At 40.9% G+C, this 125,874-nt stretch overlaps 1 protein-coding gene and 1 long non-coding RNA gene across 9 annotated transcripts; one reads left to right on the top strand and one right to left on the bottom strand.

The window, feature by feature from the left end:
• The first annotated feature begins 7,953 nt into the window (after window positions 1-7,953).
• Window positions 7,954-86,657, top strand: pdxdc1 (pyridoxal-dependent decarboxylase domain containing 1). 8 transcript variants are annotated; one of them, XM_079366825.1, is made up of 24 exons: window positions 7,954-8,066; window positions 8,163-8,220; window positions 11,195-11,302; window positions 11,537-11,605; window positions 13,042-13,125; window positions 13,670-13,819; window positions 20,053-20,242; window positions 20,446-20,514; window positions 20,608-20,686; window positions 20,838-20,922; window positions 21,030-21,078; window positions 25,302-25,403; window positions 27,920-28,045; window positions 29,122-29,172; window positions 39,971-40,031; window positions 41,257-41,327; window positions 49,592-49,697; window positions 49,814-49,988; window positions 55,413-55,531; window positions 55,616-55,737; window positions 57,133-57,225; window positions 58,267-58,363; window positions 82,499-82,597; window positions 85,900-86,657. In XM_079366825.1, exons 3-24 carry the CDS (start codon window positions 11,229-11,231, stop codon window positions 86,190-86,192), a joined length of 2,364 nt encoding a protein of 787 aa, XP_079222951.1. In that variant the 5' UTR covers window positions 7,954-8,066; window positions 8,163-8,220; window positions 11,195-11,228; the 3' UTR covers window positions 86,193-86,657. The 8 variants fall into 8 exon arrangements, with proteins under 8 accessions (XP_079222951.1, XP_079222949.1, XP_079222952.1 ...); XM_079366823.1 differs by having other exon boundaries at window positions 11,192-11,302; XM_079366826.1 differs by having other exon boundaries at window positions 7,954-8,071.
• Window positions 86,658-94,287: 7,630 nt separating this feature from the next.
• Window positions 94,288-98,521, bottom strand: LOC306838827. Its single transcript, XR_013781124.1, has 3 exons — window positions 98,503-98,521; window positions 97,995-98,085; window positions 94,288-94,523 (listed from the first exon to the last, which is right to left on the bottom strand). It is a non-coding gene; the product is annotated as an uncharacterized lncRNA (long non-coding RNA).
• Between the last annotated feature and the right edge of the window lie 27,353 nt (window positions 98,522-125,874).

Here is a 125,874-nt window from a genome sequence, read left to right as displayed (position 1 = left end):
CTGTCAGAAACCGTCTCAGGGAAGCTCAACTGCATGCTCGTCGTCCTCATCGGGGTCTTAACCTGACTCCAGATCGTCGCCGTAACAGACTTGAGTGGGCAAATGCTCACATTCGATGGCGTCTGGCACGTTGGAGAGGTGTTCTCTTCACGGATGAATCTCGGTTTACATTGTTCAGGGCAGATGGCAGACAGCGTGTGTGGCGTCGTGTGGGTGAGCGCTTTGCTGATGTCAATGTTGTGGATCGAGTGGCCCATGGTGGTGGTGGGGTTATGGTATGGGCAGGCATCTGTTATGGACGAAGAACACAGGTGCATTTTATTGATGGCATTTTGAATGCACAGAGATACCGTGATGAGATCCTGAGGCCCATTGTTGTGCCATACATCCATGAACATCACCTCATGTTTCAGCAAGATAATGCACGGCCCCATGTTGCAAGGATCTGTACACAATTCTTGGAAGCTGAAAATGTCCCAGTTCTTGCATGGCCAGCATACTCACCGGACATGTCACCCATTGAGCATGTTTGGGATGTGCTTGACCGGCGTATACGACAGCGCGTACCAGTTCCCACTAATATCCAGCAACTTCGCACAGCCATTGAAGAGGAGTGGACCAACATTCCACAGGCCACAATTGACAATCTGATAAACTCTATGCGAAGAAGATGTGTTGCACTGCATGAGGCAAATGGTGGTCACACCAGATACTGACTGGTTCTGAGTCCCCAGACCCTCAATAAAGCAAAAACTGCACATTTCAGGGTGGCCTTTTATTGTGGACAGTCTAAGGTACACCTATGCACTAATCATGGTGTCTGATGAGCATCTTGATGTGGCACACCTGTGAGGTGGGATGGATTATCTCAGCAAAGCAAAAGTGCTCACTATCACACATCTAGACAGATTTGTGAACAATGTTTGAGAGAAATGGTAATATTGTGTATCTGGAATGAATTTTAGATCTTTGAGTCCATCTCATGACAAATGGGAGCAAAAACAAAAGTGTTGCGTTTATATTTTTGTTGAGTGTAGAACAGGGGTTGGATTACAATATTTTTAAAAATGCATCGGGTAGAAAGAAGAGCAGCATTTGTGAAATAGTGGATATATTACAGTATAGTGTCAACGAAAAGACTCCAAAGCTGCATAGGCTTAAATTATTATAAATTAAAGTGTGATATTAAACAACTGTATTATCATTATTATTACATCCTACAACATTCTAAATAGCAAAAATATTTTAATTACAGGGTTTATTTTAGCTTTCTTGATCTTGATTAGATCAGTCTGGATCAATATGTTTTCAGTGTTTAGACACTGCTAGAAAATGAAAAATCTGCTCAAGATAATTTTGTTTCACTAAAGAAATGGTTGTTGTTACTATTTCAAAGAAAAACAAATGTGTCAACGCATGCAAGTTTGAAAACACTGACTAAACACCCTAGAGCTGACAAACTCTAAAGAATCTGAATAGATTTAAATTACTCAACAACCAACCTAGCCCATTTTAACATTGCTGCATTTTAGCATCATTCAAATTGATTTTGTCAACATGGTATGTCAAAGTGAATAAGTAGTGATAAACACTTTTAAAAAGCTTAATTCTACAAATATGATATATTTTCTTTTTATAGCAGTAATTTTTTTAACCTTATAAAAAGTAACTATAACTATTGATTAGAAATTAGGAAAACAGGATATGACTGTCATCCATCCATAACAAGCTAGCATTACTGCAACAGATAAAATATTAATTATTGTTCAGCACATTGCCTTTGAGTTTTTCCTACTTTTCTTTTTTGTCCCTGGGCTCCCGAAGGCTTTATTTTTTTGTCATGTGTATAAACCTGATAAATCAGTACGTAAATTAGATGACTGTAGGTACATTTTATTTCAATGTTCACAACTTTGACCTACTTTAGCAACAGATCAAGAACAGCTAGTGTGAAAATCTCCACCCACTGACCAATCACATCCTTTGATCGTGGCGCTCCCTGAGCTGACCGAGAGGCGGAGGACATGTGTCCCCCACATGATTTTACATTAGGCTATAGTCCTTTAAGTTAAAGATTATTTTTCACTGATATCTTTCATCCTTCAGAGACTGAAAAAGCGCTGGAGCCTTTAAGTTGTTTTTAAGATGGTAAATAATGAAAATCTAATGTCTATCTAACTTGTATTTTCATTATGTTAAATGTCTCCATGCCGCTCTGCTGAAACAAAACTTCTCAAAGTGTTATAGGCCTACTCGCCACTTTAAAGAGTCAGAGCAACGCATTCAGTTCAGAGAACAAAGAGTTGTCAGTTCTAAATAAACCAACAGTGGAACAAATATTATACATTAATACTCGCCGATGTTCCTTTTTTGCCCTTTTGTCCTTCCTGCATTTATTGCTGCAGCTATGTAGCCTTAGTCTTTGGGAGCCTGTTTGTCTTAAATTTACATTGTTAATACAGTTTGAAGTTTTTGTGAATATAATGTTTGTAGATTATGATCTGCTGATGGCAGACGCAGTGCGATAGGTTAAATTAAACTGACTGTGTTGACCTATCAGGTTGATAACCAACTTTGTAGAACTGTTAAGCACGATCTCTCCCCACGCAGTGCCCCACAGCGGGGTGCTGTGGAGGAAGTAGAGAGAAGTGTCAACAGATACAGGTTAAAAACACTGAAGGAGGACCCAATTGCAGGTAGAAACAAAATGATTTATTTAAGCTAAAAAGACCAAGGCAAAAAAACAGAGTCTTCGTCTCTCAATCGGAAGGTTGAAGGTTCGATCCCCAGCTCCTGCGAGCTGTCTGACGTTTCCTTGGGCAAGACACTTAACCCCGAATTGCTCCCCCAGCTGTGTCAGGCTGCGTATGAATGTGTGTGAATGGGTAGGTGTGACCTGCAGTGTAAAAGTGCTTTGAGTAGTCAGAAGACTAGAAAAGCGCTTTACAAGCTCAAGTCCATTTACCATTTACACGCTGAACCAACAAACTACAGGTTACCAAAGATAACACAATGAACTGACACAGAGGGGAAGAAACACAGACTAAATAGACACAGGGGTAATCAAACACAGGTGAGACTGGTTACACAGGTGAGGAAAATCATGGCAATCACAGGAGGGAAACACACAAGGAGCAAAGAACACAAGACCAGAAACACAAGGTGTGTTCGGATTGTCCCTCCTATCTACTTTCACTAGCCTTTTTTCCATAACCCTGGAAGCAGTTAAGTGGCGGCCATGATAAGAGCAGTTTGAATTCTCTAAAAGTTAAGGAAAGGTGGGTCAATGCTTCCTTTATAACCTCCATTAGCAAAGGAAACACTGGACCATCTTTTACGAAAGGAGACAAAGGAAAGCCCCACAATTCATTGCGGCACAAATTTTAAAGCGACTCGCTCATCCAACCATTCAAGGAAAACTTTCAGGCTAGAGGCTGAATACTAACAAAACACAGGTGTTGGTTTTTGATTACAAACCTGACAGATTTGCTAGGGAACATTTTAAAATAAACTCAGGGATGGAATCAATGTTATACTTCGGGGTAAATATCCCAAAAGACATCGGAAATATAATTTCAGCTAATTATGACTCAATGAGGGCTAAGATCAAAACGGACTTAGACAGTTGGAATCTTATACCATACTTAGGACTTAAACATAGGATAGATGCAATAAAAATGATTGTATTACCTAAACTATTGTATTTATTCCTGGCGATACCAGAGGAACCTGCCAATACTATGTTTCAGGAAATTGATAAACTAATTTCAAGATTCATATGGCAAGGGAAAATACCAAGAATCAAATATAAGACCTTTCAACTGGCTAAAGGCAAGGGGGGCCTTTTGCTTCCCCATATGAAGAGCTACTTCAGGGCATCTCAAATTGACCAATTGATAGACGTCTGTAATCCATCATATGTCGCAAAATGGATAGAAATTAAGTGTCAAAACGACGACATCCCCTTACAGGCAGTAATTGACAATGTAGACCTCATGAAAAAATTTACTAATCTCAATCCATGGTCTGAAACAGCTCTCAAAACGTGGACAAAAGTAATGAGAAAAAGACTGGGAATTGTTCATGGAGAGGAAAACTACTTAAAAAGGGAAGCTAAGAAATTCAGTTAAACTGTACATGTATATATAATGTTTTATGTATGTGATGGCGCGATGTGTATCTCCATTACAAAACCAAATAAAAAATTGAATGAAAAAAAAAGAAAAAAGTACCTATTTCCTATAAAGAATGTAGATGCTGCATGCCTAATAGAGGAATAGTTTACATGTTAAATTCCTCGATAATTTCTTTAAGAGAGGACATAAACAGATTATTCTACTAAAAATCTCAGAAATGACTAATGAAAGGGTAATCCTATAACCTCAGACAAGTAGAAACATATCCTTGTATTATATCCTTGCCTATAGAATATCACACATATAAGCTCCATGCGCAGATGTAAAGGAGCTGTGCATGCAACTCAAACAGCCACGCAAACATATTCATTTTGCGAGCGCTTCCATAGCATTAGCACACGTGCAAGCAATATTGTATCCTCGAAGGAGAAAACTATGCTTTGAGCACAAGCAGAATCTCTACCTGAGTGCACAACTACAGGGTTTTCTCCTGCTTGCAAAACAAAGCTCACAAGTGGATTATAATATATCCCTGTTTGTAAAGGACTCAACTGTTCGGTTGTGTTGTGACTTCTCTGGTTGTCAAGTTGGTCAACGTGCCTGCCCCAGACCATGGGCCACACTTTCAGGGTGTATGATAGTGGTCCAATCTGTGACAGTATGGTGGACCATTTGGTGGAAACGAGGCTATAATCTCACCATACTGCCATTTCTGGGTTGGACTGCAAAAATATTTGGTAAGCATTTTTTGTCCAATGTAAAAGGTCCTTAGCTTTCTTTGTAACTGACTGGGAGACCACTGTTTCTCTTGAACATGTTTGCAGATGTCATGTTTTAGTCGATCCAACCAAGACCTCAAATTTTGTCCCATTAACAGCGTTGAATGAATGAATGAAACCTTCATTGCCTCCAAATTGGGGGATTTGTCTTGTACCAAGAGCATAAAACACTGTACAACCCGACATTTACAAGACAGCACAAAAAACACTAATAAAGTGGCAACTACATGCACCTGTCTGCCAGAAGGAAGTTAGCTATTGTCTCCTTCCTTGCTTTCATGGACTGATAAATGTCTGTACAAAACATTCTGCTATTCTATTAGTTGCAGGGTGGGGAGGGGCTGATGGTATGTGCTTCATGCATGAGAAACTGTTATAGCACCTCTGCCATGAACTGACCACTGTTGCCACTCACCAATTGCAGGAGTAAATCTTTGCAGTCGAAGAGCCTTCACAGGAGGTTCACCGTCTTGGTAGTTGATTTTTTGACTGTAAAGATAAAAATAAATATGATCTAAATATGGTATGCATAATAGATAGATCTATTTTTAATCAACATGGATGCATTGTTTAATGTTTCTTAGTCTTGTTTTAAGTTTTTCCTTTTTTATTTTGTAATATCTTGTTTTAGTTTTAGTGTTTTCAGTGTCAGGTTTTACTTTGTACTTGTCCTCAGTTTTCTGGTCTTGTGTTCTTTGTTCCTTGTGTTTCCCTCCTGTCTGATTACCCTGATTGTCCTCACCTGCCTCATTTGTCTCACCTTTGGCCAATTAACCCTGCCTATTTAGTCTCTGTGTTTCCTCAGTCTCTTGTCGTTTCTTCTTTGGTCATGCCTCGTCTGAGCCTGGCATTTGTTTCCCTGCTTCTTTGGATTTACTTTGTTTTTGCTCCACTTGGTTCTTGGAACGTTATGGATATATTTTGAGTAAGTTTTGTTTTGCCTTTTTGTTTAAATAAACCTTTTCGTTTGCTGCACTTGGGTCCTCCTCCCCTGTCTTCTGCCCGCTCTCGTGACACCACCATCATCATTTACATGGAGCTCAGTTTCTTTTTATTCAATGGTGTATAGATGGATAGATAAAACAAAACAGACATTATCCAGTGTAAAGAGCTGCCTCTGGCCGTCTTCCAGAATATATAAAACCGTAGTAACATATGTAACTCTAAATTTCTTACTGGACAGCATGATCCAAAAAGTCCAGCTATTGATTGATCAATCTGCATACAAATTTTAACAGACACTGACATTTCTATTACATGTTTTCCATTCATTTATATTTTCATGTAAGGTTTAGTTGAAGCCTTAAAGTTCCTAGGTCCGAGTTGATGTTTTTACAAGATAGAATTTGTACAAAAAAAAATTCAACGAAAAGAGTTGAAACTGATGCAAAGCAGTCCAAAGATATATCGGAAGAAAAACTGACAATCGCTTTGTGGAAAATGTTAATGTTTTTTTCTGAGAATAAAAAATGTTAAGCTCAAAACATGCAGAAAATAACTCAACTTAAGGGTAACAAAACAGAATAACCGCTGCTACAGTATGTCAGAGAATATCGAAATCAAGCTGTGCTGTCTCAGAGAAAGGTTATTGAAAAACTGTCAAGTAAAATTTAACTGCACTCATATTCCATATTCTTTCCTGCTCTTATACATGGGAAGAACATTTTTAGGTTTTGACTTGATGAAAGAGAGATCAAATTGGTTACATGATCAAGTCATCACATTTTCTACTTGTTGCACGAATGCACTTTTTTTAAATAAGTTGTCCACAGGCAACCTGAAATTTGAACATATCCAATGATAAAACAGCATTAATAGCATTCAAAGTCATAAGCTATATTGTTCTAGTAAGATTACAAAGAATGCGTAATCCTAATTTTTGTGCTAAATCTTAAATTGCTATCCAAAGTAATAAGGCTTTGTTTTTGAGTTTCATCTGCCTTTTGTCTTCTCAAGTCACCACTTGGTCTGGTATGTTGCCACACTAAACTGGTTTTGATGAAGTGTGGCTTGGACCTTTGCTTCCTTTAAGCTTTGGTTTGTATGGGCGTGGTTTGCACGGTCTGCAAGGCTGCAACTGATCACAGCAGTTGGTGAACACAGGGATTTTTATAGCCTACCTTTTTATAGTATTAAATAACTTTTCATAAAGTTAACTTTGACATAAATCAACATAAAAGCTACCATGAAAATTCAATTTTTAAAAAGGGTTTAGAGATAAATCTGGAGAAAAGTCTTTTCAGTGTCAGCAATTTGTGCCCATACCTCAAGTTTTAACTAATAATCACTTTCTAAAGGCTCTTTTTGTGACCTTAACACTAGAGAGCGCATGTGTGGAGTTTTTTTTGTTTTGTTTTTAAATAAAGCTTTATTCAGAAAGGAGGTTGTACATCATACACATACTGCAGTAAGTAACAAAGGACACACTTGTAAACACAAATGTAAACAGAAATTAAAATACAGAACACATTTTTTTTAAATAAAATGCCATCATTGCATGAACATTGTGTTGAGTAAAATAACGCCAATACAGATGTACACATAGATAATTATTTAGCTAGAAGTCACGGGAAAAAGAATGTTATAGTTTGTTTTTGGTTTTGTTTTTAAATAAAGCTTTATTCAGAGAGGATGTTGTACATCATACACATACTGCAAGTAACAAAGGACTTGTAAGTTTACAAGTGTATGTATTGTTCTGTATTTTATTTCTGTTAAAATGTGTGTTTTATCTTGAAAAATGTTTCTTATATGTTGTCACATTTCTTGTCTTTTATGTTTATACCATTCAAAAGTAAAATAGAAAAACCCTCTGGTCTAATTCCTTCACATAAGGATAAGTGACTTTTCATTAAACTAAGTAAACCTGAGGGGATTACTTTCATTACTGAGTTGTATTCTTTGAAAGGTATAGGAAGATTATGACGAGATATACAACTCTCATAGGAGAGGACAAGACCATGTTCATCCAAAACATACCTGATATTGTTTATACTTCTCTCAAACCATTTGGAATGGGTGTGCGGCAGGTTTAATGAAATCTAGCGTCTCGTCGTGACGTCTACGCTGCCAGCGTGGAACGCACGTCGCGCGTCAATCCAGGAAGTAAAGTCCGGTTCAAATCATACGTTCAAACAGCCGAAGACAGAGGGTAAGGTAAAAGCATATAACCATGTAGAATTTAATTTCGAACTATCTTTTCTGAAGATTTTCTCTGAAGGACCTTCGGCACGTTTTCTTGTCACAGATTGTCTGCGTCTTCCTTTTCAACAAATTATTTTAAGCAGTCATTTTATTCAGGGAAGGTAAGTAGAGTTCGATCAGCTGCATAAAGCTGAATGTGTATTATTTTTGGGTAGGCTTTGTGACAGGCAGATAAGTAACTCACTTACGCCTTTATCATTTAGTGCCGTTTTACATGGCTGTCAGAAAGCTCCATAATATCCCGAAGCTGCTTTGGGTTTAAAATCTTAAAGCTGACAGCTGGGGATTTTTTTCTGATAAAGAGGTTGTGGTCAGGTGGACTGTGTGTCATTTGACCTTCTCTTACGTGAACGTTACAGCAGCAGTACACCTTTTACTGTACCTGTGGGATGACAATAGGCTTTTAATATAATGTTTCATCTTAGTTTGTACCATTCATGAGCAGTTTTAGAAAGTGGATTATGGAAAGGATAATATACAGAGAGCAGATTGGAACCTCTGCAACTCTTACATTATCTTATCACATTACTATTTAGTTTACTTCCAGATCAATTCTATTTATTTTTCATGTACATTAAAAAGTACTGTACATTCAGCATACTATTTATTTAGCCTTCATCCCAACCCGTCACAACCACTTAGTAAAAGAATAGGGATGAAGTGGGTGAGTAGAGTATTGGATGTCTAATGCCTTCCTCCTAAAGTGGATGGTTATGTCCTGAACAGTGGTGAATCTACTTGGTGAACTTTTTTCTCCATCGGGCACAAAGTAGCAGGTACAGCTCACAATTTTCACCACATCTGGCTTAATAAGTGTCATACATTCATTTATTTATCTGTCCACCAGTGCACAGACGATTGTTGTTTGCTTTTCCCCAGAACGATTACAGTTAACAGTAATGAAGTTAGTCTACAAGATACCTAATAAATGTCCTTGAGCTCTCTTTCCAGATATTCAAGGTTCAAGGTTCAAGGTTCAAGGTTCTTATTTGTCAATTCCAAAATATGTCAGACATACAGTGAAATCGAAATTACGTTTCCCCCCTCCCCACGGTGCAATGTAGATAAGAAAAAGGTAAATAAAATAAAACAAGGTAAAAAGAGGTAAAAAAGATGTAAAAAGATAATATTTACATTAATAAACCTAAATGTGGAAAAGTATTACGTTAAATAAAATGGAGTATAGAACCAGATTTATAAGAAAAGTGAACTTGTGCATGCGTGCAATGTGCAATAAGTGACCAGGGTTCTGTTTCAAAGTTCAAACAGGAGGAGGTTCCAATGTTCAGTGTTCATGGGGGCAGAGGGGAGGGGAGAGAGTTCAGCTTCCTGACAGCTTGGTGGAAGAAGCTGTTTCTCAGTCTGGTAGAGCCGGCCCGCAGGCTGCGGTACCGTCTCCCCGATGGCAGGAGGCTGAAGAGGCTGTGTGAGGGGTGGGTGGGGTCACTCACAATGCGGGTTGCTTTGCGGGTGAGGCGGGTGCCGTAGAGGTCCAGAAGAGAGGGGAGCGGGACACCGATGATCCGTTCAGCCGCCTTCACTGTGCGCTGCAGGGTCTTGTGGTTGGCAGCAGTGCAGCTCCCCAGCCACACAGTGATGCAGCTGGTCAGGATGCTCTCGATGGTGCGTCTGTAGAAGGAGCACATGATGGGTCGGGATGCTCGTGCTCTCTTCAGCTTACGGAGGAAGTAGAGGCGCTGCTGGGACTTCTTGGCCAGTGATGTGGTGTTTGCTGTCCAGGAGAGATCCTCACTGATGTGGACCCCCAGGAACTTGGTGCTGCTCACTCTCTCCACAGCAGCACCGTCGATGGTCAGGGGGGGTTTGGGAGTGGGGGCCCTCCGGAAGTCGACAACAACCTCCTTGGTCTTGTCGATATTCAGGAAGAGGTTGTTGTCTTTGCACCACGTGGCCAGTTGGCCCACCTCCATCCTGTAGTGCGTCTCATCGTTGTTGGAGATGAGACCGACCACTGTTGTTGCGTCCGCAAACTTCACAATGTGGTTTCTGCTGAAGGATGGAGTGCAGTCGTGGGTCAGCAGCGTGAAGAGCAGGGGGCTGAGCACACAGCCTTGGGGGGCCCCAGTGCTCAGGATGGTGGTTTTTGATGCGTTGCCGCCAACCCGCACAGTCTGAGGCCTCTCGCTGAGGAAGTCCAGCAGTCAGTTGCACAGGGAAGTTCAGGCAATAGAATAGCAAGTCCACACATTACACAAGCCTACATACCTTCTTTGGCCGAATACTTTGGCAACAGCAGTTAGTCACCAACACAAATTGAATCTAAATCAGGACTACACAGGTGGAAGGTGGTGAGAGAAAGAAGAAAGCGACAAAAATACTTTCTTTCTTGTATGTTTTTATTTATATAAAATATATAACTTTAAAGGTGTTAAGTGTGCTTTACTGACATCATCCTATAACAGCAGCCAATTACAGCGCAGAAGCTGAAAGGGTAAAAAAAACCGTAAAGGGTACTCTGCTTTAAATTAAGTATTCATTTTTATTTGATTCATATAGCCTAGCTGTTTTAGATCATGTTAGTGCTGCAGCTTAACATTTCCAAAGCTGTCAGACACCCCGTACTGCCTACATTTGAATTAAAAGGAGGGACTTAACAGATATTATTATTGACTGATCTATTATTTATACATATATAGGGCACTTTTACATTTATAGGCCTAAAGGAAACAACAGTAGAGGTTGTGTGTCAGAGCAGAGACAAAATAGGAGTGTTTAACATAAATATTGTATTAATATTCAGCCTGTTCAGCCCCAGTTATGCTCCTAAAGGTGGTCTACTGCCAATCTTGAGTCTTAATGTGGCTTAATGTTCTCTCTTGCTTTCTGTTTCATGTGGCACACAATCAAGACTTTATTGTTGCATTATATACATGCAGTTTAAAGGGCTTGCACAGATATCCATTGTGTGAATACCACCTCACCGCCGTGTATGCTTTTTGTAAATATACTCCCTCACTCGCACACAGATACAACAGCATTTAAAAAAACACAAATTTGAAAATGTTTTCCCTAATATTCCTATTTCTGTTCTCTGTTTCAACGCTTTTCCAGCAGACACGACTCACACTCCAAAGAAACCCCCCAAAAGATGGATGACTCCTTGCTGGCTAAAGTGGGCAAGAATCTGAGTGAAGCCATGACTATTCTTGGAGATGGGCAGAGGTAAAAGCTTAAAGACCTTTATATCATATAGTGATAGTAGTGTGATATAGAAAAATGAAATACAATCTCACAGCAAGTGTATGAACAAGAGACAACAATGATTTTCTCATAAGCTTCTACCTTCTAGTTGAATTTCCCTCCTTTATCCTTTCTGTAAACATTACACTATTTCACATGCAAATTACAGAACCATAAAATCTCAGATAAAGTATTTGGCCTGTGATTTTTTTTTAGAGACCTGCAAGCAAGAACAGTGAGGCAGCACTTTGGAAGAACAAGCATCCCTGGCCCCCTGCAAGGAGAGTACGAAACAGACACACACGAGACAACCCTAATGCCAAGATTGTTGCATTATAGTTTTATTAACTGCCAGAGGGGCAGTTAATAAAACTAGTGTAACAGTGTGATTTGTGACAGACATAAGCTCACATTGAGTCACAGTTTTCTGCATAGCTTGCTCTACCATAAAGAGCTGAGATTTGTGCTGGAAAGGATTTGGAGTTCCATTACAACAGTTCTACCTGCTTAAACCTGTGTTAAACAGAACACTCACTAGTCTACAGTTAGTCACTACATGCTGTTAATTGTGGCTCTGCTCAAGGTTACTTGATTTGATGATCCACACATTTTAAAACTGAAAAATTCTTCATACTTAAAGTAGACGGTTATTATGTTCTTAAAATGCTATTACTGTGAAACAGACAAATCGGCGAACGTGTTGCTTTCAGTCGCAGCTTTACACAACTATTCAGGAGAAAAACAAAACGTACGGATTCAGTTTTAAGCTACAACCCCCAAAAAACTAAAGGCATATAACACACTTCGTCATCAGGTTTGTTTTATTTTAAAGTTGTTTGCAGTATGTATATATATATATATATATATATATATATATATATATATATATACTGCAAACTTCATCTGTGAAGAGCACAGGGCGCCAGTGGCAAATTTGCCAATCTTGGTGTTTTCTGGCTTATGCGAAACGTTGTTACACAGTGTTGGGCTGTAAGCACAAGCCCCACCTGTGGATGTCGGGCCCTCATACCATCCTTATGGAGTCTGTTTCTGACTGTTTGAGCAGACACATGTACATTTGTGGCCTGCTGGAGATCATTTTGCAGGGCTCTGGCAGTGCTCCTCCTGTTCCTCCTTGCAAAGGCGGAGGTAGCGGTTGTGCTGCTGGGTTGTTGCCCTCCTACGGCCTCCTCCACGTCTCCTGATGTACTGGCCTGTCTCCTGGTAGCGCCTTCATGCTCTGGACACTACGCTGACAGACACAGCAAACCTTCCTGCCACAGCTCGCATTGATATGCCACCCTGGATGAGCTGCACTACCTGAGCCACCAGTGTCGGTTGTAGACTCTGTCTCATGCTACCACGAGAGTGAAAGCACCGCTAGCATTCAAAAGTGACCAAAACATCAGCCAGAAAGCATCGGAACTGAGAAGTGGTCTGGGTTCACCACCTGCAGAACCACTCCTTTATTGGGGGTGTCTGGCTAATTGCCTATAATCTCCACCTGTTGTCTATGCCATTTGCATAACAGCATGTGAAATTCATTGTCGATCAGTGTTGCTTCTGAAGTGGACAGTTTGATTTCACAGAAGTGTGATTGACTTGGAATTGCATTGTATTGTTTAAGAGTTCTCTTAATTTTTTTTGTATGTATTTTTATCAGTTCAACTAATAATTTGTGTCTTTGATTTTTTTTTTTTTTTTTCGCTTCTTCTTTACAGTGGTCAGGACATGGCCACAATACTGCACTTAGTCAACAACCTTATTCATGAAGAGGGGGAGAAAGAGGACAAGCTCAGCCAGCAGTAAGTGGAAATATTCTCTGTTGGGTAGTTTGCTATACTGACACACTTTACATGCAATAAAAACGAAAAGACTAGTATCAGCTCATCCTATCAAATAGACTAAGAATAAGTGAGAGGAAAAGGATTTAGGCTCAAGCTTAGGAATCAGAGAGCAAGCAAATGTTCTTAACAAAAACAAAGAACATTTAAGCACAAGCAGAAACTTTTTGAGAACAAATACAGGTTTTTGAGAGAGAGTATTAAAAATCTGACTGTAAAATCAACAAATAATGCTCTTAAAACTTTTTAATCCCATAGAATCTTACCAAAATCATTGCGAGTCCAAATCTCAAAAGGTTTTGGAAAACAATCATTTGAAAGTATCTGTTTAGTGAAATGCTCTGTCAATGACAAGACTGTCAAAAGAAGCTACTTAAAATAAATAACACCAAAAAAGAAGGAAAAAAAAGACATTGAAGAAGAACTGCTACTACTACTTATCGAAAGTGATTTCATAGAAAATATAAGACGTTCAAAGTTTGAAAATGATGCTTTTGGTTTCTAGTAGGATGCTGAATCTGGGTGAACAAGGATACATGGCCTTGCTTGGTCACAGCCTTGCAGCATTTGTGTCAGTGTTGGATAAAGCAAGACTGCGAAAGCTGTCAACCAGGATCCTTTCTGACACCACACTGTGGCTCTGCAGAATTTTCAGGTAGGCCCGTCGTTGCTAGTATACAATGCCACTTTAGATATCAGTAAATTCTATTTTTTGCTGTGAAGTTGACATGCTTTGAAACCCAGCATAATTAGAAGGCACAGTATCTCTACGCTGTGGGGCACAGCATAGTCGGTTGCACCACAGTTATAAATAACACAGTGAGGCTTAATCTACTTTTGAAAAGGATAACTTTGATGATAATCTAATGCTTTTATTAAAACAATATTTATAGTACAACAAATAACATTTTAACATTTCTGTTAAAGCGGATCATTGATAATTGTCCATAGAAGGTTTCACAGACAGGTGGTAGTCACCTCTTTGTGTATTTCAGTTGTCTCATATGCACAGCTCAAAAAACACATCTAAAACGCTTCAACTCTCCAGTATGGTGGTTATGTGGTGCTCCTAAGTAGTGTTAAAACAAAAGGCCTTGCTGACTGCAAAGTCAACTGCTTAAACATTAGAAAAATAGAATTATTTATTTGCTAAATTAGATGGAACAAATAACACTATCTGCATCAGTGTTTTGTAATGTCTGAACTAATATAACTCGTACAACCCCATTTCAAAAAAGTATCCCTTTAAGTGTTAATATCATTGAAATTGGTATACACCTGCTGATAAGTGTGGATATAAGCTGTTGTATAGTGACCTAAGCCCTTTTTGCTATTTCTACTGTTAAGTTAGGTAATGTCATTGCATCAATACTGGGGATTGACTCACCTTCAGAGTAGGGGTGTTTGACAATGCACGTTGCTTATACACAGACACATCAGGGGCCAAATCACACAATTTGCACTATTTTCAGCCAAATCACACTATTTTCTAAAACAATGTTTAATGTCTTCATTACAGTCACATAGTTCAACCAATATATTGAACTTTAGGTAGTGTCTTCAATTTTATATACCCCTCCCCTTTTGCTTCATAATGAAGTGAATTCATGAATTCATTCATGAATGAAAATGAAGACAAGGGGTCGCCGGTGGCGCAGCGGCAGTGCGCGCGACCCCATGTATTGAGGCTCAGTCCTCACGTGCGGGCGGCCCGGGTTCGCGTCCGGCCTGTGGCCCATCTCCCGCATGTCTCTCCCCACTCTCTCTCCCTGATTTCCGACTCTATCCACTGTCCTCCCTCTATCATTAAAGGCAAAAAGGCCAAAAACAAATCTTTAAAAAAAAAAGAAAATGAAGACAAAACTTAAGAGTTAATTTCTCAAAAGAACTCCAGTCATCATTAATTTTTTTTTTACATGTAGAAATTGACTTTAAAAAAAAAATATATACAGGATGTATATATGTACTATAAGTGTTTCATATGTTTATCAAAAACACATTTGGACCTATTTACATGGATATACAAACTGTTCAATCTGCATTTAGATACTATTTGTCAACTTCACTGCATTTGTGTGTGGGATTTTTGAGACTGCCCTCTCGTGATTCCACTCACAAATACATTTTCTTTAACAGGGAGTTGTCTGTAGCCTATTAGATGTCTCCTTGCTATTCAGCCAATCAGTAACGTAGATTTAAGGGTTTGATTTATTGTGATCACTTGAAAAACGCTGCTGAAAGTTATGGTACCCAGAACCTTATTGGTGAGAAATGTGAAATTCTAACCTCTGCTTATTAGCTTGAAACTAGTTTTTTTTTTTTTTTTTTCAGGATTCTAAAATCGCATGCATGCATTGTTTGACACAAGATGGGGGGAAAACGGCCATTTCCACTTTCAAATGTAAAATGTAAAAGTAGCTTTATTTTTTTATTTAAATACCTTTTACAGGCTATGTCATTGGTTCCCAAAGTGGGGGTTGGAACCCCCACTTTGGTTGTGAGACATTGAGAGGGAGGTTGCGAGATGCCATTAATAACAAAATAAAAAAACATTCTAATTGCATCTTTTACCCAGTAGGGCGTTCAGAAGTAACACAAACTAATAACTAAACCATATATACCGGGGAGGAAAGAGATGAAGCGCCGTTAGAGATTATAAACCCAAAGTATTTTATTAACAAACAACAATATAAACTCGAACACAAAACAATCCACTCAAAAGGAGGCCAATGTACAATCAACACCTCGCAATAACAACTACACTCAACAAAAATATAAACGCAACACTTTTGTTTTTGCTCCCATTTGTCATGAGATGGACTCAAAGATCTAAAATTCATTCCAGATACACAATATTACCATTTCTCTCAAACATTGTTCACAAATCTGTCTAAATGTGTGATAGTGAGCACTTTTGCTTTGCTGAGATAATCCATCCCACCTCACAGGTGTGCCACATCAAGATGCTCATCAGACACCATGATTAGTGCACAGGTGTACCTTATACTGCCCACAATAAAAGGCCACTCTGAAATGTGCAGTTTTGTCTCACAGCAAAATGCCACAGATGGCGCAAGCATTGAGGGAGCGTGCAATTGGCATGCTGACAGCAGGAATGTCAACCAGATCTGTTGCTCGGGCATTGAATGTTCATTTCTCCACCATAAGCCGTCTCCAAAGGCGTTTCAGAGAATATGGCAGTACATCCAACCGGCCTCACAACCGCAGACCACGTGTAACCACACCAGCCCAGGACCTCCACATCCAGCAGGTTCACCTCCAAGATCGTCTGAGACCAGCTACTCAGACAGCTGCTGAAACAATTGGTTTGCATAACCAAAGAATTTCTGCACAAACTGTCAGAAACCGTCTCAGGGAAGCTCAACTGCATGCTCGTCGTCCTCATCGGGGTCTTAACCTGACTCCAGATCGTCGCCGTAACAGACTTGAGTGGGCAAATGCTCACATTCGATGGCGTCTGGCACGTTGGAGAGGTGTTCTCTTCACGGATGAATCTCGGTTTACATTGTTCAGGGCAGATGGCAGACAGCGTGTGTGGCGTCGTGTGGGTGAGCGCTTTGCTGATGTCAATGTTGTGGATCGAGTGGCCCATGGTGGTGGTGGGGTTATGGTATGGGCAGGCATCTGTTATGGACGAAGAACACAGGTGCATTTTATTGATGGCATTTTGAATGCACAGAGATACCGTGATGAGATCCTGAGGCCCATTGTTGTGCCATACATCCATGAACATCACCTCATGTTTCAGCAAGATAATGCACGGCCCCATGTTGCAAGGATCTGTACACAATTCTTGGAAGCTGAAAATGTCCCAGTTCTTGCATGGCCAGCATACTCACCGGACATGTCACCCATTGAGCATGTTTGGGATGTGCTTGACCGGCGTATACGACAGCGCGTACCAGTTCCCACTAATATCCAGCAACTTCGCACAGCCATTGAAGAGGAGTGGACCAACATTCCACAGGCCACAATTGACAATCTGATAAACTCTATGCGAAGAAGATGTGTTGCACTGCATGAGGCAAATGGTGGTCACACCAGATACTGACTGGTTCTGAGTCCCCAGACCCTCAATAAAGCAAAAACTGCACATTTCAGGGTGGCCTTTTATTGTGGACAGTCTAAGGTACACCTATGCACTAATCATGGTGTCTGATGAGCATCTTGATGTGGCACACCTGTGAGGTGGGATGGATTGTCTCAGCAAAGCAAAAGTGCTCACTATCACACATTTAGACAGATTTATGAACAATGTTTGAGAGAAATGGTAATATTGTGTATCTGGAATGAATTTTAGATCTTTGAGTCCATCTCATGACAAATGGGAGCAAAAACAAAAGTGTTGCGTTTATATTTTTGTTGAGTGTAGTTCTCGAGAAAAAACACACAGAAGATCGTCCCCACAGACACGAACCTGCAACAAACGCATACACACACACTACGGCACGTAACACCATTATTGTGAACAAATATACAAAAATTAGTTGATTTAAAATATAGTATTCAAGTAAGATTCATGCTGAAATGAAAGAAAATCCTTTGAATGTAAGTAAGTTTATAAGTTTGCACATCAGTGCAACCATGTAGCTCTGTGTTGCTCCTATGAATAAAAATTCACACAGACTTTGTGTCTGTTTGTGTCTTTGTGTCTGTTTTTATGGTAAGAAATGGCAGAAGCAGAACACAAGTAATCTCCATGTATAGACTGAAGGACAGAGTGGACATACAAAATGTTTGGTATTTGGTATTTGGACAGAGTGGACATACAAAATTTGTGTATGTCCACTCTGTCCTTCAGTCTATACATGGAGATTACTTGTGTTCTGCTTCTGCCCTGCCATAAAAATATCTTGGGATGGTGAGGGCCCTAGTCTCTAGCACAATTATTTTTGAAGTTCTGAGTTGAGATGTTTGGTAACCCCTGCTCTACATCATCAGTGACACGGTTTTTGCATACACTACCTTTACAACATCTGCATACTGAGATAAAATCCACACCATTATTTTTGCAGCTGGTCTGCAATCTCTTTTTCAATTACAGCTTGTGAACCAATGTAGCTCATCAGGGGTCCCATGGGGTCCTTTATTGGAAATGGTTTATAACAAATAACTCCTACCACCCATCCATAATCAATGAGGTCCAAAGACATGCTGTACTGAAACAGCCAGTGCAGCTGCATCCTCTGTTGGAGCTCCAGTTTCTGGTTAAATCAATTCAGCTATCAAATTGCACCTAAGTAATACTTGGGGCATGATATTTGTGCTGGAAAATTGTGATACCAGGTCTTTGCTATAGCAGCTCACAGCATAAATAGCAGCTCACAAAAAGATCCCTGTCACAACCCAGGAACCAAGAACTCCTGCTCTGATCTACTGATTTGACCAGATACTGTATGATTCATTTGGCACCAAGGGCAAAGTACCTGGTGCATTCAAGCGGCAACCACAGCTGTTGAAAAGTCAAGCCAATGCAGAATGTTCATTTGAAGCTGGCTGTAGAATCACAGGAAGTCACATACACATCCATTAAAAAAGACTATTTTTACTGCAGAAATTAACATCCCAGTTCGAAAAACACAGCAGATCTGATTAGCTCATGTCTTGATTGGCACACACTTAACCAGAATTTTTTTTGATAATGTATTGGTACTTCTTGTGTGATTTTCATTATTAGTTTAATCCTTGGTTGTCTTGCCTTTAACTATAACACTACATACACTGTGTTGCCAAAAGTATTCGCCCACCTGCCTTGAGTCACTAAATTTGAGTGACTTCCCATCCTTAATCCAAAGGGTTTAATATTACGTTGGTCCACCCTTTGCAGCTATCACAGCTTCAACTCTTCTGGGAAGGCTGTCCACAAGGTTTAGAAGTGTGTTCATGGGAATTGTTCACCATTCTTCCTGAAGAACATCTGTGAGTCAAACACTGATGTTGGACGAGAAGGCCTGGCTTTCAGTCTCCACTCCAATTCATCCCAAAGATAACTATCAGGTTGATGTCAGGACTCTGTGCAGGCCAGTCAAGTTCATCCACACCAAACTCTTTGCTCTGTGCTTTACAGCACTGTATCCGACGCTTTGCAATGCACTTTGTAATGTGTGGCTTGGATGCTGCTGCTCTGCCATAGAAACCCATTCCATGAAGCTCTCTACACACTGTTCTTTCTTTTTTTTTAAAAAGATTTTTATTTTTGGACGTTTTATAGCCTTTATTATAGTGGAGGACAGTGGATAGGGTAGGAAAGTGGGAAGAGAGAGTGGGGAGAGACTGAGCCTCATACATGGGGACCAGTGCCCAACATATATACAAATTTATCCTCAGTTTGTTTGCCCCATAAAATATCCCAATGTATTTAAAATCCTAATATCAACTCACTATCCTACTCACAGGTCTTAGAAACACATTTGAGGAATGATTTGCCGAAATGTCTCACATTTCATTTCTAATTTTAAGTTGTATCAACTAGCTTGTAATTGGTATGTGACATGATTGAAAATAATCATATCATATCATAATTTGTAACATCATACTATGGAGAAGAATAGTTTTGTATTTTCAAAATAAAATGTTTTCTATGTTTCATAAAAGACTATACAGAAGCAGACTATGTAATTACCTCTCCAATTCATTATAATTTACAAAGTAATAATGTGAAGTAATTCTTTCAAAAGTCATCCTGTCATATTAATATGGCCAGTGACTAATCTTGTTTTTTTTCATTCAAGGACAATTTTTTTTGCAATATTTTTTAAGATACAGGTCCAAAGTAGCATTAAAACAATTACTTCATAAGAGTGACAATCAATTTTCTCAGACTCCACCTTGCTACTTTGCCTTAAATTTGGCTAATCTGCCCATCAGGTATGAAAATGGCTCAGCATACTTTCATGAGGATGACAGGGATGGCCTAGTTAAAGTCTGTCGACTGGTCATAAATGCACGTTATGAGGAATATGCCTCTGAAGGCTATGCAGTCCTCAGCTACAAACAGCCAGTCATCTACCAGAGTGCTTCTGGTAGGCCTGGACTGGGACAACATCTATGCAGCCAGGTAGGACTTGAAGTATTTAAAATGTTTGCTTTTTGTTAGAATATTATTTACAGTAAGTGTTGACATACCAACTATTTAAAGTATTGGGCCATGTAAAATATCTGTACAGTAAATGGCTACTTGTCATACAAGAAAGTGTACTTCATTCTATATGATTGCATAAATGACAGAGAAATTTAAATTTGAAGTCTCTGTGTCATTAGCTTGGCCTCCCACTCTCTAGTCTGTGCACAGTCCCATGCAATACCGTCTTTGGATCACAGCACCAAATGGTAGGTGAATACAAATGCAGAACAAAAACAAAACATTATGTGTGATATATAAAAAGTAATAATTTTGACATATATCCTGCTTGTCACTATCAGGACATTGCTCTGTTGGACAAACTTATCAGAGAGGACATAGAAGCTGGCAAGCTTCCATTACTTTTGATCGCCAATGCAGGTCAAGAAAAATCACAACTTAAGCAATGTTCTTAATTCTCTTTAGGCATGGTATATCACAAGACTTATGAATTATCTAATTTATAAAGAAATAAACAAAAAAGTTGCTCATGGTATTTTTTTGTTTTGCCTTTTTTCTTTTTTTTTTCCAGGAACCCCATGGGCAGGACATACAGACAAGTTGGGTCGTCTGAGGACCCTCTGTGACCAGTACAACATTTGGCTCCATGTTGAGGGGTGAGTCAGTTCTGTTACTATGTCTATGTTCTTCTTGCTACAGTAAAAGTAACCTTATCCTCCATGCTGGGAAGTCATCATTAATTATAGTTTTGCATTTTTAACAGGGTCAACCTGGCAACCCTGGCACTGGATCAGGTACCCTCTGCTACCATGGTAATCTAGTTTTGCAAATGCTTTAATCCAGTTGAGGGTGTCATTTTTCATGATAACTGTAGCAAGAGTTATACACTTCTGATAAGAATCTTTTCTTCATCATGGTTAATATTTAATACATACTGTAGATTCACGTTATTCAGTGACGACACAGGTCACCAAACAGTCTTATTAAAGTTATTTCAATTTAAGTGGTTAGGGACAAGTTGGTGTTTCGTTTTGTTTAAAATATATTCAAATAACAAGATTGTTTCTCAATCATTAAGAGTCAATGCTTAGAAATAGGATTTCCAAAAATTTCCAACATTGAAAAACGAAATTAAAACTGTGCGTGTGTAGCAGACCCGGCTGGAACAATGGATGACTCTCTGGTTGACTGATGGTTTATAAATCACTTTTATTTCATAGATCAATGCAATCATCACAAACACACTGTAAGAGCTGTGTAAAGAAAACAAAAATAGGAAACAACCATTAAACATAAACCATGTGCCAAATATACAAATAGAACACATAGCATACCCATTTACAATAAAATAAAAAGTTAATTTCAAAGTTAAAATTTTGTCACATCTGTTAAAAACAACAGTGAAATTCAATACTCATTACTTCCCAAAGTTACAACCTAAATCAAAGGCATGCGTCGGAGGCCATTAAGCACCTGATGGTGGAAAAACAGCTGATTGACCAACCCAAACTGCTCCAACCTGACGACTAAGCTCCACAGGAGCACGGACATACAGAAACGTCACAAACAAATCAAACATGCTGGATAAAGAATTAGACAGAGCAGGATCGTACCTTGTGCACCTTTCCAGCTGGTCGCTATTTAAAATTGAATGGACGACTGAGATTTTCCCTCTGCGTAATGTTTGTGCCCACCTGTTGGCATTCCTCTATTATATCCTGTTTGCCGGTAGGTAGCAAACTCTGCCTTCAAAATAAAAGCCCCGAAGCATAAACAAAAACAAAACAAACAAAAAAAACCCAATATATTTATAACTCACAACAATAATTGAAATACAAAGGTGAACATCCTACATCTCCCTTTGTTTTTTTATCTTTTCACATGGTCATTTACAGCGTGCACAAGCCTTAACTGGAGGTCATTCAGGGCCTTTCCCATTGGATGTCCAGCAAAAACTTTGAATCAAAACAAGAAGCACAAACTTAAAAAGGTAGAAGAGATGCAAAATTTAAAGTTGGAAATTAGCGTACTGGAAGTTGGGGAAAAGTTTCCGTCTTGACGAGCGGTGAAGAAAAGTAACGAGAGGTACAAAAGATATGAGAGTACAAGAGGCAAGATACAAGACAGCGAGCGCATCTTCAGGCCCAGCTTTTAAGTTGAGTAGACCGCGTTTGCACCCGAGTTTTACTTGTTGAACAAAGAACTACTATTTATTTGAAACGTATCGCACTACACCATACTCAAACAAACTCTTATACTGATTTATAGATGGCATTGTAGTGATATCATATAAACCCAACACGAACAATTAACTAAATTTTGGTCCTTGAGTGGGAGAGCCAGGAAAAAAGGGGCCCTTAGTGTTGATGTTGAGAGTTCAGTCAGAATATTCCATAACAAGCATGCATTCTCTAACTCCTTGAAATCAGTGAATAACACTCGGGGAGGGTAGCTGTTGTTGCTCTGTTGGGCTGTACGGGACTGCACCAGGGCTTTGTCTCTATTCTTAAGCTGCAGACAGTATTCTGTTCTTTGGTTCCCTCTCATGAGATCCCTCTGAAAAAGTGAGTCTGGATAATTTGGTTGCGTTTTTTCAAAGTGATACATCTGAACATTATATTCTTTAATTACTGCAACACACTCATTGCAAACGAGGCATTTTGTTTTTGTTTGGAGTTGGCAAAAAAAACAACTGCATCACCTCCTTTTAATCAGGAGCAATTTGACACACCGCACAGCTCCTCTGCTCACTTGTCTAGTAGTCTTTGGAATAAAAAAATCCTCTCTGTAAGGTTTATTTAGTCAACAATATATCTCATAATTGTGAGCTCATGTGTTTTAATTTTCTTTTCTTTTTTGTGAATACAATGTGCTTGTCTACTACAACAGAGTATAAAGGGCCACGTTAAGAGAAAATATATATAAAATGTTTTGAATCTTTGATATTAGAGTTGGGAAACTTGATGCGATTCAGGGGTGAAGTTGCAACAGTGATGCATTTTTAATTTTGTTTGTTAAGTTTGCTTTCACATTGCACTGCACAGCAAAGCCTGTCTAATGTTGTGTACCACAACCTGAATATCATCTAACCTGATATGACTTAATGTATCAGGCTATGGTAAATGGTAAATGGTAAATGGACTTGAGCTTGTATAGCGCTTTTCTAGTCTTCCGACTACTCAAAGCGCTTTTACACCTACCCATCACACCTACCCATTCACACCCATTCACACTGATGGGCTGGATATTTGGCCCATCCAGTATCTAGCCATTCACGCACATTCATACACCCCAGACGCAGCAGGGGGAGCAATTTGGGGTTAAGTGTCTTGTCCAAGGACACATCGGACATGTTGCTCGTAGGAGCTGGGGATCGAACCCTCAACCTTCCAATTGAGGGGCGACGACTCTACCAACTGAGCCACAGCCGTACATGCAATAGTATCACAAAACTAAACATTATCATAGACCTCGTAGCGTCTAATATACAGGTATTTCAAATGAGTTTTCCAAAGGCACAGCCTTTTTATTATTCACCCAAACAAAAAAAACGAAAAACAATTTTATTTATGAATCACATGAATCCGAAAGTGTCTCCAGATACATAAAAGCAGTAGTACTCATGGCATACTGTAGATAAGAGTATGTCCTGGCTGTTAAATTATCTATTTGTTAACGGTTGGTAGATTAATAAAATACACATTGTTTAAATAAAGTAAACATTGTTTGCTTTTAAAGAAAATGTATCAACCCTGGTTGTGTTATAACCCTGTGTTATTATTGTATGAGTGACTTATATGCTTACATTTGATAAAATATAAATTGTCTACGGAAAATACTCTCACCTGCGTCTCTTCTCAAGCCAAAACTTTGCTTACAAATTCTGTTTTGTTTTTGTTTTAGCGCTGTGCAGTCAGGTTAAACTGGCATATCGACCTGAGTGATGTGTAACCACACTCAACACAGACATGAGCATGTTAACCTGTAATGAGGGCTGGTGTTGCTTATGTTTGCAATGCTCTGCAAATCTATTGACATCGGTGAATCGAACTCTGGTGCACTTAAAAGTGAACCGAACCCCTCGTTTATAAGCAGACGAGAGTTCAGTTCTTTAGTCCACACAGAAGTTTGTTTGAGCATCCACACTAGACCACCACAAGCGCACCAAAGTGCGTTTCAAATGGACCAGGCATCTCAGGGTAAATACACTCCAAGTCATAAATATAGCCTACAAGATCAAAGTTGTAAATCTACAAGATCTAAGTCGTAAACCTACAAGGATTAAGTCATAAATTTACGAGAATAAAGTTATTAATATACCATATTAAAATCGAAAATCGATTTTAAATTGGAGTATGGTTAAAATCGTTTTTCTGAAAGGTATCAGAAAAGCAGCCATCTGCCTGCGTAAAAATGATAAAAGGGGAACCCTTAAAGCCATTTCCTCTGCCACAAAGAGCAGTATCTTTTCAGGGTCCTGATACTTGAAACCACTTGTGAAACCACACATTCTTTTGGCACATCAGCATAAAAATTGTCATATCTGTTTAACTATAGTCCCAACACTGATATTTGTGATATTTTAAGAACTTGTCAAACAGTTGTTTGAATATTAACTCTCTGTGGAATGACCTGATTTAGTCAACTTGTGTTACAGACCACACAATAAGGGGGAATTCAATTACCGTTTTTGGGGAAATAAAATTTAGCCTACTCACTCTGATCCATCCATTTCAATGCAACACTCCTGTTTTTAATCTTGTCATGTAAAACTGTCAATTATCTCCTTTTTAGTGTTTTTTTATGTTAATGTTTTATTGTTTTTTAAACCCTGCTGGTAAGGTGTTCTTGGGTTTTTTTGAAAGGCGCCCTTAAATAAAATGTTTTTTCAGAGCTGCAAAATGATGAGTTGCAGCTTTTCATATTTTGTGAAAAGCAATGATTAGTAGCCATTGACCCAGAAAATACCATCTCCTGTTACATTGATCTTGTGACTTGTACATTATAAATGTGCTTATTGTTCTCTCTCTTCCAGGCAACTAACAAAAGTGACAGTGTGACACTTACACCATGTCAATGGCTGGGACTGCCTTCTAAAACAGCTGTCACCCTTTACAGACAGGAAGACCCAGCACTGGTACTTCATGTTATTTCATTCACAAGTGGCCTCTAGAGCAAGCTAAACGCAGACAGAGACTGACAGACAGACAGACAGACAGACAGTCAGTCAGTCAGTCAGTCAGTCAGTCAGTCAGTCAGTAAGTCAGTAAGTTAGTAAGTAAGTAGACCGAACAAACTGCTACAGCAGTAGAGGCTGGTCCTACCTTCCTGCCTTTAAGGCTCCATCCCAGCTCCGGCAATCCACAGCCCTCAGCAGCAGATATGCAAGGCTTCTATTAGTGATGGATTCCAGAGCACATTACCACAAAGACCAGCCATTGGGAGGAATGCAACAAATAAAACAGTTTTGAAGGTTAGGAACAATGACCTAATTTGTTTGTTGTGATTATAAAGGATTATACAGTGTTATATCACGTACAGGAGGCCTATATCATATCACTGTAATTATCGCAAGAACTCCTTGGTTTCAGGACTCCAGCCGTCCAGTGAGGCTACTGCTTGCTACGCTCTGAGAACTTCTGCTTAATGTGTTAATGTAACGCCATTGCAACTTGCTGTAACTAGTAACAAATCTGTTACTTTCCAGATTCGGTAACGTTGTTACAATTACTGACATTTTAAAACACTTCATACTGCTGACTTTATGCATTATCAACTGTCAAGCGGGCAAGGTTATGATTACGTCACGACTTTATCATCCTGGGAGAAAGCACATTGTGCTGTGAGCTTTCTGTCTCAGAAATACCAACATTATTTACCCCAGCTTAAGTAAAACGATAAGAATATAGCATTGAGTTGTAGTCTATATGTAAAGTAGGAAATTTTCCGTTACAAGAAAGACGCACCAACAACAATACACTTCTATTAAACCAGCTATCAAAGAGGCAGGCCCGGCAGACACTGGACGCCCACGTGCTCTGCAGAACAAGGAGGAGATGTTATTCAGGCTTTTCCACACTGGAAAGGACTGGTTCTGCTGCAATTTCTCCTCCATCTTTGCCCTGTAGCTGGCTTTCCCCTCCTTGATTTTTTTCTTCAGCTCCTTTTGCACCCTCCTCAGCTCCACTCTGTCTCCAGACCTAAAAACCCTCTTCTTCTCATGCAGCAGGGTTTTCACCCAGGGTTTGTTTGAGAAACACCATACTTTTTTGGTGGGTAGGCTACAGTGTTCTCAACACAGAAGTTTATGTAGTCTGTGATGCAGTGGATTAGTTGTTTTTTCACCATAGGTATGTAAATGAGCTGCAGTCTCACCAGGTTGTGGTCAGAGCACCCCAGTAGGGGGTAGGGTGATGATTTGTATGCATCCTTGATGTTTGCATACAGTAAGTCCAAAGTTTTGTTTTCCCTGGTGTGGCACTCAACATACTGAATGAAGGTAGGGAGACTGGCAGACAGGAAAGCATGATTAAAGTCTCCTGAGATTAGAATTACGTCATGCTGTGACAGTAAAATGAGAACTACATCGTTTTCACTCAGGCAAGACTGCTGTGTAGAAGGTCTGTGCTTCCAATCCGGAGTGGAGTCGTTTTGATGCGTTTCTGTCACAGCGTCTCCGTGTAAACGGGGCCTAAGAGACCGGGGGTGCAATGTCTGTTGCTGAGACACCACGCTGTGGATGAGTTCACAGGCTGCAGCAGCGTCAGCCGGGGGGGGGGGGGGGGGGAACATTCACTGCAATAACGTGAGAAAACTCCCTCGGCAGGTAGTATGGCCACATGCTTGAAGCCAGCAGCTCCACATCCTTAGTGCAGCGCTGTTCTTTAACGGTGATGTGCCCAGGGTTACACAATCTCTCATTCACAAACACATCGCCATTCCCCCGCCTTTCTTCTTACCACTGTCCCTCAGGCTCCTTTCCGCTCTGGCTAGGTGAAAGCCATCCAAAGTTACAAGCGTGTCCGGAGTGAGTTCATTCAGCCATGTCTCCGTGAACATCATGATGTTGCACTCGCGGTATTCCCTCTGATGCCGGGTGACTGCCGTCAGCTCTTCCATCTTATTAGGGAGAGATCGTACATTCCCCATAATTAAAGACGGCAAGCATGATTTGTACCGTCTTTTCTTTTCCCGGCACTTAACCCCGGCCCTGCATCCCCGTCTCTTCCTTCGAAGCTCTGCTGGGATGTCTGGTCTATCCACGGAGTTGAAATACAGCACCGTCCTCATTCAAAAACAGCCAGCTCCGACCTCCACCTCAGTGGCAAGGAAGTGTGGACAACAGGAACGAAAGGAATACAAATGAGAAATAGTTCCAGCTTATTATCCTAAATGCTCTTTTGTAAAGTGCCTTGAGATTACACTTGTCATGAATTGGTGCTATATAAATAATGATTGTTTGATTGACCAGGATTTCCTTACTGCACAGAACAGACTAGCTCTAAATTATTCCACCTGCAAATAATTTGGCATGCAATGATGTGACCAGTGCAAGATTACTTTGCCCACACCTGATTTATTTTGGTTTACATTTGTTCAGCAAGAGTAAGAAGAGATGCCCCATCTACCTTGGTATATGGTTTTGTGTCTCAGTCTCTGGCAGCAGGTTTGACCTCCAGCCAGCCAGTGGTAAAGCTTCGAGCACTGCCCATCTGGCTCTCCCTGCAGCATCTTGGCCACAACGGAATTGTCCAAAAGATCAGATATGCGACTGAACTGGTGAGCTGTCCATTAACCACTTACTGTAATTCCTATTACAGTTGTTACTGTTATTGTACAGATAAGGTTTGACATTCTGTGACAAGCTTAGAAGTCTTGTCCCTACAATGAGATTTATCCAGAGTTAAATGCTAAATAGGGCTCATCAACTATATCTAGGAAATACTTTATTGCCAGGACTGAAAGTGAAAATGAAAACGGCAAAAGTCATTCCGTACAAAATGGGGGATAAACACAACTACACAAATTATAGACCTATCTCTCTACTGCCACAATTCTCAAAAATTCTAGATTTTAAAACTGTCATTATGCGTACCACCATCAAAAGTCTTTGTATTTCAATCCTGGAGGTAAGACTGTGGAACACCATAAGTGTGGAGCTGAAGCAATGTACGAGCCTGACTCAGTTCAAACACAGGTACAAACAAGTGATTTTTAGAAAGTACAGAGAGGAAGAAGGAAGCTCAAAATAACAGATAAAAAAGATCTACTGTAAAAAAAATAAAAAAAAATCTCAGAACTGCCTACACTTTATTATGTTATCATGGAAATAACAACTATACTGTATGTGATAAGATTGTGAATGGAGAAAGGGGTAGTAATAAATAAGTTTATACTTCTTACTACTCGTTATCGGACATGTTACTTTTTTTCTTATATTTTGTTGATTTTATTATTTTGTTGTCTTCACATGTTCGAAATAAAACAATAAATAAATAATAATAACAGCTGAAACACACTGCAAAAGAAACAAACACTGCACACATATTCAGAAAACCACTGCAAATACAGAAATCCTGTAAGTATAGCCTTCACAGCAGAAGTTCTCCACTCGGTTGAACTGTTTATTTACTGGACAAAGTAAGAGAAACCTCCACTGAAAGTTTTGTTTCGATAGGAAAGTTGCCTCGGAACTTAAAACACTTTATAGATGGATCTTGATTGACTCTTTCAGAAGGAGAAAAATATGCAGATTTCCTACCTATCAAAAAAGTACCTTAAATGTGAAAACTGACAATTATTGTCTTTGCAAGGTATTATGAGGGATTTTACAACTTTATTTCTCTGCCTTATAGAGCCAGCATCTTCTACAAAAGCTTAAAACTCTGGCTTCAATCAAAACATTGGTAAGTGTATTTCTTTATTTTTTATTTCAATTTTGAGCAGAAATGTTTGGATTAGCAAAGCATTTTTGATTTTTGACATTCAAAGTTCCCCCTCAGGCTTTTTAAAAAATCATTTGGAAATCATAGGGGTATTTTTAGGGACCGAAGCACTGACCAGTGCAAAGGACCCTACTGTTTTTCGAATGATTATTAGGGACCGAAGCACTGACCAGTGCGAAGGACCCTATTGTTTTTCGAATGATTCTTTTTCTCCTTTTTGTTGTGGAAATATTACGTGCTAAATTGATTAACACACCTCGTAAGAAAAAGGGGCACCACCTGGCTTACCAGGAACAATTGTATTAATTATGGGAATTAATAAAAAATATTAATTATGAAAATCAACATATTTATGGATTTATTATTTTGAATCAATCTCAAATCTAAGTTATGAGTTACCCAAAACGTTCGACCACTAAGAATCAATACGAACACACTGAATTTTATGCGTGATATTTTAATGAATAAAAATGAACAAAAAACAGAATAACGGAACGATAAAAAAAACCATGCATCAGATATATGAAGAAAAACCAGGAATGACAGATACTATCCTAACTAATTGAGTATGGTACGGTGTTTAACGTCTGTCTAACAAAATTATTGATTAGATTCGGACAAAAACACCGAACGGCAAAAAGATAAAAAGAAGGGAGTTGAAGACTGAGTTAAGCTGAGATGAGCTAGGTGGAGTTTTAACAGTAAACAGCCATGACACGCAGTTCTGAGTTGACAACCAAGCTGTTAAGTGTCTTACTATTGTCGCTGAACCAACGAATCCGCCAAGATGGTACTGAAGTCAGGAGAATGGGTCTTGAAAGTCCGTCTCCAATTTCTACAGCCCATCACCTTAGTGAAACAGGTCGGAGTCGGGGTAGCGGCTCACTCAGGAATGTGTCAGCTCGTTCACTTCTTCTTGCGGAACTCAGATGAATTGTCCAAAAAGTTGATGATAAACAATCGTCCACTTTTGCTAACTGAATTGGCCGGTTCAGTTGTTTCAGGTAACGAATCGTTGCAAAGTCACTTGTTGAAAAGAAAAATCCAAAAATTGTCCAAAATTGATAAAAACGATTTAATTAAAACTGCGCGTTCACGAGCTTTAATCAATGTCTCTTAGGCTTGTAAATATTGAGTTCAAACAATAAGCAATCACGTCCTTGAACAAAAAAAATATGAATCGGATAAAAATCAAAGTTAGAAAAGTATAAAACTCGCTGGAGTCAAAGTCTCTTGAAGACAAAGTCCAAAACGGAGTAAAACAAGAAAAAGTATCCGAGTTACAAAAATTACAAGAGAAAAAAAATGGGGACCAGCCTACGAGCAGAGGGCACGCACTGGGCTTTAAGAGAGTACTGAGGATGATACACGCCCCCCTTTTGATGACGCGTGTCTTCAGGCGGGGCCGGAAACATGAACTCTCTAAAGTTCTAAAAAAAAAAATCTAAATTAAACGTAAAACACTGCACCATAGCCAAGTTTTTACTCCTATTTTATATAAGAGTAAAATGCACATTTATAACCTTTGAAAATGAAACTAAACACAAATTATTATTGATTTTAACATATGTTGAGTTTGTCAACTTTTCATTGATAGTTTAAGTCAACAATGAAATAACATATACTGACATTTAATTGAAAAGGAACATAACATCAAACCATGAATGGATTTATTAAACATAAAAGTGATGTCCGGTCTAACGGATTAAACATTGATTTAAAAGAACCACTAGATGGCAGTAGCGCTCCATGTAAATCTTTGAGCCAAGACAGTGAGATGGTAAATGACAGAGTGATTTCTCATAACTTCGCGATAAATGGTCCGATTTGAGTCTTGTTTGGATGAAAACGTTAGTTTCAACGTTCTTAGAAAGATTATTCACCTGAAAATTAAAAATACACGTTAGTTAATATATATCTGAACATGGAGGCATCTGGTCTCCATTTTATGGTTGAGTCACGCAGAGGTCAGGACATTCCTGGCTGATTACAGTTGTCTTGTAAATCAGGGGTCCGTGGCAAAGGTGTTTATGTTAATGTCAGGAAGATTTATCCTAAGGTGAAGAAAACGTATCGAGGTCTTTGAAGATGTTTTTTTTTTTTAATATTCCACAAGGTGCGATGGCCTTTAAGAATTTAAAGTGGGGAGGGTTCAGACGGAGTGTCCTGTCGAAATGCAGAGAGGGAGGAGGTCGTAAAGTTGAGTTGTGCAGGAACATATGGTGAGGAGTGAGGAGAGGGGTATTCGGACTCCAGCAGAACCCCTCCCGGATCTAATCAGATAAGAAACATTCCTCAACATTTTTTAAGGACCGAAGCACTGACCAGTGCGAAGGACCCTATTGTTTTTCAAATGATTATTTTTATTTTTATTAGGGACCGAAGCACTGACCAGTGTCGTACGTGCACGACATTTTTTATGCACATTAAGCATGCAAGATCTCACATAAAATCCTCTTACACCCATACTCAAAACCAAACAGGAAGTCCGCCATATTTTTTTTCAATGGCGAAAACTCGCGTTTCACAGGTTAGCTATTTGAATGAACTCCTCCAAAAGCAATTATCCGATTGACACAATGAGAATGTCAGTGTGTTCTCGACATGTTGAAGATCTCTCGTTGTGCTCTGCACGTTATTTCCTCAAAAGGCGTGGTCATACGGACGCGTTGTTCGTCACAAACAGGAAGTAGTTTGTTACGGGACTTATTGTAGTTATACATTCATCAAACATCACACACTTGTTCCCAGTGGAAAAATCAAACTAGACATGTTGGCATAAAAAGTGGGCGTGGCTAAATGACCCAGTGGCGCCACCTTGAAACTTTCAAAAAGGCCTCCCCATAGGGGCTTTTTGTCCTACGTCCATGAATTTTTTTATGCTTCTTAAGCATGTCAGCAGCTACATAAAATCCTCTTACACCCATCGTCATAACCAAACAGGAAGTCCGCCATATTTTTTTGAATGCAACAAAATGGCCGAAATTCCTTTTTCACAGGTTAGCTATTTGAACGAACTCCTCCAACAGCGTTTATCCGATCATCGTAAACTCAGTGTCAGTGTATTCTAGACATTTTGAAGATCTGTCGTTGTGCTCCGCACGTTATTTTGTTTGAGGGCGTGGCCATGGCATACCATCAAACATTGATGTATTCGCACACCCCTATTTTTCCTTTCTGAAAGGCCTGCCCATAGAGGTTTTTTTCTCTGACATGCATGACAATTTTTTTGTATGTTAATAGTGTCAGGAACTACAATAAATCCTCTTGTACACATAGTCAAAACTAAACAGGAAGTCCGCCATATTTTTTTTTAATGGTGAAAATTCGCGTTTTAAAGGTTACCTATTTGAATGAACTCCTATAAAAGCATTTATCCGATTGATAAAAAGTCAGTGTCTGTGTGATTTTGACATGTTGAAGATCTCTCGTTGTGCTCTGCACGTTATTTCGTTAAAGGGCGTGGTCGTACGTACGCGTTGTTCGTCACAAAGAGGAAGTAGTTTGTTATAGTACTTAATATAGTCATACATTCATCAAAGATCACACGCATGATCCCAGCAGAAAAATTAAACTTGTCATGTTGTTTTAATAAGTGGGCGTGGCTAAATGACTCAGTGGCGCCCCCATGAAATCTTAAAAATGGCCTCCCCACAGAGGTTTCTTTGTCCGACATGCATGGGATTTTTTACGCTCATTGGGCATCTCAGGAGCTACATAAAATCCTCTTACACCCATGGTCAAAACCCAACAGGAAGTCCGCCATATTTTTTTTGAATGGCTGAAATTCGCGGTTTACAGGTTAGCTATCTGAACGAACTCCTCCAAAAGCGTTTATCCGATCATCGCAAACTCAATCTTAGTGTGTTCTAGACATGTTGAAGATCTCTCGTTGTGCTCCGCATGTTATTTCGTCAAGGGGCGTGGCCACGGCGTACCATCAAACTTTGATGTCTCGGCGCACTCCAAGTTTTTTAACCTTCGATGACTGTAAGGCCTGCTACTTGGCCTCGTGTCGCGGCTGCACTCCCGCGGTCGCACTCTCGCAGTCGCGACACGCGCCGACATGCGCGGGGTGCTTCGGTCCCTTCATCACCGCTTGCGGTTGTAATTAGGGACCGAAGCACTGACCAGTGCGAAGGACCCTATTGTTTTTCAAATGATTATTTAGGGGCAAAGCACTGACCAGTGCGAAGGACCCTCTTGTTTTTCATATGATTATTAGGGACCGAAGCACTGACCAGTGCAAAAGACCCTATTGTTCTTCGAATGATTATTAGGGACCGAAGCACTGACCAGTGCGAAGGACCCTATTGTAACCCTAATGATTATTAGGGACCGAAGCACTGACCAGTGCGAAGGACCCTATTGTTTTCCTTACGATTATTTTTAGGGACCGAAGTACTGACCAGTGCGAAGGACCCTATTATAACCCTAATGATTATTTAGGGACCGAAGCACTGACCAGTGCGAAGGACCCTCTTGTATTTCATTTTTTTTTCTCCGGTCCGTCTCTTTGGAGCCACTTTTGACGGCTTGAACGTGAATGAAAACTCATCAAAATCTCCAACATCATCGGGTCTGGCGAAAAATTTGATATTCTCGTCATTTCGTAAAAAAAATTCGCAAAATGACTCGGTGGCGCCCCCTTCAAATTTTCAAAAGGGCCTCCCCATTGAGGTTTTTTCATCGTACGTGCACGACAATTTTTATGCACATTAAGCATGCGAGATCTCACATAAAATCCTCTTACGCCCATAGTCAAAACAAAACAGGAAGTCCGCCATAGTTTTTTTTCAATGGCGAAAATTCGCGTTTCACAGGTTAGCTATTTGAACGAACTCCTCCAAAAGCAATTATCCGATTGACACAATGAGAATGTCAGTGTGTTCTCGACATGTTGAAGATCTCTCGTTGTGCTCTGCACGTTATTTCCTCAAAGGGCGTGGTCATACGGACACGTTGTTCGTCACAAAAAGGAAGTAGTTTGTTACGGGCCTTAATATAGTCATACATTCACCAAACATCATACACATGATCCCAGTGGAAAAATAAAACTACACATGTTGGTATAATAAGTGGGCGTGGCTACATGACTCAGTGGCGCCCCCTTGAAATTTTCAAAAAGGCCTCCCCATTGAGGTTTTTTTGGCCTACATGCATGAACTTTTTTATACTCATTTGGCATGTCAGGACCTACATAAAATCCTCTTACACCTATAGTCATAACCAAACAGGAAGTCCGCCATATTTTTTTGAATGCAACAAAAATGGCCGAAATTCACGTTTCACAGGTTAGCTATTTGAACGAACTCCTACAACAGCGTTTATCCGATCATCGTAAACTCAGTGTCAGTGTATTCTAGACATGTTGAAGATCTCTCGTTGTGCTCCGCACGTTATTTCGTTTAAGGGCGTGGCCATGGCGTACCATCAAACATTGGTGTCTCGGCGCACCCCTATTTTACCTTTCTGAAAGGCCTCCCCATAGAGGTTTTTTTCTTTTACATGCATGACAATTTTTTTCTACATTCATAATGTCAGGACCTACAATAAATCCTCTTACACCCATAGTCAAAACTAAACAGGAAATCCGCCATATTTTTTTTTAATGGCGAAAATTCTCGTTTTAAAGGTTACCTATTTGAACGAACTCCTATAAAAGCGTTTATCTGATTGACAAAAAGTCAGTGACTGTGTGATCTTGACATGTTGAAGATCTCTCGTTGTGTTCCGCACGTTATTTCCTCAAAGGGCGTGGTCATACGGACTTGATGTTCGTCACAAACAGGAAGTACTTTGTTACAGTGTTTAATATAGGCGTAGAGTCATCAAACATAACACACATGATCCCAGTGGAAAAATTTAACTGGTCATGTTGTTATAATATGTGGGCGTGGCTAAATGACTCAGTGGCGCCCCCATGAAATTTTAAAAATGGCCTCCCCATAGGGGTTTCTTTGTCCTACATGTATGAAATTTTTTATACTCATTGGGCATGTCAGGAGCTACATAAAATCCTCTTACAGCCATGGTCATAACCAAACAAGAAGTCCGCCATATTTTTTTTTGAATGGTTCAAATTCACGTTTCACAGGTTAGCTATTTGAACGAACTCCTCCAAAAGCGTTTATCCGATCATCGTAAACTCAATCTTAGTGTGTTCTAGACATGTTGTAGATCTCTCGTTGTGCTCTGCACTTTATTTCGTCAAAGGGCGTGGCCACGGCGTACCATCAAACTTTGATGTCTCGGCACACTCCAATTTTTGAACCTTCGATGACTGTAAGGCCTGCTGCTTGGCCACGTGTCGCGGCTGCACTCCCGCGGTCGCACTCTCGCGGTCGCGGAACGTGCCGACATGCGCGGGGTGCTTCGGTCCCTTCATCACCGCTTGCGGTTTTAATTAGGGACCGAAGCACTGACCAGTGCAAAGGACCCTATTGTTCTTCAAATGATTTTTTTTTTTTTTTTTCTCCGGTCTGTCTCTTTGACGCCCTTTTTCACTGCCTGAACGTGAATGAAAACTCATCAAAATCTCCAACGTCATCGGGTCTGGTGAAAAATTTTATATTTTTGCCATTTCGTAAAAAAAATTCGCAAAATGACTCAGTGGCGGCCCCTTCAAATTTTCAAAAGGGCCTCCCCATTGAGGTTTTTTCATCGTACGTGCATGAAAATTTTTAGGCACATTAGGCATGCGAGATCTCACATAAAATCCTCTTACACCCATAGTCAAAACCAAACCGGAAGTCCGCCATATTTTTTTTCAATGGCGAAAATTCGCGTTTCACAGGTTAGCTATTTGAACGAACTCCTCCAAAAGCAATTATCCGATTGACACAATGAGAATGTCAGTGTGTTCTCGACATGTTGAAGATCTCTCGTTGTGCTCTGCACGTTATTTCCTCAAAGGGCGTGGTCATACGGACGCGTTGTTCGTCACAAACAGGAAGTAGTTTGTTACAGGCCTTAATATAGTCATACATTCATCAAACATCACACACATGATCCCAGTGGAAAAATGAAACTAGACATGTTGGCACAAAAAGTGGGCGTGGCTAAATGACTCAGTGGCGCCCCCTTGAGATTTTCAAAAAGGCCTCCCCATTGAGGTTTTTTTGTCCTACATACACAATTTTTTTTATGCTCATTGGGCATGTCAGTAGCTACATAAAATCCTTTTACACCCATAGTCATAACCAAACAGGAAGTCCGCCATAATTTTTTGAATGCAACAAAAATGGCCGAAATTCCTTTTTCACAGGTTAGCTATTTGAACGAACTCCTCCAACAGCGTTTATCCGATCATCGTAAACTCAGTGTCAGTGTATTCTTGACATGTTGAAGATCTCTCGTTGTGCTCCGCACGTTATTTCGTTTAAGGGCGTGGCGATGGCGTACCATCAAACATTGATGTCTCGACGCACCCATATTTTTCCTTTCTGAAAGGCCTCTCCATAGAGGTCTTTTTCTCTGACATGCATGACAATTTTTTTTTATGTTAATAGTGTCAGGAACTACAATAAATCCTCTTGCACACATAGTCAAAACTAAACAGGAAGTCCGCCATATTTTTTTTTAATGGTGAAAATTCTCGTTTTAAAGGTTACCCATTTGAACGAACTCCTATAAAAGCGTTTATCCGATTGACAAAAAGTCAGTGTTTGTGTGATCTTGACATGTTGAAGATCTCTCGTTGTGCTCCGCACGTTATTTCGTTAAAGGGCGTGGTCATACGGACGCGTTGTTCGTCACAAACAGGAAGTAGTTTGTTATAGTACTTAATATAGGCGTAGAGTCATCAAACATAACATACATGATCCCATCAGAAAAATTAAACTTCTCATGTTGTTTTAATAAGTGGGCGTGGCTAAATGACTCAGTGGCGCCCCCATGAAATCTTAAAAATGGCCTCCCCATAGAAGTTTCTTTGTCCTACATGCATGGGATTTTTTATGCTCATTGGGCATGTCAGGTGCTACATAAAATCCTCTTACACCCATGGTCAAAACCCAACGGGAAGTCCGCCTTTTTTTTTTTGAATGGCTGAAATTCGCGGTTCACAGGATAGATATTTGAACGAACTCCTACAACAGCGTTTATCCGATCATCGTGAACTCAGTGTCAGTGTGTTCTGGACATGTTGAAGATCTCTCGTTGTGCTCCGCACGTTATTTCGTCAAAGGGCGTGGCCACGGCGTACCATCAAACTTTGATGTCTCTGCAAACTCCAATTTTTTAACCTTCGATGACTGTAAGGCCTGCTGCTTGGCCACGTGTCGCGGCTGCACTCCCGCGGTCGCACTCTCGCGGTCGCGACACGCGCCGACATGCGTGGGGTGCTTCGGTCCCTTCATCACCGCTTGCGGTTTTAATTTTCTTTTCTTTTTCGGTCCGTCAGTTTGACGCCACTTTTGACGGCTTGAACGTTAATGAAAACTCATCAAAATCTCCAATGTCATCGGGTCTGGCGAAAAATTTGATATTCTCGTCATTTCGTTAAAAAAATTCGCTAAATGACTCAGTGGCGCCACCTTCAAATTTTCAAAAGGGCCTCCCCATTGAGGTTTTTTCATCGTACGTGCACAACAATTTTTATGCACATTAAGCATGCGAGATCTCACATAAAATCCTCTTACGCCCATAGTCAAAACCAAACAGGAAGTCCGCCATATTTCTTTCAAGGGCGAAAATTCGCGTTTTACAGGTTAGCTATTTGAACGAACTCCTCCAAAAGTGTTTTTTCGATGGACGCAAATTAAGTATCTGCTTGTTCTTGACATGTTGAAGATCTCTCGTTGTGCTCCGCACGTTATCTCCTCAAAGGGCGTGGTCATACGGACGCGTTGTTCGTCACAAACAGGAAGTAGTTTGTTAGGGGTCTTTATATAGTCATACATTCATCAAACATCACACACATGATCCCAGTGGAAAAATGAAACTAGACATGTTGGCACAAAAAGTGGGCGTGGCTAAATGACTCAGTGGCGCCCCCTTGAGATTTTCAAAAAGGCCTCCCCATTGAGGTTTTTTTGTCCTACATACACAATTTTTTTTATGCTCATTGGGCATGTCAGTAGCTACATAAAATCCTTTTACACCCATAGTCATAACCAAACAGGAAGTCCGCCATAATTTTTTGAATGCAATAAAAACTGCTTAAATTCCTCTTTCACAAATTAGCTATTTAAACGAACTCCTACAACAGCGTTTATCCGATCATCGTAAACTCAGTGTCAGTGTATTCTAGACATGTTGAAGATCTCTCGTTGTGCTCCGCACGTTATTTCGTTTAAGGGCGCGGCGATGGCGTACCATCAAACATTGATGTCTCGGCGCACCCCTATTTTACCTTTCTGAAAGGCCTCCCCATAGAGGTTTTTTTCTTTTACATGCATGACAATTTTTTTGTACATTCATAATGTCAGGGCCTACAAAAAATCCTCTTACACCCATAGTGAAAACCAAACAGGAAGTCCGCCATATTTTTTTTCAATGGCGAAAATTCGCGTTTCACAGGTTAGCTATTTGAACGAACTCCTCCAAAAGCAATTATCCGATTGACACAATGAGAATGTCAGTGTGTTCTGGACATGTTGAAGATCTCTCGTTGTGCTCTGCACGTTATTTCCTCAAAGGGCGTGGTCATACGGACACGTTGTTCGTCACAAAAAGGAAGTAGTTTGTTACGGGCCTTAATATAGTCATACATGCACCAAACATCATACACATGATCCCAGTGGAAAAATAAAACTACACATGTTGGTATAATAAGTGGGCGTGGCTACATGACTCAGTGGCGCCCTTTTGAAATTTTCAAAAAGGCCTCCCCATTGAGGTTTTTTTGGCCTACATGCATGAACTTTTTTATACTCATTTGGCATGTCAGGAGCTACATAAAATCCTCTTACACCCATAGTCATAACCAAACAGGAAGTCCGCCATATTTTTTTGAATGCAAGAAAAATGGCTGAAATTCCTTTTTCACAGGTTAGCTATTTGAACGAACTCCTCCAAAAGCGTTTATCCAATCATCGTAAACTCAGTGTCAGTGTGTTCTGGACATGTTGAAGATCTCTCGTTGTGCTCTGCACGTTTTTTTGTCAAAGGGCGTGGCCACGGCGTACCATCAAACTTTGATGTCTCGGCACACTCCAATTTTTTAACCTTCGATGACTGTAAGGTCTGCTGCTTGGCCTCGTGTCGCGGCTGCAGTCCCGCGGTCACACTCTCGCGGTCGCGACACGCGCCGACATGCGTGGGGTGCTTCGGTCCCTTCATCACCGCTTGCGGTTTTAATTTAAAAATGTTCTCCATGAACGTGGTTGATTTAAAGTTGGGCATTGTTCTCCCTTGCCGCGCAACTAGACTTTTATACTTTAGACTTTTAGACTCTAGACTTTTTATTTTATTGTCCCCGAGGGGAAATTCTTTTTCACCAGTATCCACTTTTAAGGGCACCGCGCCAACAGAGGGTGAACACAGGGAGATACATGTGGGACAACAGGACATACAGTGACAGGACATATAGTGCATATGGTTACATGTAACGTTTCCACTTTCCTTCTTGTTAAGGCTCCCTTTTATGTCAGCCTTATTTAATTACTCTGTATCCCTGAGTCTGTTATGCAACTTACAGTAAATGGGCTAGTTTAAATTGTTTTTGAGCATTTGTTTTGCCTTGTTTTCTACTTCATCTTATTGTACAGGGATGATTATAGTTGTGCATGTATTTGATTTTTTTTGTGTCCAATAGATGGAGGATGAACTAAGCTCTTCTGTGGTTCTATTCAAGTTTTTCCAGGAAGTCAACTCAAGTAAGGATCGCAATTTCGAGAACCTGTCATTGATAGATGTTTTTTTTTCCATGGAAAAATTGTGGGATTTTTGGGCAAAACTTCACCAACTACCAGCAAAAGGCTTGAAGAGGTCAAAAAGCTCCGCCAACACTTGTAGTATAAAGATCAGCTTTATTAACCACGATGCATTTCAGCTTGTGGCTGATGACTCTGATGAAGGCCACAAACCAAAATGCAGTCAAATTTGATAATAAAGTTGATATTCATATGACAAGTTTTGCTGGAGCTTTTTGAACTTTTTATTTAAAAAAACACAGTAATAGTGAAACGTTAGTGCACTTCTGGATATTCATGATCCCTATAAGGAACTTATTTTGATGTCAGCCCTGAAATAATTGTTTTCAAACTAAATGAAGAGTTTGTGTATTTCTACATTATATTAACACACAGGTTTACTAACTAGTGTTTGGAGCTTTTAACTGAATCTTAAGGGCATCATGTGTGGCTGTGACATGCTTAGTTGTTATCAAATGACCAAAATATAGCTATGATCTCATGATAGTAGGACAATGCATATAAACGGATCTGTTCAAAAAGACTGCCTCTGTTGACACATTGAAAAATTCTCCTTTTAATACTCCCCAGCTGTCCAATTATTCCAGATACAATAAACCGTGTACCTCTTCCATTCCCGGTGGTTTCTGTGAGGTGTTATGGTGTTGTGTTGTGTTCACATACAGCAAATGCACAGTTGTCCCCTGCATCTATAAGAAATGTAATGCAATGAAAATGTCTAACACCTTTAGTTTTCCATCAGGGTAGTAACTGTGACCTTAGGTGATATGTGGAAAGTGCTATCTCATTCTAACTTAAGACTCGATCTCATATTTACGAGTTATCTCACTGCTCTTTAATGCTGTAATTGTGATAAGAATTAAAGTGTGGTTTGTGTGGTTGTGTGTTCCTGCTAGATGAAGCCCTTCCTTGAATACCAATAGATGTATCTGAAAGCCTTCAGAGGCAAATAAGCTATCCTTTTGCCCATATTGTATTCAAAAATGTAGACTGGGGGGACTGGCTCCTACTTGCCCAAAACAGCTCTGTAGGGAAAAATGATCAGGAATTGTTGAGATACTACCAGTATTATCATGAAACTATTCACCAATTAATTGTGGTATAGCCACTGTATGGTTTTATTCTGACTTCAGATTCCAGTGACTTTTTTTCTCTTTGTTGTTGTAAGCACCCAATGGGAATCCAGGGGAAGGTTACAGCACTGTGGAGAAAGAGTTGCTTGATTATATCAACAGATGGGTAAGTGTACTGCAATGCTAGTCAAATGCTAGTTTAAAGTCATCAAAAACATTTTAACATTAATATTGTGGTTATTTGTATAAAAAACAAATTAAGAAAAAATTATAAATGAACCAGACTTAACAGCTACTGATCCACCGTTACAGTGAGATTGTACGCAAGCAATAAATTCAATGTTCAGTCAGTAATCACTTCTATATTTAATTTGGATCGTGTGAACAAAGATCTCCTGCCGCATTCATTTATTGACATGTTACTATTACCTGATTGAAAAAAATCTGTGTGCAACCCGAACAGTGACACACCAGGAACATTTAAATGGTTCTTATCAGCCTATGTGTTTTGCAAAGTGCCCACTGCCCCCTGTTGTTTACCACCCAAACAAGACAAAACTCAAACAAAAGTAACCAATAACTAGATGAAATGGCTCTTACAAATAATATCGTAAGCTATCATGGTGGCACACTCGCACCCGCTCACTGTGTCAGAGCACGACGTGAGGACACCATGAAGGCTGCCGGGCCAGATGGTATTTCTGGAAGAGTACTGAAGTCCTGTGCCGACCTGTTAGCTAAAGTGTTTACCACCATCTTCAACCTCTCTCTGAGTCATGCCTGAAAAAGCCATTATTGTCCCAGTACTGAAGAATGGCTCTCCAGCATGCCTTTCATGATTAATGGCCAGTAGCACTCATCTCAGAAGTGATGAAGTGCTTTGAGAGACTCATCAAGATGCAAATCTGCTCCTCGCTCCCTAAGTCTCTGGATCCAGTTTTCATTCTTCAGTTTGCATACAGATGGAACGGATCCACAGATGATGCTGTCTCCCAGGTATTGCACACCACCCTCACCCATCTGGACAAAAGGAAGGGGAACTATGTGAGACTGCTGTTCATTGATTTTAGTTCAGCTTTCAACACCATAGTCCCCGCCAACCTCCATTCCAAGCTGATCGACCTTGGACTTAACACTTCCCTGTGTGCTTGGATCCTGGACTTCCTGACGAACAGATCCCAGGTGTTCACAGTGGGCCGACACACCTCCAGGCCCTGCACCCCAACACTGGAACACCACGGGGCTACGTCGTCAGCCCGCTGCTCTTCACCCTGTACACATGACTGTGGCCACACAGAGCTCCAACATCATCGTGCAATTTGCAAATGACACAGTGGTTGTTGGTCACATAAGCAACAATGATGAGCAGGCATATACAGGAGAGTTTGGTGCGAGGATAACATCCTGCTCCTGAACGTCAGCAAAAGCAATGAGCTGATTGTGGACTTCAGGAGAGGACAGCAGATGGATTACACCCCTGAGAATTGATGGGATGCTGGTGGACAGGATGTTCAGCTTCAAGTACCTGAGTGTGTACATTTCGGAGGATTTAACATGGGCAACCCATATAGACAGTCAGACAACAGAAATTTACCAAAGAGCCCTGCAGTGGGTGCCATGGGTACGACACTCCCCACCTTCCAGGACATCTACACAAGGAGGAGCACAGCCAGGGCAAAGAGGATCATGAGTGATCCTCACCATCCGGGTAACAGACTGTTTACATTTTTACCTTCTGGCAGGCACATCAAGACACATCAAGGCGAACACAGAAAGACTCAATCAATCAATCATACTTTATTTGTATAGCTTCAATTCATAAGGTGTTATCTCGACACTTTGCAAAAAGCAGGTAAAGGATTTTACTCGTTGTCTGTTAACATTAACAAAAGAGCAGGTAACAAGACCATGCTCATCGTTAAGTTTACAAAAAGCAGGTAAGGGACCTTACCTAAAAACTCCCCTTTAACAGGCAGAAATCTTCAGCAGCTCATGACAGAACAGCTATCTGCTAAACTGTGCTGGGCTTGAAAATGGGATGGGGGAGATGGACTAAGATGCAGAAAGAAGGATAGGATGGGGGGGGGCATTGTTTGTGCAGGCCATCCTCATCAACAGTCCCGAGGAACCTAAGAGAGCTCAGGAGCTCCCAGAAAAAGGAGAGGTTAGTAACTTGAATCCAAAGATAGTAATAAGATATGAAACTGAAAGAGAATGAAAGATTAGAGTTCAAGGGGCCAATTCCCCCAGTAGTCTAGGCCTATAGCAGCATAACTATGAGCTGGTCTATACCTAAGTCTATAAGATTTATCAAAAAGAAACATTTTAAGTCTATTCTTAAAAGTACATTGTGTGTCTGCCTCCCGGACCCCGACTGGTAGACGATTCCAAAGTAGCGGTGCCTGATAACTGAAGGCTCTACCTCCCATAGTACATTTAGAGACTGTAGGTACCACGAGCAGGCCTGCATTCTGGGAGTGTAATGTTCTTGATGGGTAGTATGGCACAATTAACTCTTTAAGTGAGAAGAAGGATTTAAAATTGTATTCTATATTTTATCGGGAGCCAGTGGAGCGAAGCCAATACAGGAGTAATGTGGTCCCTTTTCCTAGTTCTAGTCAGAACACGAGCTGCAGCGTTTTGGACTAGCTGAAGGGTAGATTAACCATAGCACCCTGATAAAAGAGAATTACAGTAATCCAACCTGGACGTAACAAATGCATAAACCAGTTTTTTAGCATCGTTTTGCAACAAGACCTGCCTGATCTTAGAGATATTACGAAGGTGAAAATAAGCTGTCCTTGAAATGTTTTTAATGTGGGAGTCGAAGGACATATCCTGCTCAAAAAGAACTCCTATATTCCTAACAGTGGTGCCAGAAGCCACACTGATACCACTAAGGGCTGTTATATCGTCATAAAAAGTCTCTGAGGTTCTTGGGTCCAATCACAATAACTTCAGTCTTGTCTGAGTTGAGCAGCAAGAAGTTTCTGGTCATCCAGGTCCTGATGTCCTTGACGCAGGCTTCCAGTTTACATAGCTGGTTGGTGTCTTCTGGCTTCATTGATACATATAGCTGAGTCTCATTTGCATAGCAATGGAAGTTAATGGAGGGTTTTCTCATAATACTACCTAGAGGAAACGTATATAATGTGAAGAGAATTGGTCCAAGCACTGATCCTTGAGGCACTCCATGGCTAACTTTGGTGTACACAGAGGACTCATCATGAACATGCGCAAACTGAGATCTGTCTGATAAATAGGATTTAAACCAACTTAAAGCAGTCCCTGTAACTCCAAGCAATTGTTCTAGTCTCTGTAACAGGATCTGATGGTCAATTGTGTCAAAAGCAGCACTAAGATCTAACAGGACAAGCACAGATAGAAGTCCACTGTCTTAGGCTAACAGATCATTCATTACTCTAACTAGTGCAGTCTCAGTGCTATGGTAAACTCTAAATCCCGACTGAAACTCCTCAAACAAGCTGTTGTTGTGGAGAAAATCACAGAACTGATTAGCTACCACTTTCTCTAAGATCTTAGAGATAAAAGGAAGGTTAGATATAGGTTTATAGTTAGCTAGAGTTCCTGAATCAAGAATGGGCTTTTTATGGAGCGGTTTAATTACAGCTTCTTTAAATGATTGGATAAGCTTTCACTAAAGATATAGTGATCATATTTAGCATAGAGCTGCGAACTAAGGGAAAGAATTCCTTAAACAGTTTGGTTGGGATTGGATCTAAGAGACAGGTTGACGGTTTAGAGATAATCGACTTTAGTTTTGAAAGGTTAATTGGAGAGAAACAGTCGAGGCTAGTATCAGAATTTCAAACTGTTTCTGGGATATCTGAAATATAAGAGGAATCTGCACTGAGTAAAGGTAGTAGGTTGCTAATTTTGTCTCTAATGTTTAAATCTTATCATTAAAAAAGCTCATGAAATCATTACGGCTAAGAGAATAGATGGTTCAAATGACCTATAACTCTCTGTCAGCCTGGCTACAGTGCTGAAGAGGTATCTAGGATTGTTTTTATTATCTTCAATAAAAGACAAGTATTAGGCGTGCGGGCCTGTCGTAGAGCTTTCATGTATTTATAATGACTATCTTGCAAAATTGAACGAGATTCTTTCATTTGGGTGGAGCGCCACAATCTTTAAAATTTACGCAACATTAGTTTTAGAGTACGGGTTTCTGAGTTGTACCATGGAGCTAGTCCCTGTCGTCTGATAGCCTTCTGTTTTATGGCGGCGATTGAATCCAGAATAACTATCAGTGAATCCACCGCACTATCTACAAACTGATCCAGCTGAGAGGGACTAAAGTGATTATAAGAGTTTTCAACTGGGTTAAAGGATGGTACTGAATCAAAAGCAGCTGAAATAGCTTCCTTAAATCTAGCTACAGCACTATCAGATAAACTTTTAGAGAGTACTTTTTTATTAAAAGAAGTTAATGCTGGTAAGAAGAAGTCAAAGGTTACTAGGAAATGGTCTGATATCACAGAATCTTCTAGAAAACAAGATCCAGGGTCAAAAATAAATCAATCAGTAGGTTTGTTTACACCCTGGGTGAAGCCAGTAGTCCAATAGTGACATGGAAGCTGTGCTAAGACAAAACAACATTCACATGGATATTGAAAACACCTACAACAATTATTCTATCACTGCTAAGAACTATGTTTGATAGAAATTCTGCAAATTCAGATAGAAATTCAGAATATGGGCCAGGAGGGCGGTAAACTACAACAACTAGAACTGGCTGAAAGGTTCTAGAGACTGGATGTGAAAGACTAAGTGCAATACTAAATAATAAAAAAGAAGTATAATTCAGCTTTGGTTGAGGGTTACTTGCAAGACTAGAATTAAAAAATAGCTGCTTCTCCACCACCTCGGCCAGTGTCTTGAGGTGTAGGAGTATTAAAGTGACTGGGAGGGGCGGATTCATTTTCATCCTGAGACGGCCAGGTTTCTGTTAAATGGTGAATTGTAGATCAATTCGCTTCTCTGATATCAGATCATTTACTAAAAGATTTTAGTAGATGCCAGGGATCTACTAAAATCTTTTTTGGTAGATGCCAGGGATGTTTAACAGTGTTACAGTTCAGCGAAGACCCAATTGCAGAATAGAAGAGCAGAGGCAGGAGTAAGGCAAAAAAACAGAAAATGTAATTAATTTCAGGCAGAGCACTCTAAGTCCATTCCAAAAATAAGAACAACTAAAATTAGGAAAACCAGTCCCGAGTCATTCGGGGAGAAATCCAAAAGGCAATATTCAACTAGTTGGAGACTAGGCAGGCAGCAACACATACAACGATGACAACTAACGGGGGAGATTGACCAAGTTTATATATTGAGGGTAATGAGCAGATGAGCAACAGGTGTGTGGCAGGATCTAGGAGGTTGACAGATGATTTGCTGAGATGGTACAGGAAATGGGTGGAGACTATGAATAGGAGGGAAGGCTGGCAGGTGCTGAATGGAAGGTGAGCAGAGGAGTGAGTGCAGGAAGGCGGGGTATTAGGAGCAGGAAGCTCCAGCAGAATCCATGACAAATAGGCCACATTTAATTGCCAGATTTGTTTGCAAAATCATATTCATAGTTTTAATTATGATTACATTTTTATGATTTGCCCCTTTTTTATGTCTTTTAGTTTATTTTATTTGTTTAGCACACATTCCAAAGAAAATAAAGTGGTGCAAGGGGGGAACGTAGCCCAACGGACTTGTGCAGGAGTTCCACCCCTTTCAATAATTACAATCAATTTATATTTACAAGGCTAACAAACATTTGAAAAGTAAGGACATAAAGTATTAACATAATTAATGATGAATGGAGAACAAAAATAAATAATGAAAAAAATGCAAAGGAGACAAAGTACAAGATAATCATTATTAAGTTGAAGACAGTAGGAATATGATTGCCATTGTAAATCAAGAAATAAGGGGACAAGATAAATACTGAAAAGAAAATAGTGAGGGATTGTCATCAACCGCTTTTAACTGCTGTTTTAATCTCTTTTACCCATAGTAAATCAATCATTCAATCTTTACTTTATAATTATTATAATATATAATATATTATTATAATAATTATTATTTATACTTTAATTTATAACAAATGTTATTTCATGACACTTAAATGTAAAGCACTTTGGTCCGCCTTGGCTTTTATAGATGTGCTATATAAATAAAGTTGACTTCACTTGACTTGACTTTACAAAAAGAAGATGAAATGTCTTAGTTTTTTCAAATATTATATTATAAATAAGGAGGATTTGGTTCTTGAAGGATTATAGAGCACTATATACTATATATACTGTACTATTATAAGTAAGAAGAAGGATTATAAACCATATTTTAGATTGTATAGGTAGCTAGTGCAGAGAGGCAAATACAGAAGTAATGTGGTCCCAGTTCTAGCCAGTGCACATGCTGCAGCACTTTGGACTCGCATGAACTAGTTTTCTGCATCAGTTTGCAACAGGATCTGTCAAATAGAACTCCTAAATTCCTAACATCGGTCCTAGATTCCAGACTTATGTCTTAGTTAAGAAGCAAATTCTGGTCACCAAAGCCCTTATGACTCCACTTTTCATTGCTATAGCGTCTATAGTGATGAAAATTAATGGAATAATGCATTATTTCCTCATAATAGTACCTAGAGGAAGCATACAAGGTGAAAAGAATCAGTCCAGAAATTGAACCTTGTTGAACACCTACTAACTTTGGTGTGCAACTGTGGGGTAATTGTTTGTCTTTGTAACGGGATGTGATGGTAAATTGTGTCATATACAGCAACAAGATCTACAGGACAAACATGAAGAGGCCCTGTCAGAGGCTAGAAATAGATCATTTGTAAAGTTAATAAATTAAAGCAGTCTCATGGTGGACTCTATATTCTGAGTGAAATCCTCAATAACTGTTTTCATAGAGAAAGTCAGATAACTGTTTAGCCATCACTTTCTCCAGGATCTTTGAGATAAAAGGAAGGTTAAATATAGTTAGCTAAGGTATCTGGATCAAGATTAGGCTTTTTAAGAAGAGGTTGTATTAGGTTTTATTATATTCTAGAAATAAAGGTCTAAATCAGACATTTGTATGCTAATTGGCTTATTAGTTTTAGGTAAAAAACCTTACATTTTCTATATTGCATAGAACATAACCATTTTATTAGAAGAAAAGTTTTTTTTTTTTTTATTTATACTTTCCTGTATAGCTCCAGATGCTAAACAGTAGATAATTAACATGACATTTTGTAATAGTAATAGTAATAATAAAAAAAAAAAACCAAGGACACCTTACAATCACAGTTAAAAAGATGGTAGACCAGCAATTGCCGCAAAACAATATCATGAGGCTAGTTAGGAGCATGACACATTGCTGTGATTGCGGCAAATGGTGGAAACACCCGCGACTGATTTTGTCAATTTTGGTTATTTGGGGCTATCTTTGTTATTTTCAAAATTGTTGGGGTAATACACTGAAGAAATTAATTAAAAAATTAATTAATCCACAGTAACAGCATCCGAATTCAACAACAGCCAAGCGCCAAATGCGGGTAGATTTTCAGTTTGGTGAGTTAATTTCAGAGATCTATCTAACCCAGAGTGGGTAACTATTTTACCATAAAGTCATAAAAACTATGCTATATATGTTTTAATGTAGCTGCAGCTATCCGCTCCTCTCTCTGCTGCACGCTGAGTCTGACACAACAACAGACACTTCAGTGCTAACACACACACATACACACACACATTTTAAATTTCTGAATTTCCTGATCTGATAAAATTACTGAATCTTAAATCTGTAATAGATTAAACGGAACATAATGCTTTCTCTATGAAATGTGCAGTAACAGATGTGGAGGTGAAACAAAAATAGTATTTGTTTTTTCCGCCATTACAACATGTTTGGCCTGTATTTTTCATATACCTGCCACCTTGACCAGTGAATCCAAAAGTTAATTTGGGACCCTGTCAGTAATATGGTGCGCATCAGCAGCTGTAGAGCAGAGGTGGTTGGTTGTAACAAGCAGGTGTTACCATGGTAGCTGCAAAGACTACAAGCAGGTTTGTGGCCCCACTCACCCAAACGAGTTTAAGAGCCAAAGAGATTATGAGGTGCATAGGCGTTTTCATTAAAAATTAAAGGCATCTTAGTCGTGACTCGTAAATTGTATCCTTTGTGAGATGAGTGAATTGTTACATCCCTAATGGCATAAGGGAACTGTTCTTATGTTATTATAATTCAGACCAAATAGGAAAAGCACTTGTGTAAATAACAAAAACCTGTAATTTATTGTGAGTAGTGTAGTTAAAAAAAAGAAAAAGAAAAAAAGGTTAGCCCCAAACAAATATTGATTTTGTTGTAAAGGTTCAAAGCATTTCTCAACCACAGTTTTGATGTACGTGTATTCCTTTTGAAATGTAGCTCGGTGAACAGCTGCTCCAGAAGGTTCCCATCAGTGGTGTAGATGTCGTGGAGCTTGGGGACGAGGGTATATGTTTGAGCTTCAGTCCTCTCCAGACTGCTGCAGGTAAGATAAACAAAAATTCAGATGATTTTTTAGAGATTATAAGTATATGTTATATACTGCCAGTAAGGATTAAAACACCACCAGCCCTAATTTATGACTTTCTCCCTCAACTGAAGGCCTGGGGACTCAGCAGGAGGACATTGATAACCTGGTGGGGAAGCTGTCAGAACTGGTGCCATTGGTGAGCTCCACAATGTCCCTCAGACTGAACTTCAGAGAGGAAATCCAACGACACTCACCAATGCTCAAGTACATAGAGGAGCTCAGTTGGCCTGGCCTGGGTGCTGTCAGGTAAGAATAGAGAGACTTTGAAGGACTACTTATTTATAGACTAAAGGGACACTTACCTTTGTCTGCATTTTAACTATTGCATATTATTGTTAAAGCAGTTACTAAACGCAGCTTCTCTTTTGTCTCGAGACTATCTCCCCACCCCGTTACATTCTATGTACAGGGTATGATCCTTTGCTCGTCAGAGTCTGTGGATATTTCTTTAAGACACCGGCTTAACCGGGCATGCCCCACACCTCATGGTGCCCACAGTGCCTTGCATGCAATCATTGTTTGATCTCCACTCAAGTCAGAGTGTTCACAATCTGTGTGATTTCGAAAAAAGCATTATAAAACAGTGACAGTACCGCCCCTGGCTACTATGGCTTCCCGGGAGGGACATTCTTGTGTGGGCTGTGGAGTCAGCATGCCTCTGGAAGATGGGCATGATAGATGTATGCTAGTTTGGGGCATCAGCATGCATTATCCTCCAGAGAAAATCCTCAGGTGTGCATGGATTGTTTTATAATGCCTGCACGTACCAGGGAGGCTCGTTGCCACTTCTTTGCCGCAAAACGGGCTGGCTCCTCTCTTTCCGCCTCTTTGCAGGGAAAGCGGAGAGGGGTAACTGCTTCCACTATGGGAAAAGGGGAGTGTTCAGGTGCCCCTGCCCTCCCCTGTTGTGAGGCCTTCTGTGCTTCAGTCCACTTTTGGTCCCAACTCTTCTCCCACTCCGGGGTTCGGAGTGGAGGAGGAAGAGGGTGAAGAAGAGATAGATATGAGACAGATAGATATATCTTTTCTTCTGAGGACGATGGCTTATCGAGTAGGCAGAAACCGCCAGCTAGCACCTCTAGGGGTGAGCTAGCTCGCCGTTATGATGAGGTCATTGGCAGGGCAGCCAGGGCTCTGGATATCGCCCTACCTCAGGACCCTGTACCCACCGCTTCCAGGTTCGAGGTTGATGTGGCGTCACTATCCATCCCGGACGCAGGTGCCCCTTCTTCCTGATTTTAAGAACTTGTTGTGCCAGAAATGTTCCTCTCCGGCAGCAACACTGGTCATCAAATGGTCGTCAGCATGTAGAAGGCTTTCAGACATGCATGACAAGGATCAGGTCGCCTGTGGAGCCCTCCCCCAGGTAGATCAGGCTATCTCCCCATTAATTTCCCCTTCCACCTCGCTTCTTGGCAAAGCTCTAGCAGGAATTACAGAGTAATGGATTGTTTGCTGGCTAAACTCTACAGGGCCATGGCTACACAGACCCGTCTGGCTAACACTGGATCCATTATGTCTCTTTATCTTCGTCAGTTGTCGGCTCAACTACATGACGGTTTGGGGGACCCTAGCATTGCCGGGGAGATTCAATTAGCCTATCAGTGCCTCTCCTCTTTAATGAGAGAGCAGGCAGAAGCAGCAGGCTGCTCTATGGCCTCCTTCTGGGTTGTGTGACGCCATCTTTGGCTGTCCCAATCTCTGCTCGAACAGGGGGATAGGTATTGCTTGATTAAAGTGCCGGTGGATCCCTCTGCCATGTTTGGACCTCAGGCAGCTACATTGCTCCAGCAGGCATGAGAGGGTCACCGCTGTGCGCAGGAGGTTTCAGGGGACCTGGCTAGGCGCTTCAGGGGCTCTAGACAGACAAGGACTCCAATGCCTCAGTCGCGGCCCACACCAGAGGTCCGAACATGGGGGCCAGAGGATCTTAGGCCTTTCTGTCGGAGTAGTAATCGCCAACGTGGGAAAACTGGAAAGCCATATACGAAGGCTGAGGGACCATCATGGCGCCCCTCCTCCTGCTCCCCTACCAGCTGACAACGGGGGAGCCTGGTTAACCTCGAGGGCAGATCAGTGGGTGGTGTCTACCATGACCCGTGGCTACCGCCTTCAGTTTTATCGCAAACCTACTGTGAGGAGATTGCCTTTCACCACTGTAACCGATCCTCAGCAGGTGTAGATACTGCGGGAAGAACTGTCCACTCTTTTGGAGAAGAAATTCATAAGTGAGGTGGAGTGAGAAGACCAACAAGCTGGGTTTTCTCCCGTTACTTTTTAGTTCAGAAGCGAGATGGGGGTCTTCGGCCAATTCTGGATCTCCAGAGGCTCAACCAGTTTCTTCGGTCCCCGAGGTGCAGGCTGCTTACGGTTCCCAGTGTGAGGCAGGCCATCACTACTGGAAATTGGTTTTCCACCTTAGACCTCAAGGATGCTTTCTTCCAGATTCCCATCTGGAAGGGCCATTGGTGCTTCCTGAGGTTCGGCTTCGATGGCAGAGTGTACGAGTTTTGTGTCCTGCCTTTCGGGATATCTCTCGCTCCCCGAACGTTTACAAGATGCATGGATGCAGTACTGGCCCCCATGAGGAAGCAAGGGCTCAGGGTCCTGAATTATCTGGACGACTGGCTCATTTGTGCATCCTCGGAGGAACAGTGCCGTCTCCATGTGGCCCTTCTCCTGAACCACATTCAGGAGTTGGGTCTCCGAATGAACAGCGAGAAAAGCACTCTGCAGCCTTCCCATGTTACCACGTTTCTGGGTATGGTTTTGGACTCCAGGAGGGCAACCGTTTCACTAACACCGGAGAGAGTACAGTGCTTCAGACGTTGCCTCAGTCACTTCCGGCTTCATTCCCAGGTCACTTGGGGGCTCTGCCTTTGCCTAATGGGTCTTATGGTTGCCATGGTGCAGGTGGTTCCTCTTGCCCTCTTAAGCATGCAACCTGTACAGAGGTGTCTGTTAGGTCAGGGCTTGCATCCACAAAGATGTCACCAAACGAGGGTGGTTGTCTCTCGGGGGCTACACAGTGCTCTCCGCTGGTGGCGAGACCCAGCTAACATCAAGTTAGGTCATGCTCTGGGGCCGGTGGTTCATCACCAGCTGGTCTTCACAGACGCCTCCCTACTAGGTTTGGGTGCCGTTCACGAGGGCTGCGGGACCAGCGTACACTGGTCCGGCCATTGGTTGAACCAGCATATAAATGTCCCAGAGCTGAGGGCTGTTATCCTCGCCCTCAGAGCACTACTGCCGAGACTGACATCATGTCATTGTCCGGACAGACAGCGCAATGACAGCTGCTTATATAAACGGGCAGGGGGGCCTGCGGTCTTATGGTTGCCATGGTGCAGGTGGTTCCTCTTGCCTTCTTAAGCATGCAACCTGTACAGAGGTGTCTGTTAGGTCAGGGCTTGCATCCACAAAGATGTCACCAAACGAGGGTGGTTGTCTCTCGGAGGCTACACAGTGCTCTCCGCTGGTGGCGAGACCCAGCTAACATCAAGTTAGGTCATGCACTGGGGCCGGTGGTTTATCACCAGCTGGTCTTCACAGACGCCTCCCTACTAGGTTTGGGTGCCGTTCACGAGGGCTGCGGGACCAGCATACACTGGTCCGGCCATTGGTTGAACCAGCATATAAATGTCCCAGAGCTGAGGGCTGTTATCCTCGCCCTCAGAGCACTACTGCCGAGACTGACATCATGTCATTGTCCGGACAGACAGCGCAATGACAGCTGCTTATATAAACGGGCAGGGGGGCCTGCGGTCTCCCTTTCTGTGCAGAGTGGCAACCATTCTGTGGCAGTGGGCTCAGCCCCTCTTTTGCTCCTCGAGAGCTGTGCATGTGCCGGGCCTGTTAAACTCAGGGGCGGACATACTGTTGAGAGGGGACCCACACCCTGGGGAGTGGAGGCTTCATCCACAGGTGGTCACGGAAATCTGGAGTCGCCTGGGCAGAGCGGAAGTGGACCTGTTCGCTTCAAGAGAATCAGCCCATTGTCCTCTTTTTCTCTCTGAAGAACGACAATCCTCCCTTGGGGTGGGATGCCTTGGCTTATCCGTGGCCACGGCTTCTGCTCTATGCCTTCCCTCCATTCACTCTCCCTCAGCCCCTTCTCCGAAGGGTGCAGTTGGAGGAAGTCAGGCTGATACTGTTGGCACCTCTTTGGCCCCACATGACATGGTTTTTGTGAATCCCGCCCCTGTTAGACCATGGGAGCCCCATCTCGGCAAGACCTGCTGTCTCAAGCCAGTGGGACCCTCTTCCATCCATTTCCAGCAGGGCTCAGGTTGGTGGCCTGGCCCCTGAAAAGGACAGGCTCCTTGCTTTAGGATTACCAGAGCCTGTAGTGAGAACAATGCAAGAAGCACATCTACTAGGGCTGCTTATGCTTACCGTTGTTCTTACCGGTCTGGTCCACAACGTGGACCCCTACCTGGCCATGCATCAGGAGGTCCTGCAATTCTTGCAGTCTCAGCTAGAGGCTTGAAAATCAGCTGTTACGCTGCGGGGCATGGTGGCAGCAATTAAGGCAGTTCGACATGGTGAATATGCGCTTACCGAAGAAGGCTGTTTACTTAATTTCACGGTTCTTCAGGGGTGTACAGAGGCTTACAATCCGCAGGAGGGGACCCCCAGTTCCACCTTGGTACCTGGATCTAGTCCTCAGTGCCTTGCGGCACCCGCCTTTTGAGCCTCTTGAGGAGGTGAACCTTAAATGGCTCTCCTTTAAGGCAGCATTTCTGCTGGCTGTAACTTCTGCCAGAAGAATAAGTGAGCTCCATGTCTGTTCATGCAGACTGCTGCAGATTCTCTCCAGGTGGCTTTGGTGAAGTCCTCCGACCCAACCTGGCATTTCTGGCATTTTCTTGCCCATGTTCTAATTCAGTCTTGCATCTTGCAGACTCCACCCCGTACATAGAACGTGACGAAAGAGAACGTAGGGTTATGTTGTAACCTTAGATCTCTGAGTGAAGAGACTATCTCTCCAGCCTCTAGGCCGCTCGGAGACACGTTCTGATCAAACTATCAATGATTGCACGCCAGCATAGGTGCTTTATAGGTGAGCTGTGGGGCGTGCCCGGTTAAGCCGGTGTGTCTTAAAGAAATATCCTCTGACGAGCAAGGGATCATACCCCGTACATAGAATGTAACGGGGTAGAGAGATAGTCTTCCAATTTGTTCAGTGACACACAACTCACACCATTTGGTAACAAATCCACTCTGCTCTGTTGATGCGCCTCTTGCTGTGTTATACACTTCACCACTAGAGGACACTGCAGCTGCAATTGATAGTCTTTCCAACACTAACTCTTTAGGAATTGGGGTTGTACTGATTCAGCACTTCCTTAGGTAAAAGTAGTGGAAAAGGTAGAGGTGCGCAAGAAGAATAATTGCAGGTGACTGGTCATGTGGAAGATTGATTCAGTGGAACGCTTTGCCAGATGATTTGAAGAAGTATCTCAATCAGCACCTTTAAAAATAAAATGAAAAATCTGCTGACGAAGATTGGTATGAGTTGAGCTATTTCCTTGGACAAATTTAAGTGGCTGAGTAAGTCTAAAATAAACATTCAGTCTAAGTGAAGATTGGCAGCATGGACAAAATTGATAATTGACAAATAGTATGCAGATTTCAAACATGAGATGTGACAAATGTGTTGACATTCAGGTATGAGCCCCAGCATAAAGGAATGGATGAAAGCAAGAAAAAGCAGGAACTGGAGAAAATTAACACTGAGCTGCTGAAAAAACTGCAAGACCTTGACACTGACATCCTCTTCTCCAAAGGTAAGTGCACTGTAAGAACTCTCCACATCTGTGAAGCCTTTGAAACATTTTCCCCCTGACTATTGTATTTTACTCTCTCACTAGGGCCAGAGTCTGGGAAAGAGAAGGACTGTGTCTTTGTTGGCATGGTCAGTGAGGACATTAATGTTGAAGAGTTGGTGGATATAATTGCAGCCCTGGGGAGGGACATAGAAGACAGCGGAAAGGTAAACGTTATTTTAACTTCAGAGGATACACCAATTTAGTGGCTCCTCATCTACTTCTGATTTTGTTTTTAGTAATACAATTACGGTCATATTATTAGTTACCTACACAAAAAATAACTTTTTCGAACCTTATGGTTCTTGTTATTACCCCACTTTTGATATAAAATGCAACAATCCCCTGACTAATTTTGCCGCACACATCAGCCAAGCATGAAGGTAACGAGAGCTTCATGGTTGCCAGGTACACAGATTCACCACGGAATTGGGCTTTTTTTTTTTTTCTTTTTTTTGAGTTTGAGTTTTTCACTTTGTTCTGAATCACAACAGGTAACCCTACAGTGGGGAGATTATGACGATTATGACGAAGCAAAACCAAGAGAGAGCACAATCACATCGGCAGCAAGCTACCTAGGACCAGTGTAGAATAACATTAACTTAAACAAATGCATTCAATGAGTCTTAACGGAGGGCCCCATAGAAATAGTGTAAGAAACTTGTTAGAATGGTATTTGAAGATAGGTAGGTGATCAGGGTTTGGGTAGGGTGGTGGGAAAGAGTAGATGGGGGAGAGATTTAAGGCAGAGACCTCTGGTAGGTTTCCTTCCAAACCCTATGATGACAATTTGCTTTTTTTTTTCTTTTTTTTTTTTTTAAAGTCAACTCTTTAATACAACACTATCCTTGTGCAGTTGAAAATATAACAGTAAGTCATCAAAAGAAACAATCTCCTTAAAAAGTTGTGTGATAGCAAATATTGTAACTTCATGAAAATAACCACAAAAGAACTTTTTATATAAAAAAGGTTTAACAAATTCTTTTTGTCAGTATAAAACATTACAGAGACCCAGGCCAATCAAACAAATTCACTGTCCCCATTTGAAATAATCATATACTGTATTCCCCAGGCAAACGTTCTACAATAACATACAAAGGGGGTTTCTGTTGTTAAGGGGTTGCCACGTCTAGTGAAGGTTGAAGGTTGCTGAAGATTTCTGCCTGTTAAAGGGAAGTTTTTTTCTTGCCACGCTATGACGGATTAAGCTGGGCTCTTGTAATATAGCCATAAGTAAGGTCCTTTACCTGCTTTTTGTAAACATCACAATGAGCATGGTCTTGTTACCTGCTCTTTTGTTAATGTTAACAGACAAAGAGGAAAGGTCCTTTACCTGCTTTTTGTAAAGTGTCTCAAGATAACACCTGTTATGAATTGATGCTATACAAATAAAGATTGAGATCCCACACCACACCACAATCATTTTGTTCTAGTTGACTCTCCAGCTTCCTCCTGTAGCACTTCTTTCCCTCTGCAATCTTCCATCTTTGTTCAGTACATGTTTACTTGTGTTTTGCCTTGTAAACTCAATTTCTTAAAATAATTTATTCCTTCCTTTGTAGCTGTTGGAGAACATGACAGAGGTTGTGAGGAAGGGCATCATTGAGGCAGAGATGCAGCTGCTAAAGGCCAATGAAGAGAAACTCATCGAAGAGGTCGGTGCTTGTATGTGTTGTTATAGTATCAAATGTTGTACTTTTGAAATAACAGTGAGGATTTCACTTGCTAATTAATTCAGAGTTAAGCCTTTGCATTTAGAATAGAGGGAGATGCACATTAAATAGCAATCACCATTTCAGTTTCAGATTCTGTTTAAAGCCAACAGGCTTTTAAAGCTTGCATCACTACTGACATGACATGACAGCAATTAACGCCAGTGAACCAACAACAATTGCTTAAGGTGAATGTAAGGCTATGCATAGTGTAGTTTCTTAAGTTCTCCTCCTTAGACGATGATGTGTAGATGATGAAGAAAAATCCGCTGACACTGACTTGCTTGTAATGTAAGACATTTATTTACAAAGTCAAGAAACAGCCTCAGTCCAGGTTAGTCATGTTACCTGGGAGAGTCACTAGCCAAATGTGATCTTCCTGAACAAAGACAAGACCCTCTTATTTATACAGTATTGGCCAACAACAGCAGTACATTTACGACTTCATTTAGGCTTTGATCATTCAGGTGTGCCTCTCCTACAGTCCTGCACCCCCTGTGGTTCCTCAGGACATATGGCTTCAAAGGTTACACAGGTCACCATGAGGTGACGTCTTATCTCACCCAATATATGTCTGTTCTCATTTCAATACCAAACTGTTTATCTTTCTCAGTCTTAAGGAATGCCCCATAAATAAACCCCTACATTGTCTTTGATGTTAAACTAATCTCTAACTTTAAGAACACCATTTGTCCCACCAACAGCTCACATGTTTCAGCAGCACATTTACACTTATTTATATTACATTATGTCGCATGTGAAATACACTACAATAGATAATGCGTTGTCGATCCAACATTTAACGATAAATCAGGCTCTATGTATTCCTTTGCTCTCATTGCTTATTCCGCCCCCCCCCACCCCAACAGTTGTCAACCACCAACACCCATCTCCCCCTTGCTTCATTGTGCTATGGAGTGCGTCTAAATGTAAGTACTACTAATCCAATCGGTTTTTTACCTAATTTTTCTCCTTTTAATATAGGGCATGATGAGACAGCTTCCTCTGGTTGGTTCGATGTTAAACTGGTTTGCTCCTGTTCAGAGCACCTTAAAGGGCAGGACCTTCAATCTGGCTGCAGGTACGTTACTGTGTGGTGAAATATATCGAAGATTTACGTTAATTAAAAAAGTCTCGACCAAGTGCCAACCTCCATCTAATCTGGAAGTGCAAAAACCTGATTGAGTTTCATCAACTGTCATCTGAAGCTCTTTTCAGTAGCTCAGGCTTCATCCATGTTTATTTACAGTTTATGGAAGAAAATCGAAAATTAAAGTCAAATTTGAGATTTAAAGTCACCAACAGCAGCATACAGGTACAGGATTGGGTTGGTTTAAAGGAAACGCTGGAATATTATAAAATCAGAAATACTTTATTAATCTTGTGGGAAATGTGTTCTCATAAAAGTGGCTTTCAAACTCACTATAGGAAGAGGAGTAGGAACTATAGAGTAGGAAAGTATTACTATATATAGAATAACATTTAAATATATGCAGAACTAAGCACCAAAGTGTAGGGTATCCAAATAAATAGTAAGCTACATACAAGCTCAAGAAATTGAATATATATATATAAAAAAAAATACAATATTTACAAATGTACATTAATTTGACACAGTTTTGAACTGTTTTGATATTGCATGGAGTAATGCAGGTGGTTCCTCTTGCCTTCTTAAGCATGCAACCTGTACAGAGGTGTCTGTTAGGTCAGGGCTTGCATCCACAAAGATGTCACCAAACGAGGGTGGTTGTCTCTCGGAGGCTACACAGTGCTCTCCGCTGGTGGCGAGACCCAGCTAACATCAAGTTAGGTCATGCTCTGGGGCCGGTGGTTTATCACCAGCTGGTCTTCACAGACGCCTCCCTACTAGGTTTGGGTGCCGTTCACGAGGGCTGCGGGACCAGCGTACACTGGTCCGGCCATTGGTTGAACCAGCATATAAATGTCCCAGAGCTGAGGGCTGTTATCCTCGCCCTCAGAGCACTACTGCCGAGACTGACATCATGTCATTGTCCGGACAGACAGCGCAATGACAGCTGCTTATATAAACGGGCAGGGGGGCCTGCCTAAAAGGCAGGAATGACCTTTTGTGGTGTTCTTTGGTGCATTTGGGGGGAGATGAGCCTAGCACTGAATGTGCTCCTGTATCTGACCAGCTCATCATGGATGTGAAACAATATCCAATATGAAGTTAATCTTTGACAGTATTCTCCTCACTAGCACTGACTCATAAAACATTAAAGAGCATCATTGATGGATCTCAGCTTCCTCAGAAAGTAGAGGCAGCTCAGGCCCTTCTTGTAGTCAGCTGTTTGACACAGTGTTGTAGGTGCACATACTGTTGTCTTCCAGTCGAGTAGTCAACAATTCAGGACACAGGCCTCCACCCATGTCATTGTTATCATACCACCCAGTAGAGCTGGTCGGATGGTATTGAAAGCACTGTGAAAGTGAAAAACAACATCAATGTTGTCCAGCCTGTCAAGGAAGAGTATGAACGTGATCGCAAAAAATTAAGCAGTCTCAATATCAACAAATGTTCTGTGTTTCCTTTAATTATAAAGACGCAACTAGAAAAAAAGCATACCTGTTGCCCTGATTGGTGTCCAAAACTATAAAGCTATAAAGAGCTGTGACAGGCATTTGAAATGTAGTAGTGGCCATTAGTCTAGTGAGGTAAAATCATGGGGACATTTTCAAATGCAAATGACCCAGAATGTGCACAAGCAGGCTGTTAAGACTTGTGAAAAATACACTGAAAAGATACTGATGTACATTTGGTTGACGTGCACGTTTGATGAATGTATTTTTGTACTTCTATCTTTTATTCATAGGACAGAATCTGGACCATTTTCAAAGCACTGATGAAGGTCCTGTTTTTGATTTTCATAAACAGCAGTTTATGGTGCACCTTTTGCAAGGGAGATTTTCTGGATTGTCAGATTGACAGGTTGGTGTAGCATTAGGATTAGCGATAATGCAGGAATTTTACCTGACCGTTGCTGTGAAGAGGGAACTGACCCAGAAGACAAACTTCTCATATACCAGTCCATCTATGGTTCCACACTTCACTTAAGGTCATGATGATTGAGTAGTGGACAAAAGGAGCCCAGAAACAAGCAGCTCAAACAAGTGGTGGCTTGGCCTTGCCCTGAAGGCGCTTAGAAATCCAAGAACGCAAGATGCAAATCCATGCATCCAACTAGGGGAGGCCATGGTGTAGGCCAAGAATCAAGTTATATTTTGGGAGATTTTGCTGCTGTTTAAGTAAATCTACAGAAAAACAAAGTAAGGGAGACACCAGAAAGATGCAGGGCGGACTGGTTTGGACTTTTGAAGAGCAGAGGGGTGTATGTCAGGAGGAGACTTATTTATTGATAACAGTTATTTTTGATAAAAGACACAAGGGTCTAAATCATACATGGGCAAACTACGGCCCGCATCTCCTTCTCAGCCTTGAACCTGGGTTCAAACACTACATTTCCCTGATAAACAAGAGGCATGGGAAACTGTCAGCATCAAGAAGTTTCTGACAGGAGTGAAAAGAAAAACGGAGGAGGCGTCAGAGTCAAGCAAGTGACGATAACCGGCATAATCCCAATAGTAGGTTAGTTCCGAAAATAACACCCGACATGCGCCAAATGCAGGTAGATTTTTATTGAGTTATTTTCGTGCCAATAACTCACAAACTAATAGAAGGCGATTTTAAAAATGTCCCAAGATCCACAAATGAGTGTACGAAGATTCACAATTTCAAAATGTGATCCGCAAATGCAAAACGCGATCCATAAATGCGAAACGTGATCCACAAATGGGTCTATGAAGATCCACAAATGCAACATGTGATCCACAAATGGGTGTATGAAGATCCACAAATGCAAAATTCAACTACAATGCACTTTTCTTTACAACCGCAAAGCAAGATTTTCCCCTTTTTGGCACTCTTATTTTGCCTGCATGACCCACAAATGCAATCGTGATCCACAAATGCGAGCTTCCTGAAGTAACCACTCTAAAACAGCAGAGGGCGCCACTGCTCAGTTTGACCCGGTGGGCATGGACTGTAGCCCATTTAGCGCACTGCCTTGGTGACTACGCAGCCCAGCTACGCCAAAAACAGAAGAATCTTTCCTGAAGAAAATTCATCTGCAGACCATACAGGTTAATACGAAACCACCATATATTGTAAGTCAAATATCTAAACGTCCTCAATTTAAAAATGAAGAAAATCACGCTTTTTATTGATTGAATTTAAACATGTTTTCTTTAACTCTGTGGATTACTAAACTGTTTATCTTTAGCAACAAACAAACTAAACTATTTTAAGGTAAGTTAGCAACCCAAGCTTTGTACAGATCTTACAGATCTTCAGATGCTGACAAAAAATGTTATGTGATTGAAAGTAGTATTGAAAGACTCATAAAAGTCATATCTGCTCTCATATCTGGACTGTGGAAGGAAGTCAGAGAGAACATGCAAACTCCTTGCAGAGAGACTCAAGGATTCACAGGGATTCAAACCAGGAACCTCCTTGCTCTTATTACTGAACCACCATTCAGACAATGTGTTATAAATCATGTAAAAAAAATTAATTGATTTGAATCTTTTCTCTCCTGTTTTAAGCTGTAAAAACAGAATTTCTCATGTTCTTCAAGGGCAAAGACAGAAGTCACAGTTGAGCAACAAATAGTATAATTCACTCCAAGCACAGCAGACACAAGTGGCTTTCTTGCAACAGGTTTATTTGAAGCTTCCCCCAAATCCACTGTAAAAACTAAACATAAAAATGACAATTACTAAAAAAGAAAATATAGACAAACATCAATGACAGGTACAGCACATAATCGATACAGTAACAGTCAATCAAAGCAAAATAATAAATAAAACCGCAAGCGGTGATGAAGGGACCGAAGCACCCCACGCATGTCGGCACGTGTTGCGACCGCGAGAGTGCGACCGTGGGAGTGCAGCCGCGACAAGTGGCAAAGCAGCAGGCCTTACAGTCATCGAATGTTAAAAAATTTGAGCGTGCCGAGACATCAAAGTTTGATGATACGCCGTGGCCACGCCCTTTGACGAAATAACGTGCGGAGCACAACGAGAGATCTTCAACATGTCTAGAATACACTGACACTGAGTTTACGATGATTGGATAAACGCTTTTGGAGGAGTTCGTTCAAATAGCTAACCTGTGAAAAAGGAATTTCAGCCATTTTTGTTGCATTAAAAAAAATATGGCGGACTTCCTGTTTGGTTATGACTATGGGTGTAAGAGGATTTTATGTAGCTCCTGACATGCCCAATGAGCATAAAAAAATGTGTGTATGTAGGACAAAAAAACCTCAATGGGGAGGCCCTTTTGAAAATTTTAAGGGGGCGCCACTGAGTCATCTTGCGAAATTTTTTTACGAAATGACAAGAATATCAAATTTTTCGCCAGACCCGATGACGTTGGAGATTTTGATGAGTTTTCATTCACTTTCAAGCCGTCAAAAATGGCTCCAAAGAGGCGGAACAAAAAAAATTAAAACCGCAAGCGGTGATGAAGGGACCGAAGCACCCCGCGCATGTCGGCGCGTGTCGCGACTGCGAGAGTGCAGCCGCGGGATTGCAGCCGCGACACGTGGCCGAGCAGTAGGCCTTACAGTCATCGAAGGTTAAAAAACTGGAGTGCGCGGAGACATCAAAGTTTGATGGTACGCCGTGGCCACGCCCTTTGACTAAAATAACATGCGGAGCACAACGAGAGATCTTCAACATGTCTAGAACACACTAAGATTGAGTTTACGATGATCGGATAAACGCTTTTGGAGGAGTTCGTTCAGATAGCTAACCTGTGAACCGCGAATTTCAGCCATTCAAAAAAAATATGGCGGACTTCCTGTTGGGTTTTGACCATGGGTGTAAGAGGATTTTATGTAGCTTCTGACATGCCCAATGAGCATAAAAAATCCCATGCATGTAGGACAAAGAAACCTCTATGGGGAGGCCAGTTTTAAAAAATCATGGGGGCGCCACTGAGTCATTTAGCCACGCCCACTTATTAAAACAACATGACAAGTTACATTTTTCTGCTGGGATCATGCGTGTTATGTTTGATGACTCTACGCCTATATTAAGTACTATAACAAACTAATTCCTGTTTGTGACGAACAACGCGTACGTACGACCACGCCCTTTAATGAAATAACGTGCAGAGCACAAGGAGAGATCTTCAACATGTCCAGAACACACTGACATTCTCATTGTGTCAATGGGATAAACACTTTTGGAGGAGTTCGTTCAAATAGGTAACCTGTGAAACGTGAATTTCAGCCATTCAAAAAAAAAAAAATGGCGGACTTCGTGTTTAGTATTGACTATGGGTGTAATAGGATTTTTTGTAGGTCCTGACATTATGAATGTACAAAAAAATTGTCATGCATGTAAAAGAAAAAAACCTCTATGGGGAGGCCTTTCAGAAAGGTAAAATAGGGGTGCGCCGAGACATCAATATTTGATGGTACGCCATGGCCACGCCCTTTAACGAAATAACGTGCGGAGCACAACGAGAGATCTTCAACATGTCTAGAATACACTGACACTGAGTTTACGATGATCGGATAGACGCTGTTGTAGGAGTTCGTTCAAATAGCTAACCTGTGAAACGTGAATTTCGGCCATTTTTGTTGCATTCAAAAAAATATGGCGGACTTCCTGTTTGGTTATGACTAAAGGTGTAAGAGGATTTTATGTAGCTCCTGACATGCTTAAGGAGCATAAAAAAAGTCATGCACGTAGGACAAAAAAACCTCTATGGGGAGGCCTTTTTGAAAATTTCAAGGGGGCGCCACTGAGTAAATTAGCCACGCCCACTTTTTATGCCAACATGTGTAGTTTTATTTTTCCACTGGGATCATGTGTATGATGTTTGATGAATGTATGACTATATTGAGGCCTGTAACAAACTACTTCCTGTTTGTGACGAACAACGCGTCCGTATGACCACGCCCTTTGAGGAAATAACGTGCAGAGCACAACGAGAGATCTTCAACATGTCGAGAACACACTGACATTCTCATTGTGTCAATGGGATAAACGCTTTTGGAGGAGTTCGTTCAAATAGCTAACCTGTGAAACGCGAATTTCCGCCATTGAAAAAAAATATGGCGGACTTCCTGTTTGGTTTTGACTATGGGTGTAAGAGGATTTTATGTGAGATCTCGCATGCTTAATGTGCCTAAAAATTGTCGTGCACGTACGATGAAAAAACCTCAATGGGGAGGCCCTTTTGAAAATTTGAAGGGGGCGCCACTGAGTCATTTTGCGCATTTTTTTTACAAAATGACGAGAATATCGAATTTTTCGCCAGACCCGATGACGTTGGAGATTTTGATGAGTTTTCATTCACGTTCAAGCCGTCAAAAGTGGCTCCAAAGAGGCGGAACAAAAAAAAAAATAATAATAATCATTAGGGTTACAATAGGGTCCTTCGCACTGGTCAGTGCTTCGGTCCCTAATAATAATAATTAAAACCGCAAGCGGTGATGAAGGGACCGAAGCACCCCATGCATGTCGGCGCGTGTCGCGACCGCAAGAGTGCGACCGCGGGAGTGCAACCGCGACACGAGGCCAAGCAGCAGGCCTTACAGTCATCGAAGGTTAAAAAATTGGAGTGCGCCGAGACATCAAAGTTTGATGGTACGCCGTGGCCACGCCCCTTGACGAAATAACGTGCATAGCACAACGAGAGATCTTCAACATGTCTAGAACACACTAAGATTGAGTTTGCGATGATCGGATAAACGCTTTTGGAGGAGTTCGTTCAGATAGCTAAACTGTAAACCGCGAATTTCAACCATTAAAAAAAAATATGGCGGACTTCCTGTTTGGTTATGACGATGGGTGTAAGAGGATTTTATGTCGCTCCTGACATGCCCAATGAGCATAAAAAATTTGAAGCATGTAGGACAAAGAAACCTCTATAGGGAGGCCATTTTTAAGATTTCAAGGGGGCGCCACTGAGTCATTTAGCCACGCCCCCTTATTATAACATGACAATTTTAATTTTTCTACTGGGATCTTGTGTGTGATGTTTGATGAATGTATGACTATATTAAGCCCCGTAACAAACTACTTCCTGTTTGTGAAGAACAACGCGTCCATATGACCACGCCCTTTGACGAAATAACGTGCGGAGCACAACGAGAGATCTTCAACATGTCTAGAACACACTGACATTCTCATTGTGTCAATCGGATAATTGCTTTTGGAGGAGTTCGTTCAAATAGCTAACCTGTGAAAGGCGAATTTTCGCCATTAAAAAAAAATATGACGGGCTTCCTGTTTAGTATTGACTATAGGTGTAAGAGGATTTTTTGTAGGTCCTGACATTATGAATGTACAAAAAAATTGTCATGCATGTAAAAGAAAAAAACCTCTATGAAAAGGCCTTTCAGAAAGGTAAAATAGGGGTGCGCCGAGACATCAATGTTTGATGGTACGCCATGGCCACGCCCTTAAACGAAATAACGTGCGGAGCACAACGAGAGATCTTCAACATGTCTAGAATACACTGACACTGAGTTTACGATGATCGGATAAACGCTGTTGTACGAGTTCGTTCAAATAGCTAACCTGTGAAAGAGGAATTTTAGCAGTTTTTTTTAAATTCCAAAAAATATGGCGGACTTCCTGTTTGGTTATGACCATGGGTGTAAGAGGATTTTATGTAGCTCCTGACATGCCCGATGATCAGAAAAAATTTCGTGTATGTAGGACAAAAGAACCTCAATGGGGAGGCCTTTTTGAAAATTTCAAGGGGGCGCCACTGAGTCATTTAGCCACGCCCACTTTTTATGCCAACATGTCTAGTTTTATTTTTCCACTGGGATCATGTGTCTGATGGTTGGTGAGTGTATGACTATATTAAGGCCCGTTACAAACTACTTCCTGTTTGTGACGAACAACACGTCCGTATGGCCACGCCCTTTGAGGAAATAATGTGCAGAGCACAACGAGAGATCTTCAACATGTCGAGAACACACTGAAATTCTCATTGTGTCCATCGGATAATTGCTTTTGGAGGAGTTCGTTCAAATAGCTAACCTGTAAAACGCGAATTTTCGCCATTGAAAAAAAATATGGCGGACTTCCTGTTTGGTTTTGACTATGGGTGCAAGAGGATTTTATGTGAGATCTCGCATGCTGAATATGCCTAAAAATTGTCATGCACGTACGATGAAAAAACCTCAATGGGGAGGCCCTTTTGAAAATTTGAAGGGGGCGCCATTGAGTCATTTTGCAAATTCTTTTTACGAAATGACGAGAATATCAAATTTTTCGCCAGACCCGATGACATTGGAGATTTTGATGAGTTTTCATTCACTTTCAAGCCGTCAAAAATGGCTCCAAAGAGGCGGAACAAAAAAAATAATAATAATAATCGTAAGGATTACAATAGGGTCCTTCGCACTGGTCAGTGCTTCGGTCCCTAATAATCATTAGGGTTACAATAGGGTCCTTCGCACTGGTCAGTGCTTCGGTCCCTAATAATAATCGTAAGGAAAACAATAGGGTCCTTCGCACTGGTCAGTGCTTCGGTCCCTAATCATTTGGGTTACAATAGGGTCCTTCGCACTGGTCAGTGCTTCGGTCCCTAATAATAATCGTAAGGAAAACAATAGGGTCCTTCGCACTGGTCAGTGCTTCGGTCCCTAATCATTTGGGTTACAATAGGGTCCTTCGCACTGGTCAGTGCTTCGGTCCCTAATAAAACCGCAAGCGGTGATGAAGGGACCGAAGCACCCCACGCATGTCGGCGCGTGTCGCGGCCGCGAGAGTGCGACCGCGGGACTGCAGCCACGACAAGTGGCCAACCAGCAGGCCTTACAGTCATTGAAGGTTAAAAAATTGGAGTGTGCCAAGACATCAAAGTTTGATGGTATGCAGTGGCCACGCTCTTTGACGAAATAACGTGCGGCGCACAACGAGAGATCTTCAACATGTCTAGAACACACTAAGATTGAGTTTGCGATGATCGGATAAACGCTTTTGGAGGAGTTCGTTCAGATAGCTAACCTGTAAACCGCGAATTTCAGCCATTCAAAAAAAATATGGCGGACTTTCTGTTGGGTTTTGACCATGGGTGTAAGAGGATTTTATGTAGCTCCTGACATGCCCAATGAGCATAAAAAATCCCATGCATGTAGGAAAAAGAAACCTCGATGGGGAGGCCATTTTTAAGATTTCATGGGGGCGCCACTGAGTCATTTAGCCACGCCCACCTATCATAACAACATGACAAGTTTAATTTTTCTACAGGGATCATGTGTCTGATGTTTGGTGACTCTACACCTATATTAAGACCCATAACAAACTACTTCTTGTTTGTGACGAACAACGCGTCCGTATGACCACGACCTTTGAGGAAATAACGTGCAGAGCACAACTATAGATCTTCAACATGTCTAGAACACACAGACCTTGACGTTGTGTCAATCGGATATAGGCTTTTGTAGGAGTTCTTTCAAATAGGTAACCTGTGAAACGCGAATTTTCACCATTAAAAAAAAATATGGCGGACTTCCGGTTTAGTTTTGACTATGTGTTCAAGAAGATTTATTGTAGTTCCTGACATTATTAACATACAAAAAAATTGTCATGCATGTCAGAGAAGAAAACCTCTATGGGGAGGTCTTTCAGAAAGGTAAAATAGGGGTGATCCGAGACATCAATGTTTGATGGTACGCCATGGCCACGCCCTTAAACGAAATAACGTGCGGAGCACAACGAGAGATCTTCAACATGTCTAGAATACACTGACACTGAGTTTACGATGATCGGATAAACGCTGTTGTAGGAGTTCGTTCAAATAGCTAACCTGTGAAACGTGATTTTCGGCCATTTTTGTTGCATTCAAAAAAATATGGCGGACTTCCTGTTTGGTTATGACGATAGGTGTAAGAGGATTTTATGTAGCTCCTGACATGCCCAATGAGCATAAAAAAATTTGTGTATGTAGGAAAATAAAATCTAAATGGGGAGGCCTTTTTGAAAATTTCAAGGGGGCGCCACTGAGTCATGTAACCACGCCCACTTTTTATGTCAGCATGTCTAGTTTCATTTTTCCACTGGGATCATGTGTCTGATGGTTGGTGAGTGTATGACTATATTAAGGCCCATAACAAACTGCTTCCTGTTTGTGACGAACAACGCGTCCGTATGACCACGCCCTTTGAGGAAATAACGTGCAGAGCACAACGAGAGATCTTCAACATGTCCAGAACACACTGACATTCTCATTGTGTCAATCGGATAATTGCTTTTGGAGGAGTTCGTTCAAATAGCTAACCTGTGAAACGCGAATTTTCGCCAATGAAAAGAAATATGGCGGACTTCCTGTGTGGTTTTGACTATGGGTGTAAGAGGATTTTATGTGAGATCTCGCATGCTTAATGTGTCTAAAAATTGTCGTGCACGTACGATGAAAAAACCTCAATGGGGAGGCCCTTTTGAAAATTTGAAGGGGGCGCCACTGAGTCATTTTGCGCATTTTTTTTACGAAATGACAAGAATATCAAATTTTTCGCCAGACCCGATGACGTTGGAGATTTTAGTGAGTTTTCATTCATGTTCAGGCAGTGAAAAAGGGCGTCAAAGAGACGGACCGGAGAAAAAAAAAAAAAATCATTTGAAAAACAATAGGGTCCTTCGCACTGGTCAGTGCTTCGGTCCCTAATTACCAAATACAATAAATAAATTACCTCGTTGGCTGCATGCTAATAAAGAGAATTGTGAACTTTTCTGCTCCTGCCATGCTGTCGACAATCGCTGAATGTCAAATCTCGCGAGCAGTCCAACGTGACATAAAAGTCAACTTTTAAAAAAGTCTCATATATCCGATAAAATTATCAACTAAAATGCACAACTATAATTTCAAAACAAACTTAAATACAACTTACTCTTATTTTTAACAATAATTGCAACTGTTACACTCCCACCGAATTACACATCATTTATGTGGGATTCCTTTTAAACAACATCTGTGTTGCAATAAAACAATCAACTTCCATTAACAGTTATCAATCACAATGCACATCATGTCACACAAACATCTAACCCTTTATTCTTCCTCAAGCAGAGTAACGACTTTCTGTATGGGTCTTTCAATAAACACTGTTTTAGTAGTAGTTTCCCTTTTTTGTCAAATGTGGTGTTGCTAACAAGCAATTTTACTTTTCTCACCCTACCATCTGACCCTGGATAAACATTTGTGATTCTGGCCAGCCTCCAGTCATTGTGTGGTGCCAGATCATCTTGAAGAATGACAATGTTGTTGATCTTTGCGTTCCTTCTTGTTTTCTGCCACTTTTGTCTTAGTTGTAAGTTCAACAAATATTCATTCCTCCAGCGAGTCCAAAACACATTGGCCAAATACTGGACACGTCGCCATCTCTTTTGAAGATACAGATCTTCCTTGACAAATTGTCCTGGAGGAGGTAGAATGATTGTTGACTTCATTGTCAGAATATGGTTGGGAGTTAAAGGTTCAGGTCCAGAAGGGTCATTGAGATGTTCAGCTTGTCAGTGGTCAGCTGTTAATAATAGCCATGACCTCATAAAAGAAAGTCCTTAAAGAGCTACTGTCAAGCCTTTGTGCTGACTGATCTAAAATAGCTGTAAGAATACTTCTTATCATTCTAATTTGTTTTTCCCAGACTCTGCCCATGTGACTTGCAGCTGGGGGGTTCATGAGAAGTTCACATCCTAGAACTTTCACTCTGTCTTCATCCGTTCCTTTCATGAGTTCTGCAAACTCTCTTCGAGCACCAACGAAATTGGTTCCTTGATCGCACCTTAGTTGACGAACATTTCCTCTTATGGCAATGAAAGCTCTCAAAGCATTGATAATTGCATCAGTTGTCATGTCATCGATCATCTCTCTGTATAGCTCTTGAACATAGACAGGTTAGTAAGAGACCATATTTTTTTTTAGATCTTTCCTTCCTTCCTTCACGTAAAATGGACCAAAACAGTCTATGCCAGCGTAAGTGAAAGGAGGGGATGTTTCTGTTCTGTCTTGAGGTAAATCACCTATTATTTGTTCCTCAGAACGTCTCTTGTATTTTCTGCACTTAACGCATTTGAAGATGTGTGATGAGACTGCCCTACTGCAACCTATGATCCACTACCCATGAGCTTGCAGTTCGTTTGTAGTCATACCTCTTACTTGGTGATGAAGTTGTTCATGAAAGTGCTTGATTAGTAAAGCTGATATATAGCTAATCCTTGGAGGTATTGCCGGATGCTTAATGTGTGGATGTTGAATTTCCCTCGGGATCAAGAAAGTATCTATCTATCTATCTATCTATCTATCTATCTATCTATCTATCTATCTATCTATCTATCGATCTATCGATCTATCGCAGCTTTGCACAAGCATCCTCCAACCCTAAGGATACCTTCGTAGCTTACTCGTCTTACTGTCTTTAGTCTTAGCAACTGCTTTCTTTAGTTTCAAGCTCTTTATCTCATCTGAAAAGGCTTATTCCTGAACTAACCTAATAATGGTAAATTCTGCTTCTTTCCTTTCTGCTAGACTTGTACTTTTGTTGGTTCTCTGCTTTTCACCTTTTAGTTCTTTGACACATCTTTTCAATCTGGTTACTGCTTGTACAACTCTCGACCAATCAGAGAACCTTTGCAGGCGGTCTAAAATTGAGCTCTCTTCCTTTGCTTTGGTGTTATACACAAAAGCTTTGCGAAGTTCAGGGTCATCTTCTTTGATTTCTCCCACCATGTATTCTCTGTTGGGTAGTTCCTTCTGCCTAAGAAACATTGGTCCGGTAAACCAGTTAGAGGTCTTAAGTTGGTCTGCAGTCAAACCTCTTGAAGCGTGATCTGCCGGATTATGCTCTGAGACAACATATGACCATCAAATGGTGTTGAACTTGACATAATTCTCTGAATGCGATTTGCTACAAACACTTGAACTCTTCTGGCGTCATTGTTTATGTAGCCGAGTACCACTGTGGAATCTGTCCAGAAGAAATTTTGCAGATCTCGGATTTCTAGTTCTTTCTGGAGCATATCACTGGTTCTAACTGCAGCAACAGCTGCAGAGAGTTCAAGGCTTGGTATAGTTGGGATCTTGGTAGGCGAAACTCTTGACTTTCCCTTTACCAGACAGCAATGGACTTCATCAGACTTGTTAATATCTCGAAGGTAAGTACAAACACCATATCCAGAAACGCTTGCATCCGTGAAATGGTGAAGCTCGTACGTTTTGACATCACTGAAACTTGAAGGTAATAAACATCTTTTGATTTCCATTTCAGCCAGTTTAGGAAGGTCTCTAATCCAGGACTCCCACTGAGGTCTCAAGTTTTCTGGAAATTCCTCATCCCAGTTGATCTTCTCTCTGCACATTTGCTGGAGTATTTGTTTACCCAAAAGAACAAAGGGTGACATGAACCCTAGGGGATCATATACTGAGGCAACAGTGGAGAGTACACCTCTCTTGTTAACGGGTTAGCTTTCACATGAACACTAAACTTGAATGAGTCTGATGTAATGCACCACTTTACACCTAGAGCTCTCTCAATTGTTGGTGCACTCAAAGCCATGTCTTGCTTCTTGACTGGCGCACGTTCTTCTTCAGGGATGGTTGCCATTACATTGTCACTGTTTGAAATGAACTTGTGAAGTCTCAATCTGCCAGTGTAACAAAGTTCTCTTGATTCTTTAACAAGTTGAATGGCTTCCTCTTCGCTTTCAACACTTGTCAGACCATCGTCAACATAAAAATGTCTTTGAATGAAGCGTATGGCATCCTCACTAAACTGACCTTGCCCTTGAGCTGCTAGATATTTTAGGCCAAAGTTGGCACAGCCTAAAGATGAGACCGCTCCAAACAAGGGGACCTTCATTCTGTAGGTTGATGGTGTGGTGTCCAAGTTACCATTTTCCCAGGAATCGAAGGTAATCCTGATCTTCCTTTCTTACATGAAACATGTGAAACATTCTCTCAACATCGCACATGACTGCTACTGATCCCTTACGGAAACGGCAAAGAACACCAACCAATGTGTTAGTCAGGTCAGGGCCGGTGAGCAGGTGGTCATTGAAGGATGTTTCTTGAAACAGTCAAATACTACACATATTTTTCCAGGTTTCTGCGGATGATAGACTCCGTGATGCTGAATGTACCAAGCTGGATTGTTGTCGAGTTCTTCTTCAGAGACCCTTTCCGCATCTCCACGTGAAATTACATCGTTCATAAAGTTCACGTAGTCTTTGTAGTACATTTGATCTTTCTTTCGTCTCCTTTCTAGACATTTCAGTCTGTGTATTGCACACATTTTGTTGTTAGGTAGATTAGGCCTTTCTCCTTTTCATGGTAATGGCATCTCGTAGTGACCATTGTCTTTCTGTGAGATATTTTCTCTCAACATTGAAAGGAACTTGAGATCTTCTTGAGAAACTAGTTCATCCTCTCCAGTTCTTTCTGAGACTTCTGATTCAAGTACTCGTAGGATTTCTGAGGGAGTGATTTCTTTGACTTTGTTTTGGTTCACATAGTGTACTTTAGTTTTGATGTTAGGAAAAAGTTCTGCAATTGGTGTCACTTGTTTTACCAATATGCGGTGGCTGATTCCAATAACATCACCGTAGTCAACACATGGACTCACGTTGCCGATTACACTCCATCCAAGGTCTGTTAGCTGTGCATAAGGCTCATTATCTTGTCCGTAAACGATTTCCCTTGGAAGTAGAGCTTGTGAGCAGTTGAACCTAATGAGCAAACCTACTTCACAGTCTTGCAGAGGTGCCATTTCCTCTTGAAGATGCTCTAAATGAGACCAAGCTTTTACCGTTTTGTCTGTTGATATATGAGTTCTATTCACTGGAAGAAAGTCATGTGTGTAGACTGGTGGCAAGGAGATCTTCTTATCTAAGTAAAAGCCTCTAACTTGTAAATTGTTCAGTCTTTGAGAGTGGACTACTGTAGTTCTTGAAACCATAGAGTATTGTATCTAACTCTGTGATTGGATTCTAACCTGTACTAACACCCTGACACTTATTCTTCTTTTACACTTTATTCTTGTTTATTGGTTATATGTTTTTGTATAGTTGCACTGTTGTTATTTGCTGCTCTGTGTGCCTGAATTGCCCCCCGAGGACAAATAACGTTTTTTTTAATTGAATTGAATAGAGAGCTTGTGCTTGACTTGTGCTTTCTTTGCATCAAAACTTCGGCTACTTCACTTAAGACAATTGTCGTGTCACTTTGAGAATCTAACAAAGCGTACACAAGGATTTCTTGTTCTGGTTGATTTGTTGGATGAAAGCCAAACAGGAATTATTGAAAGTGTTTATTTGTTTCTTCAAGTATCACTCTGTTTGAAAAAGCACTTGTAGTTGCTTTTTCGTGTTGTGTTAACTGAGGTCTTTCTTTGTACTTTTCTTGGGTTGTACTTGGTTTTTCTTACCTTGAAGTTTCTTTGTTCTCGTTCTTCATGTAGGCAGGTAGGATGACGCTTTTTGCATATGTCGCAAACACTCGCAAAGCAGCTCTTTGAATGGTGACCTGACTTGAGGCAACCCAAGCAGATCTTTTCAGCTTGTATGAATTTGATTCTGTCTGACACAACTTTCTCCATAAACTTTCTGCATTTGTGCAAAGTATGTCCATTCTTCTTGCAGAATATGCATGTAATGTATTTTCATTTGAACTTGTAGTCAGTGTCTTTGCTCCAAAATGTGTCTGTCTTTGGAATTTTGGCTTCTCAGTTTCACATTGTTTCAATGACTGCAAAGATGTGATTGGGTTACATGCAATTTTTGCTTCCCTAATTATTAACTTCACAAATGTGCTGAATGAGGGGAACTGTTTTCTCTCCTCTTCTTCTTCAATAACCTTTCTGTTCCAACTTGCAGTTAGCCAATCTGGTAACTTTGAAATATTGGTATCTGGTAACTTCACACCTATTACCTATATTCGAAATTTTCGTTAAAGTCATTCAAGATTTCCAATGTCTCTATTTCAATCATAGCAGCTTTGCAGCTTCATAGAAAATCTACAAACTCTCTAAGCTCAAAAATGTCTTTAGGACCTATCTTGGGCCATGCTTGAAGTTTGTCTCTATAGGATTTTGTAATTATAAATGGATTTCCCTATCTTTCCTCCAAAATCTCCCAAGCAGCAGCGTAAGAAGATTCCGTTCCGAGTAGGAAATAGCCATCAAGCGCTTTCTTAGCTTGTCCACTTACATATCTTCGTAGGTAGTATATCTTTTCTTTGTCTTTAAGGTTCTTCTGATCTATCAGTGTTTCAAATTAAAGTTTTCAGTCTTTATATGTCAATGGATCCCCACTGAATACTGCAGGTTCAAGAACTGGAATTCTGTTGTCACTTAAAGCTCCTGTAAACACTTTAAGTAGTTCTGCTGTACTGTCAGAAGACGAGGTGGTCGCAGCTTGAGGAACAGGACACATTTGTAGGGGCTGAGGACTTGTAGGAGCCGGCACTTGTATGTCTGTTCCTACCTCACACTCCACAATGTCTGTCAGGTCCTCTTCAGTGGCTTTAACTTGATCATACACCTGCATTCTTGCTCTTGCTGCACTGAGACCCTTTACTGCTTCCAAACGCTGTATTCTTCTTTTCTTGTCCTCAAGAGTCTTTTGTAGAGCTGTAAACTCATCTTCCAGTTGAGCTCTGATACTGGCTTCTTCTTCTTCTCTCCTTAATCGTTGTTTCAGCTCTTCTGTTTCTTGCTCTAAACGACGCTTTGCAGCTGCTGCCTCTTGATCAGCTAACTTTCTTTTAGCTTCTGCTTCAAGACGCTCTATTTCTAGTTGTTCTTTTTCTTGTTCTTTTAACACTTTCAGAACAGCTTGACTTGCAGCTGCCTCAGCTGCAGCTTCTTGTCGTTTTACAGAAGATCTGCTTGATTGTTCTGAACCACTTTTCAATAGAGAAGTAACAGAACCTGACTTGAAAGAGCTTGAGTCAAAGAGAGAACCTGCTTCAGGCCAATCTTGCTGTTCTTCTGCAGTTTTTCCATCAAGTTGACTTGAGACTTTGGATACAATGAACTTAGAAACCTCTTCACACAGATCTACGTTTTGACGAATGTCGTGGTCTGGCGTTGAGACTTTGCGTAGTTCATCATAAACACGCTGGATATCTGCAGAAAGACTTGTGACATCGCATATGATTTCCTTGAGCAAGTCTTCAGATAAAGGCTCTGTTGATGTTGTTAATGACTGCTTTGATGATTTGACTTGAGTTCTCCATTTGTCATAAATGTAGTTGAACCTTTGTTGAAGCCCTTTAACTTTACTATCTTGCATTTCTTTACCCGTCTCTGTTCGGAATTTGGTTCTTTGGCTTCTTCTTGGTTGCTGCTCTCCCTCTTGTTGGTCTTCAGCATCACCATCTTTTCCTTTTATCTGCACTATCCCTCACTTGAACAGTAGGCTCATCTGTCTATGAGTCTCTTTAAGAAATTATTTTAACCTTTTGATGAACAGTATCTTAAAAGTATCACTTCATTAACTATTTTATATCAATAATTAGATCTGAAGTGTACCTAGTATAAGAAACCTAAAAGTGCAAAAAACAACCGATCGTAACTCTGAATATTGCTTTCAAAATATGCTTAATATAACACTTATAAATACTCAGAAACTTTAGGTTTAGCTTTAACAAACTGGCACTAATTACTTCTAGCTTCACACTTACAACAATATCTTTCCTGCAAGTGTCTTTAACTTCAAGAGCACGTATCACACAAAACAACTTTCACAGTGAATTAGCAAACCGTTATAGAATCCTTCTTCTTAGACAACCCTTTACTTCTTAGTATCCAATTTCTTCATGGATTTTCTGGAAAACGATACTCTTAAAACTGTGCGTCATTTTACTTCCCTCTCCCTCTCTCTCTGGCGTGTGCTTGCGTGCTCATCCTTCAGTTCTTACCGACAGCTCTGCAGGCCCCGACATGCCTGGTGCAGCTCTTTGATCTTGTAGCCGCTCGTCAATTAATGTCCACTCGCGTCGAAAAACAGTTGAGTTTTATAATTCCCTCCAAGCACAGCAGACACAAGTGGCTTTCTTGCAACAGGTTTATTTGAAGCTTCCCCCAAATCCACTGTGAAAACTAAACGGCATAAAAATGACAATTACTAAAAAAAAATATAGACAAACATAAATGACAGGTACAGCACATAATCAATGCAGTAACAGTCAATCAAAGCAAAATAATAAATTACCAAATACAATAAACAAATTCCCTTTGGTTGCATGCTAATAAAGAGAATTGTGAACTTTTCTTCGTTGAGAGTCCGATCCTGCCATGCTGTTGACAATCGCTGAATGTCAAATCTCGCGAGCAGTCCAACGTGACATAAAAGTCAACTTCAAAATAAAAGTCTCATATATCCGATAAAATTATCAACTAAAATACACAACTATAATTTCAAAACAAACGTAAATACAACTTAATCTTTTAGTTTCGTCATATTAAAAGTAAACAATAATTGCAACTGTTACAAATACCTTTAAAAGAACTTCAACACTTGAGTGTTTAACATTGAATGCAAGTTAGTGTTAAAGACAGCATGCAAATAAAGAGAGTGGAGTGGCATGGTACAGACACGACTGAGAAGGCAATTAAATTTATAACATAGTGTGGTATTTTAAGCTACTTTCTTTCACTTGATTGTTCAGTAAGGAGGGGATAGTATTTAAGTTAGGTTTTTGCGGGTTATACAAGAGGCAAATAAACGTAGTATTTTCAAGTTATAGCAGATAAATGTAAATATAACAAAAAAAATGTGGCTTATAAGAAAAACCTCAGTATTAAACAGGGCCTCTCTTTTCTTCCCTTCATCTTTTGAATGAATTGTCATACATTGTTTAGGAGGTGCGAGCTGTGTCCTCAGTAGCACGGGTGCGATACTCGGACCACTGTTTCACATCAGACTGCTGTCCAGCTCTCTGTCTCATCAGACGTACACCAAACACCCTGGCAAGAGAAGCAGTGGTGAGGTCCTCCAATCTGTCCCCTCTTACAGAGCAGTTGCGGGCTTTGGAGAGAGGGGTGGAGCTGGGAGAGAGAGGGACAACACAAGAAAAAGGAAATCCTCAGTTTAATGTATGATATAATGTTGGTGAAAAGAGGAAAATAGGAAGACAGAATTGTCAATATCTAAATCATTTTGAATGCAGAGGCTGAAAATGTTCAGTTTCTTCTTGGCTATGAAAAGAACAAATCTTCGTTAAAAATTATTTAAGCAAAATAAAAAAACATGATTTTGGCCAAAACATAACCTTTATGCATTCTTTTGTTGAGCCTATATGTCTCCTCCTAAACACCATAACAGCAGCCTATTTTTGTAGTTCGTCTAGTGAAATATTCTACCTTTGTATACAGTACTATGAATTTCAGCCTGCATGGTGACCTTTTATTCTCTGTATAACACACTTATTACTTGGACTGTAAACATGTACACATTAGTAATGATACAGGCCACATTTAAATTATTTGTAGGGATGTCCGATAATATCGGAGGGCCGATATTGACTTAAAAATGTAATATTTGGAAATATCGGTATCGGATTTTTACAACCGATATTGGAACTGATTTGGAATTGGAATTTCCGAGTCTGCATGAACGCAGCATGGGACGTTTATGGGCGCGCGCTTGATGACGTTAAATAACAACATATTGTAACGGTTCATGTTGTAAAGTCAGTAGTTGATAATGTGTTCATAATTCCGATTTATGTGGAGAGTAAGTGAATGCACCAGCGAGAACGTGTTGAATGGCTGTATGAGAGAACGCTGGGGGAGAGAGTTGGATTGTTACGGCAAGTTATGTGTTGTTCTCTGCTGTAAACGACGTGGTCACGGCCGACAGTGACCGGGTTATTAAAAGTTGTTATTTGAACGCTCTCGCCGTCCTTTAACGTCCGTACGGACGCTACAATATACAACACGCTGGACTCGTGGCTAACAAGTTAGCTCACCCGGTGAATGAGGTGTCCGTGGTTTGGAACTATTTCCACTTGTCAACTACGGATAATAAATTTGCAATTTGCAATGACTGCAAAGCGTTGGTTATGCGAGGAGGAAACAAGGTGTCTTCCTTTAATACATCATTTAATAACCCATGTCAAGAAGAATCATGCGGAGTTGCTACATTTGCGCAGCAAAGTGATGAAAAGCAGCAACAGCCAAAACCGAAGAAAACCACACAGTTGTTGCTTAAAGAGTCAACTGAGAAAAAACAATGTGGCAGCAATGGAGAGGCTGCTGTTGGAAGTGCAGATGACCCAGGCCGGGAGGACCAGGACTGCCCACCTAAGAAGGCTCGAACCTGCGGGACATGTACCAAGAAATCCTTGCAGAGAATGAAGTTGCAGCTCAAGCACCTACAAGCGAGACAGCGCAGGTGAGTAATTGATTAACTTAATCATCAAACTAAATTTAATCTGCTGTGCTGAGTGCGTCACATTAAAAATATACATTACATACAATGAATACAATAACCATTTGGCAGTCAGTGCTTCAAAGAAAAATAAATAATAGAAATTCTATTATATATTTATTCCCTGTCTCTCCTTTTTATTCTTTCTTTAGGTGCATGCATACCTAGGAGAAGCCATCCCCTCGAAAGGATGCCCTTTGGAGTACTGGAGGCATCAGGAGAGAGGATTTTGTTACTCTCAAAAGAGATTGAGCCCAGTTTGAGTATATTATTTGGCAAGTTATGGCCAGTCATTCATTGACTATGTTTGTTTACAACTAATGGACTGAAGATATGCCTCTTCCTTTTTTTATATTGTCTGTGGTGTTGTTTGAGGCTGTTTGTTGTTGAGGTTTCTCTCTAACACTAAATAAATATGGCACTTTTTTCCATAATTTAAGTTGTTCTCTTATTTTTCTCAGTGTGTACATTTGGAAAGCCATGTTTCATTCACATATGCATCCAGTGGGGCATCACAGTAAAATTAGGCATAATGTGTTAATTCCACAGGAGATATTTTATGTTGTTGTTACCTAACAGTTTTGATGTAAAAAGCCTGCATATATCGGTATCGGTGATATCGGTATCGGAAATTAAGAGTTGGACAATATCGGATATCGGTAGAAAAGCCAATAGCGAGCATCCCTAATTATTTGGCTTTGTTTGTGTCCTCGATACTTTTTTGAGGCCTTACCAGACTTGTTTCTTTTATTATGAAACATAACTGAACAGTCAATGAACTGCATCTATGAGCGGATTTTTATTTACTTCTTGATTTTAAATATAATTTCAATCACAACAATGATATAACAATATCAAGAAACATAGTATGTCAGTTATTAGATTTGCACATGTTAAAAATTAGAACAAAAAGATAAATCATGCCAGATTAGTTGCCTTGCATGACAACATTTCGGCTGACCTTAATGTGTTAGCTAGCTAGATAACACTTGACACATAAATTAGTTTTTACTTACAGAGAAAATGCAAACATCTATTCCACAGGTCGGTTAGTATAGTTCACGGCAGATCAACTGATTTTGCCAGCTCAAAAGAGGCGAAAAACAGAACGGAAAAGCTCCATAGCGTCTCGGCTTTCCTTAACGAGGTAACTGCTATTCACAAAGAGAGCTATGCAAGATCTACAGCTGCCTATGGTTTGCAACTGTTGTTGACAGCTTTCGGTAAGACAGAGATGATGCAGCGCCCTCTGCGGTTTTGGTGTGGTTACTTCAGGTAGCTCGCATTTGTTGCTCACGATTGCATTTATGGATCATGCAGGCCAAAATAAGAGTGCCAAAAAGGGGTGCTCCTCAAATGAAAATCTTGCTTTGTGATTGTGAAGAAAAATGCGTTGTAGTTTAATGTTGCATCTGTTTATCAGGGTTTGCATTTGTGGATCTTCATACACCAAATTGTGGATCGCATTTTGCATTTGTGGATCAGGTTTTGCATTTGTGGATCTTCATACACCCATTTGTGGATCGCGTTTTGCATTTGTGGATCTTCGTACACCCATTTGTGGATCTTGGGGCATTTGTAAATCGTCTTTTGTTAGTTTGTGACTTATTGGCACTAAAATAACTCCATGGATTTTCCATTTGGTGAGTACATTTCAGAGGGCTATCTGCCACAAGGCAGGTAAATGTTTTACCCAAAAGTCATCAAAACTATGCTGTTAGTATTGTTGGGGTTTTCAGGAGTGAATATCTGACCAAAGATTAGGTTGGGTTTTTGTAATGTAAAATTTGCAAATATTTTCACAGTTTCACAATAATAACTCAGTTATTAAACACACTCTCTAAATCTAACTGCCCAGACCTATAACTAAGCCTCACTTGTTGACAAGTGTTTTGTCCACGGTTGATGGAAGAAGCAAAAAAGGGTCCTTCGCTAGGACGGTCTTCTGCTGTCTCCGTGCAGTTGAATGGTGATGGCGGCATGTCCAAGGGGTTGAGCAGGGGCCGTGGTGTCCTCCGTCAAGTGAGGTGATAGATAGATAGATAGATAGATAGATAGATAGATAGATAGATAGATAGATAGATACTTTATTGATCCCAAGGGAAATTCAGGGATCTCCGTGGATGTACTTTCTTTACAGGACGGAATGATACGTAAACTTTATGATCCCTCTTAATACTGTTTCTCGGCAGAAATAAAAAGACGCTCTTCGTGAATATGCGTTCAAGTGGTTGATCTGAGCTCGGAATTCAGGATGTAGGTATGCCTTAGGTTAGCTGCGCGCCAAAACTTTTAAACAAAGGTGTTTGAGGTAGTGCCAGAGGTGTGAGTACAGTCATTAAACAGTCAATGCAGGCAGTTAGGGATGCAGGCTGGACCATTAAATTGCTCAGCAACATAAAGGAGCAGTGATTAGCATTAATTATCCAAAACAATAAGGTGAAACCAGCATTAAGTGTCCAAAACAATAATGTGAAACCAGGAGTGATTAGGGGGATTATCATTAGCATTAAGTGTCAAAGACAATAGAGTGAAACTTGATCTAATTAGGGTGATCATGTCGACCCTTATAAATGTAGTATCACCCTTCATACAGTAGGATGAAACCAGACATGATTAGAGTGATTTTCATTAAAGTGACCAGTGCTCAGTAAGGTGACTATCAATATGCATTAAAGTGTCCAACTGGAGGCTGACTCTGAGGTCAGCAGTGCAGATGAGGAGTGAGAAAAAAGTGAAAAATTAGTCCAGGAATTCACAGTGTGCTTCTCCCCTGCCGTGACAGTGAAGTGTTGTACAGTCTTATGGCCAGGGGAACAAAAGAGTTCTTGAGTCTGTCTGTGGAGCACGAATGTGACAGCAGTCTATCACTGAACATGCTCCTCTACCCGGTGAAGGTGCTGTGCAGAGGGTGGTGTGTGTTGTCCATGATGGAGAGTAGTTTGTCCAGAGTCCTCCTCTCTGCCACTGTCACCAGTGAGTCCAGCTCTGTACCCACCACAGAGCCAGCCCTCCTCACCAGTCTGTCCAGGCGTGCTGCGTCCCTCTTCTTGCAGCTTCCTCCCCAGCACACCACTGCGTAGAAGAGGACGCTGGACACCACAGACTGGTAGAACATCTGCAGCAGCTTTTTGCAGATGTTGAAGGACCCCAGCCTTCTCAGGAAGGACAGAGAGCTCTGTCCCTTCCTGCAGGTAGTGTCTATGTTAGGCGACCAGTCCAGCTTGTCATCCAATTGTAGCTCCAGGTACCCGTGGGTCCTGACCACCTCCACGTCGAGTAAAAAAAGTTCTGTCCCCTAGGGGGGCCATGACAGAAAATAATTTAAAACCATTGCCTTAATGTAATAATAAGTCAGACAATAAGATGAATACACACACACAATAAAATATGATAAAGTTACTGGTGTAAATGTTAATGTAAACAAAATCCCTCATTCTGTGCATGTCACAACATTCCTTTATACTGGGTGATGTAGCGCCTCCCAGGAGCAACGACTCATTATTGCCATGATCACATTAAAAAGTATAAGCAAAATACCTATTCTTCTAACACTGTTTCATTTAGACCACATGGACTGTTTTAAAAGATAGTAAAGGGTTATAATATGTCTTCTTTACTTAAATTGTTAAAAGAGTATCAAGGTGTCAGTATTTATGGACGCCAGTGGCACGGTATGTCAATATTTGCTTGTATTTGTGCTTTATATATTCATGTGTGTGGTATCTTTCGACAGGTTCCTTGGACTCCACTGAGGTGACTTACTCCACCAAAGTCCAGACAGGCAAGCCATCCCTGCAGGACACAGCCAATTCTTCATTAAAGAAACTTGCAGGTAGGATTGTCTTGGAGGCTGTTTACATTGGAATATAATGCGTCATAATTATTTGAGCACAAGTGGACAGCATTGGTTAAGAGTGTAAAACCAACCAGGATACATTAATTCCAATGCATGAAATTCAAACTATTATTGATCAAGTAATTGATAATTTAAAACGGAATTATCCTGGGAGCAAAGAAAGAGGGTGAGATAATGCTTAGACTGAAATGTTCTTTATTGAGAATTACATTTCAGTGCACAATCCACTGAAACACATAGACTGTGACTCCATGTGCTTGGAATTAGAGCTGCAGCTATTGAATATTTTCGTAATCGAGTATTCTATCGAATATCCCGAACGATTAATTGAGTAATCAAATAAATCATACTTTTGATTAATTTAGGTTTAACTTGTCTCGGGTCAGCCCTACAAACCTGCTTCTTTGCAGCTACCATGGTAACGCCTGCTTGTTCCAACCATAGTTACAACCAACCACCTCTGCTCTACAGCTGCTGACGCTCACCATATTACTGACAGGAATCCCAAATTAACTGTTGGATTCACTGGTAAAGGTGGCAGGTAGATGAAAATTACAGACCAAACACGTTGGCTGACATAATAAATCGTGTTTTTGTGTAGCCTACACATTTGTTTGACTGAGAAACTTTAAATATAAATATTTGCTTGCCTTTATTTATTACATAGGTAGTTCCCAGAGCCCCCTGCTCTCTGATCCCCCTGCATTAACATTGCAGACTAAAAACTAAAATCCATCAGAGAATAATAAATTAATATTCCACAAAATAAGTTCTCTCTTGATTTAGCTTTACAACATTAGACATGTAATATAATCAGCCTGTTTATTATTAGAAGAATGTGTATCTCTGTCTGCTCCTGCAGCGCATGCATTCAGCGTGCTCACAGACTGAGACAACAGAGACTGTGAGAGGACGTTGCTATCGCTATGTTAGCTGCAAAGACGGAGAGAGTGAACAGAGAAAAGCCGACCGTTTGATCGGATCATGTATTCCCGATCTATTCTCGGTCGTATGGATCACGGATCAACTGTGTGCTGACTAAAAGTTAAAAGGGGCACGCCGCAATTGTGTGTGGGTATTTATTTATTTCCTGGCCAAGAAAGCAGCACAGCAGGTCCACATCAAGTACACATTTGGACAACATCAACAAAACAAACAGCTAAAACAGTTTGGCAGATCACATCATTACAGTATCATCATTTGCTGTGTTCGGTGAGAGAACATGTGCATGCAGTAGTTAAATAGTCCTTGATCCTAGCTTTAAAATCTTCCATACTTGGGAGATAATCCAATTTAAGATGACTCTGCAATTTATACCAGGACAGGGTGTGAATGCTTTGAAGGCCTTTTCCCCAAAAATAGTCCGCGTTTGAGGAATAGTATACATTATCAATCTATCGTGCCTGCAACTGCAGCTTTTGATGTTGACTTTAGGAACCAAGAATGTGTATGTGTGTGCCAGAGAGAGGAGCAGGTCGCTGCAGCTACATTAAACGTGTTTCATACTCATAGAATAGTTTTGATGAGGCAAAAACCCCCAAAATGAGGCCTTGAGGCAGCACAAATTCCTCCATGCATTTTTGTAATCGAATTATTCAAGTTATAGGAATCGTTTCAGCTCTACTTGGAATTATACAATCAAAGTTTATCATAATGCAGCCCAGTGATGCTACAAATATTCATGACCTGAATCAGGGGTTTAATGTGGATCTTGCAGAAACTTGAATGTGCTGTTTTGTTTAAGACTCACTGACAAACCACACACTGTAACTGTATTGTAAGGAAAATGGTCAGGGCTGCATGCTTATTTGCATATACATGTAGAAGTGTAAAATCCGATCACAAGTTGTCACCCAGAAAAAATCTGGGATGCAAATTAATTCCATTGAATGGATGATTGAATTAAATTATCTAAAATTGCAGTGGGGGTCCACGGTCTGTCGCAGTTATTTTGGGGTCCAAAGCGGACATTTATGGAAATCTCTGCTCTATATCATTATTGATACAGTTCTTGCAAGTCATACCTTTACCATTTAGGACTGTGCCCTCTCTCACCCTCTGTGTGCGACAAGTGTGGAAGGTGGGTGTGGAATGCCATCAGTCCATCAGTTTGTGAGGAAGGATAGTGTTGAAAGCAGAGCTATAGTCCACAAAGAGCATCCGTACGTAGCTCCCCTGCTGCTCTAGGTGGGACAGTGCAGCATGGAGGGCCATAGCTACGACGCCGCACTGACCATGCCGTCTGCAAGACGCGTGAATCAAGTTTAAGTGATATTGCAAGTTTATTTGGCGACCAAAATAAAATGTTGTGCGACCCAGTCTCTGGAAATCACTGCCCTAGCTAACTGTGTAGCTTAAGCTGTCATGACATCTCGGGTACTTTGAATCCTCTCCTCTGCTTTCTCAGTTTTTCCATCTTCTTTCTCCATTCTGATGTTGGCCTTCATTTCTTCTTTGATGTCTCCAAATGTTCTTCTATTTCTTTGCGAGTTCTCACAGAATCAGCCCACCCGGGGCGAGCATAGTTTATTGACCTTTGCTGCTCATTTGCTCAACTGTCTATTAATTCACCATCTCTACTGCTGGCGTTTAATTCTGGGTATTTTGGCACACCCTCTTTTTATGCTTTTAGTTGATTGTGTTCTCAGTGCGAAAGGTAGTATTTTTCCAATTATTCTGGTTCAGTCAGGAGCTTCTTCCCCACAGAGCCATTGTTACAATGTTCCAACCCAAAGTCCTCCCCCATTCACTAATTTTAACTGGTAGTTAGACCCCTATTGTTCCTGAGTAACTATGCAAAAAATGTGTGTACCTTTTCTACCTGTTAAAACTAATTGTTCTTAATTCGTTCCCCAGTAACTATACATTTGTGTTACCCAAGTCCTCATTGCAAAGTCAAATATGTATAATGTCATTGTTGATTAATAAAATAAAACCCTTGGTCAGTTACTTTTTCTTTCAGTGGAGTTTTAACCTTTATCTTTTGAACACAGGGTTTGAACAGAGCTCATGATACATATTCTTGAGAGAATCTAATTATCTAAAAAGCAAATCTCAAATTTTTACAAAGCAGTCAGCTGTTCTTTCTCGTCCCTTCTTTTATCAAGAATATTTTTCTCTATGGTGCCTAAAGTTGTGCAAGTTCTTGAAAGTTCTCTTATTAAGGTGGCACAAAAAAGAAATACATTACCATTTTTTTCTGTATTTTCATAATGACTCAAAGTCTGAAAATGTATTGAAAATCAAATCTAATGCACTGGGGAACTTTTCATTCACAGGTCAGAGGCTATTCCGGCGCTCAGGAGCAGGCTCAGACTCATTTAGTGAAACAAACTCTGTTGAACAAGCCAAGGAGACAGCGAGGGAGGGGAGTACCACACCAAGCTTAATAATCTCTCCATGTGCAACTGAGGAAAACTCACACACTGCAAGTTATGTTGCGCTGGAGTTATCTGTGCAGGTGCAAACACAAATGGAGACTGATGTGGTCTCTGAGAAGAATCACACTGAGGACCAAGATGCATCAGAGAGGGACATAGGGGTTTCTGCAAGTTCTACAGCTGATCTCTAAAGGGGACAAATTTAGGAAATGTTTATTGCAGAGTGGTATTATATTCTGAATGAAACTCTTCCAGTTTTAACATTTCTGACAAGCTGATGAGTAAGATTTGGGTTGTCTGTTTCCCACTGTGTTAAATCAGAAGATGTCAAAGATAATTAAAAATTCCTCCTTGGGATACTTCCAGAATGCCTTTTACTTTTCATATATGCTGGTGTAATAAGCAGTGTAAAAAATTGCTTTATGGTCTGATCATGGGTAAACGATCCTGTGGTTTGCCTCTGTCAAATTTCTTCATAGCTGCACAAGACATTTCTTTCTGCCATACATTTATAGGGATAACAAAGATGCACAAAATCAGATAAAATGTAAATGACACGTTACACATGGAAAGAAATTATCAGAGAGACATACTCTATTGTTGTATTTTTTTTACTTTGATATTAATAAATGGCTTAGGGTTTTCTTGCTTTATAAGAGCAGATTCTATCTTTATTGCACTAAGATTTTTTTTAGCTATTCAAAAGTTGTTGGGTTTTTTTTTTTTTCGTTTGGGGAAAAAAACAATGAGGGAGTTTCCACCTTAGCCAACTTAATTTGGAGATGTGTGAACACAGGAATAGTACTCAGATGCACAATAAATAAAGCAAAATAATATTTCCAGAAAAGGGTGTTCTTAGCTTGCTTCAAATCAAACGCTGGAGCAGTTTGATTGTAAGGAATCAGAACAGCCTAACTAGCTGACTCATCACACCAGTATTACTGATAGTGGCAAATGCAATACGCAGTACTATGCATTAAACATAACCAATAGAAAATAGATATAAAGGGATACTTAACTCATTGCATTAAGCTTTGTATCATTGAGAAACTTGCTAGTATTTTTGAATTGTTGTGCATCCTGCCTTCATTTTCCCCTGTGACAGGAAAGCTCCTTATCTTTTCTGAATATGAGCTAGTTCCTCATATTTTCGAACACTGAAGCTACAGACCTATTACAGATGTTGGGGTTTTCAGGAGCGAATACCTGACCAAAAATGTTTCGGTTTTATAAAGTAAAATGTTGACTGTCAAATTAACATTAATAATGAACTTTATTTAATTATTAATATAAATCAATAATTTGTTATTAAACTTGGAACACCACCCTGAAATCAGGGAACAACCAAAGATTACAATATCAGTCTCAAATTGATTATTAATTATTGATATCTGTATTTAATTAATCTGTATTTAATTGAAGGTGTGAAATCCGAACACAGCCCTTTCACCCATCCTATGTCACAATGTAAATAGGCAGAAAACACAAACAGCTGCTCTTTAAATTATAACAGAATTTGTTCAACAAAGAAACGTCAAGGTAATCAATAAAACTCAATCAAACAAATAACTATTATAAACTAAACTACAGGCAGCAAAGTGTAACAAACAAACATAGCTCTTACTTAAATCTAGATTGGGGACTTTTACCAGCACACACACCAGTTGTTCAGTTGTTTGGGGACGCCTTTCCCTTTGGGGACGAAAACCACCGTCCCCAATTTTGTGTGTGTGTGTGTGTGTGTGTGTGTGTGTGTGTGTTGGTATTCCAGCATTAGGTGGACATTTGGGCAGGATACACGCCGCACTAGAAGGACATTTTGAATTAGCAGGTCAGGGGTGCTGTCCTGGAAAAAATTCTAAAGATGTAGAAGTGTTTCTATAGGTCCCTAGACCCTAAAATGTTGGATGCTTAAACCCAACCTTTTGTCTAACCTTAACCAAGATCTTATATGCATAAACTTAACCCTTTTAACTTCTATCAAGGGGATTTTACGGCTAAAGCTAAAGATAAAGGTTAAAGCTTGGTTTACACTTCTGAATCAAATCGACACTGTACCCTACACCACAGGCAACGCGTTGGTCTTCACTTGCGTTACTGTAACTACGTTGCAAGGCGAAGCGCTGTTGAGGCTTCACGAGCCCCGCCATTTGTAAATGTCCTGTTGGTGAATCACATTGCAATCAAACAAGATGGAGAGACAAAAAAGTCCAAACAGTTCATGAATGCGTTGAGGCCTACCTATGTCATCCATCCATCCATCCATTTTCTTCTGCTTATCCCGGGCCGGGTCGTGGGGGCAGATTTGCCCAGACTTCCCTCACCCCAGACACCTCCTCCAGCTCTTCCGGTAGGACCCCGAGGTGTTCCCAAGCCAGCCGAGAGACATAGTCTCTCCAGCGTGTCATGGACCCCGAGGCCTCCTCCCGGAAGGACATGCCAAGAACACCTCCCTAGAGAGGCGTCCAGGAGGCATCCGGAACAGATGCCCGATCCACCTCAGCTGACTCCTCTCAATATTAAGGAGTAGCGGCTCTACTTCAAGCTCCTCCCTGGTGACCGAGCTCCACACCCTATCTCTAAGGGTGCGCCCAGCCACCCTACAGAGGAAGCCCATTTCGGGATCTCGTTCTTTCGGTCATGGCCCAAACTCATGACTCATGACCATAGGTGAGGGTAGGAGCGAAGATCAACCTGTAAATGGAGAGAGCTTCGCCTTTCGGTTTAGCTCCTTCTTTACCACGACGGACCAATACATCGACCGCATGACTGCGGATGCCGCACCGATCCATCTGACGATCTCCCGCTCCATCTTCCCCCCACTCGTGAACAAGACCCCAAGATACCTAAACTCCTCCACCTGGGGGAAAGACTCCCCACCGACCCAGAGAGGGCAAGCCACCTTTTTCCGATCGAGAACCATGGCCTCAGATGTAGAGGTGCTGATCCTCATCCCAGCCGCCTCACACTCGGTAGCGAACTGCCCCAGTGCGCGCTGAAGGTCCAAGTTTGATGGAGCCAACAAGACCACGTCATCCACAAAAAGCAGAGACGAGATCCTGTGGTCCCCGAACCGGACCCCCTCCGGCCCCTGCTGCACCTAGAAATTCTGTCCATAAAAGTAATGAACAGAACCGGTGACAAAGGGCAGCCCTGCTGGAGGCCAACGTGCACCGGGAACAGGTCCAACTTAATGCCGGCAATGCAAACCAGACTCCTGCTCTGGTCGTACAGGGACCGGACTGCCCTTAGCAAAGGGCCCCGAACCCCATACTCTCGGAGCACCCCCCACAGGACACCACAAGGGACACGGTTGAATGCCTTCTCCAGATCCACAAAGTGCATGTGGATTGGTTCATGCAAGGACTAAAACTGCTGCCATTTAAAGCTATTTGTTTCCCAGCTGTGACTTCTGTCATTGCCCTACAAGAACATGAGACATTCTATGTCTTTACAGCTTAAAACCGGAGAGAAAAGGTTCAAATCAATGAATACTTTATTTGATTTATAACACATTGGCTGAATGGTGGTTCAGTTATAAAAGTGAGGAGGTTACTGGTTTGAATCCCTGTCTGACAGGAGTCTCTCTGTGAGGAGTTTGCATGCTCGCTTCCTTGCACAGTCCAAAGGTGTTCACCGAGAGAAGAACAAAGTAAGGGAGACCATCAGGTGAGCTGGCAGGGGTGTCTGTATCAGCCATCTTTCTTCTTCCTTGTGTCTAAAATGAGGATAATAAAAAACAATGAGATAAGCATCTTAGACAAGGAAAAGAACCAGAGAAAAGGTCCATACAAGCAGAAACCTTAATGAAACAGATTCATTTACCAACTCCACAGTTATGCACAGAAACATATACTCTCACATATACTCAATTTTTGTGTAAATGTACATAGAACTGAAGTAAGGTCATCCGAGGTACAAAAATCTGTTGTTGGGTTTATTGAATTGTGTGATGAAATACGGTGTGTACGTGATTCTATTTTGTGTTTATTGCCACTGGAGGAAAAGGAAAGACATGAAACTTGGTTTAAGGCGAAAATGATGTTCAATGATGAATTTATTGACAATGTGGAAGAGTGGGTGTAAACAAGTGGAACATATTTGTCTGAAAATGGTGACAATGGTGTTGAAAATGATGATATTGGCCCAAATGATAGTGTGTCTAATGTGGGTAAATATTCAAACAAAAGTTACACCAGTAATAAGTCAAGTACCACTTCTTCTGCACAAATAAAAGCAGCAGCAGAAAGAGCTGCACTTGTTGCCCGAATGGAAGCTTTAAACTAACGACATTCATTGGAGGAACAGGAACAAGAAATAAAAAGGAAAAAGGAAAGGCTTGAGATGGAGACTGAACTGGCTGCATCTATTGCGAAGTTATCAGTTTTGGAAGTTTCGGCTGGACAAGGTCTCTCTCATGATGGCATGAATTCTTATTTTGAAAAGGAAAAAAGAAAAGTGCAACCAGTCAACACGCTCAACCCTTTGGCCAAAGAATATGACCATGAAGTATGTAAGAGAACACAGAAAAGGGATTGGTCATTACCACAAAGTAAAAAGGAACCATTGGATGTTCGAGCAAAACAACCTGAAAAATGGATGTCAATCTCAAAGCAACATCATGACTCTCATCACCTAAAGCCTTTGGAAAAATCAGAAGTTTGGAAGCCTAATACAATTGCTTGGGCTAATCAAAATAGCATGGATCGTCAACAATGTGATCAGATTCCTTCTGGAGATGTTGTAACTATTATGCGTAAACAAAATGAAATAACAGCTGCACTTGTGCACCAACAGTGTTTACTATCTTTGCCACCACAAGATATTCCTGTGTTTGAAGGAGATCCATTTCAATATAAAGCTTGTAAAGCTGACTGTTTGTACTACCTGGAGCAGTTCACAAGTGGGCAGCCAAAGGAGCTGGTTCGTAGTTGTCAACACATGGAACCTGAACGTGGCTACATTGTGGCAAAGGGACTTCTTCAGGAACACTTTGGGAATGAGTACAAGATTGCAAATGCATATATAGAAAAGGCTTTAGCTTGGCCAACAGTAAAGACAGAGGATGTGAAGTCTTTACAAGCCTATGCTTTATTTCTACGTGGATGCTGTAATGTGATGGAAGAGCTTCATCATATGCAAGAATTGGATATGCCAAGCAACATGAAAGTGATTGTTTCCAAGTTGCCCTACAAGCTCAGGGAAAGATGGTGAACTATTGCTCATGATATCATGGAAACTAACAATCGAAGAGCTTATTTTGTTGATGTTGTTGTATTTCTGGAGAAACATGTCAGGATTGTGTCTCATCCAATCTTTGGAGATATTGAAGTACATGCACCACAAAATACAATTGCCTTAAGATATCCTAACAGAATCAAGCTACAGGCAAATACATCCAGAGTGAAAAGAAGTAGTTTTGCTACTACAGTAACATCTGATGATTCCTCTGAAGTAGAGACAACCGGGGCACTGATGATGCAATTCTCACTGTAACACATTCAATCTTGCAACATCTTGAAAATCCAAAGGCTTATGCCAGATTACTGTTCGTGGACTTCAGTTCGGCCTTTAATACTGTGCAGCCACACATCCTTCTCAATAAACTCAAACAGATGAACGTCAACCCATTTATAATCAGATGGTACCACTCTTTTTTAACCAACAGGACCCAACAGGTCAGAGTGAACCAGACAACATCCCAGTTAAAAGTAATAACTACAGGAGTTCCTCAGGGGTGTGTGAGTTCTCCCCCTTTATTCACGGTTTATACTAATGACTGCACCAGCAGGCATTCTAGTGTTTCTCTTATTAAATTCTCAGATGACACTGCCATTCTGGGCCTCTTGGATTCTGATACAAACACCCTTGTGTACAAGCAGGAGGTAAACAACTTTGTACTATGGTGTGAGCACAATCACCTAAAAGTCAATACAAAAAAAACCAAAAGAAATGGTCTTTGACCCGAGTCATGTGGGGGACCACGCGCCGATACTTATTCATGACGTTAATATTGCACAGGTTGATTCATACAAATATCTCGGAGTACATATTGACAATAACTTATCATGGAGTGTCCATGTAAATAGTGTGTGTACTAGGATCCAGCAGCGACTTCACTTTCTGCGAAGGCTGAGGGTGTACGGTGTCCAGCAGAAGGTGATGCTGCTTTTTTATCATTCTGTGATCGAAAGTATACTTCGCTATGCAATTGTTTCCTGGTTTGGTAATTTAACTGTGAAGTTGAAGACGCAAATAAACAGATTGGTCCACACTGCACTTAAAGTGATGGGAGTGAGGGAGCACCCCACTCTTCAAACAATATTTGAAGGAACTGTACTTAGACAGGCCAAGAAAATAGCTGCAGACCCCTCTCATGTCTTGAATTCTGAGTATGAATTGTTACCCTCAGGCATACGCTACAGAGTTCCAGTTAAAAATAAGAAAAGATATTTGAACAGGTATAAATTTTCATTTATCCCACTATCCATTTCTCTGTTGAACTCAGGCCGTAAGTAGAGCTTCTGTTCCTGTAAAGGAATGCCATGTATATATGTATGTATGTATGTATGTATGTAGGTATGCACTTTATTGCACTGTCAGCACTTGTGTGCTATGCACTGTTTTACTGTATTTTTCTTTTCTGTCGTGTTATGTGTTATGCAGCAGCCTGTACGTCCAAGGCAAATTTCCTTCGGGACTAAATAAAGAAATCTTGAATCTTGAATCTTGAATTACAGTTTTTCTCCCTGATTTTGTTTATTCTCCCAGATCACAACTGAAATTCTCAACTATTTGTTCAACCTCCACCTCATCAAGTCACTTATGCACATCAGAAAAGGAATTTCTCTGCCTTTTCAACAAGTGAAACAGATACAGTACTGCAGATGCAAATGCTTTGGCATATTCATGCAAAGGATTATGTACACTTGTACAATTTCCTACATTATCAAGAGCTTATGTTATGTACTGTAGATAAACATGTTTTACATTGGTTATTTGTGATTGTCTTGCCCCCTAAAACATCTAATCATTCGTTCATTGCATGAATCAGTACATGCAGAATGGTTGAACATGTCACATTTTCAATACTGTAACACATTTTGATCGACATGGCATGATCACTTGAAAATGTAGGAAAGAGTAGACAACTATACATACTTTGCATGAATGTCCCAAAGGATTTGTCCAAAATAATTAGAAATTTGTTTTATGTGCACCAATGACTACATGATGTGGAGGTTGAATAATAAGTTTTGAGATTTTAAATTCTGATCTGAGAAATCTATCAAGCAACTGAAAAAAAAATTGTAAAGACAAATTAACCCATATTGTGAGGTGTGGTGCTAAGTTGTGAGCTTCATCCCTGCCAAGGTTGCCTTGCATCTGTTTCCTGAGATTCACTGCACATCAATAAAAAAAGTTAAAAGTGCATCCTACCTGAATACCATAAACATTGGACACTATGGGTGATAGAGGACTGTAATTAGTATGAGAATTATATAGGTATGTCTGTTGCAGCCACGTGGTTTTGACCAGTTATAAAATCTGTGAGATTTTGGACAACCTAACCTTAAAAGGTTTGTATTTCAATACCTTACAGGTTCACTACCCATCTAAGAAGGCAATCCTGGCAGACTGGGGCCTGGCAAACATTAGAGACACTGTGATGGTTCGTCAAGGCAGTAGGTTCACTGCACAGGCTGTAGGGCCAACTGATGGCACGCATCTTTACATGGCTCCCGAATGCATTCTACACTTTGAAGAGGCCTCCTTGCAGACATGTGAGCTACATATCTGGAGTTCCTCACTAGGTCTGTTCCGTGGAAGGTCAAGAAACAACGAGAGCTGGTTGCCCTAATGGCTGCCAAAACCCCACCACATGCCCTAGCACATCTCAGTGAGAGGTACAGTTTTCTTAGTGGGTTGGTAAGCTATGACCCTGCATCGAGGCCTACTGCATCTGATGTTGTACAGTTCCTCAAGTCAAGAGTTGATCTTGCAATCCGATATGGCTACAGCTGGTAATCAAGCAATAAGTTGGGGTTTAACAGTACATTTTTACCACTGTGCTAATATGTTGTAATTAACACTAAACTTCCAATACTGTGAAAATGTTCAAATAAAAACATTGCCAGTTATTTGCATCATTTTATTTCTCAAAAGGTATTGAATATACTCCAGCTGATAGCCCTGTCGCTTGTCTTAGCCAAAGGAAGACTGGTGAGGTGTTTTAAAGATGTCACTTGCTCACTCCCCTCCCATCCTTTGTCTGATGAGAACTGTACAGGGTGTAGGAATTGTATTCCTATTCATGGCAGTGGTGAATTCTTGGACTATCATGAGGTATGCAGCAAGACAACCATCTGCTGTGTTTGGAAAATGACTGTTTTCCAAAATGGCATGGCACATGTCTCGGAACTCCTGGTTTGCCACCATTGATGGTTCATCTTTCTCACTGACAAGTTCTTTAGCGTAGTCGAGGAGGTCTGTGTCGACTGGGCACAGCATGTCAGCAAAACCTGCAATTGGGGGAGAAAAATTGGTAACATTTTCCCTTAGAATGACAAGTAAATCAATAATTGCAAAGCTGTTTCAGAGCATGCATATAAAGCAGTTCATCATGACCTACAATGCTTTAAGCTGAAGCTTCAATGTCTTTCCTGCATGTAAATTTAAATATGAAATGTTTTAAGTAGGTTTACGGATTAAAATTTTTTTTTTTTTTTTTTTAAAGATTTGTTTTTGGCCTTTTGCCTTCATTGTAGAGGGAGGACAGTGGATAGAGTCGGAAAGGGGGAGAGAGAGTGGGGAGAGACATGCGGGAGATGGGCCACAGGCCGGACGCGAACCCGGGCCGCCCGCGCGCGAGGACTGAGCCTCAATACGTGGGGTCGCGCGCACTGCCGCTGCGCCACCGGCGACCCCAGGTTTATGGATTTAGTAATATGAATTTAAAAAGATAGGTAGCCAACACTAAAACATATATATTTACAAATTTCAGTATTTGTTCCTATAATGTGTCAGTCTGATGCAATGGTGTGATTACATTGGCAAATGACATGTGTTTTGTTACATTAGAACTAAGTTAAATAAAGATCATCAACCTTTGTTGCAACTTGCAAGTAACATACCAGGAGGTGGGGACGTGTAGAGAACATCTGGCTTCCCAAATGGACCTGCAGCATAGCGTTGTTTGCGGATGTCATGGGTGTTCCATGTTATCTGCTCAGTTTTCAAATCTTTCTGAAGGCGAGGAAGGTGTGTGTACTGCAAGCAGTTGCTTTGGAGAAAGAAATGGAACTTAATGTTAACATTAAATCTGTTAGTGACATGCAATTAATCTGATCATTATTGACTTACTTGTGTACAGGGTCGTCAAGCTCGAGGATGCCAGACTCCATCATGGCCTAAGCATGTGATTTTGAAAAAGACAAGAAGTTGTATTAAAACATACAACAGTGAACCAAATTCTAAATTTATGTCAATCAAATTTAAGTCTACGATTACAATAAGAGTGAGGAAATTCCCAAAAACTACAAGATTTTAATTCCCAAAGACGAGTGGGTTTTTGAAATAAAAATAAAATCATGTAGCAAATTATCTAGAAAATCAAGGTATGCAGCATTTATTTTCTTTTATATTAAGTCAAAACATCCTCATACTTTTCCTTAAATACGTATACACAACATAACTGTTGATCACTTCAGAATGCAATTAGAATAAAGCAAATGCTCCTGCCTGACGAGGACTTTCTTGATCTTATACTCTACAGTTTCTATGTGTTTCTTGGGGACAGATTCAATCAGCCTTGACTAGCAACACATTACATTTAGAAAACTATCTAATCCAAAATATGGTCCAAAAACCAAAGAAAGTCAAACATCTAAATTGTCAGTTGTTGGTGTTGGATGTTCATTTTACATCAAGCTGGTGTAAATGTCAAATTAAGCAAAAAAATATTAAACTTTAGGAGCGTACTTTATATTTATTACGTCTGTATTGTTAAATCTTTTAGCTTTTATACCTCAAATCAGCATTTCTTGATCCATGCCCTCTTTAAAATGCTGTTGAACCATTCGGCTCTCTAAACAAGGAAAAATTACACTATTATTTTGAATGCCATCAGTGCTGGTCTAAAAATATTTGTGTATAAATGTAAAAACTTTCCTGGTTGTGCACTGATGTCCCCATTCTGAAGCACTGCTGTGCCTGGTTCCCCTGCTCACGCATGTGAAATGCCATCTGCATTTGACCAACAACAAGGTTCTCCTTTCCTCTGTCACCTCGAATCAATGTGGGACAGCCTGAGCATACAAAAAGAAAATCTTTTGTTTGTGCCATAACTGTTTGGTGTTTGAAACCATATCAAGGACATTCTATTGTTACCAAAATGTAAATCTTTTGTTCGGTACCCGTTTACTAGGAATTCCAACCAATTAAAAACAATACAGTGCATACCACCCTGCTCCTGAACAGCATCGTAGAAGTATCTTGCAACAAATCTTTGCTTGCTGGTTGGAAGTGCCTTGCTTCAACCAAAGAAGTTTCCTAGAAAAACTGAGTGGACAACAACAGAAAAGGTGCACATATTCACATTACTATAATAGGACTGAATTACCGTTAATGGCGCGTATAGCAAGACTTTTACTGAAAGTCTACATGGCCATATGTGACAAAATCTACATCAACACCTAATCTTCATGGAACATTAAATTATCAATGAATTTATATTAACAGACTGCAAAGAAAATGCAACATACCCATCAATACATGGCATGTGGATACATCTGTATGCCAAAGAACTTCAGTTTGCCAAAGAACTTCAGTTTGTCATTACCTGTATGGAACAATGTATGTTTCTGCAATGAGTATAAACTTACTATCTTAGAAGTTGAAATTTACTTAAACTTAAATTTAAAAGATAAGATATGTACCATCAATGTGCCAGGTGTCATTTGGGCCATGGCAGATGAACGGTGAATTTTCTTCTTGCCAGGAACTCTTTTTTGAAGACCACTTGCATCTAGATCCCTCATTATTTCAGCAAAATCATTTCTATATTAACAGGAGATTACAAATTAATTAAAATGACCTACAAATTAATTGAAATGAGCTTCTACCTCATAATATTAAGAGCAAAGTATAGAGACCAACCTGTAGCAAGGCTGCACTCCTCCGATATCCCGAACCCGTTTCAGCATTGCCCTGATGCCTTGTTCAGGTGACCACTGTCTCATCTCACTCTGTAAATCAACACATTACACAACATATTAAACCATTTGAATTATCATAAGGAAAAACACTGCATATACAACCTGAGCAACTAACATTTCATTACATGTATTCAATATATCGGCAAAAATCCTGCAGCAAAGTGTTGTGGAATTTTTTCCATTACTAAAGAGTGAAAATAAAGAGTGAGAAGATCTATTCAAAAAGGAACCCCAAGATCGATCTGGTCTCAATGACCAGATCGATCTTGCCTTATTCGAAGGCAAGATAAGCGTTCGAAGACCCCTCTCTCACACGGTGAGGAGAGAAAGAGGCCCCGAGTAAAGGCAAACATGAAAACTTATACCTTTCCATCACACTACACAGAGCACTTCCCCATCACGCCACATAGAGCCACTGCCCGATTGTACCTGGCAGGGCACAATCTATCCCCTAGTGTGAGAAAAGAGACTACATGACTATTTACCATCTCCCAAGGCGGAGAAGGAGCTGGAGTCCAGTGAGAAAGAGCCTGGGTGACTCTTCCCACATGTACAGAGTGTGAGAAACAGAATAAAGGGAACAAAATGATGGGAAACAAAACACCCAATATGCTGTGCATGTAGTATTCTAAGACATTTCAGATACATTTTATATGACAGATTCTATGAGACCTTCGTAGTACAAATGGAATAAAATTTTCCAGAACAAAAGGTTCCAGAAATACATATACATAATATCTTAGCCTAATTGACGATACTTGTTTTACTAAGGCTTACCTCCACAGCTTTGCGGATTTCAGTGAGAGGTCGCTGGGGGTCTCTCCACCTCAATCCCAGAACTTTCAAAATCCTTCTCATGTGTCTCTCACTGTTAGGTCACAAAACAACCACAATACAGGCTTTCCTTATAAAAGCACATGCATTGTATCTTGTCCACAAGGAAAAGACTTGTAATTATAAGACAATGTGCATATCAGAGATGTGTCATGTCAATGGTATCTGATACAGCAACACATTTCTCAAAATGCAGGCCTACCTGATTTCATGTCCAGATGAAGCCGATACAGAGCTGATCTCCTTCTGTTTCAAGCCATTTTTGAATAACAATATTATCATATCGTCTACAAAACGTTAAGTGTGACAACCATCGGTTGAATGAATTTCCCTCGGGATCAATAAAGTATCTATCTATCTGATATTCTAACACCTGTACTGTTGCAAAATAGCTAGCCAGTGCAATTATGGAAATTTCTGGGAGTGAACATTCTACTTAAGAGGTAGTAACTTTATTCAGCTAAAACTCATACATAAGCCTCATAAGTACATTGATGATTGTGGATACTCCTTTCACTCTTGCTGTCAGTTGACATCTTGCACCAATGTCTGAAAAAAGTAAACAACAAAAATATTATTGCAAAAATAATAGCGTTAGGCAATTAGTAGAAATCCACAACTAACAGCTTTCTATACAATATATTATTTTATCGAGCTATAATTTTAGGACTAATGGTCAGTATTTACACTTGGTTCATTTTAAATATCAAACGAAATTTGAGAATTTGATTTACTACAATACACGACCTAATTACTTTACTGTTTTAAGTGCTTTAATAAGCCTCGCAGCTTTAATCATTTAAAGCCTCCCATAATCCTTTAAGGGAGCTAAAATATTTGTCTGCTACAAACGTATGCTATGTACATTTGTAGCAATTGCTACTACTGAAGCTAGCTACGGTTAGCAAGACATAATAGTATCGGCCTAATTTTACAATTAAAAAAACATATAATATAACGCTAGTTCTCTTCCTAACTTTTAAGCAGCATTGGCCCTTTCCAGCTGTAGTTCAGTATCGTAAGAGAACCGCAGCACCTGGAAGACTATGGGCCATGCAGATGATCTGGAAGCTGGAAGAGGCGGACTCAGGAGAAGATAATATGTCTGAATCACATGAGGAAGAAGATGAAAGGGACAAGGGGTCTTTTTCAAACCGTCCACTACACCCTAGCCCTATCCACTACCCCTCCGTTTGCGCGTCCACGCGGAGGGTCCGCCATATTAAGTCCGTCTCAAACCACTTAGCGGGGAGTGGTAGTGGGCCATAAAACCCTCCGCCAGCGAGTCTGCACCGATGCCCACTTGATGATCACGTGTAACGCCTATTGCGTCCGGTAGTCACGGCAGGAGTGACCTGTACAAAAGTAAGTTCCGTGTGTAAGTGTTTGAACAAACCAAAACACTGCTCCAACTAAGATGGACATTTAATATGATCATACAGACGTTAACAACTTCACCTGTTTATTGTTTTAAAGGATCAAATAAAAGCCTCCTCTTCCTTTCTTCCTTCTGTTGACGTGTTTATCATGTATCTGACGTGTTTGTGTTTTATATTTAAAGGGACTGTTGCAAAAACTAAAGAATATTAAATTATGTTGCAGACAACTTCTCACTGTTATTTATTTATCATTGCTCTACTTTTGATTTCTTTGTAAAACTTAATTTCGGCTACAACAAAAAAATAAACGTCTTGCAGCTGGGATGTTCATTTATATTCTCCTTGTGTGCTTTCATTGAAGACAACCTGTTCTTTGATATTATAATAGATTAACATTAAATTATAAATTACAATAAAGAATGTGGGCTCCATCTGATCGTTTTTCTACGCAGCGTATATTAGCGTAAGTCTACGCTAATATAAATTTACTAGAGAAAAATAATCTACAAGACTTTTACATAATGTATTACGTACATTAATAATAAGCCGTTCCCCCAGGATGCCGCTGAGTAACCATGGTAACACACACTTCCTGTTTCCACCTGAGAGAGTGAAGTTTGTCCCAGGTTCTGCACCTGCGTGAAGTTGGCCCCCCACCCCACGCAAAACTTCGGGATCATAGTCGCATTTGTTTGTGCTTCGTTTGTGCTGGTTTGTGCTGTAAAAAGTTTCGTTTGTGCTGTTTCTGTTTTTGAGTTATTAACGATTATTATATAGGTCATCCTGAGGTCACTCAGCCCCCCATCTTCTCCAAATTGACCCGGAATTGTCGCATTTGTTTGTGCTTCGTTTGTGCTGGTTTGTGCTGTAAAAAGTTTCGTTTGTGCTATTATGAATTTATAGAAATAGCGCATTTTAATTTCACGCGATGACGTCACTCAGCCCCCCATCTGCTCCAAATCGACCCAGAATGGTCGCGTTTGTTTGTGCTTCGTTTGTGCTGGATTGTGCTGTAAATATTTTCCTTTGTGCTGTTTTGGTTTTATAGATATTTGAAGTCTTATTGTCGGGCGATGACGTCACCCCTCCCTCCGGGGATTCCCCGGAAATGGTCCCGTATATTTTCAATTGGTTTAAGTGCCGTAAACATATTCGTTCAAAAGTGCTTTCATTGATATTCAGAGTTTTATTATCAAGCGACGCTGGTAACTCACTGTCATGCTTCATTTGTGTTTTATTTTTTTAATCCATTCAGGACTGGATCGTACATTGTTTTTTTACTATACATTACTGTTTTTTCGATTGAAAAAACAGCCCTTTTTTCTATAGTGAAAAACTGTTGCGTGACATATTTACCTTGAGTTCTCCTTTCATCGGCGGCGAGTTATGATCAGGTAAAGCGATTCGATTAATGTAGTAAAATATCTTCAAATATCTATAAAACCAAAACAGCACAAAGGAAAATATTTACAGCACAATCCAGCACAAACGAAGCACAAACAAACGCGACCATTCTGGGTCGATTTGGAGCAGATGGGGGGCTGAGTGACGTCATCGCGTGAAATTAAAATGCGCTATTTCTATAAATTCATAATAGCACAAACGAAACTTTTTACAGCACAAACCAGCACAAACGAAGCACAAACAAACGCGACAATTCCGGGTCAATTTGGAGAAGATGGGGGGCTGAGTGACCTCAGGATGACCTATATAATAATGTTAATAACTCAAAAACAGAAACAGCACAAACGAAACTTTTTACAGCACAAACCAGCACAAACGAAGCACAAACAAATGCGACTATGATCCCGAAGTTTTGCGTGGGGTGGGGGGCCAACTTCACGCAGGTAATGTACCGCTGCTATATTTCTACCCTCCACCTGGATGGAGGGGCCTTCATTCAGCTGCGAGTGTGACTTCTGACGGAGTGCACTCCGTCACGGAGGGGGAGTGTGTAGGGGTTGGTTTGAAAAAGGCCCTTTTTTTCGGCCTGCCATCTTGGAATTTTGACGTCATTTGCAACCAGAGTCTGCACAGTAGGGTCCGGCAGGAGGAGCCATGGCAACACGCCCCGCCCATTTAGCCTCTACCACTCTGATAGCTTACGCAGCCCAGCTACACCAAGAACTTAAGAATCTTTACGGAGGGAAATTCATCTACCGACCATAGAGGTGAGTACAAAACCACCATATATTTCAAGTCGAAATCTATCTATCTATCTTTAACTCTGTGGGTTATTAAACCTTTTATTTTTGGCAAAAAACAAACTAAAACAATTTTTAGCTAAGTTAGCAACATAAGCTGTGTACAGCTCTAACATATGCTGATGAAAATATGTTATATGATAGAAAGTAGTGGTGCATCATCGAGGAATTTTCGCTGCCTCGAAGCTTCATTAAGTTTTTTTTTTTTGCGTCATCAAAACTTTGGTATGAGTATAAAACACGTTTAATGTAGCTGCAGCTACCTGCTCCTCTCTCTTACACACAGCGCTAACACGCACACACACGCGCACACACGGACACACACACGCACTCACACGCGAGCGCGGCGTGCCCCTTTTAAATTTTAGTCAGCACACAGTTGATCCGTGATCCATACGACTGAGTCGGGAACACGTGATCCGGTCAAACGGTCGGCTTTTCTCCGTTCACTCTCTCCGTGTTTGCAGCTAACATAACGATAGCAACGTCCTCTCACAGTCTCTGTCATAGACACTATTAGTGTATTAGTGACACTAGTCTATTGTCTCTGTAGTCTGTGAGCGCACTGCAGGAGCAGACAGAGATACACTTTTAACAATATACAGGCTGATTATATGAAATGTCTGATGTCTTCAAAGCTAAATCAACACAGAACTTGTTTGTGGAATAATAATTTAGCAAATATGTATTTAAAGTTTCTCAATTTCCTTATCTGACATATAATGATTGATTCTGTGATTGATTCAACAGAACATATTGCTTTCTCAGTTAAATGTACAGATGTGTAGGCTACACAAAACACTATTTGTTATTTCAGCCATTAAAACGTGTTTGGCCTGTATTTTTCATCTACCTGCCGCCTTGACCAGTGAATCAGAAAGTGAATTTGGGACCCTGTCAGTAATATGGTGAGCATCATCAGCAACTGTAGAGCAGAGGTGGTTGGCTGTAACAAGCAGGCGTTTCCATGGTAACTGCAAAGAAGCAGGTTTGTAGGGACGACCCAAGACGAGTTAAACCTTAATTAAGCAAAAGTATGATTTATTCGATTAATCGACGGGATTTTCGATAGAATACTCGATTACTAAAATATTCGATAGCTGCAGCTCTAGTGCACATAGTACTAAAGTTATATCTGCTGTCAGTAGTTACTTCAGTTCAATGTACATTTACACAAAAATTGAGTACCGGTATATGTGTTTCTGTGCTTAACTGTGGAGTTGGTAAATGAATCTGTTCCCATTCAACTAAACGTCCCCAGCCATGAAACGAAGGAGACCCTAGAAATGATGAGAATTCCCACTCCTCTCAGAGGTAAAGAAAAGAAACAATGAAGATAAGGTGGCAATGATGATGGACAAGACCTTTGCCCACAGAAGGCACGAAGTAGTTCAAGATGCACCCATGATAGCCGATTTCAAAACGAGGTGGCCAGGACTCTTCCATGTGCGTGAGGTAAGTGAAGCGACATCCTCTGTTTTTTTGAGTATCTAGTATACGATTAATACTTAAAGACTGCATGCTATGTACCACATGGAATCCAATAATTCATGAACAAATGATTTGCTGAAGACCAGCACTCTGTATTTGTATTGCATGACTGAACTGTTGTATAAAATTTGAGGTTTGTGTACCTTTGCTTTATTTCTTTGTATTCACAGGTGTTTGCAGAATTCAAAGGAATCACAACTGTCCATCTGCAGTCTTAAGTTTTTTTTCCCAGCTGGATGTTCCGTCTGCACAACTGATGAAGGCATATAGCAAGAAAGGTGGAATTATCGGGAGAAGGCACAAGAACGTCATGGTAACCATGACCCAGGTATGATTACCATGTAAACATAACAGAAACTTTTCAACCAGTCAATATAGTTTTGTTCAAGTTTCTTTCAATAAACATATTGTTAATCATTACATTTAATCGCTGTGGGGAGAATGTAGCCTTAAGGTGTTTTTTCCCAGAGAGTCCATCTTCAGTAGGTTTTTGTGGGAAACAATCATTATCTGGTTAAAGGATAGCTTTGGGATTTTTTTAACCTGGGCTGTAATTAGGATTAGCTGGCAGTGCAACTGAATGATAGGAACCAAAATCAGGCCAATTGGCACTGTACTCACTAAGTTTAATTTTTGCCTGAAAGCAAAACTAGGTTTAATGTGATGTGATGTGCAGGTAATTTCTATTTGTGTCAAAAGTATGTCAATAAGTGTTTTTCTTTAAAAATGTTTGTTCTGGGGCTACAACCAAGCTCCTCTTGGTGGCAGTTGTAGCCCATCACATTCACCCCTAACACAGACTCCTAACAGGATATAAATAAGGGCATGAAGCGTCGACACAAATAAAATGGTACAGGTTGTCTCGATAATACTTACTATAACAATCCGAACATGTTAGTAGCAAAACAAACACTTTCATTGGCATATTTTTTACACAAATCAAAATTACCCACACATCCCCGTTCAAACTTACTTCTGGTTTCAGGCATAAATGGTTCCTATCATTCAGTTGCACTGCCAGCCAATGCTAATTTCAGCCCAGGTTCAAAAATCCTGATGTTATCCTTTAAAGTAGCAAAACGTCTGCCAAAAAGGGCTTTCAGTATGCTTTTCAGTATAATAAATATTTTTCATTAGATGTGTGGTTTGTTTAAATTGTGTTTCAAATGTGTGTGTGTGTGTTTCTATTCTCTGATCTGCAGAACGATGGGATTGATGCCAGACAAGAATGCATCCTTAAGGGACTGTGTGTCTACCTTAACGAGGATCCAGAGAAGCTGGTGAAGGAATACAAGGTATGTTAATTTACCTTAGTAAGGAAATGATCACTTTCAGAATCAATAGAGATTCCTTTGTTATGTTTTGTTTTGGGGGATTTTTTTTAATTATTTTTTTTTATTTCCTTCATTTCATTGGATTTATTAGTGCCACGCTGAGAGAGACACAGAGGCATTCCTCCTCGTCCTCGACCTCCTCATCTTCCTCCTCGACCTCCTCCTCCTCCTCCTCCCTCGTCCTCTGCTTCCCCGTCCTCTCCCTCCCCATCCTCTCCCTCTCCCCGTCCTCCCCCTCGACCTCTCCCTCCTCGTCCTCGACCTCCTCATCTTCCTCCTCGAACTCCTCCTCCCTCGTCCTCTCCCTCTTCCCCACCGTCCTCCCCCTCGACCTCTCCCTCGACCTTGACCTCCGAGAGAGAGAGAGAGACACAGACAGACAGACAGACAGACAGACAGACATGTCTCGATAATCCTTACTATAACAATCCGAACATGTTAGTAGCAAAACAAACACTTTCATTGGCATATTTTTTACACAAATCAAAATTACCCACACATCCCCGTTCAAACTTACTTCTGGTTTCAGGCATAAATGGTTCCTATCATTCAGTTGCACTGCCAGCCAATGCTAATTTCAGCCCAGGTTCAAAAATCCTGATGTTATCCTTTAAAGTAGCAAAACGTCTGCCAAAAAGGGCTTTCAGTATGCTTTTCAGTATAATAAATATTTTTCATTAGATGTGTGGTTTGTTTAAATTGTGTTTCAAATGTGTGTGTGTGTGTTTCTATTCTCTGATCTGCAGAACGATGGGATTGATGCCAGACAAGAATGCATCCTTAAGGGACTGTGTGTCTACCTTAACGAGGATCCAGAGAAGCTGGTGAAGGAATACAAGGTACGTTAATTTACCTTAGTAAGGAAATGATCACTTTCAGAATCAATAGAGATTCCTTTGTTATGTTTTGTTTTGGGGGATTTTTAAAAAAAAATTAATTTTTATTTCCTTCATTTCATTGGATTTATTAGTGCCACGCTGAGAGAGACACAGAGGCATTCCTCCTCGTCCTCGACCTCCTCATCTTCCTCCTCGACCTCCTCCTCCTCCCTCGTCCTCTGCTTCCCCGTCCTCTCCCTCCCCATCCTCTCCCTCTCCCCGTCCTCCCCCTCGACCTCTCCCTCCTCCCCCTCGACCTCCTCATCTTCCTCCTCGAACTCCTCCTCCCTCGTTCTCTCCCTCTTCCCCACCGTCCTCCCCCTCGACCTCTCCCTCGACCTTGACCTCCGAGAGAGAGAGAGAGACACAGACAGACAGACAGACAGACAGACAGACATGTCTCGATAATCCTTACTATAACAATCCGAACATGTTAGTAGCAAAACAAACACTTTCATTGGCATATTTTTTACACAAATCAAAATTACCCACACATCCCCGTTCAAACTTACTTCTGGTTTCAGGCATAAATGGTTCCTATCATTCAGTTGCACTGCCAGCCAATGCTAATTTCAGCCCAGGTTCAAAAATCCTGATGTTATCCTTTAAAGTAGCAAAACGTCTGCCAAAAAGGGCTTTCAGTATGCTTTTCAGTATAATAAATATTTTTCATTAGATGTGTGGTTTGTTTAAATTGTGTTTCAAATGTGTGTGTGTGTGTGTTTCTATTCTCTGATCTGCAGAACGATGGGATTGATGCCAGACAAGAATGCATCCTTAAGGGACTGTGTGTCTACCTTAACGAGGATCCAGAGAAGCTGGTGAAGGAATACAAGGTATGTTAATTTACCTTAGTAAGGAAATGATCACTTTCAAAATCAATAGAGATTCCTTTGTTATGTTTTGTTTTGGGGGATTTTTTTAAAAAAAAATTTTTTTTATTTCCTTCATTTCATTGGATTTATTAGTGCCACGCTGAGAGAGACACAGAGGCATTCCTCCTCGTCCTCCTCCTCGACCTCCTCCTCCTCCTCCTCCCTCGTCCTCTGCTTCCCCGTCCTCTCCCTCCCCATCCTCTCCCTCTCCCCGTCCTCCCCCTCGACCTCGACCTCCTCGTCCTCGACCTCCTCATCTTCCTCCTCGAACTCCTCCTCCCTCGTCCTCTCCCTCTTCCCCACCGTCCTCCCCCTCGACCTCTCCCTCGACCTTGACCTCCGAGAGAGAGAGAGAGAGACACAGACAGACAGACAGACAGACATGTCTTGATAATCCTTACTATAACAATCCGAACATGTTAGTAGCAAAACAAACACTTTCATTGGCATATTTTTTACACAAATCAAAATTACCCACACATCCCCGTTCAAACTTACTTCTGGTTTCAGGCATAAATGGTTCCTATCATTCAGTTGCACTGCCAGCCAATGCTAATTTCAGCCCAGGTTCAAAAATCCTGATGTTATCCATTAAAGTAGCAAAACGTCTGCCAAAAAGGGCTTTCAGTATGCTTTTCAGTATAATAAATATTTTTCATTAGATGTGTGGTTTGTTTAAATTGTGTTTCAAATGTGTGTGTGTGTGTTTCTATTCTCTGATCTGCAGAACGATGGGATTGATGCCAGACAAGAATGCATCCTTAAGGGACTGTGTGTCTACCTTAACGAGGATCCAGAGAAGCTGGTGAAGGAATACAAGGTATGTTAATTTACCTTAGTAAGGAAATGATCACTTTCAAAATCAATAGAGATTCCTTTGTTATGTTTTGTTTTGGGGGATTTTTTTTAAAAACATTTTTTTTATTTCCTTCATTTCATTGGATTTATTACTGCCACGCTGAGAGAGACACAGAGGCATTCCTCCTCGTCCTCGACCTCCTCATCTTCCTCCTCGACCTCCTCCTCCTCCTCCTCCCTCGTCCTCTGCTTCCCCGTCCTCTCCCTCCCCATCCTCTCCCTCTCCCCGTCCTCCCCCTCGACCTCTCCCTCCTCGTCCTCGACCTCCTCATCTTCCTCCTCGAACTCCTCCTCCCTCGTCCTCTCCCTCTTCCCCACCGTCCTCCCCCTCGACCTCTCCCTCGACCTTGACCTCCGAGAGAGAGAGACAGAGACAGAGACACAGACAGACAGACAGACAGACAGACAGACAGACATGTCTCGATAATCCTTACTATAACAATCCGAACATGTTAGTAGCAAAACAAACACTTTCATTTGCATATTTTTTACACAAATCAAAATTACCCACACATCCCCGTTCAAACTTACTTCTGGTTTCAGGCATAAATGGTTCCTATCATTCAGTTGCACTGCCAGCCAATGCTAATTTCAGCCCAGGTTCAAAAATCCTGATGTTATCCATTAAAGTAGCAAAACGTCTGCCAAAAAGGGCTTTCAGTATGCTTTTCAGTATAATAAATATTTTTCATTAGATGTGTGGTTTGTTTAAATTGTGTTTCAAATGTGTGTGTGTGTGTTTCTATTCTCTGATCTGCAGAACGATGGGATTGATGCCAGACAAGAATGCATCCTTAAGGGATTGTGTGTCTACCTTAACGAGGATCCAGAGAAGCTGGTGAAGGAATACAAGGTATGTTAATTTACCTTAGTAAGGAAATGATCACTTTCAGAATCAATAGAGATTCCTTTGTTATGTTTTGTTTTGGGGGATTTTTTTTAATTATTTTTTTTTTATTTCCTTCATTTCATTGGATTTATTAGTGCCACGCTGAGAGAGACACAGAGGCATTCCTCCTCGTCCTCGACCTCCTCATCTTCCTCCTCGACCTCCTCCTCCTCCCTCGTCCTCTGCTTCCCCGTCCTCTCCCTCCCCATCCTCTCCCTCTCCCCGTCCTCCCCCTCGACCTCTCCCTCCTCGTCCTCGACCTCCTCATCTTCCTCCTCGAACTCCTCCTCCCTCGTCCTCTCCCTCTTCCCCACCGTCCTCCCCCTCGACCTCTCCCTCGACCTTGACCTCCGAGAGAGAGAGAGAGAGAGAGAGACACAGACAGACAGACAGACAGACATGTCTTGATAATCCTTACTATAACAATCCGAACATGTTAGTAGCAAAACAAACACTTTCATTGGCATATTTTTTACACAAATCAAAATTACCCACACATCCCCGTTCAAACTTACTTCTGGTTTCAGGCATAAATGGTTCCTATCATTCAGTTGCACTGCCAGCCAATGCTAATTTCAGCCCAGGTTCAAAAATCCTGATGTTATCCATTAAAGTAGCAAAACGTCTGCCAAAAAGGGCTTTCAGTATGCTTTTCAGTATAATAAATATTTTTCATTAGATGTGTGGTTTGTTTAAATTGTGTTTCAAATGTGTGTGTGTGTGTTTCTATTCTCTGATCTGCAGAACGATGGGATTGATGCCAGACAAGAATGCATCCTTAAGGGACTGTGTGTCTACCTTAACGAGGATCCAGAGAAGCTGGTGAAGGATTACAAGGTATGTTAATTTACCTTAGTAAGGAAATGATCACTTTCAAAATCAATAGAGATTCCTTTGTTATGTTTTGTTTTGGGGGATTTTTTTTAAAAACATTTTTTTTATTTCCTTCATTTCATTGGATTTATTACTGCCACGCTGAGAGAGACACAGAGGCATTCCTCCTCGTCCTCGACCTCCTCATCTTCCTCCTCGACCTCCTCCTCCTCCTCCTCCCTCGTCCTCTGCTTCCCCGTCCTCTCCCTCCCCATCCTCTCCCTCTCCCCGTCCTCCCCCTCGACCTCTCCCTCCTCGTCCTCGACCTCCTCATCTTCCTCCTCGAACTCCTCCTCCCTCGTCCTCTCCCTCTTCCCCACCGTCCTCCCCCTCGACCTCTCCCTCGACCTTGACCTCCGAGAGAGAGAGAGAGACACAGACAGACAGACAGACAGACAGACAGACATGTCTCGATAATCCTTACTATAACAATCCGAACATGTTAGTAGCAAAACAAACACTTTCATTGGCATATTTTTTACACAAATCAAAATTACCCACACATCCCCGTTCAAACTTACTTCTGGTTTCAGGCATAAATGGTTCCTATCATTCAGTTGCACTGCCAGCCAATGCTAATTTCAGCCCAGGTTCAAAAATCCTGATGTTATCCTTTAAAGTAGCAAAACGTCTGCCAAAAAGGGCTTTCAGTATGCTTTTCAGTATAATAAATATTTTTCATTAGATGTGTGGTTTGTTTAAATTGTGTTTCAAATGTGTGTGTGTGTGTTTCTATTCTCTGATCTGCAGAACGATGGGATTGATGCCAGACAAGAATGCATCCTTAAGGGACTGTGTGTCTACCTTAACGAGGATCCAGAGAAGCTGGTGAAGGAATACAAGGTATGTTAATTTACCTTAGTAAGGAAATGATCACTTTCAGAATCAATAGAGATTCCTTTGTTATGTTTTGTTTTGGGGGATTTTTTTTAATTATTTTTTTTTATTTCCTTCATTTCATTGGATTTATTAGTGCCACGCTGAGAGAGACACAGAGGCATTCCTCCTCGTCCTCGACCTCCTCATCTTCCTCCTCGACCTCCTCCTCCTCCTCCTCCTCCCTCGTCCTCTGCTTCCCCGTCCTCTCCCTCCCCATCCTCTCCCTCTCCCCGTCCTCCCCCTCGACCTCTCCCTCCTCGTCCTCGACCTCCTCATCTTCCTCCTCGAACTCCTCCTCCCTCGTCCTCTCCCTCTTCCCCACCGTCCTCCCCCTCGACCTCTCCCTCGACCTTGACCTCCGAGAGAGAGAGAGAGAGAGAGAGACAGACAGACAGACAGACAGACAGACAGACAGACAGACAGACAGACAGACAGACAGACAGACAGACAGACAGGTCTCGATAATCCTTACTATAACAATCCGAACATGTTAGTAGCAAAACAAACACTTTCATTGGCATATTTTTTACACAAATCAAAATTACCCACACATCCCCGTTCAAACTTACTTCTGGTTTCAGGCATAAATGGTTCCTATCATTCAGTTGCACTGCCAGCCGATGCTAATTTCAGCCCAGGTTCAAAAATCCTGATGTTATCCTTTAAAGTAGCAAAACGTCTGCCAAAAAGGGCTTTCAGTATGCTTTTCAGTATAATAAATATTTTTCATTAGATGTGTGGTTTGTTTAAATTGTGTTTCAAATGTGTGTGTGTGTTTCTATTCTCTGATCTGCAGAACGATGGGATTGATGCCAGACAAGAATGCATCCTTAAGGGACTGTGTGTCTACCTTAACGAGGATCCAGAGAAGCTGGTGAAGGAATACAAGGTATGTTAATTTACCTTAGTAAGGAAATGATCACTTTCAGAATCAATAGAGATTCCTTTGTTATGTTTTGTTTTGGGGGATTTTTTTTAATTATTTTTTTTTATTTCCTTCATTTCATTGGATTTATTAGTGCCACGCTGAGAGAGACACAGAGGCATTCCTCCTCGTCCTCGACCTCCTCATCTTCCTCCTCGACCTCCTCCTCCTCCTCCTCCCTCGTCCTCTGCTTCCCCGTCCTCTCCCTCCCCATCCTCTCCCTCTCCCCGTCCTCCCCCTCGACCTCTCCCTCCTCGTCCTCGACCTCCTCATCTTCCTCCTCGAACTCCTCCTCCCTCGTCCTCTCCCTCCCCATCCTCTCCCTCCCCGTCCTCTCCCTCTTCCCCACCGTCCTCTCCCTCGACCTTGACCTCCTCCGAGAGAGAGAGAGAGAGAGAGAGAGAGAGACAGAGACAGACAGACAGACAGGTCTCGATAATCCTTACTATAACAATCCGAACATGTTAGTAGCAAAACAAACACTTTCATTGGCATATTTTTTACACAAATCAAAATTACCCACACATCCCCGTTCAAACTTACTTCTGGTTTCAGGCATAAATGGTTCCTATCATTCAGTTGCACTGCCAGCCAATGCTAATTTCAGCCCAGGTTCAAAAATCCTGATGTTATCCTTTAAAGTAGCAAAACGTCTGCCAAAAAGGGCTTTCAGTATGCTTTTCAGTATAATAAATATTTTTCATTAGATGTGTGGTTTGTTTAAATTGTGTTTCAAATGTGTGTGTGTGTGTGTGTTTCTATTCTCTGATCTGCAGAACGATGGGATTGATGCCAGACAAGAATGCATCCTTAAGGGACTGTGTGTCTACCTTAACGAGGATCCAGAGAAGCTGGTGAAGGAATACAAGGTATGTTAATTTACCTTAGTAAGGAAATGATCACTTTCAGAATCAATAGAGATTCCTTTGTTATGTTTTGTTTTGGGGGATTTTTTTTAATTATTTTTTTTTATTTCCTTCATTTCATTGGATTTATTAGTGCCACGCTGAGAGAGACACAGAGGCATTCCTCCTCGTCCTCGACCTCCTCATCTTCCTCCTCGACCTCCTCCTCCTCCTCCTCCCTCGTCCTCTGCTTCCCCGTCCTCTCCCTCCCCATCCTCTCCCTCTCCCCGTCCTCCCCCTCGACCTCTCCCTCCTCGTCCTCGACCTCCTCATCTTCCTCCTCGAACTCCTCCTCCCTCGTCCTCTCCCTCTTCCCCACCGTCCTCCCCCTCGACCTCTCCCTCGACCTTGACCTCCGAGAGAGAGAGAGAGACAGAGAGAGAGACAGACAGACAGACAGACAGACAGACAGACAGACAGACAGACAGGTCTCGATAATCCTTACTATAACAATCCGAACATGTTAGTAGCAAAACAAACACTTTCATTGGCATATTTTTTACACAAATCAAAATTACCCACACATCCCCGTTCAAACTTACTTCTGGTTTCAGGCATAAATGGTTCCTATCATTCAGTTGCACTGCCAGCCAATGCTAATTTCAGCCCAGGTTCAAAAATCCTGATGTTATCCTTTAAAGTAGCAAAACGTCTGCCAAAAAGGGCTTTCAGTATGCTTTTCAGTATAATAAATATTTTTCATTAGATGTGTGGTTTGTTTAAATTGTGTTTCAAATGTGTGTGTGTGTGTTTCTATTCTCTGATCTGCAGAACGATGGGATTGATGCCAGACAAGAATGCATCCTTAAGGGACTGTGTGTCTACCTTAACGAGGATCCAGAGAAGCTGGTGAAGGAATACAAGGTATGTTAATTTACCTTAGTAAGGAAATGATCACTTTCAGAATCAATAGAGATTCCTTTGTTATGTTTTGTTTTGGGGGATTTTTTTTAATTATTTTTTTTTATTTCCTTCATTTCATTGGATTTATTAGTGCCACGCTGAGAGAGACACAGAGGCATTCCTCCTCGTCCTCGACCTCCTCATCTTCCTCCTCGACCTCCTCTTCCTCCTCCTCCCTCGTCCTCTGCTTCCCCGTCCTCTCCCTCCCCATCCTCTCCCCGTCCTCCCCCTCGACCTCTCCCTCCTCGTCCTCGACCTCCTCATCTTCCTCCTCGAACTCCTCCTCCCTCGTCCTCTCCCTCTTCCCCACCGTCCTCCCCCTCGACCTCTCCCTCGACCTTGACCTCCGAGAGAGAGAGAGAGAGAGAGAGACAGAGAGAGAGACAGACAGACAGACAGACAGACAGACAGACAGACAGGTCTCGATAATCCTTACTATAACAATCCGAACATGTTAGTAGCAAAACAAACACTTTCATTGGCATATTTTTTACACAAATCAAAATTACCCACACATCCCCGTTCAAACTTACTTCTGGTTTCAGGCATAAATGGTTCCTATCATTCAGTTGCACTGCCAGCCGATGCTAATTTCAGCCCAGGTTCAAAAATCCTGATGTTATCCTTTAAAGTAGCAAAACGTCTGCCAAAAAGGGCTTTCAGTATGCTTTTCAGTATAATCAATATTTTTCATTAGATGTGTGGTTTGTTTAAATTGTGTTTCAAATGTGTGTGTGTGTGTTTCTATTCTCTGATCTGCAGAACGATGGGATTGATGCCAGACAAGAATGCATCCTTAAGGGACTGTGTGTCTACCTTAACGAGGATCCAGAGAAGCTGGTGAAGGAATACAAGGTATGTTAATTTACCTTAGTAAGGAAATGATCACTTTCAGAATCAATAGAGATTCCTTTGTTATGTTTTGTTTTGGGGGATTTTTTTTAATTATTTTTTTTTATTTCCTTCATTTCATTGGATTTATTAGTGCCACGCTGAGAGAGACACAGAGGCATTCCTCCTCGTCCTCGACCTCCTCATCTTCCTCCTCGACCTCCTCCTCCTCCTCCTCCCTCGTCCTCTGCTTCCCCGTCCTCTCCCTCCCCATCCTCTCCCTCTCCCCGTCCTCCCCCTCGACCTCTCCCTCCTCGTCCTCGACCTCCTCATCTTCCTCCTCGAACTCCTCCTCCCTCGTCCTCTCCCTCCCCATCCTCTCCCTCCCCGTCCTCTCCCTCTTCCCCACCGTCCTCTCCCTCGACCTTGACCTCCTCCGAGAGAGAGAGAGAGAGAGAGAGAGAGAGACAGAGACAGACAGACAGACAGGTCTCGATAATCCTTACTATAACAATCCGAACATGTTAGTAGCAAAACAAACACTTTCATTGGCATATTTTTTACACAAATCAAAATTACCCACACATCCCCGTTCAAACTTACTTCTGGTTTCAGGCATAAATGGTTCCTATCATTCAGTTGCACTGCCAGCCAATGCTAATTTCAGCCCAGGTTCAAAAATCCTGATGTTATCCTTTAAAGTAGCAAAACGTCTGCCAAAAAGGGCTTTCAGTATGCTTTTCAGTATAATAAATATTTTTCATTAGATGTGTGGTTTGTTTAAATTGTGTTTCAAATGTGTGTGTGTGTGTGTGTTTCTATTCTCTGATCTGCAGAACGATGGGATTGATGCCAGACAAGAATGCATCCTTAAGGGACTGTGTGTCTACCTTAACGAGGATCCAGAGAAGCTGGTGAAGGAATACAAGGTATGTTAATTTACCTTAGTAAGGAAATGATCACTTTCAGAATCAATAGAGATTCCTTTGTTATGTTTTGTTTTGGGGGATTTTTTTTAATTATTTTTTTTTATTTCCTTCATTTCATTGGATTTATTAGTGCCACGCTGAGAGAGACACAGAGGCATTCCTCCTCGTCCTCGACCTCCTCATCTTCCTCCTCGACCTCCTCCTCCTCCTCCTCCCTCGTCCTCTGCTTCCCCGTCCTCTCCCTCCCCATCCTCTCCCTCTCCCCGTCCTCCCCCTCGACCTCTCCCTCCTCGTCCTCGACCTCCTCATCTTCCTCCTCGAACTCCTCCTCCCTCGTCCTCTCCCTCTTCCCCACCGTCCTCCCCCTCGACCTCTCCCTCGACCTTGACCTCCGAGAGAGAGAGAGAGACAGAGAGAGAGACAGACAGACAGACAGACAGACAGACAGACAGACAGACAGACAGGTCTCGATAATCCTTACTATAACAATCCGAACATGTTAGTAGCAAAACAAACACTTTCATTGGCATATTTTTTACACAAATCAAAATTACCCACACATCCCCGTTCAAACTTACTTCTGGTTTCAGGCATAAATGGTTCCTATCATTCAGTTGCACTGCCAGCCAATGCTAATTTCAGCCCAGGTTCAAAAATCCTGATGTTATCCTTTAAAGTAGCAAAACGTCTGCCAAAAAGGGCTTTCAGTATGCTTTTCAGTATAATAAATATTTTTCATTAGATGTGTGGTTTGTTTAAATTGTGTTTCAAATGTGTGTGTGTGTGTTTCTATTCTCTGATCTGCAGAACGATGGGATTGATGCCAGACAAGAATGCATCCTTAAGGGACTGTGTGTCTACCTTAACGAGGATCCAGAGAAGCTGGTGAAGGAATACAAGGTATGTTAATTTACCTTAGTAAGGAAATGATCACTTTCAGAATCAATAGAGATTCCTTTGTTATGTTTTGTTTTGGGGGATTTTTTTTAATTATTTTTTTTTATTTCCTTCATTTCATTGGATTTATTAGTGCCACGCTGAGAGAGACACAGAGGCATTCCTCCTCGTCCTCGACCTCCTCATCTTCCTCCTCGACCTCCTCTTCCTCCTCCTCCCTCGTCCTCTGCTTCCCCGTCCTCTCCCTCCCCATCCTCTCCCCGTCCTCCCCCTCGACCTCTCCCTCCTCGTCCTCGACCTCCTCATCTTCCTCCTCGAACTCCTCCTCCCTCGTCCTCTCCCTCTTCCCCACCGTCCTCCCCCTCGACCTCTCCCTCGACCTTGACCTCCGAGAGAGAGAGAGAGAGAGAGAGACAGAGAGAGAGACAGACAGACAGACAGACAGACAGACAGACAGACAGGTCTCGATAATCCTTACTATAACAATCCGAACATGTTAGTAGCAAAACAAACACTTTCATTGGCATATTTTTTACACAAATCAAAATTACCCACACATCCCCGTTCAAACTTACTTCTGGTTTCAGGCATAAATGGTTCCTATCATTCAGTTGCACTGCCAGCCGATGCTAATTTCAGCCCAGGTTCAAAAATCCTGATGTTATCCTTTAAAGTAGCAAAACGTCTGCCAAAAAGGGCTTTCAGTATGCTTTTCAGTATAATCAATATTTTTCATTAGATGTGTGGTTTGTTTAAATTGTGTTTCAAATGTGTGTGTGTGTGTTTCTATTCTCTGATCTGCAGAACGATGGGATTGATGCCAGACAAGAATGCATCCTTAAGGGACTGTGTGTCTACCTTAACGAGGATCCAGAGAAGCTGGTGAAGGAATACAAGGTATGTTAATTTACCTTAGTAAGGAAATGATCACTTTCAGAATCAATAGAGATTCCTTTGTTATGTTTTGTTTTGGGGGATTTTTTTTAATTATTTTTTTTTATTTCCTTCATTTCATTGGATTTATTAGTGCCACGCTGAGAGAGACACAGAGGCATTCCTCCTCGTCCTCGACCTCCTCATCTTCCTCCTCGACCTCCTCCTCCTCCTCCTCCCTCGTCCTCTGCTTCCCCGTCCTCTCCCTCCCCATCCTCTCCCTCTCCCCGTCCTCCCCCTCGACCTCTCCCTCCTCGTCCTCGACCTCCTCATCTTCCTCCTCGAACTCCTCCTCCCTCGTCCTCTCCCTCTTCCCCACCGTCCTCCCCCTCGACCTCTCCCTCGACCTTGACCTCCGAGAGAGAGAGAGAGACAGAGAGAGACAGACAGACAGACAGACAGACAGACAGACAGACAGACAGACAGGTCTCGATAATCCTTACTATAACAATCCCAACATGTTAGTAGCAAAACAAACACTTTCATTGGCATATTTTTTACACAAATCAAAATTACCCACACATCCCCGTTCAAACTTACTTCTGGTTTCAGGCATAAATGGTTCCTATCATTCAGTTGCACTGCCAGCCGATGCTAATTTCAGCCCAGGTTCAAAAATCCTGATGTTATCCTTTAAAGTAGCAAAACGTCTGCCAAAAAGGGCTTTCAGTATGCTTTTCAGTATAATAAATATTTTTCATTAGATGTGTGGTTTGTTTAAATTGTGTTTCAAATGTGTGTGTGTGTGTTTCTATTCTCTGATCTGCAGAACGATGGGATTGATGCCAGACAAGAATGCATCCTTAAGGGACTGTGTGTCTACCTTAACGAGGATCCAGAGAAGCTGGTGAAGGAATACAAGGTATGTTAATTTACCTTAGTAAGGAAATGATCACTTTCAGAATCAATAGAGATTCCTTTGTTATGTTTTGGGGGATTTTTTTTAATTATTTTTTTTTATTTCCTTCATTTCATTGGATTTATTAGTGCCACGCTGAGAGAGACACAGAGGCATTCCTCCTCGTCCTCGACCTCCTCATCTTCCTCCTCGACCTCCTCCTCCTCCTCCTCCCTCGTCCTCTGCTTCCCCGTCCTCTCCCTCCCCATCCTCTCCCTCTCCCCGTCCTCCCCCTCGACCTCTCCCTCCTCGTCCTCGACCTCCTCATCTTCCTCCTCGAACTCCTCCTCCCTCGTCCTCTCCCTCCCCATCCTCTCCCTCCCCGTCCTCTCCCTCTTCCCCACCGTCCTCTCCCTCGACCTTGACCTCCTCCGAGAGAGAGAGAGAGAGAGAGACAGAGACAGACAGACAGACAGGTCTCGATAATCCTTACTATAACAATCCGAACATGTTAGTAGCAAAACAAACACTTTCATTGGCATATTTTTTACACAAATCAAAATTACCCACACATCCCCGTTCAAACTTACTTCTGGTTTCAGGCATAAATGGTTCCTATCATTCAGTTGCACTGCCAGCCAATGCTAATTTCAGCCCAGGTTCAAAAATCCTGATGTTATCCTTTAAAGTAGCAAAACGTCTGCCAAAAAGGGCTTTCAGTATGCTTTTCAGTATAATAAATATTTTTCATTAGATGTGTGGTTTGTTTAAATTGTGTTTCAAATGTGTGTGTGTGTGTGTTTCTATTCTCTGATCTGCAGAACGATGGGATTGATGCCAGACAAGAATGCATCCTTAAGGGACTGTGTGTCTACCTTAACGAGGATCCAGAGAAGCTGGTGAAGGAATACAAGGTATGTTAATTTACCTTAGTAAGGAAATGATCACTTTCAGAATCAATAGAGATTCCTTTGTTATGTTTTGTTTTGGGGGATTTTTTTTAATTATTTTTTTTTATTTCCTTCATTTCATTGGATTTATTAGTGCCACGCTGAGAGAGACACAGAGGCATTCCTCCTCGTCCTCGACCTCCTCATCTTCCTCCTCGACCTCCTCCTCCTCCCTCGTCCTCTGCTTCCCCGTCCTCTCCCTCCCCATCCTCTCCCTCTCCCCGTCCTCCCCCTCGACCTCTCCCTCCTCGTCCTCGACCTCCTCATCTTCCTCCTCGAACTCCTCCTCCCTCGTCCTCTCCCTCTTCCCCACCGTCCTCCCCCTCGACCTCTCCCTCGACCTTGACCTCCGAGAGAGAGAGAGAGAGAGAGAGAGAGATGAGAGAGAGAGAGAGAGAGAGAGAGAGAGAGAGAGAGAGAGAGAGAGAGAGAGAGAGAGAGAGAGAGAGAGAGAGAGAGAGAGAGAGAGAGAGAGAGAGAGAGAGAGAGAGATGAGAGAGAGAGAGAGAGAGAGAGAGAGAGAGGAGAGAGAGAGAGAGAGAGAGAGAGAGAGAGAGAGAGAGAGAGAGAGAGAGAGAGAGAGAGAGAGAGAGAGACAGACAGACAGACAGACAGACAGACAGACAGACAGACAGACAGACAGACAGACAGACAGACAGACAGACAGACAGACAGACAGACAGACAGACAGACAGACAGACAGACAGACAGACAGACAGACAGACAGACAGACAGACAGACAGACAGATCCCCGTTCAAACGTACTTCTGGTTTCAGGCATAAATGGTTCCTATCATTCAGTTGCACTGCCAGTGCTGATATCCAGTTTCAGTTCATCCAAACTCTATTTTACAGATTGATTGGATGAAAAAAAAGGACACAGAACATGTATGATGAGTACTTCAGAAATGAAAAAAACATGTATTCTCCAATAGTGTGTATAACAAAAGTACTGAAAGTATAATTGAATACATACCCGGCCATTTATCCAGCGGTTTTCCTTCCAGGACAGCTGAGATTATTCCTGGCCCTCCACAGGAATCATGTATCCATGAGGCTGATATCCAGTTTCTGCCAGCTGGTATATCTCCGTGCCCTCTGCCTGCTGTTGACGCTGGAGGAGTTAAGGTAGATGGAGATCCATCTGGAAACACAAAAACACTTCTGAACGCATCTGTCAAGTTAACATGACCTGTTCATTCACTTCATCCAAACTTTATTTTAAAAATTGATTGGAAAAAAAAGGACACATTGTTCACATATACAGAACATGTATGATAAGTACTATAGAAATTAAAAAAAACAAAAAACATTTATCTTCCAATAGTGTGTAAAACAAAAGCACTGAAAGAATAATTGAATACATACCCGGCCATGTATCCAGTGGTTTTCCTTCCAGGACAGCTGAGATTATTCCTGGCCCTCCACAGGAATCATGTATCCATGAGGCTGATATCCAGTTTCAGTTCATCCAAATCTATTTTACAGATTGATTGGATGAAAAAAAAGGACATAGAACATGTATGATGAGTACTTCAGAAATGAAAAAAACATGTATCCTCCAATAGTGTGTATAACAAAAGTACTGAAAGAATAATTGAATACATACCCGGCCATTTATCCAGCGGTTTTCCTTCCAGGACAGCTGAGATTCTTCTTGGCCCTCCAAAGGAATCATGTATCCATGAGGCTGATATCCAGTTTCTGCCAGCTGGTATATCTCCGTGCCCTCTGCCTGCTGTTGACGCTGGAGGAGTTAAGGTAGATGGAGATCCATCTGGAAACACAAAAACACTTCTGAACGCATCTGTCAAGTTAACATGACCTGTTCATTCACTTCATCCAAACTTTATTTTAAAAATTGATTGGAAAAAAAAAAAGGACACATTGTTCACATATACAGAACATGTATGATAAGTACTATAGAAATTAAAAAAAACAAAAAACATTTATCTTCCAATAGTGTGTAAAACAAAAGCACTGAAAGAATAATTGAATACATACCCGGCCATGTATCCAGTGGTTTTCCTTCCAGGACAGCTGAGATTATTCCTGGCCCTCCACAGGAATCATGTATCCATGAGGCTGATATCCAGTTTCAGTTCATCCAAATCTATTTTACAGATTGATTGGATGAAAAAAAGGACATAGAACATGTATGATGAGTAATTCAGAAATGAAAAAAACATGTATCCTCCAATAGTGTGTATAACAAAAGTACTGAAAGAATAATTGAATACATACCCGGCCATTTATCCAGCGGTTTTCCTTCCAGGACAGCTGAGATTATTCCTGGCCCTCCACAGGAATCATGTATCCATGAGGCTGATATCCAGTTTCAGTTCATCCAAACTCTATTTTACAGATTGATTGGATGAAAAAAAAGGACATAGAACATGTATGATGAGTACTTCAGAAATGAAAAAAACATGTATCCTCCAATAGTGTGTATAACAAAAGTAATTAAAGAATAATTGAATACATACCCGGCCATTTATCCAGCGGTTTTCCTTCCAGGACAGCTGAGATTATTCCTGGCCCTCCACAGGAATCATGTATCCATGAGGCTGATATCCAGTTTCTACCAGCTGGTATATCTCCATGCTCTCTGCCTGCTGTTGACGCTGGAGGAGTTAAGGTAGATGGAGATCCATCTGGAAACACAAAAACACTTCTGAACGCATCTGTCAAGTAAACATGACCTGTTCATTCACTTCATCCAAACTTTATTTTAAAAATTGATTGGAAGAAAAAAAGGACATATTGTTCACATATACAGAACATGTATGATGAGTACTTTAGAAATTTAAAAAAACAAAAAACATTTATCTTCCAATAGTGTGTAAAACAAAAGCACTGAAAGAATAATTGAATACATACCCGGCCATTTATCCAGCGGTTTTCCTTCCAGGACAGCTGAGATTATTCCTGGCCCTCCACAGGAATCATGTATCCATGAGGCTGATATCCAGTTTCAGTTCATCCAAACTCTATTTTACAGATTGATTGGATGAAAAAAAAGGACACAGAACATGTATAATGAGTACTTCAGAAAAGAAAAAAACATGTATCCTCCAATAGTGTGTATAACAAAAGTACTGAAAGTATAATTGAATACATACCCGGCCATTTATCCAGCGGTTTTCCTTCCAGGACAGCTGAGATTATTCTTGGCCCTCCAAAGGAATCATGTATCCATGAGGCTGATATCCAGTTTCTGCCTGCTGGTATATCTCCATACCCTCTGCCTGCTGTTGATGCTGGAGGAGTTAAGGTAGATGGAGATCCATCTGGAAACACAAAAACACTTCTGAACGCATCTGTCAAGTAAACATGACCTGTTCATTCACTTCATCCAAACTTTATTTTAAAAATTGATTGGAAGAAAAAAAGGACACATTGTTCACATATACAGAACATGTATGATAAGTACTTTAGAAATTTAAAAAAACAAAAAACATTTATCTTCCAATAGTGTGTAAAACAAAAGTACTGAAAGAATAATTGAATACATACCCGGCCATTTATCCAGCAGTTTTCCTTCCAGGACAGCTGAGATTATTCCTGGCCCTCCACAGGAATCATGTATCCATGAGGCTGATATCCAGTTTCAGTTCATCCAAACTCTATTTTACAGATTGATTGGATGAAAAAAAAGGACACAGAACATGTATGATGAGTACTTCAGAAATGAAAAAAACATGTATCCTCCAATAGTGTGTATAACAAAAGTACTGAAAGTATAATTGAATACATACCCGGCCATTTATCCAGTGGTTTTCCTTCCAGGACAGCTGAGATTATTCCTGGCCCTCCACAGGAATCATGTATCCATGAGGCTGATATCCAGTTTCTGCCAGCTGGTATATCTCCATGCGCTCTGCCTGCTGTTGATGCTGGAGGAGTTAAGGTAGATGGAGATCCATCTGGAAACACAAAAACACTTCTGAACGCATCTGTCAAGTAAACATGACCTGTTCATTCAATTCATCCAAACTTTATTTTAAAAATTGATTGGAAGAAAAAAAGGACACATTGTTCACATATACAGAACATGTATGATAAGTACTTTAGAAATTTAAAAAAACAAAAAACATTTATCTTCCAATAGTGTGTAAAACAAAAGTACTGAAAGAATAATTGAATACATACCCGGCCATTTATCCAGCGGTTTTCCTTCCAGGACAGTTGAGATTATTCCTGGCCCTCCACAGGAATCATGTATCCATGAGGCTGATATCCAGTTTCAGTTCATCCAAATCTATTTTACAGATTGATTGGATGAAAAAAAAGGACATAGAACATGTATGATGAGTACTTCAGAAATGAAAAAAACATGTATCCTCCAATAGTGTGTATAACAAAAGTACTGAAAGAATAATTGAATACATACCCGGCCATTTATCCAGCGGTTTTCCTTCCAGGACAGCTGAGATTCTTCTTGGCCCTCCAAAGGAATCATGTATCCATGAGGCTGATATCCAGTTTCTGCCAGCTGGTATATCTCCGTGCCCTCTGCCTGCTGTTGACGCTGGAGGAGTTAAGGTAGATGGAGATCCATCTGGAAACACAAAAACACTTCTGAACGCATCTGTCAAGTTAACATGACCTGTTCATTCACTTCATCCAAACTTTATTTTAAAAATTGATTGGAAAAAAAAAAAGGACACATTGTTCACATATACAGAACATGTATGATAAGTACTATAGAAATTAAAAAAAACAAAAAACATTTATCTTCCAATAGTGTGTAAAACAAAAGCACTGAAAGAATAATTGAATACATACCCGGCCATGTATCCAGTGGTTTTCCTTCCAGGACAGCTGAGATTATTCCTGGCCCTCCACAGGAATCATGTATCCATGAGGCTGATATCCAGTTTCAGTTCATCCAAATCTATTTTACAGATTGATTGGATGAAAAAAAGGACATAGAACATGTATGATGAGTAATTCAGAAATGAAAAAAACATGTATCCTCCAATAGTGTGTATAACAAAAGTACTGAAAGAATAATTGAATACATACCCGGCCATTTATCCAGCGGTTTTCCTTCCAGGACAGCTGAGATTATTCCTGGCCCTCCACAGGAATCATGTATCCATGAGGCTGATATCCAGTTTCAGTTCATCCAAACTCTATTTTACAGATTGATTGGATGAAAAAAAAGGACATAGAACATGTATGATGAGTACTTCAGAAATGAAAAAAACATGTATCCTCCAATAGTGTGTATAACAAAAGTACTGAAAGTATAATTGAATACATACCCGGCCATTTATCCAGCGGTTTTCCTTCCAGGACAGCTGAGATTATTCTTGGCCCTCCAAAGGAATCATGTATCCATGAGGCTGATATCCAGTTTCTGCCTGCTGGTATATCTCCATACCCTCTGCCTGCTGTTGATGCTGGAGGAGTTAAGGTAGATGGAGATCCATCTGGAAACACAAAAACACTTCTGAACGCATCTGTCAAGTAAACATGACCTGTTCATTCAATTCATCCAAACTTTATTTTAAAAATTGATTGGAAGAAAAAAAGGACACATTGTTCACATATACAGAACATGTATGATAAGTACTTTAGAAATTTAAAAAAACAAAAAACATTTATCTTCCAATAGTGTGTAAAACAAAAGTACTGAAAGAATAATTGAATACATACCCGGCCATTTATCCAGCGGTTTTCCTTCCAGGACAGCTGAGATTATTCCTGGCCCTCCACAGGAATCATGTATCCATGAGGCTGATATCCAGTTTCAGTTCATCCAAACTCGATTTTACAGATTGATTGGATGAAAAAAAAGGACACAGAACATGTATGATGAGTACTTCAGAAATGAAAAAAACATGTATCCTCCAATAGTGTGTATAACAAAAGTACTGAAAGTATAATTGAATACATACCCGGCCATTTATCCAGCGGTTTTCCTTTCAGGACAGCTGAGATTATTCCTGGCCCTCCACAGGAATCATGTATCCATGAGGCTGATATCCAGTTTCTGCCAGCTGGTATATCTCCATGCGCTCTGCCTGCTGTTGACGCTGGAGGAGTTAAGGTAGATGGAGATCCATCTGGAAACACAAAAACACTTCTGAACGCATCTGTCAAGTAAACATGACCTGTTCATTCACTTCATCCAAACTTTATTTTAAAAATTGATTGGAAGAAAAAAAGGACACATTGTTCACATATACAGAACATGTATGATAAGTACTTTAGAAATTTAAAAAAAAAAAAAACATTTATCTTCCAATAGTGTGTAAAACAAAAGTACTGAAAGAATAATTGAATACATACCCGGCCATTTATCCAGCGGTTTTCCTTCCAGGACAGCTGAGATTATTCCTGGCCCTCCACAGGAATCATGTATCCATGAGGCTGATATCCAGTTTCTACCAGCTGGTATATCTCCATGCTCTCTGCCTGCTGTTGACGCTGGAGGAGTTAAGGTAGATGGAGATCCATCTGGAAACACAAAAACACTTCTGAACGCATCTGTCAAGTAAACATGACCTGTTCATTCACTTCATCCAAACTTTATTTTAAAAATTGATTGGAAGAAAAAAAGGACATGTTGTTCACATATACAGAACATGTATGATGAGTACTTTAGAAATTTAAAAAAACAAAAAACATTTATCTTCCAATAGTGTGTAAAACAAAAGCACTGAAAGAATAATTGAATACATACCCGGCCATGTATCCAGTGGTTTTCCTTCCAGGACAGCTGAGATTATTCCTGGCCCTCCACAGGAATCATGTATCCATGAGGCTGATATCCAGTTTCAGTTCATCCAAACTCAATTTTACAGATTGATTGGATGAAAAAAAAGGACATAGAACATGTATGATGAGTACTTCAGAAGTGAAAAAAACATGTATCCTCCAATAGTGTGTATAACAAAAGTACTGAAAGTATAATTGAATACATACCCGGCCATTTATCCAGCGGTTTTCCTTCCAGGACAGCTGAGATTATTCCTGGCCCTCCACAGGAATCATGTATCCATGAGGCTGATATCCAGTTTCTGTCAGCTGGTATATCTCCGTGCCCTCTGCCTGCTGTTGATGCTGGAGGAGTTAAGGTAGATGGAGATCCATCTGGAAACACAAAAACACTTCTGAACGCATCTGTCAAGTAAACATGACCTGTTCATTCACTTCATCCAAACTTTATTTTAAAAATTGATTGGAAAAAAAAAAGGACACATTGTTCACATATACAGAACATGTATGATAAGTACTTTAGAAATTTAAAAAAACAAAAAACATTTATCTTCCAATAGTGTGTAAAACAAAAGCACTGAAAGAATAATTGAATACATACCCGGCCATGTATCCAGTGGTTTTCCTTCCAGGACAGCTGAGATTATTCCTGGCCCTCCACAGGAATCATGTATCCATGAGGCTGATATCCAGTTTCAGTTCATCCAAATCTATTTTACAGATTGATTGGATGAAAAAAAAGGACATAGAACATGTATGATGAGTACTTCAGAAATGAAAAAAACATGTATCCTCCAATAGTGTGTATAACAAAAGTACTGAAAGAATAATTGAATACATACCCGGCCATTTATCCAGCGGTTTTCCTTCCAGGACAGCTGAGATTCTTCTTGGCCCTCCAAAGGAATCATGTATCCATGAGGCTGATATCCAGTTTCTGCCAGCTGGTATATCTCCGTGCCCTCTGCCTGCTGTTGACGCTGGAGGAGTTAAGGTAGATGGAGATCCATCTGGAAACACAAAAACACTTCTGAACGCATCTGTCAAGTTAACATGACCTGTTCATTCACTTCATCCAAACTTTATTTTAAAAATTGATTGGAAAAAAAAAAAGGACACATTGTTCACATATACAGAACATGTATGATAAGTACTATAGAAATTAAAAAAAACAAAAAACATTTATCTTCCAATAGTGTGTAAAACAAAAGCACTGAAAGAATAATTGAATACATACCCGGCCATGTATCCAGTGGTTTTCCTTCCAGGACAGCTGAGATTATTCCTGGCCCTCCACAGGAATCATGTATCCATGAGGCTGAT

Source organism: Symphodus melops (assembly GCF_947650265.1).
Source record: "Symphodus melops genome assembly, chromosome: 17".
Lineage (NCBI taxonomy): Eukaryota > Metazoa > Chordata > Actinopteri > Labriformes > Labridae > Symphodus > Symphodus melops.
Note: the sequence above shows the minus strand (reverse complement) of the source record. Positions and strands in the feature narration are given on the sequence as shown.

Coding starts and splice junctions, on each gene's coding strand:
- pdxdc1 (XM_079366828.1), top strand. CDS start 11,229: ATGGATGACTCCTTGCTGGCTAAAGTGGGCAAGAATCTGAGTGAAGCC. Junction 49,989..55,412: donor CCTGGCCTGGGTGCTGTCAG/GTAAGAATAGAG, acceptor GTTGACATTCAG/GTATGAGCCCCAGCATAAAG. Junction 55,738..57,132: donor ACATAGAAGACAGCGGAAAG/GTAAACGTTATT, acceptor CTTCCTTTGTAG/CTGTTGGAGAACATGACAGA.